General features: G+C 42.2%; 1 protein-coding gene across 1 annotated transcript; it reads left to right on the top strand.

Moving 5' to 3' along the window:
• The first annotated feature begins 45,750 nt into the window (after positions 1 to 45,750).
• RAB38 (RAB38, member RAS oncogene family) lies at positions 45,751 to 105,991 on the top strand. Its single transcript, XM_055416173.2, has 3 exons — positions 45,751 to 46,071; positions 71,999 to 72,279; positions 105,105 to 105,991. Exons 1-3 carry the CDS (start codon positions 45,870 to 45,872, stop codon positions 105,255 to 105,257), a joined length of 636 nt encoding a protein of 211 aa, XP_055272148.2. The 5' UTR covers positions 45,751 to 45,869; the 3' UTR covers positions 105,258 to 105,991.
• The last annotated feature ends 38,188 nt before the right edge of the window (positions 105,992 to 144,179 follow it).

Below are 144,179 nucleotides of genomic sequence, written 5' to 3'. Positions count from 1 at the left end.
GGCCCACTGTCAGCTCGCGTGGGGCAGCCCAGGGCCGCAGGGCCTGCAGGAGGGGCGCAGGACAGGGTACTGCCTGTCCCTGTGGAGCCCCCGTCCCCGTCCCGGGCCGGGCTCTCCGTGCCTCCGCGGCCGCCACCCGCGCCGGCTCACGGCCCCTGTGTTTCCAGTTAGGGCAGCACCAGCCCGGCGTCGGGCTCCAGCAGCTTCTTAACCACATCACTTGGAAATAAATACAGGTCGGCCTTAACTATTCTCCTTGTAGATGAAGACACAAAATTTTCTCGGGAAAATTACAGACTTGCCCAAGATCACAGGCTAATTTAAGACAGAATCTTGCCTAAGAATTTAAGGCAGGGTTCTTCGGAGAAGCCGAATCCAAGATTGCTGGTTTCTGACACTGCGTGGCTTTCCTGCGCCCTGAGCAGCCTCTGGTCTTCCGGAACCTCTGTGTGGTCCAGCCGCAGACCCCATCGGAGCAGCCCGATACAGACGGATCCACAGCCAGGGAGACAGGACCGAGGGTTTGCACATGCACCATGTCGGGTTCTAGAATAGATTTCCAGTTGGTGACATTTCAAACATCTTACCTATTGTCACTGCATGCCCTTTCCGTTCTGCGTCCATTCATCCATCCATCGTCATCACTGTCATTATCATCATGGCTACTAATATTGAATATTTATTTTGTGTGCTGGGATAGAAAGTCATAAAGTCAAACAAGAGTCTCTGCTTTTAAGGAGCTCACAGTCCAAGGGAAGAGATGGGTATATAAACAAATAACTGCATTATAAAATGGGGTTTACACTGGGTTTCTGAGAGTATCTTATGGATGGAACATGCAACTAGTGTTACCCAACTGAGCAGAGTTTGGTTGCTCCCCCGCCCCCACCCCACCCCACAACTGGAGATATCTGTCTTTTGTAGGGAGAAAAAGTTTTATTACAGGGGGATCAAGCAAGGAGACAGGAAGCAAGAACTCCCACATCTCTCTCCCAGATGGCAAGATGAGGTGCATATTTGAGGACTGGGTTCTAGGGCTGTGAAGAAAAAGGGAGGGAGTGGTGGTTATAAAGGTTAAGGAAGTGATAAGTTTTTCTTTTTGCTGCTGTCGTTTAACTTTTTATTTTATATTGGAGTATTGCTCATTAACAATGTTGCATTAGTTTCAGTAAACAGGAAAGAGATTCAGTTATAAATACACGTGTATCTGTTGTTTTTCAAATTCTTTTCTGATTTAGGTTGTTACACATGCTGAGTAGAGTTTGCTGAGCTATACAGTAGGTCCTTGGTTATCCATTTAAACATAGAAGTGTGCACATTTCCATCCCAGGCTCCCTAGTTAGCCTTCCCTCCTCATCTCTGTTCTTTAAGTCTGTGAGTCTCTTTCTGTTTTGTACATAAGTTCATTTGTATCATTTTTTTAAAAAAAGATTCTACATGTGAGTAATATCATAGTGTATTTTTCTTTCTCTGTCTGACTTACTGCACTCCATATGATAATCCCTAGGTCCATCCATGCTGCTGAAAATGGCATTATTTCATTCTTTTTAATGGCTGAATAGTATTCCATTGTATTTGTGTACCACATCTTTTTTTATTCATTCATCTGTCCACGGGCATTTAGGTTGCTTCCCCGTTTTGGCTATTGTAAATAGTGTTGCAATGAATACTGGGATGCCTATATCCTTTCAGACCACGTTTTTCTCTGGGTACAGGCCCAGGAGTGGGGTTGTAGGACCATATGGTAGCTCAATTTTTAGCTTTTTAAGGAACCTCCATGCTGTTTTCCACAATTGCTAAGATCTCATGCACAGGTCCAACCAGACTTCCTGTATCTTCCTGTGCAAATTCCAAATTTGGTATGAAGTATGAGGCAGAAAGTTGGGCTGTGTTATTATTACCAACCAGGATTCTTGGCTTCCATAATCAATAGAAACTGATCAGAGGCCAGACAAGAAATTCAGGCAAGGCTTTGTTGGGGCCTCTGCTGCAGCGGTGGAGGAGCAAGAACAAACATGTTCCCTTGCTTGCCCACTCACTCTTTAGGGGGTGGACAGATAGCTGGTTCCTTATGGTGGACCCCTCTATCAAGGTCACAAGTGTGGAGCCTTATACTAAGGTCACAGATGTGCTGGAGCCCTGTACCAAGGTTCCGGACAAAAGTCTCCAGAACTGACAGAGCCGCAGAGCAACTATTGCCTTGAGCCCTGCCTTGACTTAAACTGGCCACTCCCCAACTCCATACTGGGCAAAATATCCACCTTATAGCACCCTAATCAATCACCTGATGCCGCCTTGCTAGCAGGAATTTTCCTTGTGTTGAGGCTATGAAAACTGGCTACCAACCCACAAAAGGGGTCAGCTTTCCCTGGTCTGTCAGGTCAGCCCACTGTGTTTGCAGTACCCTCATTGTTTCGACTCTTTGCTCTTAATGGGCTCACTCTGTTCTGAAATACTCCGTGTCTGGAAATCATTTTCCATCTCATGCCTGGACCACAAGACTTACGTGGGGTTAGGGGCGAGGTGTGGCCAGGGGGTGGGCCGGAAGGATGTCCTAGGTGATTTGCCCTCCCCTTAGGTGGCGGCGGCGCAGGGGGCTCATTCAGTACCTTGCTTTTGCTCCCAGATGTTCAGGTGTGGGAGTTGGGCTTTTTGGTCTTTTTGTATCTTGTCTGTAATTTGCCCCAACTGCCCATGCAGATTGTTATTTTTAGTCCCTTATACTTTGTATTTTGTTACTTGAGGAGACATTTGTCCAGGTGTGGGCACTGCAGCAAAGCATCCCAGGCTCCAGGTCCCCTCCTGTCTCAATTTCAACAGGTCATCTATTGGACAAGCAGGTTTATTCTGCCCAAATTTTAACCAGCTATATTGGCTCCACTTGGAGGAGAGCATGACAACCCACTCCAGCATTCTTGCTCGGAGAATCCCATGGACATAGGAGCCTACTGGGCTACAGCCCATGGGCTTGCAAAGAGTCGAACATGACTGAGAGACTAAGCACAGCACAGCACGTTTTACTCCATCTGGTTTCAGCCAGTTTTACTGTGTTAGAAGCAGAGCAGATTTCAGCAAGTTGGTTCTTTATCTGCACTCCTATGAGACAAGCTCAAGAATTTGTGTTCAGTACTAGGTTGGGTTTTTTCCTTCTTTTTTTTAGCCCTATGGGGCAGGCTGTCATTAGTAGGGAGGGGGAGTGTGATGTAGGGAAGGCCTTAATGGGGAGAGGTCACCTGAAGAATATGTAGTTTGGGATGAAGAAGAAGAAAGGGTTTTTAGAGGTGAGGCTAGGGGAGGCACAGAGTCAGTGAACGTTCTGGTGTGTTTGGAGAAGTGCTGCTGCTGCTGCTAAGTCACTTCAGTCGTGTCCGACTCTGTGCGACCCCATAGACGGAAGCCCACCAGCATGTGCTTTCAAACTGCTGGAGTGTAAAGTACAAGGAAAGCAGTGTAGAAGTCAAGAAGAGGGGTCGGGGAGAGATGGTTCACTGCCAGGATAGATATCATAGCAAGAGTGGATCCAAGAGGAGGAGATCTGAGTTTACAGCGTAGGGACTGGGGGAATGTTTCTGTGTGTGTGCGTGTGTGTGTGTGTGTGGTGTCCGAGCCCTAGACTCTGAGAATGGAAATGGAGAGAAAACAAAGGGATCTCAGACTTATAAAGTCCAAAGATAAGTTGTTGGCTTCTTCAGGATTCTTAGATCCTTCTACATTGACCGTCTTCCCATTGAGTTAATGCTCTTGCTGTTAGCTTTTCACTGTTATAAATAAACCTTTATATGCAAGTAGCTTTTTCCGTAGTTAATTTTCTTAGCTTTGAGTCCAAGGAAACAAATAATGAGCCTAAGTATTTAGTAGTTAGGTAAACACAGGTCTGGGAGCCAAACAGACGAAACATCAAATTCCAACTCTGACATTTACCGGTGACACAATTTATTTTTGTTGTTGTCTTGGCATTTTCTTTTGAAATATTGGGGTAATTCTACCTAACTAACAAATGTAGTTGTAATGGATAGGCAAAATAATCCTTATATATTGCAATTGAAACAGGGCCTGGAATATGTTAAGCACTTTGTTAGTTCAGTTCTACTAGATTACTAGATTTATATTTTAATTTTACTAGATTATAAAAATGTTTCTTAAATGTTCTTTATAATGTGGAATGACACAAAGTGTGAGAGCACCAACCTGCTTTGCATATTATCCTCTGTGAATGTTATAGGAAGTTTCTAATTTACTTTTTACTTGCAATTTACAGATTTTAAACATGAAGATGCCAGTGTCTAATTAATCCTATGTGTGGAGGTATGGAGCATCTCTAATTAGAGTAGCTATTGCACGATATGTACAAATATTTAACTTACACAAAAACTCTCTGTCAGAAGACAGATCTCTTCTGTTATAGAGATAAAAAAATAGTCTCACTTTAGTTTTTGTTTCAATGAGAAGAATGAGGCAACACAGAAGGAGCAACTCTTTTTGTTTCTTTTTTACCACTTCTGTGTGTGCCAGAGAGTTTGCTAGACGTTTGAATCACATTTCCTGCCGTCACGATCAGCCCTATCTGTCGCATTATCCCCATTCCTCAGATGGCTGTGCGCAGCTGTGGCCTGTCCGTCACGCTCTTCTTCTCTCGGACAGTGGCGTGGTAGAATGGGGACAGCCATGGGGAAAGGGAGCTGACAGGGTTGGAAGGGCAGGGAAGCTACTGGAGAAAACCCCTGATAACCAGATTTGTCCTGAAATCTTCTTATCCCAAATCCCCATTCCTTCTTGTTCTGATTGTGCCCCTTAGGCAAAGCAGTCTGCGCCATCTTCCCCCATGGAAGCAGAGGGCAGGAAACTTTTGTCTGAGAACACACAGTTTGTCAGTGGAAGGGCTCCAGGCAGTCCTTTCCATACACGGCCTAAACCCCTTTCCTTAGCTGAAGCAGAACGGTGAAATAAGGTCCCTTTGATTATCCAGTAGAGAGAAGCCTAGATGCCTTCATTCTAATGCACACTCTTGCAGGCACTGACCATGAAGCCCACTTCCTTTGACTAAAAGAATATCACTGCAGAACACAAGCTAATTAATGTTATGCCAATACTGTTTTGCTTTGCCACTGAGGAAATTGATTGTGCGTATCATGTTTTTATTTAAGCTGTAAAAAGCAGAGACATCACTTAGCCAACAAAGATCCATATAGTCAAAGGTTTGGTTTTTTCAGTAGTCATGTATGGATGTGAGAGGTGGACCATAAAGAAGACTGAGCACTGAAAAATTGATGCTTTTGAACTGTGGTGCTGGAGAAGACGCGAGTCAATCATAAAGGAAATCACCCCTGAATACTCACTGGAAGGACTGATGCTGAAGCTGAAGCTCCAATACTTTGGCCACCTGATGGGAACAGCTGAACCATTGGGAAATACTTTGATGCTGGGAAAGATTGAGGGCAGGAGGAGAAGGGGCAACAGAGGATAAGATAGTAGGATAGCATCACTGATTCTATGGACATGAGTTTGATCAAACTCCAGGAGATAGTGAAGAACAGGGAAGCCTGGCGTGATGCAATCCATGGGGTCACAAAGAGTCAGACACGACCTAGCGACTGAACAACAGCAACATCTTTTCCATTCTTAATTCTCGGGACAAGACGATTACTGTGGCAAATGCAAAGACCAACAATACAGACTCTGGGTGATGATTTGGGGTTTCTACTACTGTTACCAGCCAGATTCAGAACCCGGCTCATCGCTCAAAAGTCAGTGTTTGAGAGACAAGGGTTGATGGGAAAAGCAAGATGCATTATTCAGGAAGCTGGCAACCTGAGATAATGGTGTCCTCCAGAGTAGCTCCCTGTTACCAGTTAGAGGGAAAAGGGTTTCATAGGCAAAAGCCAGGAAGTCTCAGGGCTGTGCAGGCGGGAGCCATGGGCAGAACAGCAGTCAGCTCCAATAATCATCTGGAAACTGGTTGTGCTGTGGTCTGGTCATTTTGACTGTTTTAAGCACAATTAGCCTTCAACTCTGTGTGCTCCCCACGTGGCGCTAGTGGTAAAGAACCTGCCTGCCAATGCAGGAGACTCAGGAGGCGCTGGTTTGATCCCTGGGTCAGGAAGATCCCCTGAAGGAATGCATGGCAACCCACTCTAGTATTGTTGCCTGGAGAATCCCCTGGACAGAGGAGCCTGGTGGGATACAGTCCAAGGGGTCACAGAGTCGGACACGACTGAAGCTACTGTATACGCACATACAGCCTTCAACTCTAGGGTCTGGTTTGTACCCTTTTCCTTCAGGCCAGTTCCTGGGATTGTGCAAGCCATAGATGCAGTACTGCTCAAGATGGAGAAGCTGATGTCATGGTTACAGTCTGGTCACCATGTAGTTAGCTTTTTCCCTTTGGTGGTGGCTGTAGTATCTGCAAAGCAGTCAGGGATGTGCATCGGACACCGATATCTATGTCCTGCAGCTAGGAACTAAGATTCTGCGACTGTGTTGTCCTAATCATTAACTGCTTGAACCTCCTCTTTTGTGATTCAGGGGAGGTCTGGAGGCTACGGCTTTTCTACAGATGAGCCAGGGTACATGGAATGGCCTCTGTATCTGGCAGGGCCTCACAGGGTTCTGCCTGGTTTCGCTAAGGTGAATGTGTGACCTAGTTTAGTTCTTTTCCTGATTGGTCCCCAGGTGCCCCCTCTGTGAAAATGAAGGGGTTGGTTTGTCACTTTCCTTGGTCCTTTCCTGCCTGAACATGCGATAAAGTGATTAATAGGGGCCCGAGATGACCAACTCTGCGAGTTGATGATGGACAGGGAGGCCTGGCGTGCTGCTGTCCATGGGGTCGCAAAGAGCCGGACACGACTGAGCAACTGAACTGAACCGAGATGACCATGTGTTTTGTCGGGCTCCACCTAGTGGCTCTGCCCCATATTGCAGTTCTAAGTTCTATCCGGTTTTCTTAGGCCTTTGGTGAGGCGCTTCAGATAGTTTTGGGTTGCCCATCACACAGTAGGATCGTAATTAGTAAAACAGGGGAGAATGGGGAGGAGTGGTAGGAAGAAGGGGAGAAGGAAAATACTTACTTTGAGAAAGAATCTGCCTGCAATGCACGAGACCTGTGTTCAATCCCTGGGTTGGGAAGATCCCTTGGATGAGGCCTTGGCAACCCCCTCCAGTGTTCTTGCCTGGAGAACTCCATGGACAGAGGAGCCTGGTGGGTGACAGTCCATAGGGTGGCAGAGAGTCGGACACGACTAAGCACAGAACAGCTCAGACATCTATTGAGCCTGTGAATGTCTGTGTTTACACATTAGTTTACTAAATGTAAAGACTTAAAATGTGTTTACCTAAAATGTGATTCAGTTTTTGTACCCATGCGTCCCAGGAGGCACTAGTGGTAAAGAGCCCACCTGCCAATGCAGGAAGCATAAGAGATGAGGGTTCAATCCCTGGGTCAGGAGGATCCCCTGGAAGAGGGTAAGACAACCCACTCCCGTATTCTTGCCTGGAGAGCCCCATGGACAGAGGAGCCTGGCGGGCTACTCCCTATAGGGTCGCAAAGTCAGGCAGGACTGAAGCTACCTACCACACAGCATGCACACCAGTATCAGAACTGCAGCCTCAAATGGTGGGAGTAAACTATCCTTACTTTGGAGAGATTTCATACATAGAGACCACAGTTAGTGCATTCCAAGCAGAGTTCTACTGTGGTAGAATCCTTGAGAGAAAAGTTCATAAGGGAGGTAAGAAAAGCATGTCAAAATACTTAGTCCTATAAAATAATGCAGATGTTTCCACCATGCACCTCCTTTGTTGACCAAGGGACATAGAAAGATCCAGGAGACAACGGTTCCTATTACCCTCAAGAGATTGGTAAGGCAGGAGGAGAGGCAGATGTTTATAAACATATTCATGATATTATATATAAATATAAGATCTATAATAAAGGTGTTTTTTTTTTTTCCCCAGTAACTACGGTTGTAATACAACAGAGACATGTATTTTATTGGGAGAGTTAAGGAATCCTTCATGGAAACAAAAGCAGAATACTGTAGAAGAATAGAGGAGGAAAAAAATCCTTCACAGAATAGAGGCTGGTGCGTAAAGGATAATTCAGCGTTTTCTAACAGCATGGGAGGAGCTCTTCAGAGAAATGGAAGAGCATGTAACAGCACATGTTAAGTGGAAAGTGATTCACAACACTGATGTCACATGTGCGAGTGATTGGAGACGGCGGAAAGTAAATCCATCTTGTTCCTGTTTCATTTGCTTCAAAAGCCCTGCCTGATACGCCTTTTCTTTTTCTAAAAGGACTGAAGTCCGTATAACCATGACTGCCGTGTACGTCTGAAGGGGGTATGATGTGTTTGTAAAGCATATGGGCTTTTGAGGCTGCAGATCTTGCTTTGAGTCCTAGCTCTGTGCTTTCCAGCTAATTAAACACTGACAGTGTTTCAGGTCTTCAGGATTCCTTTACTCCTACTCCTCTGTAAAGGTGAGAAATAATCATACTCATTACGTCGCATTGTTATGAAGATGAAATGTGACACAAATATCAGGAACAAAATTGCTGACATCTTTATTCGCTATGAGAGAAGTTAAAATGATAAAAATAATGGAAGTTGTTTGCTAAAAAATAGTGAAATTTTGATAAAATGAGTAAGTTACTTTAAAATTCAATTTATTGTAACATGCACCAGATGTATTACAGAAATTGAATAGTCCTATACTAGTAAATAAATGTGTCTGAAAATAAAAACGTTTCCACAAAGGAAACTCCAGGCACAGATAATGTTTAGTGGTAAATTATTCCAAACATTCAAGGAAAAAATAACACCAACTTCTGCTAAACTTTATGAGAATAAAAAAAGAGGAAATACTTCCAATTTTACAATGCCAGTATAATCTTGATTACAAAATCTGATGCAAAAAACATTATAAGAAAGAAATATTCAGGAGGGGGAACTCATGTACACCCATGGTGGATTCATGTCAATGTATGGCAAAACCAACCAATATAATATTGTAAAATAATTTGCCTCCAATAAAAAATAAATTAATTACCAAAAAAATTAATAAATAAATAAATAAAAGAAAGAAATATTTCAGGTTAATATCTCTCATGAACATAGATTCAAAAATCCTAATTTGTATTAGCTGGTAACTGAATCAAGTGAGATTAAGGTATGTTTGTTTTAGATTGTTTCAATATTCAAAAAATATTCACTATAGTTAGAAAATAAAGGAGAAGGTCATATGATAATCTCAATGGTTTCAGAGAAAAGCATTGATACCTCTCCTCACTCATTCGTGTTATAAACTCTTAGCCTGCTAGAACTAGAAAGAAACTTCTTTAATATGCTAAAGAGCACCTATCAAGCCTTCACTGTATACTTTACAATTAATGGTAAAATCTTTGAAGTTTGCACCATGAGCTCAGTAACAAGGTCAAGATGCCCACTGTCATCTCTTCTGCTTAACAATGTACTGGAGATCCAGTGAGGACAAATGGTGTGAGTACTGGAAAGGAATAAATACTGTCATTATTTGTGGATAACATGATTATGGATGTGGAAAATCCAAAAGGATCTCCAGACCATTGATAAGAATTAGCAAGTGAATTTAGTAAATTCGGCATACAAATATCAGTTTGCACTTTATATACCAGCAAAAAAGTGATTAGAAAAACAATTAAAACTACATAGCTAATGAATGATGCACAAGGCCTGCCTATGCACAGTACACTTTGAAACACTACTGAGCGATTCTAAACATACTCGGATAGATCCAGATCAAAAACAAACACATTAAAAAATGCCCATGAAATGTTGGTCCTAATTGCATGCAAGCCCCAATCAGGAGACAACCTATTAATTGCTTATCAGAGGATGGTTTTTCAAAAAGTTTTGTGAAAAAACTCATTGATTTCAAGGCTTTGTTCATGTCTGGCAGGAAGGGTTGTGATATGTCTTATGAGTGCCTTGAACATCAGAGGCGCTAAGGAAGATAATGTTGATAGTGATCTTCAAACTGCCGCTAAGAGGGGGTGAAGAAACTGGAGAGGGCTGGTAGAACAGATGAATCCATGCCTGTGTAGCTGCCCTGAGGGTCCACAGGCGAGCAGCAGGTCACCTGACTTAGGTTTTCAACTGTAACCAAGGCACGGCATTAACGGCAACTTCCATCTTTTGATTCAACATTAATGGGCACCAAATCTAACTTTTAGTGTACTAAACGTCATTTATAGTCTGTCCTCTGTGAAACAGCCCTCATGGTGAAGAATATTAGGGCAGTGTTGTTCAAAGCATGGGTCAAATTCGTGCGTCTGTGGTTAGGCGTATAAATTTATTGGGCACATACTATGTGTCAGATGCTCTAGCAGAGATTTTACACATATGATACCTGTTGGAGATTTTGGTACTTTTCTTAGAGATAAGGGACTGAGACTCAGAGAGTTTATGCAACTTGCTTGACCCATCCAGATAGTTGAGTCAAAAGTCAGTTTTGAACTCAGACTTAACCTGACCCTAACCCTAAAACTTGAGCTCTTTTCATTACACCATGATGCCTACAAACTTGAGATGTGTGATAAACCATTTAGTTCAGTAACTGATACATCATTAGAATTCAGTAAGTTCTATTCTTCTTTCATTGTTATTAAAAATACGGCTGAGTATGGCTGAGTCTCCTAAGCAGTCTTTTTTTTTTTTTTTTAATAAACTAGAGTCTGAATCTCCTACCCAATGATTGATAGCTTCTTGGTGGTACACATTGTGAAAAACTATAGAAATGATAATACAAAACATGACACAGATTTCTCTAAGCTTTTCTCTCAAGAATTGACAGTAAGTGAAGACAGCTAGGATTTAACAAAACCTGTACTGTGGGCTGGGCTTCCCAGGTGGTGCTAGTGGTAAAGAACCTACCTGCCAATGCAGGAGACATAATGAGATGCGAGTTCAATTCCTGGGTCAGGAAGAGGAGGGCATGACAACCCACTCCAGTAGTCTTGCCTGGAGAATCCCATGGACAGAGGAGCCCGGCAAGCTGCAGTCCACAGGGCTGCAAAGAGTCGGACACAACTGAAGTGACTTAATATGCATGCATATGCTTTCCCTCTACTGTATTCCCTTGGTAACAAACTCTTAAAAATCTGTGATACTCTTCAAAGAGAAGAAAGATTTGCTCCAAATGCCGAGGATCAGTTTATCCCCATGGTATATTAATCATTGGATAAAACCGTATTTCATAAATAACAATTTGGAAAGTCTAATAAATAAACAGCTAGGAACTGAATTAGTTCTTCCATCTTGAATGAGTTAGATTCTTGTGGCCATTCGGTTTCCAGTAAAGGAATCTCTTCTTGCCTTTTGAGTAGGTTGTTGTTTAGTTGCTAAATCATGTTTGACTCTGTGACCCCAGGGACTGTAGCCTGCCAGTCTTACTCTGTTCATGGGATTTCCCAGGCAAGAATTCTGTAATGGGTTGCCTTCTCCAGGGGATCTTTGTGACCCAGGGTTCGAACCTGTGTCTCCTGAATTGGCAAGTGGATTCTTTACCACTATGCCACCTGGGAAGCTAAATTCTTCATGAAAAGAATTATTTTTCATTTTGCTATTCTGAAAAAAAGTCCAATAGAAACACAAAAAGCTATTTAAAGTGTTTGCATGATAACAAGTAGGAATGAATAACCACATTTCTAATTTACCAGTATTTTCAAGGAAAGAGAAAGACAACTTTTTATTTAAAATACCATTAAAAAATATTACCCACATGTGAACTCACATTGTGGATTGTATGTGACAAATATTTCAGCAATCTTTTTATATTGACACTTAGTATTCCAAATAAGAGACAATCCTTATTAGATTATCCCATTGCTCTTTAGGAAGTTCAAACACTTTTTTTATTTAAGTGTAAGAAAATACGGTTACTGTTTCTCTAATCATTCTTTCCTAGATTCATTTCCTCTCTCACAACCTGACAGCACTGGTGTTCTCACTTTACACCTTTCTCACAGAGCTCATCCACTGTGAAGAAACTCAGTTAGCACATTATGTAGGTGGCTGTTGTTTCAACACTCACCTTCATCCCAAGCTCCAATCATCTTTCTGTAAATGTCATCAGGCAGTGCCCCTTGAATGCCCTACTATACCCCAAAAGCAGATTCAGATGGTATTGACTTTTTAAAAATGTTTTTAAAGCTTTACTGAAGTGTAGTTGGTTTAAATATTGTGTTAATTTCTGCTTTACAGCAGTGATTCCCTAACACACAAATACATTATTTTTCATACTCTTTCCCATTATGGTTTATTACAGGATATTGACTACAGTTCCCTGTGCTATACACTAGGGCCTTGTTATTTATTAAACTGACTTTAAATACCAAGTATCTGTTGGGCAATTTCTAGGCATGCTTATCTCTGTTCTCTAACTGCAAAATAAAAAGTGTCTTGAATTTAAACACATAGTCTTCTTTCTACCCCAAATGACCCTACATTCTTATAAGAGCGACTGTGCATTGAACCACATAACTCTGCTCTATGTACTGTACCTGTTGCCCTGTATACAGGAGATCTCATTAATTAAAACATAAAGGGAGATGATATTTTCTTGATTAAAAAATATTTAGACTCAGAACGTTTTGTGTGCCCAGTTCAGTTCATTTCAGTCACTCAGTTGTGTCCGACTCTTTGCGACCCCATAGACTGCAGCACACCAGGCCTCCCTGTCCATCACCAACTCCCGGAGTTTACTCAAACTCATGGCCATTGAGTTGGTGATGCCGTCCAACCATCTCATCCTCTGACATCCCCTTCTCCTCCCGCCTTCAATCTTTTCCAGCATCAGGATCTTTTCAAATGAGTCAGTTCACATCAGGTGGCCAAGTATTGGAGTTTCAGCTTCAACATCAGTCCTTCCAATGAACACCCAGGATTGATTTCCTTTAGGATAGACTGGTTGGATCTCCTTGCTGTACAAAGGACTTTCAAGAGTTTTCTCCAACATCACGGTTCAAAAGCATTGACTCTTTGGCACTTAGCTTTCTTTATAGTCCAACTCTCACATCCATACATGACTACTGGAAAAACCATAGCTTTGACTAGATGGACCTTTGTTGACAAAGTAATGTCTCTGGTTTTTAATATGCTGTCTCAGTTCAGTTCAGTTCAGTTCAGTCGCTCAGTCATGTCCAACTCTTTGCGACCCCATGAATACAGCACACCAGGCCTCCCTGTCCATCACCAACTCCTGGAGTTCACTCAAACTCATGTCCATCGAGTCGGTGATGCCATCCAGCCATCTCATTCTCTGTTGTCCCCGTCTCCTCCTGCTCCCAATCCCTCCCAGCATCAGATTCTTTTCCAGTGAGTCAACTCTTTGCATGAGATGGCCAAAGTATTGGAGCTTCAGCTTTAGCATCAGTCCTTCTAATGAATACCCAGGACTGATCTCCTTTAGAATGGACTGGTTGGATCTCCTTGCAGTATAAGGGACTCTCAAGAGTCTTCTCCAGCACTACAGTTCAAAAGCATCAATTCTTTGGCGATCAGCTTTCTTCACAGTCCAACTCTCACATCCATACATGACCACTGGAAAAACCATAGCCTTGACTAGATGGACCTTTGTTGGCAAAGTAATATCTCTGCTTTTTAATATGCTGTCTAGGTTGATCATAACTTTCCTTCCAAGGAGTAAGCATCTTTTAATTTCATGACTGCAATCAGCATCCGCAATGATTTTGGAGCCCACAAAAAATAAAGTCTGACACTGTTTCCACTGTTTCCCCTTCTATTTCCCATGAAGTGATGGGACCAGATGCCATGATCTTAGTTTTCTGAATGTTGAACTTCAAGCCAACATTTTTACTCTCCTCTTTCACTTTCATCAAGAGGTTTTTTAGTTCCTCTTCACTTTCTGCCATAAGGGTGGTGTCATCTGCATATCTGAGGTTATTGATTTTTCTCCCGGAAATCTTGATTCCAGCCTGTGCTTCTTCCAGCCCAGCATTCCTCATGATGTACTCTGCATAGAAGTTAAATAAACAGGGTGACAATATACAGCCTTGATGTACTCCTTTTCCTATTTGGAACCAGTCTGTTGTTCCATGTCCAGTTCTAACTGTTGCCTCCTGACCTGCATACAGGTTTCTCAAGAGGCAGGTCAGGTGGTCTGGGATTCCCATCTCTTTCAGAACTTTCCACAGTTTTTTGTGATCCACACAGTCAAAGGCTTTGGCATAGTCAATGAAGCAGAAATAGATGTTTTTCTGGAACTCTCTTGCTTTTTCCATGATCCAGCGGATGCTGGCAATTTGATCTCTGGTTCCTCTGCCTTTTCTAAAACCAGCTTGAACATCTGGAAGTTCACAGTTCACGTATTGCTGAAGCCTGACTTGGAGAATTTTGAGCATGACTTTACTAGCGTGTTATATGAGTGCAGTTGTGCAGTGATTTGAGCATTCTTTGGCATTGCCTTTCTTTGGGATTGGAAAGAAGACTGACCTTTTCCAGTCCCGTGGTCACTGCTGAGTTTTCTGTGTGCTGCTGCTGCTGCTAAGTCGCTTCAGTCGTGTCCGACTCTATCATAACTTTTCTTCCAAGGAGTAAGCGTCTTTTAATTTCATGGCTGCAGTCACCATCTGCAGTGATTTTGGAACCCAAAAAAACAAAGTCTGCCACTGTTTCTACTGTCTCCCCATCTGTTTGCCATGAAGTGATTGGACCAGATGCCATGATCTTAGTTCTCTGAATGTTGAGCTTTATGCCAACTTTTTCACTCTCCTCTTTCACTTTCATCAAGAGGCTCTTTAGTTCTTCGCTTTCTGCCACAAGGGTGGTATCATCTGCATAGTATTGATTTTTCTCCCCGCAGTCTTGATTCCAGCTTGTGCTTCATCCAGCCCAGCATTTCTCATGATATATAAGTTACTCTGCATATAAGTTAAATAAACAGGGTGACAACATACAGCTTTGATGTACTCCTTTCCTGATTTGGAACCAGTCTGCTCTTCCATGTCCAATTCTAACTGTTGCTTCCTGACCTGCATACAGATTTCTCAATTAGTACTTCCTTCCTCCCACTGAGAAACCAGGAGTTAATCTTGTTTTATGATTGAGTGTGAGTGATAGTCCCTCAGTTGTGTCTGACTCTGCAACCCCGTGGACTGTAGCCTGCCAGGCTCCTCTCTCCATGGAATTTCCCAGGCAAGAATACCAGAGTTGGTTGCCATTTCTTTCTCCAGGGGGTCTTTCCGACCCAGGGATCTAACAGGGATCTCCTTCATTGCAGGCAGATTCTTTACCATCTGAGCCACCAGGGAAGCCTACTATTAAGAGACATTTCTAAGTATAAAAACAGGTCAGCTTAAAAAGTATCAGCAGATATATGCTTGACTTTATCTTAAAATCTATAGACAATACATTAGAATATGTCATGAATCCATACAGCTTTTCCAAAGGAATACCCAAGACAGAAGTAGCAACAAAGTTATAAATGACAGTCATCAATCTGATGAAATAATTTGGATGAAGCTTATCTGTCTGGAAGAGATGGGGACTGGGTAAGTGGTCAGGATGGAAATACAATGTGCTTTTAATTTTGGATAAAAAATAATGTTCAGTTCCATGTTGCTGAACATAGTTCTGTTTTTGCCAAATAAATCCTCTACTTCAAATTACTGTGTGAATGCTTAATTAAAACGCCACCTCTGGCCTTTGTTTTGGAATCTGTTACTTTTGTTGCCGCCTCCTAATTGCTGTCCTTGGAAGCTCCCACTTCTTTCCTGTGTCCCTGAAGCCTCGATTTCCCTCCCGCTGCCCTTGGAAGCTGCAACCTCCTTCCTGTGGTCCTTCCGGCTCTGGCTGCTCCGTGGCCGCCGAAAGCTGCCAGCGCTGTGAGTCGTGCCTCTTTCCCTGTGCTTCTGTCCCTGCTGCAGTAGGGCTGTCAAGGCCAGAACCCTGCTTTCCTTTGAGAAGGGCTGTTCCCCTCACTTGGAATCAATATCCTTACCCAGCTGCTCTTTAAGTTCTTTCTAAGCATAACTAAGCTTTGGCATTAGAGTTTAACATTCTCTGGTGGTCTTACCTGTGGACCTCAGATTGATACACACTACTCCTCTCTCTGGGGCTTCCCGGTTGGCTGGTGGTGAAGAACCCACCTGGCAATGCAGGAGACATAAGAGGCCTGGGCTTGATCCCTGGGTCGAGCAGACCCCCTGGAGGAGGGCACTGTTACCCGCTCCAGTGTTCTTGCCTGGAGAATCACACGGAGAGAGGAGCCTGGTGGACTACAGTTCAGGGGTTCGCAGAGTCAGACTCGACTGAACAGACAGCACACACACACTCCTCTCTCCATACGACAGCCTGATGCCATAGTCCTAGCCTTGTCCACCAGAGGACAGATGTTGTGAGTCGCATCTGGCTTTAGGGGAAGACACTCTTAGATACTTGGTTCTCCAAGGAAATATTGTTCTCTCCTTACTGTTACCATTTACTGATTAATCACGATCTGTTGTGAATACACTGCATGTAATTACTGACATTATCAAAATTTTGTGGATAGTTGTGCTGTGTATTCATCAGGGTAATTAATTCTAGCTGCTGGGGAAAACAAACTCAAATCACAGTGGATTAAAAAAAAAAGGTTCATTTTTTGCTCATGTTGCCATCTGCCTAGGGTCAGGTGACCTGCTGGAGATCTTGAGGAAGTGCTGGCTTCCAACCAGTGACTCAGGGAAACTGGTTTCCCATCACGCAGCATGATTCCCTGCATGGCACACGGTCATGAGTGCGTTAGACTGGGAATCAATCACTGGAGTAGTTTACAGCTGGGGTTACATAATAGTCACTGTGGGCAGTGACTGCAGGGGTTTCCCAGGTGGCTCAGTGGGTGAAGAATCCACCTGCAATTCAAGAGATGCAGGAGACATGGGTTCAACCCCTGGGTAGGGAAGATCCCCTACAGGAGGGCATGAAAACCCACTCCAGTATTCTTGCCTGAAGAATCCCGTGGACAGAGGACACTGGCAGGCTACAGTCCGCAGGGTCGCAAAGAGTCAGACACAACTTAAGCAACTGAACACGCATGCAAGGTAGCTGCAGCCATGAAGGACAAAGACGCTTGCTCCTTGGAAGGAAAGCTATGGCAAACCTAGACAGTGTAGTAAAAAGCAGAGACGGCACATTGCAGACAAAGATCCCTATGGTCAAAGCTCTATAGTCATGTACGGATGTGAGAGTTGGAGCATAAGAAGGCTGAAGAGCACTGAAAAATCAGTGCTTTTCAACTGTGGTGCTGGAGAAGACTCTCGAGAGTCCCTTGGACTACAAGGTGATCAAATGATCAGTCCTAAAGGAAATCAACACTGAATATTCACTGGAAGGACTCATGCTGAAGCTGAAGCTCCAATACTTTGGCCACCTGATGCGAAGAGCTGACTCATTAGAAAAGACCCTGATGCTGGGAAAGATTGAAGGCAAGAGGAGAGGGTGTGACAAAGGATGGTGTGTGGATAGTATCACTGACTCAATGGACCGGCATCTGAGCAAACTCCAGGAGGTAGTGAAGGACAAGGAATCTAGCACACTGCAGTCCATGGGGTTGCAAAGAGCTGGACACCACTTAGCAACTAAACCAGGTGGCTCAGAGGGTCGAGTCTGCCTGCAATGCAGGAGACCTGGGTTTGATCCCTGGGTCAGGAAGATGACCTGGAGAAGGGAATGGCTACCCACTTCAGTGTTCTTGCCTGGGAAATCCCATGGACAGAGGAGCCTGGTGGGCTACAGTCCATGGGTCACAAAAGAATCGGGCACAACAGAGCAACAAATACACTTAGGGAGTATGTAACAATGATGACTTAATAGTATGTCTCCATTCACATTTTTATTGGCCAGATCCCAGTCACATGACCTCAACTCAACACAGAAGCTGGGGATTACTTTTCTCACGTTCCCTGGAAGAGGAAATGGAATTGATCAGCCTCTAGCTTGTCTGTGACCCGTCAACAGTCTCCCCTTGACTGGTATCGATCCACAAGACTTCTATGAAGCTATTTCTTACCTGCTCAACCTGAAAACTAGATCATGTCTTGACTATTCCAGTCACTCCCAGATAATAAACCATCACTTTAGTTCCAAGAACAATCCCAGTCTAGTAGTTGAAATGTCCAGACTGACTCTGAAATCCATTTGAAACTAAAGTATTCCTCTTGCCATCCTGCGTCTCCATCACGGTGAGGAGCCAGGTGTGGGGCAGGAAACACGATGGGCTTCTCTTCACCAGCGGTGATTCCTGAGACGAAGATCCGCACAGGGAGGGAACCAAGAGGACACACTCAGGGCATGTCAGGTTTTACCTGTATGCCCATAGTCTGGAGCGATGCTCTCTGGGCATGGTAGATAGCCAATAATTTTTTCCCCCTTCATGTAGTACATTTCTGAGTTCCTTGGAGATTTCCCAGTTAAGGACATTTGATTTCCTCACCCTTGATTGGTAACATCTTCATCTTGGCTGTCTTAACGATTCTTATCTCTCTTCTTTGTTTTGCTTTTAACTTTATTTATTAATTTTTGGCTGTGCTGGGCCTTCGTTGCCACACACGGGCCTTCTCTAGTTGCAGCAGTTGGTATGTGGGCTTCTCATTGTGGCAGCCTCTCTTGTTGCAGAGCACAGGCTCTAGGATGCTTGGGCTTAGTAGCTGTGGTGCACGGACTTGGTTGCTCCCTGGCATATGGAATCTTCCCGGACCAGGGGAAGATTGCACTAGCAGGCAAGTTCTTAAACACTGGATCCTCAGGGAAGTCTGATCCTTACCCTTATGTTTATGCATCTAATAAACATGTTCATAATGAGAGTGACTCTTGGAGAGTTTTTGTTTTTTTTTTTTAAAGAATCCTTCAGACTGGCTCCCTATTATACAATCTTCCTTGGCTTCTTGACAAATCTTCTGACATCAGTGGACACTAGGCGTCTTTCCACTGTAGACAGCACATTTCATTATGATACTAGGACGATAATCCCAGCCTATTCATTTTATATTGCTCAGGCATTTCTTTGCAAACTCCAAGGTGTAACAGAAAGTGGGGTCTGGCTGCTTGCTGCTCAAGAATGAGGCGACACTGGTGGAAAGGAAAGTTGGCTTTATTTTGCATGCTGGCAGCCTGGGGAAGGGTGGACTCCTGTCCAAAAGCTGACCCCCTCCACTGACAATCAGTGGGCAAGAGCTTTTGTAGTCTGAGAGAGGGGGCTCTGTGCAGAAACAGCACAGTCAGCTCTGACCGTCATCCTGAAATTAGTCATGCAGTTGTCTGGTCAGCATTATCTTGATTAGGTACAGTTAATCTTCAGGTCCAAGGTCAGTTTGTTTCCTTTTCTTGAGGCCATTTCTCAAAATTGTGGCAGCATATGTCATGGCTATAGCCTGATCATCATGTAGTTAGCTTTTTTGCCTGATGGAGGTTCCAGTGTCTACAAGAAAGTTCAGAGGATATGGCTCAGAATAGTACCTACAGCCTTTGAGAAGGAACTAGAGGTTCTTGACTTGGCTTAATGACTAAACTACTATTATTTGGTCTCCTTTGACTGTTTTCTTTTGTTTCTGAATGTTCTCACTTCTCTGATTCAACTTATTCTTTGATTAACCTTTTCCCACAGACGAAAGGCAGGCAGAGAACATGAAGGATGGGGAGCATAGGGTCTTGTTCCTATTCACAGGGATGCATGAAAGTGAAAGTCAAAGTCACTCAGTCATGTCTGACTCTTTGCGACCCCGTGGACTATATAGTCCATGGAGTTCTCCAGGCTAGAATACTGGAGTGGGTAGCCTTTCCCTTCTCCAGGGAATCTTCCCAACCCAGGGATCAAACCCAGGTCTCCTGCATTGCAGGTGGATTCTTTACCAGCTGAGCCACCAGGGAAGCCCAAGAATACTGGAATGAGTAGCCTATCCCTTCTCCAGGGGATCTTCCTCATCCAGTGATTGAGCCCAGGTCTCCCGCGTTGCAGGCGGGTTCTTTACCAGCTGAGCCACAGGGGAAGCCCAAAGGGAAGCAGACCAAGCTGTATAAGTGGTGTTTTTGTTTTTTTAATTATTTCTTTGACTGCGTCAGGTCTTAGTTGCCGGGATTCCTTGCATCACGTGGGATGACCGCGGTAGGACTCTCTGGTTGTGAGGTGCGGGCTCAGCAGTCGTGGCTCTGCGGCCTGTGGGATCTTAGTTCCTCAACCAGGGCTGGAACCCACGTCCCCTGCATTGCAAGGAGGATTCCTAACCACTGGGCCACCAGGGAAGTCCCTGTAAGTGGTTTCTTGAAACCTTTCACAACCCACCTGAAATAAAGAGAAGTACATCTTTTCCCTTAAATAAGAGCAAGTGGTGAGGAAAAAATATTATAAATTCTCAACTGTTTTCCTTCAGTATTGCTCTCATCCTTCAACCTCATCTCAGGACGTAATGGCTTTTTAATCACATTGTTTGCAAGACCTGCATAGGTAGTTTGAATGCCTTTGAAATTTTAGGGGGGTGAATGTTGACATATATTGCGTTGTTTCTCTAACCTGAGATAATACTGAGAAAATTATCCGTTTAACATATTGTTGTCTTAATAATAAGCCAAATAACCAAGGAATGGTTTGCTTTTAAGAAATAAATCAGAGTGGATTGTCCAAAAGTCATGGCTCACTCATTTGCATTCTGACTGGGAAAGAAAGAGGAAGAATTAGACCTTAGTGTATTGGGCATCATCTTCAGATTTTTTCCAACCCTTTCTATTGATAAACCTATGTTTCCCATTTTTAGTCAATTTATCATTAACATACCATATTATATTAGCTTCCAGTGTATAGAATAGTGTTTCAATATCTTTAAACATTATGAAATAATCAGCTCAGTAAGACCAGTTGCCATCTGTCACCATACAAAATTCGGACAATACTATTGACTGTATTCCCTATGTAGTCAATTATATGTGTGTGTGTGTGTGTGTGTGTGTGTGTGTATCCCTGTGGCTTACTTATTTTACAGTTATGAGTTTGTGCCTCTTAATCCCCTTCACCTATTTCCTCCAACTCCCCAGCCCCCTTCCCTCTGGCAACCATTAGTTTGTTCTCTAGGAGTCTGTTCCTATTTTGTTTTGTGTGTCTGTATTGTTTTTTAGATTCCATATGTAAGTGCGATCACACTCTATTAGTTTTCCTCTTTCTGATTTAGTTCACTTAGCACAGTACCCTCCAGGTCCATTCATGTTGCTGCAAATGGCAAGATGCCATTCTTTTTATGGTTGAGTAATATTCTGTTGTTTGCATATACACCACATCTTTACCCATTTATCTATGGAGAGACACTTAGGTTGTTCCATCTTGGTTATTGTAAATAGCACCGCAGTGAATAGGGGTGTATGTCTTTTTAAATGAATGTTTCATTTTCTTCAGGTAAATACCCAGAAATGGAATTCCTGGATCATAAGGTAGTTCTGTTTTTAGTTTTTTGAGGAAATGCCATACTGTTTTCCATAGCGATTGTACCAATTTACATCCGAACCAACAGTGTATGAGTCTTCTCTTTTCTCCACATCCTCATCAGCGCTTGTTATTTCTTGTCTTTTTGATAATAGCCATTCTGATAGGGGTCAGATGATAACAAACTGCGATTTTGATTTGCATGTCCCTGATGATTAACGAACCCACTCCAGTGTTCTTGCCTGGAGAATCCCAGGGATGGGGGAGCCTGGTGGGCTGCCATCTATGGGGTCGCACAGAGTCGGACACGACCGAAGTGACTTAGCAGCAGCAGATGATGATTAATGACGTTAAGCATTTTTCCATCTGCCCATTGACTATCTGTATGTCTTCTTTGGAAATGTCTATCTGGGCCCTCTGACCCTTTTTTTTAAATCAGATCATTCATTTGTTTGATATTAAAGTGGTTGGGGACTGAGTTCTTAACCTGTGGAATCTGATGCTATCTCCCAGCAGATAGTGTCAGGACTGAGCTGAACTATAGGACTCCGTGGAGAAGACCATGGCAACCCACTCCAGTATTCTTACCTGGAGAATCCCACGGATAGAGGGGCTTGGTGGGCTGCAGTCCATGGGGTCACAAAGAGTCAGACACAACTTAAGTGACTTAGCAAGGAGCAATAGGGCTCCCAGCTGGTGTCAGAGAACTGGTACTGTGGGCAATTCTCCCAACACACTGGAAATGGAGGGCAAGATTGCTGTAGCCTCTGAGGGCCCTCAAGTTCCCAGTTTGTTTTACACCAGCCCTGCATGATTGCTGAAAGCTTTCTGATGTCTCTTTCCCCGACAGAGACCATAGGTTTGGGCTAAACCCAGGCCTCAGCTTGCTGTCCCAATGCGCAGATGCCCTTAGCGGGAAAATGAATGGAGATCACCAGCTCACTTTCCCAGGGCACTCCTTCCCTGAAATTCTAACCTAGTTCCTGTTGTTCTCACACACTCGTGCTGTCATTCTGAAGTTGAGCTTTCTGTCCCCTGACATATGTATGTGTGTGTATATCTAAAGCAAATACATGTATGTGAAAGTGTTAGTCATATCCGACTCTGTGACCCCATGGACTGTAGCCCACCATGCTCCTCTGTCCATGGGATTCTCCAGGCAAGAATACTGGAGTGGTTCAGTTCAATTCAGTTCAATTGCTCAGTGGTGTCCAACTCTTTGCGACCCCATGAATAGCATCATGTCAGGCCTCCCTGTCCATCACCAACTCCCGGAGTTCACTCAAACTCATGTCCGTCGAGCTGGTGATGCCATCCAACCATCTCATCCTCTGTCATCCCCTTCTCCTCCTGCCCCCAATCCCTCCCAGCATCCGGGTCTTTCCAATGAGTCAACTCTTTGCATGAGGTGGCCAAAGTATTGGAGTTTCAGCTTCAGCATCAGTCTTTCCAATGAACACCCAGGACTGATCTCCTTTAGGATGAACTGGTTAGCCATTCCTTTCTCCAGGGGATCTTCCCGACCCACGGATCGAACCCAGGTCTCCTGCATTACAGGTGGATTCTTTACCATCTGAGCCACCAAGGAATCCAATATACATGTATATATATGTATTTAAATTTTTCATACTATTTTACTATTTGTTTATGTCTATTTCCATTAGTGATTATTCGTGAGGATTTATTATTTTGTTTTCATGACACCTAGCATTGTAACTGCTCTTGGAACACAATTAAGAAACTTTGTTAAGTTGAAATATGTTTGGTTTATGGACTAATCTGCCACTTCCTTAATTTTGATTAATTTTGGAATTTACTTAAATTAGCATATATGTTTGAAATAAAAGAGAACACAAGATAGTGAAGAATCAGATAGAAAACTTCCTTAAAGCACCTGAAGTCTAGGGTAGAATGAAAGTCATAATGATGCCTCTGAGGTGTCTCCATTTACAGAGGGTTTCTTGTTAATTGTCTGAGGGGTGAGGAATTTCTGGGTGGTATATTTCCATTTCATAACTCTCTTCTACCTCTTTCTCCTGGATTCTATTTCTTCTGGTACTTTTCCCAGCAGGCTTAAGAATTTCAGAAATGTAGAGCAAGCCCTTTAGCTACATGTTTACTTAAGGAAAAATTCTACATAAGATTACTTCTCAAACTTGAGTAAAATATGTGTTGTACATGCTAAGTTGCTTCAGTCATGTCCGATTCTTTGTGACCCCGTGGACTGTAGCATGCCAGGCTCCTCTGTCCATGCAATTCTCAGGCAAGAATACTGGATTGGATTGAGTAAAGTATCAGTTCAGTTCGGTTCAGTTCAGTCGCTCAGTCGTGTCCGACTCTCCGCGACCCCATGAATGACAGCACGCCAGGCCTCCCTATCCATCACCAACTCCCTGAGTTCACTCAAACTCATGTCCACAGAGTCGGTGATACCATCCAGCCATCTCATTCTCTGTCGTCCCCTTCTCCTCCCGCCCCCAACCTTTCCCAGCATCAGAGTCTTTTCTAGTGAGTCAACTCGTCGCATGAGGTGGCCAAAGTATTGCAGTTTCAGCTTTAGCATCAGTCCTTCCAATGAACACCCAGGATCAATCTCCCTTAGAATGGACTGGTTGGATCTCCTTGCAGTACAAGGGACTCTCAAGAGTCTTCTCCAACACCACAGTTCAAAAGCATCAATTCTTCGGCGATCAGCCTTCTTCACAGTCCAACTCTCACATCCATACATGACCACGGGAAAAACCATATAGCCTTGACTAGACAGACCTTTGTTGGCAAAGTAATATAAACCGCCCTTAAAAGGAAAATATTTTCATGGATTTCTAGTGTTGTCTTAAGTTATTTTTATTATAGCATTAATAAAATATGCTTAAGAATGGGTATAAATTCACTAGCTCTTTTAGAACTAAAATATCAAAACACATTTATAGATTAATTATATGCATGTGGGTTTCTCAGAAGGCTCAGTGGTAAAGAATCGGCCTGCAATGCAAGAGACGCAAGAGATATAGTTTCGACCCCTGGGTTGGGAAGATCCCCTGGAGGAGGAAATGGCAGCCAGCTCTAGTACTCTTGCCTGGAGTATCCCATGGACAGAGGAGCTTGTCAAACTACAGTCCATAGGGTTGCAAAGAATGGTGTAAGGTTGAGCAACAGAGCATATATAAATATAACATTTTATTAAAATTAAGATATTAATTGCATGGGATAGGTTATGTCATCTTTTAAAGGCCAGTATAAATTTAATAGTACGAATATGCACTTGCTCATTTGCTGCTTTGCTTTCTGTGTCTTTTCTGTCTACTGTTTCTTGAAGTTTAGTTGATTTACACTGTCATGCTGCTTTCACATGCACAGCACATGATTCCGGTTTATATGTCTATTCATTTTCATATTTTTCCCTTAAAGGTTATTATATAGTATTGAGTATAGTTTGCTGTTCTGTACAGTAGGTCCTTGTTGGTTGTCTGTCTGTTTTACTTTCTGTGTACTTGATTTTGTTCTTTTGAACTGCTCAGATTATTTTTTGATTGTTAATCACTATCATTTTAATTTAATTTTTAATAGAACATTTTTGTAACTACCAAAACATGACTTTAGTGGGCCAGTTAAAGTAATGTTGCCTTATACAGTACAACACTGGAAAATGTTAAGGACCATTTTAAACATTTCTTCACTTTTTATTTGCAACTATACATACTGCCAATGAACTTGTATAAGTTGGTAAGTTGACACAAATGACCTGCCCAATATATTTGCTTGCAACTTGGACTGACTGTTCAGGCACAGAACAGTGTGAGTTCAACATGACCTGTTAACATGATGCTATGACAACTTTCAGCTGTCACAGCACCAAACTGATTATACATCCGAAAACAAACCAGGGAACAGAATTAATTTTTAATCTGGTTCTCTTCAGGGGTCCCCAACCCCCGGGATCTAACGTCTGATCGTCTGAGGTGGAGCTGATATAATAATAACAGAAATAAAGTGCATCATAAACGTAGTGCACTTGAATCGTGCTGGAAACATCCCCCACCCCCACCCCATCCACGGAAAAATTGTCTCCACGATAGCTCAGTCCTTCATGCCAAAAAAGGTTGGGACAGCTGCTAGATGACCTATTTATTCTGTGTTTGGTCTCCCGGATTTAATGAAACGTCTATGAGGCCTGCTTGGGTACTGCATCCATCAAGGCACTTTCTCAGTCTTGGCCATTGTTGGGTTCAACACACTGTATGCTGAAGAAATCACTTTTATTTCTTGTCTCGAGAAAAGGAAAGAAAGATGGCGTAGTAGCATTTGCCACCTAAGTATTTTCCACTCAAATTATAACACTGCTCAAACTCTTTCTCCTTATACCAGCTTTTCCTGTGTTGGCCAAAAGAATTCCTTGTCTCCTTTGGTCCTACAAGAGGTGTGACACAGAGTCCCAAATCCTTGGCCCTGTCTGCGTTCTATCCATGGCTTGGTACATGTGTGCATGCGTGCGTGCTCAGTCGCTTCAGTTGTGTCCAACTCTCTGTGACCCTATGGGCAGGAATACGGTGTGGGTTGCCATGTCCTCCTCCAGGGGATCTTGCAAACCCAGGGATCAAACTCACATCTCCTGCATTGCAGGTGGATTCTTTACCCACTGAGTCACCTGGGAAGCCCTCAGTTCAGTTCAGTTCAGTTTAGTCACTCAGTCATGTCCGACTCTTTGCAACCCCATGAATCACAGCACGCCAGGCCTCCCTGTACATCACCAACTCCGGGAGTTCACTCAAACTCATGTCCATTGAGTCGGTGATGCCATCCAGCCATCTCATCCTCTGTCGTCCCCTTCTCCTCCTGCCCCCAATCCTTCCCAGCATCAGAGTCTTTTCCAGTGAGTCAACTCGTCGCATGAGGTGGCCAAAGTATTGGAGTTTCAGCTTAGCTGTAGTTAAAGATAGAAAGTCTTGAACATTCCAAGAGAGTTTTATAAGATAAAATTTTATAAGATTTCAGATAAGTGAGATTCCTTTCATTTAGGATATTTGAAAAGATAAAAAAATATAGCAAATATAGCAAATACTAACAACCGTGTCTCATGTTCTGGTTCCTCCGATCCCATGCAGCTTTCTTCCCTTTCCCGACTAGAGTCTCTCTGCATGATCGCCAAGATAAGTGTCTACACAAGGCTGTGTGGTAGCTTTGTGCAAATGAGAGAAAGTTTCCCCCTTCTCCAGGTGAATGCAGCCCAGCATCAGATTGCATGGTTTGGTAAACAGAGCACAGGCTGGTTTCAACCCACATTTTTTCCATTGGTTGAGTGCCCCTGTTCAAGGTGTAACATGCACAGTTGTCTATGGTGGCATTGACCATCATTCACTTAGATATTGTACCATGAATCAACTTGTGATTGATAAAATGTGATACATTAACAGAGGATTTGGGAAATAAAATTCTCTATGGAAGCTACTAAAAAAGACATTTGGTCTCATTGGATGTCCCTGGTGGCTCAGAGGTTAAAGCCTCCAGGTCTGCCTGGGTCTGCCTCCAATGCGGGAGACCCAGGTTCGATCCCTGGGTCAGGAAGATCCCCTGGAGAAGGAAATGGTAACCCACTCCACTATTCTTGCCTGGAGAATCCCATGGACAGAGAAGCATGGTAGGCTACAGTCCACAGGGTCGCAAAGAGTCGGACACGACTGAGCGACAGAACGGAACGGAGCCTTAGTTAATGCAGGTTGCTGTCATAGGATTGTGAGATCTTACAATCCATCCCAATGGGAAGCTATATTAGGTATAACATACAAAGACACAGAAATGGCTCAAATACAGTACAGGCTCGTTCCTAACTTACATCGTTTAATTTTTTTATTGCTGACATCCAATCAAAAGTTGCCAGCACCCAACAAGGTTTTTGTGTTCCTATAAACATTGTTGGGGCTTCCCAGGTGGTAAAGAATCCACCTGCCAGTGCAGGAGACACAAGAGAGATGGGTTCAATCCCTGGGTCACAAAGATCCCCTGAAGTAGGAAATGGCCACCTGTTCCAGTATTCTTGCCTGGAAAATTCCAAGGACAGAGGTGCCTGGTGGGCTAAAGTCCATGGGGTAGCAAAGAGTCAGACATGACTGAGCACACACGCACATAAACATTGTTGAGCTTTGCTCTGGGGTGGTCTTATGTTAGTTAGAAACAGTTTTATTCTTTCAGGTTTTACTTTTAAAATTTGTTAGGAACAATGAGAGAGCCTTTAGTTTTGTGCTAATTTAGTCCCACTGCTGAGACAAGACTCCTTTGAAAACTGCTTAATACTCCCATGAATTATGAGGGTTTTCAGCCTAGCTGGTGAGTGTGTGTGTTAGTCACTCAGTTGTGTCCGACTCTTTGCAAACTCATGGACTATAGCCCTCCAGGCTCTTCTGCCAATGGAGTTTTCCAGGCAGGAATACTGGAGTGGGTTGCTGTTTTCCTCTCCAGGGGATCTTCCCAACTCAGGGATTGAGTCCAGGTTTCCTGCATTGTGGGCAGATTCTTTAACCTCTGAGCCACCAGGGAAGCCCTATCTGGTGAGCAGACACTAAATTCAGCCTTGTGTGAGTTCTAGGCAGTGTTTCTTCTAGAATATTCTTTTTCCAGACTCAAATTTACCTCACACTCAAGGGTACCCTCTGCACACTTCCCAAGGGCTCTCTCTGTGCCGCTCTGTCCTTCATGATGCTTTATCCTGTGAACTCTAGCTGCCTAGGTGCCCCCAGAGTCACATCTCTGACTCCCCCTCCGGACAGAGTGCTGGGTCCTGCCTGAAATCTCACTCCCTGAGCGTGTCCTAGCACCTCTCTCTCCAGCATTGGAAGGATGGGGCTGATCTTGCTTAGCTTCTCAATGACCACTGTTCTTCACTGCCTAATGTCTATGACCAATGCCTTGAAAACCATTGTTTCAAATAAAGGAGGGTAAATCTAGTCTCTTAACTCCATCTCAATTAGAAGTGGAAGTGCCCTAGCTCCTTACAGCTCCTGACTTCTCGGCTTTCAACACAAAGCTTGCAGGATCTCTGTGCTCTTTTCCATCAAGCCACAGAAAGAGAAAATGCACAAAGGATCACATGTCAGTAATTTTTATGAGTCAGGTCTGAAGGGTCACATCTATGACATCTCCCTGGCCAGACACGGATCACATGGCCGCATCTGACCAAAAGGCTAATGGGACATGATAGTCAAACAGAAAAAGGAAATGGGTTTTGGTGAATGTCTAGCCAGTTTCTGCCGCATTGCAGTTTTATGGACACCAAATGCCTATTTTACTCTTCCTTCCATACAACAGAAGACACTTATTCTGTGTCAAGCAAGACAGTCATCCAGGTATTTATGATCTTTAAGTGATGCTTGCTCTTCTCCACTGAGTCTGAATAGCACCTCTAATTATCTTGTAGCATATGAAACAAACAAACAAAAAATACATTATTTTACTCCCATGCCCACCCAGCATAAAGTATTGGAGCTGAGTCTGTTCAAACAAAGGAAAAGAGTGGGATTCTACTGTGGCCCATAGCACTGATAAATGCTCTGCCAGCAGGCACAGGGAGGCCCCTCTCCCCTAACAAATAGGGCAGGTCCTTTGATTAGACTTTTATTCTAGGTTCTGAAAAGAACATTTTCATCTTTTGCTTTCTGCAGGCCCTGGCTCCTTCCTTTGGGAGGTGCTTCCTTGTTAATTATCCTCCCTGATCTTTTTTTTTAAATTAATTAATTTATTTTAATTGGAGGCTAATTACTTTACAATATTGTGCTGGTTTTTGCCATATATTGACATGAATCTGCCCTGGGTGTACATGTGTTCCCCATCCTGAAACCCCCTTCCATCTCCCTCCCCATCCCATCCCTCTGGGTCATCCCAGTGCACCAGCCCTGAGCGCCCTGTCTCATGCAGCGAACCTGGACTCGCGATTTGTTTCACATGTGATAATATACATGTTTCAATGCTATTCTCTTTTATGGTATGGCAACAGCTGAAATTCTATCCTGGGGAGGAGTCCTTTCTCAGGGGGTACATAGATTTCATACTTCTTTTCTGTTCATGAAATTTTGGAGCCTGTCTGTGTCTGAGGCATGTGTGGTCAAGATAACTTTAATATCAGTTCATGGCCATGTGTAGCCCATGCACGCTTCTGCATGCTTTCTCCTTCCACAAGCTATTAGATTTATGCCACTTCTTCTTGGCCGCAGCACAGTCACACGACCAAACCTAATTGTAAGGAAGTCTAGGAAATCATACAGTCCACTTGCCTCATCAGGAGAAAAAGCTAAAAACTTTGGTGAACAGCTAACCAGTTTCTGCATGTAAATCAAAACTGCGGAAGGCAGAGTAGGAAGATCAGAAAAGTGAAATCCTTCTTGACATCCTTGAGTTACTCAATCAAGTTCATTGTATTAATAGCACTGGATTTTTCAATGATGTTAGCTAACATTCTTTCTATTGCTGAAGAGTTTAGTGGGGTTTTTCTATGACTTGCTATGCCAAGTATTGTAATTAATACAGTTGCCAGAAGAATTTTCCATTAATATCAACTAACAAACCAAACACCCTGTGATGCCTCCCTGTTACCTATTTGTGTAAAGCAGTTAGAATGTCTAATGTTTGGGTTCCCATTGAAGCATCTGATGTATCAGGCTTGCATCCTGGGAGATTCAGCATGGTCCACGGGATGAGGCTTCAAAATACATAACACAAGAGTTTGGAGACTGGCTAATTCAGGTTTGAAGAACACTTGGGATTCATGTTTATCTGAGAGTTAATCTCGTAGTAGAAATGCGATGTGTGATGCTCCACTGGTGGTGGTTTACTTGCTAAGTCATGTCTGACTCATTTGTGACCCCATGAACTATAGCCCACCAGGCTCCCCTGTCCATGGAATTTCCCAGGCAAGAATACTGGAGTGGGCTGCCTTTTCCAGGAGAAGAAAATAGCAACCCTGACTTCAATTCCCAACCCAGGAATTGAACCTGCATCGCCTGCTTGCCAGGCGGATTCTTTACCACTGAGCCACCTGGAAGTCCATAGGACGTCTCAAGGTCTCAAAATCTACGACCACATCTTTGAACTTCTCAAGACCAGAAGAAAACCCACAGCTTAGTCACTGGTTCAAACTTGACTCTAGGTTTTTGTTTGTTTTTCCCGGCTGAGAGATCAGTTGAGTCTTAGCCACACTTCTTGGTAATACCCAGTCTGAACTCAGATCTTAAACTAAATTCAATCTTACTTCTCAAGGCCAAAATAAAACTGAGCATAGTTCTCACTTTGTGGTGTCTGCTTCCTTTTGTCTCCTTTGTCAGCAGAGAAGCTCACTGGTGTCTGCCTCCCTTTGCTTCCTTATTAAGAAGAGAAACCCATTTTCCCATTTCCTTTTTCTGCTTTTGGGAATCATTCATTCATCAACCAAGTCAACAAATATTTACGAATGTCCACTGAGTATCAGACTCTGCACTGTGCTAGGAAAAAAGCTAGACTGAGCAACTTCCACAGATCAGAAAGGAGAAAAGCTCAGAGAGCATTTAGGCAAATTCTAGAACGGTGCTATTGATATTATGGGGGGAAAATAAGGTGTTGAAGTTAGATACTATTGAGTGTAACTTCCAACTTAATTACTTACAAATTGTGTTAATTATGAAATTAAGCGCTCCTATCTGTGCTTCAATTTCTTTGTTGTGAAAGTGTGGATAATACCATTATTTCAAGGTTAGATTAATAGCTAAATGATACAGGGTTAGTGGAAGTGCTTGGCACAGAGTAGGGGCATAATAAATGCTCCCTCTTTCCTCCTTCTTTCTCTCTCACCTTCCCTCTACTTTCTGTCACCTTCTCTTCTCTTTCTCATTTTCTGTTTTCCTTCCTTCTTTTCCAACACCCTAATTTTCTTTTCCAGTTAAACACGCTAGTGGCTAAATTTCCATCCTCTGAGTTTAAACTGAAATTCCAACAAATACTCGTCAGCACAAACAGCACAGATTATATGCCCTTTAAGTATCTAATCGAGACTATAGATAAAAATATCACTTATGAGATATGTACTTTCTTTCCTTCTTAGATACTGCATAGTTGTTGTTTTTATATTCTGACTCCAAAAGTAACACATCGCTCTCCAACAGGGTTGATGTCTAGTGCTGCTTCCCAGATGTGTCACAGAGGTGTTACTATAGACAGCAACTAGACATCCAAAACAATAATTGAAAGTTAAAATAATGGCGGGGCAGATATTCTAATGAAGACAGAAAAGCATGAGGATTTAGTAGAGTTTTTAAAGCTACTCATTTATCTAATTGACCATACTTGATAAAAAATTACTATTTGGATCTATTTCATTTTAATAAATAATTATAATAGGTGAATAATGAAAATAAATAGGCTTGTTTGGTTCCATTTGCTGTATCTTCATCTTGAAATAGAGTGTTCATTTTAGTGCTCTAGAATTTGAGTATATCATATATTATCATATTTTACAGGTAGCATCTTAAAAGGATATTTTTGTAGAATTTATTTCTTGACTATCACCCCAAATTAAATCTGTAATTTAAAAAAAACTTTGTCTTTATTAAAATGTGTGAAATGCTTTTAGGCACTCAAGATAAAGAGTGCCAAATACTAAGTATAATTAGATGTAGAAAATTTGCACGTGCTAAAAATTATGTTTAAAGGTCTCATTGAATTTTTTTTGTGAAATTCACATTTTGAATGAATTCCCCAAATATATGAAAGATAATTTTATAAAGCCCAAGAAGACTATTTTTATTACTCCTTATTTAATTTTTTTTTAAAGCCAGATGTTTTATTATCGCTTGAAAAGGAAATGATATTTCCCTAACATGCCATTTCCTGTGATATATCACTTCCTACACAATATGATAAAAGTCAAGAAAAAACTCATTAAGACTCTAGTGATGTTATACTTAACAAGCTCTGTTTGGGTTGAGAAGTGATAATTTGCTAAGCTTCACCTTAGATACACTTTTAAAGGACAACGATCTATGATTGTTTGGGAAAAAAATTTATTTCATAATGTTTGAAATGAGGGAAATCCTCATTATGTAAACAAGTAGAATTAAGAAATCAAGGTACATAGCTTGTTATAACTATATTTATATACCTACATATTAAGTATACATTTTAAGAACAGAAATAAATAATAAAATAACACAATATATAATGTTGGCAGTAATTGTGTTAGGTGATGAAATTATGGCTGGTTTATTTTTTCTACTTTTGATACTTGCCAAACTTCCTGAAAACAAACCTTTAGGAATGTAACTACTATTTGTCTCGGAGTGGTGAGTGAAAATTCAACGTTCAGTATATGTATTAGCAGAAGCATTTATGACTTACTAGTTACTCTCCAAAAGTAAATTTTCTTTTTGGTAATTATATTATGTTCCTTCATAAAATGGACAATGGTGTGTTACAGATTGGTGAAGGGAAGTTCAGAAAACTATTGCTTGTTAAGCAATAATAGTTTAGATTTTTGAGCACCTACTCTACACATTTTACATTCTTCTACTTAGTACTCAGAACAACCCTACTAGGGAGTACTAGTTTTATCTCCATTTTACAGGGAATACACCGAAGCGCAGAGAGGTTACGTATCTGGCCCATGGCCACACAGCTAACAAATTAAGGCATCAGAATGAACCCCGGCAGTTTGGCTCCAGTGATTTCCCGTGATTATCAGGTAGAGAGTGATAGAGCCACAATTCAAACTCAGGCCTTCTCGATGCAAAAGCAGCATGTGTTTTAGACTTTCAGAGGGGCAGGGGAATCACTTTTAGTTGGCAGTGCTCAGTGATGCTTTCTTAGGGGAAGTTGAATTCTTTTTGTCTTTTAGATTTATACATGAACTCTAGAGTTCTTTTAGCCCTACAGGATAAACCTCATAGCTAGTCTTACAGTATTTAGTCTTATAGCAAAGCACTTTTCCTCTTATAGTGTGGGCAATAGGAAGAAGTCATAACTGACTTTTGTACAGTGATCTCTTCAATTTCCTAAACAGTTGCTTAGTCATTTATCTGACTTGATTTTTACAACCAGGGAGGGTGATAATATTCATCACATTTTACTGCAGAAGAATCTGAGGCTCAGGGAGATCCAATGACAGTTCAAGGTCACACTCCAAGTGAGTTTTAGAACTGAGACTTGACCCAGGAATTTATATTTTTGGTGGAATTTGAAGAATCATGTATGCAAAATTAAGAGTTATTGTTGGCCTCCAGATTTAGTATGCCCCAAGGATCAGTCCATGGGGTTGCAAAGAGTCAGGCACGACTTAGTGACTGAACGACAATAGCAAGGATCTATTATGTATGTTTCCTTCTCTCAGCTGAAATGACCACGCTCGGACCTGTAATTATAACCTTTTTAATAATGCTTGTCAGCCCAGTGTTCCAAATCTTGTTTTTCCTAGTTCTGCTAACTTCTTGTATAATAAATACCAGGCAGCACTAGCTAATTAGCAAACAGCAGACAATGCACACTGATACATAACTCTTACTCTTCCAAGGCCCCTATTTGCTGCCAGTGACTTGTGACCTCACCGTGAACCCAGATGCAATAAAGCCACCACTGTGATTAGGGTTAGAATACATGTAATCTTCTTAGCCTTAGTTGAAACTGTGAAAATCCCTTTCATCTTCAATTATTATTTATTTGGCCCTTTTCTCCAGAGGGCAAGGGGCTGTCTAATCCCCCAGGCTGAGCCTCAGGAGTCTGTTTTAGCAGGAAAGAATGCCAGGTTTGCATTCCAGGAGCTGGAAGACTGGGCCATGGGGCAGAGAGGCCACGACCCTCGTGGGGCTGGAGGTGGGGAAGCTTCAGGACCTTGCTTGTCTGATGGGTATTTTCCAAGGGAGCTGCGTGAAAAATGACACGTGAAAAGTTCCTGGCTATGTAGAATTCTCCTACCTGGAAGAGAATTGACAAACTGTAAAACAACGACAATGATCCCTAAACTGAGGTGCTAATAGTGACTCAGGAGTCACTGGTTCAGAGGATTCAGCTGATTGAATTATTGCATTCCCAAAGGACCTCAAGTCAGCAAAGCCGAGGTGTGCTCACTGAAGATGCACAAGCGCTATTCCAGAACAGCTGAGCATGTTGGAAGATGTGTTCATGGAGACCATATGCCCAGACTGAATCACCTTGGAGGAACTCGGCTTTAGTGAGTCTGTGGTAAAGGCTTGGCTGAAGAATTGCTTCATCAGATGGAGGAAGTAGCAGCAAGACAGCTGCCACTGCTGTAAACACTTGTCTAATGGGGCCTGGAGCTTTAGATTCACATGATCCTGATCTTCCTGAGACTTCTGGAGGTCCTGGTACTATTTTTTGGGGGAATTTATTATGGGATTATCAGCTTTAGGAAGTCTAATGGACAAGTCCGGGGGACATCCGACCCTCCTTGTGTCTCTGTTCCCGGTAGCATATGCCACTTTGTGCAATAGTATGCCTTCCCTGAGGAAGATGATCCCAGCCGTCAGGGTAAGCATCTCTTCTCCAAGCTGCACTGACTGAAGCAGGCGGGCTCCACTGAGCGTGGCTTCTGACTCAGGAACTCTGCTGCTGACATGGATCTGGGATTGAAACCCTGATCGACAGAAAGGTATTCCAACACTTTCAGTGGGTCGACTTAGTCTATACAGACCAGAGCTAAGAGTTTGGTGTTTTGTTTTGTTTTTTCCTTTGGAAAGAACTCCAAAGCAAACTCCCCTCTCTCATTGAGACATTGTCTGTCTTTCCTTTTGGCTCTTCCTAAACCAACTTTCTGAAATAAAGATGGTCGTTAGAGGCAGAGGGGGTGCAGGGGCAGGAATTACTGGGAGACAACAGAGACAAGTCGCTTTTCCCTGTCTCCCAGTTTGCCCCAAGTTGAGTTCAGCTCAGTGAAAGGGTCTTCATTCAGTAATGCAGTGTAAGAATTCCTGTTTCCCACAGACCATCTGTTTCGCAAAACACCTAGGTTACGGTTAAGGCTTGGGCGCATTAGGACTTGCAAATCTACAGGCAACTTACAATTCCAGTGGTATGTAAACACTTCCAGTGTGGTGCACTAGGGGTTGAGAAGCGCTGGGTAGTAAATTTTCCAATAATTTTTAGGAAGCTGCTATGAGATTGATATTAAAAAAATCAACTGAATTGATCAAGTTGTATAGTTACATTTTAGGAAGCTGTTACATTGCTTTAAAAAGTAGATAAATAGATCTAAACATTTCTTGGAAATCAAGTAACATCTAAGAAAATAATCAACTAATAGAACACTCTCAGTGGAAGACCTGGAAAAGTAAGCTGAGGAAATCTTCCAGAAAGTAGAATAATGAGACAAAATGAACAAAACAGAAATTTTTAAAACTCTTAATAATGCTGGTCTAGAGTTAGATTCGGAGAAGGATAGGCACCCCACTCCAGTACTCTTGCCTGGAAAATCCCATGGACGGAGAAGCCTGGTAGGCTGCAGTCCATGGGGTTGCTAAGAGTTGGACACGACTGAGCGACTTCACTTTCACTTTTCACTTTCATGCATTGGAGAAGGCAATGGCAACCCACTTCAGTGCTCTTGCCTGGAGAATCCCAGGGATGGGGAAGCCTGGTGGGCTGCCATCTATGGGGTCGCACAGAGTCGGACACGACTGAAGTGACTTAGCAGCAGCAGCAGAGTTAGATTTGGAGAAGGAAATGGCAACCCACTCCAGTGTTCTTGCCTGGAGAATCCCACGGACGGGGGAGCCTGGCGGGCTGCCATCTATGGGGTCTCACATAGTCGGACATGACTAAAGTGACTTAGCAGCTGCAGCAGCAGCAGAGTTAGATTAGTTAGAAAAAGGTAGAAAAAACTTGTCTAAGAAATAATGCAACAATGCTTGTGGAAAATCAAGTGCAGGAGTATCTGGGTGTCAGAAATTACTTAGTGACTTAAAAAAAGGTATATTATATAAAATCTCAAAAATGCCAAAAGTAAATAAAAATAAATAGTAAATCCTGAGAGTTCCAAAATAATCATACATTAATTTTCACCAATTTTAAGTCAATATATGTATATTACAGAGAATTTAGAAAAGAACAAAGATGAAAAATCACCAATAAGTCTATCATTCATATTCTAAGTTTCCTTCCAGCTATATGTATAATTATGCACATAGATTTGCAAAATAGGGTTTATACATATGTATATATGTATATGCATACATTTACGTTTCATATGTAATTTTATAGCTTGCTTTTTCCAGAATAATATTGTATCCTAAAAATTGCATGGCTCTAAATATTCTTCATAAACATTATGTTTAATAGCTGTAAATATTAAATTTTATGGATATGACATTGTCTTTTTAACCAATTTTCTATTGATTGGTACTCAGATGGCTACTAAATATAGTACTGCATTAAATAGCTAGTGCATAAAGTCTTTGAAGAGTCTGATTATTTCTTTAGGATGGATTCTTACAAGTGGAATAAATGTTTAAATGGCATTTACTCTTTGTTGGATAATTATGTCTATATTTAAGACTATTAATGCACATGGACAGGTTATTGTTGAGAAAGTCTGAACAATTTGGTAAAGCCGTTCGAAGCGGGTTCCAGGTGTATGAGATGAAGTGACCAGACTAACTTGTGAGTTAGTAGCAGAGTCACAAATGGAACATAGTTCTTAAAACTTGTAGTCCAGCAGTCTTTGAACACCCTACCCCTGCCCCCTTCACATTGCTTTCTGCAGAAGCTGGTATCAATGTTTAAGTTCCTTGTAGGAAAAAATAGGCAGTGTTTTAGCACCCCGGACTCTAAGTGATTCAGTTCAGTTCAGTTGAGTTCTGTCCCTCAGTCATGTCCGACTCTTTGCGACCCCGTGGTCTGCAGCACACCAGGCCTCCCTGTCCATCACTAACTCCCAGAGCTTGCTCAAACTCATGTCCATTGAGTCGGTGATGCCATCCAACCATCTCATCCTCTGTTGTCCCCTTGTCCTCCCACCTTCAATCTTTCCCAGTATCAGGGTCTTTTCCAGTGACTCAGTTCTTCGCATCAGGTGGCCAAAGTGACCAAAGTGATTGGCAGTAACGTAAGACATGATTTCATATTGTTCATGTTTTCCATCGTCATTAAAGCATTTACTGTCTGTGCCAATCAGGACATTTAATGTCCTGCCATAGCCCGAATGACAGAATGTCTTGAGCCCACAGTTGGAGCACGGCAGGGGCTGTGCCAGGTGCTGGTAGGGTATAGAAGTGGTTGGATATAGAGTGGGAAGAAATCTACAAAAAGAATGCTGATAGGACATGCTGAGATGGCATATATATAAACTGCTGTTTCATAAGCGTGCTTGACAGGGAGACGCCCTTGTCCTGTCTTACTCAAGGAGGCTTATCACTTGCAATTTTCTTTGGCTGTGTAGGACAGAAAACACAACTCAACAAAGGATTAAATAAGATAGAATGTTTGCCTCTCACACATAAAATAAGTTTAGAGATTGTGAGTGGAAGACCACCCCACTGAAGTAATCTATTTATTCACTTATATATGTTTTTTTTCTGGAGTATAACTGCCTTACAGCGTTGTTCGTTTCTGCTCTCCAGCAAAGTAAATCAGCTCTGCGTATACACATATCCCCTCCCTCTTGAAGCTCTCTCCCGCCCCCACCCATCCCACCCCTCCAGGGCACCAGACAGCACCAAGTTGAGCTTCCTGTGCTTCACAAAGAGGATTGATCCGGGAATCGTGGTAGGTCCAAGCAGGGAAAATGGAGTCAGGGAGATAGCCTTAGGAAACCGCTACTTGGTGAGACGCCAAGAAAGGCTGAAATGAGGAGGACCCGGTGAATGGGAGAGAGTCTGGAGGGGAGCATCAGAGAATCGGTGTCAGAGTGAAAAGCGAAGGCGCTCAGTCGTGTCTGACTCTCTGCGACCCCGGGGACTCTACAGTCCATGGGATTCTCCAGGTGAATACTGGAGTGGGTAGCCGTTCCCAGGGGATCTCCCCAACCCAGGGATCGAATCCAGGTCTCCCGCACTGCAGGCGGATTCTTTACCAGGGAAGCCCCAGAGTGGGAAAGTGGGGCACAAACAGGAAGGGGGCAGAATGACAACAAGGTTTGGGAGGCCGGGAAGACATCAGTCTCCTTCCTGGCAGGCACAGGCGCCTTGCGGGGAGGCCCCCCGGCAGCGTCTGGCCTACAGACCCGGCTGCCGCGCGGGCAGTCACTCCAGGACAGCGTGGGGACCTCGCTGCCCCGGAAATGGAGCTTTGGTTCTCTGGGGAAGGCACGCCTCTCAGCACTGATAAGTGGAATCAAGATGAGAAAAGGTTGGCTGCAAAATTACCGAAACTTAAAAGGCTGATGCTCTGTACTTCCTGGAGAGACCTAGAAAAAGTCATTGTGATGATTGCTGGGAATCCTCCTCTAAGATCCATTCAGTGCTCATTCAATTTTCTTTCTTAATTTTGCTTTCTTCTTTTGAAAACAATAATGATTCCTGTAAAAATAGAAATATAGAAAAGTAGAAAAATACATAATAAAGCAAAGCAGTAATTTTGTCATCTAGAGATCATCTCTGAGAACATATCGGTGTATGATTTTCTATATCTTTATGTGTGTTTGTGTGTATGTATAATGGAAATGATGTATTTTATGCCAAACTAGGTTTAGTACAAATATAGTATAAACATAGAGATTATCGGCAGACACTTGATAGTTGAACAAACTGGGTATATATTTTGTAATTTTCTTCCAATTATAAAATGCTGTGAAAAATACTGTGAATATCTTTCCAGATAATTCAGTGTGTTTCTTAAACATCATTTATAAATGTCGTACAATGTCATCACATATTTATAACATTGTAATATTTCACCTGATGCAAATTTAGAAAATGCCATTGTTTTCCATGATAAACAACATTGTAATATGCATCCATGGAGTTAAATTTTTATAAACTTCTGTCTCTAATGATAGAGTTTCATAAATTCCTACAAATAGAATTTTTAGGTAAAGAGGCACATGCATTTTTAAGTTTTTGATACATATAACCCAGTTTTTCTCTAACAGCTTTTTCTTAAATTATGATCCCACCAGGATCATGCTAATGTCCATTCTTTGCATCCTCACTGGTATTAGATATTTTTAGTATTAAAACATATATGTCAGTTTGAAAAATGAAAAATGGCTTCTTGTTATTGTTTTTCTATTCCTGTTACTGTGGAAAATAATTTTTTATGTTATTATTGACTTTTTGTGTGGTCTATTGTCTTCAGTTGTTTATTTGTATTCCTGTCCTTTATCTATTTGGATATATTAAAACAATTTACAAGAGCTCTTTATATATAAAGTATAAATTATATTCCCTTTTTGCCTGCCTTAAATGTCAGACATTTAAGGCAGGCAAAAATCTTCCCTGTTTTGTATTTGCAAAATGTTTTTCCTCTTATGATTTCTTCTTTTTGCATAATGCTTAAAAATCCTTTGACCACAATAACACTGAATAGCTGTTCACCTCTATGTTCCAACAGCACCTCTATGGACTAGAAGAAAGGTACTGAGGGACATGAGATAGAATCAGAAGACTCTGGCTGCTGGGATGTGTGGCAGTAAGGAGGGAGGAGTCGAGTGTGGCTGTCTCCAGGCTTGGTAGGCTTTGGGGAGGGTGGAACCAATGACTAAAACTAGGAATACAGGAAAAGGAACAAGTCTGTTGGGGTAGATAATGACTTCAGCTCTGCACATGTTGCATTTGAGACATCTTCCAGAAAGCCTGGCAGAAATGCCCAAAAGGCAGTTGGAACAAGGGTGCAGAAGGCAGGAGTGGGATTGGGGTTTTTAGTACAAATACAGAGATCATCAGCAGACACTTGATAGCTGACCAGCAATTTGAGTACATCTCCTGGGTCAAACAATGTGCTGAGCATTTTACTATATTATTTCCTTTAGGCTTCTTCCTTTAGGAGGTAGAAATTATTATCCTTATTATATTTAATTAATTTATTTCTTAAGTAAATATTTAATTTTTGACTGTGTAGGCCTTTGGTTGTAGCCCAAGGGTTACTCTCTCTGTGGCCCGTGGGCTTAGTTTCCCCTTGGGTGTGTGGGATCTTAGTTCCCTCACCAGGGATTGAACCCATGTCCCCTGCTTTGGAAGGCAGATTATTAACCATTCAATCACCAGGGAAGTCCCTACCCTCATGTTATATATGGGGGGACAAGCCTACACAAGTTAGATGACTTTACTAAGTTAGTGGTAGACCTTGGCTATAAAATCAAAGAAGATAGTCTGATGGCTGAGTATAGCTGGTTTTGCTCTTTTATCACGGGAGTGTCCTCAAGCAAGGAAAATCCGGGTCCTGAGGGTGGAGAATTGCTCTCTGGGGTGGTGGGCAGCAGAGAAGGGGAGAAGCCAGCGAAGGGGTCTGAGAAGGAAGCAGAGGGCCATGTGTGTGTGCAGTTTGATGACAGGGGCTTATGTTCTAAATATTCTCGTAGATACATGAGACCCGACTCCTCAACCTGACCCTCAAAAATTCTGTCACAGTGTTTTACACAAAAATATATCTTGCTTTGACCCTGATGGTGTGTCAGCAACTTTCTTGAGTTACTGTCTGAGTCAGACAATCCCATTCCCTGGGTCCCCACTTGTTATGAACGAGGGACTCATTCACAGGAGGATGAGCTCTTCACTTCTCTAAGACGAACAGAGGTAGACTGCTAGGCTTGTCCTAGCTACACATGCTGGGTAGGATCACTCCCACAAACAAGCAGAATGCCATTTTCACTTGTGCTGCCTTTTTGCTTGAGCTGTTGAATGAGTATGAGATAATATCCTTTTACCTTTGAAGCATACATTGTATTCCCTCTTTTGTTAGATATTTCCCTGCATACTTAGGACTTTGTAAAATATACAGTCAGCCCCTTTTCTTTGCACTCTGAATGTCTACTGTGTGCGTGCATAGTTGTATCTGACTCATTATAACCCCATGGACTGTAGCCCACAAGATTCCTCTGTCCATGGATCTTTCCAGGAAGAAATACTGGAGTGGGTTGTCATTTCCTTCTCCACGGAATCTGCCCCACCCAGAGATCGAACCCACGTCTCTTGTGTCTCCTACTTTGCAGGTGGATTCTTTACCACTAGTGCCACCTGGAAAGCCCAAATAGTGTTGCATATTTCTAGACAACTGCTGCACCCCTGAGTCAATACTGGACATAACTCCCATTGCAAGTTAACACAGGTTTTAGACCAGCCTAGTAGATTAAAAGCAAATTCTTTGAAGACAATAAAGAAATGAACTGCAGCCTTAACTTGGCAAAACTATTTATTAAAATAGTGATTTAGGAGATTTTTTTCAAATGCTACTCTCAGCTGTATATTTCATTTGAGAACTCTAATCCTCTGCTTCAGGAATGAACTTTCTTTAGGACATCCCTGGCTTGTTCCTGTGGTTTTGTATAATTATTAATAGTGACCCCTTTCACTCTCAAGAGTCCCAGTTTGGATGATAAAAATTGATGGTCTCCTCTAACAGGCCTTTTGGAATAAAGTCATGTCTTTGAAGATTGTGTTAATCTAAGAAAAAATCACTTTACCTGTCCTACAACAGAATATTTGGCACCTTACCTTACAGTCATTTACATGTTTCTTCAGAGCAGCAATTAAAAACCACATAAGCTAATGAATAACTCCCATGGCTCTCTTACTGTTCAAAGCAAATAAAGTAACTTCATAGGGACTCACCTAATACAGCAGGCCTGGTAGGGAAGCATGAGGGTTTCAAGTTTGTGTTTGCAGAGCCATCATTTAAATTAGTTTTTCCACTTAATATGTGCAATAGTTTGTTCCCATCCTAGACAGCAAGGGAGCGGAGTCTTAGAGAAATCTGACTCTGTGCCTTGTACGACACCATTCATCCTTGAATTCTGAGCCCTTTGTGGTTTCCCACACCTTTTACAGACTTGAGTCACCTGCTTTACTGTTTTTCAGGAGAGGGTGTGCTGTGGTTTAGCAATCTGAGGGTAGTCAGCTTGTCAAAACATCCCCAAAGATGCTCTGAGATTTACTGTGGAAAGCAGGTTTCCATGGTGCTGGGCGGCTGCTGGGAGGAGGCAACACATGCACAGCAGCAGAGCCTTTTTTCTGGAGGGAGAACGGCTTGCCAGGATAAAGCTGGGCACCCTCGTGGAAAGTCTGAGGCAGACAGGGTCTCAGGAAGCCTCATGATCTGGGGGTAGAGGGAGGATGGGAGACAAGGATGGTCTGCCTGTTTGCTAAGGCCCTTGCAATCTAAAGAAGCTCTAGCCTGACTGTAGTTTATATTCTATCCCCACTTACCTGGGTCCCTGTTTGCAATCTACTTCTGAGCAAAGGAAATAAGTTCAAAGCAAAGCAAGGGAGCACAGACGCATTTGTCCTCCAAAAAAATGTGCTTGGAGAGCGCTATCTTGGGGGAGAAATATACAGCAGCTGAGCAGCTTACAGAGCCACAGCCACGAATCTGGAAGAGAACTACGGCATAAGGTTTGGTTTGAAAAGGCCTTTGCACAGCCTTTTTCCACCTCTCAGGTAACGGTGCCATGGTGGGGGTGGTTAGAAGGCTGGGCTGTCACTTGCCGGAATACATCCAGAAGACCCAGAATACTATTTTAGAGTCACAGGTACTCTGCAGCGATCTTGCAACCCAACTCTGTCATTTTACACAGGGTCTTTCAGGATTCTAGCCTGTGAACTGCTAGACGTCTTGTGGTGCTCGTCAAGCCACTTGGAAAGTCAAAAGTGAAAGTCGTTCAGTCGTGTCTGACTCTTTGCGACCCCCATGGACTATACAGTCCAGGGAATTCTCTAAGCCAGAATACTGGAGTGGGTAGCCTTTCCTTTCTCCAGGGGATCTTCCCAACCCAGGAATCGAACCCAGGTCTCTTGCACTGCAGGTGGACTCTTTACCAACTGAGCTATCAGGGAAGCCCTTTAAGCCACTTTAGTCTAAAAGATTTAAAAATTGTAAACTGAGAGTCATTTCTTCCCGCTGTGAAGAACTGTCATGAGACCTAACTGAGTGACTCTGGAAACAAACTGCAGTACTTCCTGCCCAGCCAGGGAGCTCACTTACCGTGACCGACCACTGTGCTTGGAGGGGCAGCAAAGGAAAGTCAAAACCTCAGGACCTAGTCCTCAATTTTGCATTCTCTGGTGTAAAGAGCCCTCTTCCCTTCAAGTGTATAAACTCCAGGTCCTGAATCTTGGTCAGCCTGCTACACACAGTAAATCTAAATATCTGATGCTCCAACAGGCCCAGGTGAAAAGAGGAAACCAGGTGAGGATGATTCAGCCAGACACGGCTGGGAGAACACGCTGGGGCCTGTGATGTTGGATCAGGCAGAGCGCTGACGGCTGGCTCACATGTCTCAGACTGCTACCCCCTCCTTGCTTCTACCACCATTAGCTTCTATTTCTTTTTTAAATTTTAACTTGTGAAAACTTTATTGTTTTAAATTAATTTTTAAATGCAGACCCAATCTCTAATCCACATAGAGTGAATGATTTAGCGTTTCCATTTTTTAGGGGGGTCAATTTTGTTCATTGTGTTTTTCAAGGAATTTGCCCATGTTGCTTAAATTTTTAAATATATTCACATAGATCTGTTCACAAAATATTTTCATTCTTTTTTTTTTTTATGTCTATAGGAACTCATACTGCCAATTTGTGTTTTCTCAAATTAGTACTGGAAGACTTAAGTTTGAATTTGGCTTTTTTATCACAAGCTGTTTGGCCCTACGTACATTACTTAAAATGTCTAGGCTCTTTACTGGATTAGAAAAATATATATTAGAGGCTAGGATACTATAATATGTTCCATATTATTTAGTTAGTTTAAAGCGCCATGCGGAGAAGGCAATGGCAAGCCACTCCAGTACTCTTGCCTGGAAAATCCCATGGATGGAGGAGCCTGGTAGGCTGCAGTCCGTGGGGTCGCTAAGGGTCGGACACGACTGGGCGACTTCACTTTCACTTTTCACTTTCACACATTGGAGAAGGAAATGGCAACCCACTCCAGTGTTCTTGCCTGGAGAATCCCAGGGACGGGGGAGCCTGGTGGGCTTCCGTCTATGGGGTCACACAGAGTCGGACACGACTGAAGTGACTTAGCAGCAAAGCGCCATGAGATAAGAAAAAAGAGAGTAATCACTGTAGCCAGTATTATTCTTGGAAAGTATCACAAGACACTGATACTTGACCTGAACATTTTAGGATATGTGAGCTAGCCTATAGGACTGCGTATACACACCCAAAATGTCTAGGTCTTATTTTCCTCATTTGTAAAATGGGAAGAATAATCGTATCTATTTTTAGGACTGCTGGGATGATTAGATGACATGTGTATAAAACCTGGCACATACCAAGTGCTGGATCGATGCTTGCTTTTATTATCATGTAACATAATCTGACCAGTTGTCTAAATTGTCTTTCAATGGTGCTCAGAGCTTTTAGGAGAGGAGAGGAGGAAACTAAGCCATGGAGGCCCTCAGCACTTACACCCAACTATCCTCCTGGTTAGACCATTAATTGGGCTTCCCCTGTGGCTCAGCTGGTAAAGAATCAGCCTGCAACACAGGGGACCTGGGTTCCATTCCTTGGTTGAGAAGATCCCCTGGAGAAGGGAAAGGCTACCCACTCCAGTATTCTGGCCTGGAGAATTCCATGGACTGTATAGTCCATGGGGTCACGGAGTCGGACACGACTTTCACTTCATTTCAGACCATTAATAGTTGAATAGGTGTGAAGGCGCTCAGCGTTCACACTCCCAAGCTGATGCGTCAAAGGATTAACATTACCAGATCACGGAAGAAGAGGCTGGGGCAGCTCAGATGACTACTGTGAGGTCACTCACCAGGGGTGCCTGACCCAAACCCAGCCGGTGGGCCTCCTGAAACTGTTTTATGAGTTGCTTCGCCTCCAAATTCTTTCTACCCCGCGGGGCGGAGGCTCAGCCCACGACCTTAAGAGTCCCGTGTTCAGCCAGACCGTTTACCTACCTTCTGTCTCCCCGCAGTTCACTTAACTTTAGACACTCTCACTTGCCAAACCTGAAAACTGAAACCCACACCTCCAGCTTTGTGGCCAAGGCGAGAAAAGCACTTCGGAAACTGTCAGGGGCTGTAACGAATAACCTCTGCAAAAGGGCATCTGCGCGTGAGCCCCCGCAGTCTCCGGGGCCAGGAATCGCTCGGGGCTCCCCCCGAGCCGCGCGGGCGGGGCGAGCGGGGGTCAGCCCGCGGGGCTCGGGTCTGGGCGTTTCTGCGGCGGCCGGGGAGGAGTTCCGCCCTCGCCCCCGTCCCGCCCCGCCGCCGCCTGGCGCCCGCACTCATCCCAGAGTCTCTCCGGCCCGGCCCCCGGCGGCGCTTCCCGGGTCCGCAGCAGGCACCGCGCGGCGAGCGGGCAGCCACCATGCAGGCCCCGCACAAGGAGCACCTGTACAAGCTCCTGGTGATCGGCGACCTGGGCGTGGGCAAGACCAGCATCATCAAGCGCTACGTGCACCAGAACTTCTCCTCGCACTACCGGGCCACCATCGGCGTGGACTTCGCGCTCAAGGTGCTCCACTGGGACCCGGAGACCGTGGTGCGCCTGCAGCTCTGGGACATAGCCGGTGAGCCCCGGGGCCGGGAACTGGGGCGGGGGCACCCCGCAGACCATCTCCCGGGCCAGGGCAGCGGCTCGCGGCCCCGCGGAGACCCCCGGCTCTACGCCCCCGGCCGCTGCGCCGCGAGAGACTTTCCGGGTGGACTGCAAACTTGGTTTCAAAGGAAACAAAAAAAGTTTCTCCCCAGCGCGCCGCAACTTCACGTGCGTTCCCTGGCGCTTGGCGGCGGCTGCTTTCTCTCCCTCCCCTGGGATCTCTGGGCTCAGAGCGGGCCTCCCCTGGAGACCCTCCGGAATTGCACTCGGTTTTTGGTCCCCATCTCACTTTCCGGGCATGGGCAGTCCTGCGGGTGCCGCCACCCCGGAGCGTCCCGCCCGCCCTTCCCAGCCCGGGGCGCCGGGACCCCTTCCGGACTAGAGGCGTTTCCCAATTCCTGTTCCTAACTGCCCCTTTTATTCCAACTTTCGACACCCACTTTTCTACCGTTCAGTTAAGAAAGCTGGAGGTTCTCTGCTTTGAGAAAGCCAAGGACCTTTCTGTGTCTGCTTTGGGGATAAATCTCTCACTGTTTGTCCTTCTGTCTCTCTCATCTATGAAAATGAGATCGAGTATATATATTTCTGTTAGGGTCACTTTTGTCTAAGGGTCTACTCTTTGCGACCCCATGGACTCTAGCCCGCCAGGCTCTTCTGTCCATGGAATTCTCCAGGCAAGAATACAGGGGCGGGTAACTATACCCTTCTTCAGGGGATCTTCCCAACACAGGGATGGAAGCCAGGTCTCTTGTGTTGCAAGCGGATTTCTTACCGTGTGAGCCACCAGGGGCAGCCCCTTTCTATGACATTCGCCACAGATTTCTTGACTTGTTCCTAAAGTTGTCACTGAGAGGTCTGGAAAATGAGGAGCCTCTTACAATGTTTGAAACCAGAATTTGATTCCCAGGGTTTGTACCAGGAGTTGGGGCTTCAGTCTAAGGTGGAGGTGCAAAGAGTCCCTGGACTTAGACTGTTGTGTCCAGCCCCTCACTGAGGATCCCTGGCACTGCTCACCATCCTGCTCCCCACAAGCCCCTGCAGCTCAGATGCTTCCCCGTTAAGTTGGAAAGCAGTCAGACAATGACAACTTGGGGACCCGCCTGCTCAGAAATTTTCAGGTCCCCTGGGATTCCTTGTGAACCCCTTCAAACAATCCACTTCACCTTGGTCTATTTCATAGTCTGTGGCACTAGGGACCTTTACAAGTGCTGGACCCAAACTGGCCACTTCTCTTTCAGAAAATAGGTTCGTTTTAGCAGGTGCATTTTACTGGAAACTTTATCATGGCTTGAAGTGAGAACACATGTGGGAAGTTTTCCGAAGGGCATTGCTCATTCTGGGAATTCCAGTGCCTCTTTAATCAGGAGCTACCAGGTCTTATGATAAAAGTCTTGGCATGTGAACAGATTCATGCCTTTAGTGTCATCGTTAACTGCTCTAGGAGCACAGGGATTAGCGGAGACCAGAAGATGTCGTTGGCCACTATCTGACTGGGCTCTGTATCTAGAAAATCCTGTGAGCCTGGGCACTTTCTGCTGCTGTTCTTAGTGTCTAACCACTCTGATGTTGCATCAACATCTCTAGGACCCAGGTGTAGAATTAGCTTACTCTTTGAACAGGGGTATAGCTGTAATTTAGCTTTTTATGTGAAAATTAAATGAGGATGTGACCTCAGACATGTTACATAATGTCTGTGAGTCTCAGTGTCCTAAGTATACCAGGGTATAGAGATGAAGAGCCTAAATTCCACTCGAAATGCTTCCATCTGAATCCCTGTTTCATCCCATATTTCTTGGGCAATTTTAAGTAAGTTTCCTAACTTCCTGGTCCCCGTTCCTTATCTGTAAATAGAATGCTTTCTCCCAACAAAGGAGAAAACGAGAGGAAAACCGACAAATGCTAACTGAACCCATTAGCATTTACTCCCTAGGAGAACTGCAGGAATTGTTGCTATACTAGCCACTTTTTGTTTTTTGAATATGTGTAAATGCTAGGCAAGAGGAACATGATATAAGTGTGCTAATTAGATCTTATTAAATGATAATTCCTGATGAACGAATATAACCTGTTCTAAAACACCCAGCACCATTTTCCAGCTTTAGCCATATTACAACATGCTGTCTTGAGCAATTTCATTCCCAAGCTCAGAAATACCTCCTTCAGTTCTGAAGTTGCCATGGAGGCTATAGTCACAGAAGTCTGTGTATATAAGAAATCCAAGGAGCCTTGGAAAGTCAGTTCTATAGATATAGTGGTGTGCACCATCTCTGTAGGGAAGTTTATTTTTCCCAGAGCTTTGATGTTCAGTGCTAACCTCTCATTGCAGCCTCCAGCCCAAAGAGCCCTGTGGGCTGGGTTTGAAGGTCTGGGTGGCCGTGGTTGAGTCACTCAGTCGTGTCTGACTCTTTGCAACGCCATGGACCATAGCCCACCAGGCTTATCTGTCCATGGGATTTCCCAGACAAGAATACTGGAGTAGGTAGCCATTTCCTTCTGCATGGGATCTTCCTGACCCAAGGATCAAACTGGGGCCCCCTTCATTGCAGGCAGACTCTTTAACCAACTGAGCTACCCAGGAAGCTGGCTTAGAAGCTGGGCAGCAGGCAAAGCTGGTTGCGGGGGAGGTGGGCCATTGTGGGGAAGGATGATTGAAGTGTAGAATGGACATGTTTCAAGCTCCATAGCTAGTCCTGTGAAGAGTAAGTGCATATGGAACCCAGCCTCAGCGGCCCAGTCAGACCCCAGTCAGACCCCATCAGCTAAGTGTGTCTTAGAGTGACTTTAGATCTGCCTGCCGGTCCAACCTTGGGGAACGCTTCCTGTCTCCTTGCTGCTCACTTCTGTTGTGTGTCTTACAGACACGAGTAGTGACACTCATTTTGAGCTTGCTAGGGGTGTTGATGAGGTAGAGGAAACTTGCCCTGTCCTGAGAGGATATCACATCCATCTGCTATCAAGGGACTCTTTTGCTCAATTAGACTTTTAATATCCATTTGGTTCAGGACCAAGTTGGGTCCTATTTGTTCAACTAATTCCTGTGATCTTTGTCTTGTGGTCACTTAGATTGGCCAGTCTGCTTCTGAAAAAGACTGCAGAAAGTACCTTTTAGGAACTTGTGAAGTAGACCTTGAAAGCTCTGAGATGAACCCCACAAACCCCATAGAGGATTCTGAATCCCAGTGATTCCACCATAGAGGAGCATCTGAGTTAGCTTTGGATTTAGAAACTCTTGATAGAGTCAGAGAAATTAAGTAATTTTGCCCAAGGCCACCCAGCTAGTAAGTGGAAGAGCTGAATTTGACTCAGGTCTGTTTGATTTGGAATCAAGGCATGCTCTTTATAACCGTAGCCCTGTGAGGGCCTGGTGTACAGCTGACCCACTGGGGTTATATGCAATTCCTCTTTAAGGGCACTGCTTATTTAGTAGATAGATTATCCTTGCTTTCTTTCCCTTATTGCTAATGTGTTTTTGGATGGTACCACAGTGCAGAGAGTGGAAAGAAATGGAACAAAAATTATTTCTGGGCTTCTCTGATGGCTCAGTGGTAAAGAATCAGCCTGCAATCCTCCCGAGACATGGATTCGATCCCTGATCTGAGAAGATCCCATATGCTCTAGGGCTCAAACTTGAGTGCTCGACTATTGAGCCCGTGCTCTGGAGCCCAGAGCCTCAGCTGCTGAGCCCTCGTGCTCCAGATACTGAAGCCCACACGCCCTGGAGCCCAGGCTCTGCAACAAGAGAAGGCACCACAGTGAGAAGCCCTCACACTGCAACTGGAGAGGAGCCCCTGCTCACTAACGCTAGAGAAGCCTGAGCGGAAACAAAGAACAGTTGTACAAAAGAATAAATACAAATTGCTAAAAAACAAACAGAATCAGAATTTCCACCCAGGTACAAAAACACTAGTTTCAAAAAATAAAAAGGAAGAAAATCTATTACTGAAAATTTGATTCTTAGTTATAGGGTTTTTTCATTTTATAGAAAAATCAAGAAAAAAGAAAAAGTTCACACTTGAGACGCTCCTTTACTACTCCTCTCCGAATCCTGATGCTTTGACTGTTCCATTAAGTAACTTGCACAAGTCACAGAGCTAGTAAGCAAAGTTGGAATAAGCTGCTCAGTACTAACCGGGCACAGAGAGACCATGTTAGAGCACACAGAGACTGCCAGAGGTACCATCGTATGAACATGTGATACCACAGGGAAAGAAAACAAATGCCATTTGAAAGATGGGCAACTGAGACCCAGCAAAGTTTCACGATTTGCCAATGTCAAGAATTACAGCGTTAGAATATCCATAATTCATCATCCATAATTAACAATATATTTATTAGAATACATCTGAAGTATTCTATTGATTACTTTGATGACTCCATTAGCACTTTCAAAGAGAACAACACAATTTTGTCTACAAATCTTGCTGTGCTTTGGGAACCAGGTACTGGAATTAGGACAGTGATAGTCATAGTAGCTAACATCTTTTAGACACTTATTGTTATAATTGTCTGTGCATATGTAATTTTTAATTGCCCAGTAAAATAGCTGGTTAAGTGGTAGTGCAGGAACTTAAAACTTGGTCATTGAATCTAGCACCTAGGTTCCTAATAGTTTTTCTCTACTTGTCACAGTTCAAAAATGGAATACTTCAGATGTAGTCTAATAAATGTAAATTGTGGATATTCTAAAACTGTAATACTTGACATTGGGCAAATAATGAAACCTTGCTGGATCTCAGTCCCCATCTTTAAAATGACAGCTGTTTTCCTGTGATATCTCCTGCATGGTGTTGTCTCTTGCAGTCTCTTTCAGCTCTAATATGGTTTCATTGCGCCCAGTTGCTTCTCTGGTAGCTCAGCTGGTAAAGAATCCGCCTGCAATGCAGGAGACCCTAGTTCAATTCCTGAGTCAGGAAGATCCCCTGGATCAGGGATAGGTTACCCACTCCTTGGTGGCTCAGATGGGAAAGAATCCACCTGCAATGCTGGAGACCTGGGTTTGATCCGTGGGTTGGGAAGATTTCTTGGAGGAGGGGCTGGCAACCCACTCCAGTATTAACATGCCCAGTTAGTATGTAACAGCTTATTCCAACTTTACTTACTAACTTTGTGACTTGTGCAAATTACTTAATTTCTGTGCCTTGGTTTCCTGTCTAAAACCTGGGGACAACGGCAGACCCTGCATCTTAGAATTAAAAGAATGAGATGGGTTGATTCATGTAAAGCTGTGTCTGAGGCATTCTGAATGTTAGCTATTACTCTTCTTTTTTTTAACTGTTATCACAAACTTCTTTCACATACATTTTCCTACTTGATCTTCTCAGAGTTGCTGAGAGTATAGACAGAGCAGGTGGCATCAAAACTATTTTATATTAGATCAAGAATCAGAGACCCAAGATCACAAGAGCTCTCATGCTGCAGAGGAGAGCAGGAACAGCAGGTCTGTTTAACTCCATCTTTGATGCATATATTTGAGAAAAATGACCAGATCTGTGGATCATCAGAAAACTCTATTCTAGGTTTAACAAATACAGTAGAAAATAAAGTTGGCAGGTGATGTAGAGAATCCTTCTCTCCCACGCGAAAGTTTCACGGCAAGACCCTCCTAAGTAATACATTCCCCTAAATAGTTAAAATCCAACATGTAGAAAAAGTATTTCCCCACAGGGCACATCTGTACTGACTTTCCCCACCTAAGCCGTGTGACGAAGCCCCGGAGGACATTAACTCTCCAGCGGGCAGAGGGGCAGCGGGAAGTAGCCCGGGTCTCGAGTTACCTGCGTCTCGAGGCAGGAGCCAGAGCACCAGCGGCCCTAAGAGTCATCTGGGTCACAGTGCTGTGTTGTTTTAGTGTCTGTGAAGTGCTTCCACATTGTAAAATTCAACTGAGGTTTTGGACTTGACCTCTCTTCAATAGAGACTTCAACTGAGACTTCCCTGGTGGCTCAGACGGTAAAGCGTCTGCCTACAATGCGGGAGACCTGGGTTCAATCCCTGGGTCAGGGAGATCTGCTGGAGAAGGAAATGACAACCCACTCTAGTATTCTCGCCTGGAAAATCCCATGGATGGAGGAGCCTGGTAGGCTACAGTCCATGGGGTTGCAAAGAGTCAGGAACGACTGAATGACTTCACTTTCTCTTCAATATCTATTTCTTTTTTTAAAAATTATTTATCAGTTTGCTGGGTCTTTGCTGCTGTATGGGCCCTTTGCTAGTTGTGGTGAGCAGAGGCTACACTCTGCTTGCAGGGCATGGGCCACCGTGGTGGCCTCTCTTGTTGTGGAGCCAGGCTCCAGGGTGCAGGGCTTCAGTGGTTGTGGCTTCTGGACCCTGGAGTATGGGCTTGATAGCTGTGGCCCCCGGGCCTAGTGGTCCTGTGGCATGTGGGATCTTCCCGGATCAGGGATTGAACCCATGTCTCCTACATTGGCAAGTGGATTCTTTACCACTGAGCCACCAGGGAAGCCCTTTTATATCTATTTCTAAAAGGCAAATTCTCTAGGAAGTTTTAGAAGAAGCATCTTAAATATTAATGTGTTGGATCTGAAAATGTAGAGACTGCTAAATTTGGCAACCACCATGTCAGGCAAAAAAATAAAAATGCATGGCAAGTCTGGGCCATGTTCTAGTGGGCAGTTACTGTCTTGTTTCTAGCCTGGCTAATTACAGAGTTTCTAAATACCATGTGGGTTAACGTGCTATGTGCTTACAAGTAAGTAATATGTACACTGAACAGAACAGTGAACTTTCGACATGAGGTGAGGGCTGCGTGGGGAACACACCTCAGGGCTTCTTACAAGGAGGTCGTTAGACTCTCTGGGCATCACAGACACGTGGGCATTAGGCCTGTGTGATACATTCTCTAATCCAGGCTTTAGAGGACTAGTTCTGACAGGTGGGCACAGAGCAGCCTGACCAAGGAGAGCTAAAATGCTTGAGAGGAGGGAATGTGGGGAGCAGCTCCTATGTGTGTGTTTGATTTCTTCAGCAAACGTGTCTACTAAGTGCCTGGTGCTTCTCTGGTGGCTCAGACAATGAAGAATCTGCCTGCAGTGCAGGAGATCTGAGTTCCATCCCTGGGTCAGGAAGATCCCCTGGAGAAGGGAATGGCAACCCATCCAGTATTTTTGCCTGGAGAATTCCATGGACAGAGGAGCCTGGCGGGCGACAGTCCATGTGATCGCAAAGAGTCAGACGACTGAGAGACTAACATACACACACACACACACATATGTGTTGGGCACTGTTCTGGTTGGGGAAACAAGAATAAAGACTTGAACAAGACCTTAACAAGCTCATGGTTTAGTGGGCATGATAGCGTGAAAGCAAATACACTGTAATGATGAGTAAATTGTTTGGTAAACGTGACTCTGAAATTCTCTGGTGATACAGAAGGGGTCCTGTCATGCCACATCCTTCCATTCTCTGAGATTAAGCCTGATCAGACTAAACAAAGCCTCTGGCTAGGGTGATTTCCTGAGCTCTTTCCTAGCTCCAGTGACTCCCCGGGAGGGACCTCAAGGCCACACACCTTGAGGCAAAAGTTCATCCTCTGGCCCTTTTTAATTCTGTCTCCTTCTCCTGAGGAGCTCATGCATTCCTGTGGCTTTAAACTCTGTACTGGTGACTCCCAAACTGTGCTTATAACCTTGCCTTCTCATGAGTTTCAGACCTACACTTTCATCTTCCTACTGGACATTGCTTTTATGATATCTCAGATATATGGCAAGATCAATGTGTCATAGCCAAGTTGCATAAAAAAACAAGATTGCTTGTTTTCTCTAGTAACAAAGTAATATATGCTCGATGTAGCAAATGTGGAAAGTGCAAAAGAAAAATCAACACAACAACAAAGAATATAGACATTACCCCTCTTAATGAAAGTAGTAAATGATGTCTTTGTAAATCTTAACCAGATATATCTCTCTACATACTGATCTTTATAGTATAGTGACCTATACTGCTTTTTACCCAGTTACTAAGACCTGAAACCTCTGCCATCTTTTCTCCTTCTCTTTTGAGCTTCACATGCTCTCCATCTCCAGGTCAGATAGTGATTATGCCTCTCCGGCAACTGCCCTAAACCAGGGACAGCACTGTTATCCCCTGTCCTGCTGTCATAACTACCTGGCTAGTTCTAGTCTCCTCCTCCTCCAGTTCTTACATGGACTAAGGTCTAGTTTATCTTCCCAGAATATCGCTTTGGTGGTTCTTCATTGCCTACAGATTATAAACATCATGGTGAAAGGAATTAAAGTCCTTGGGATGAGATGATTGGACAGATGATGATCAGAAAGAGGACAGATTCTAAATTTTAGAGCTGTTGAAGAGAAGTTCATGGAGTCCTAGATGGTCAGAAATACGTGGAGTCCTTGAGGCCTGACCTGGTCAAAAGGAAACCCGGGATCTGTCTCTTTGTGGACTTGTCAGAACACAGTTACTCTCACTGAGGGTCAAAATGATACTTAAGATTTTTTTTTTTATGTGTTTAACTTAAAAAGTTATTTTACAATATGAGAATTTGAGAAGTGTAAGATCCTGCCTGGGAAAATTTGTTCATTCATTTGATAAGCACAGGGTTTTTAGGAGGGGAATGAAATAGGCATTGGTATGGAATCTGATATTCCACAGGGGACATAAGTTATTTAAATATAATCATGGAGATGATTACTGACTGTTTTGATAAGCCTTTGAAGGAGAAACTTCAGGTGCTAAAGAAAGTCAAGATTGCCTGGAGAAATATCAATAACTTCAGATATGCAGATGACACCACCCCTGTAGCAGAAAGTGAAGAGGAACTAAAAAATCCTCTTGATGAAAGTGAAAGAGGAGAGTGAAAAAGTTGGCTTAAAGCTCAACATTCAGAAAACTAAGATCTTGGCATCTGGTCCTATCACTTCATGGGAAATAGATGGGGAAACAGTGGAAACAGTGTCAGACTTTATTTTTGGGGGCTCCAAAATCACTGCAGATGCTGATTGCAGCCATGAAATTAAAAGATGCTTACTCCTTGGAAGGAAAGTTATAACCAACCTAGATAGCATATTAAAAAGCAGAGACATTACTTTGCCAACAAAGGTCTATCTAGTCAAGGCAATGGCTTTTCCAGTGGTCATGTATGGATGTGAGAGTTGGACTGTGAAGAAAACTGATCACCGAAGAATTGATGCTTTTGAACTGTGGTGCTAGAGAAGACTCTTGAGAGTCCCTTGGACTGCAAGGAGATCCAACCAGTCCATTCTAAAGGAGATCAGTCCTGAGTGTTCATTGGAAGGACTGATGCTAAAGCTGAAACTCCAATACTTTGGCCACCTCATGTGAAGAGTTGACTCACTGGAAAAGACTCTGAGGCTGGGAGGGATTGGGGGCAGGAGGAGAAGGGGACGACAGAGGATGAGATGGCTGGATGGCATCACCGACTCGATGGACATGAGTTTGAGTGAACTCCGGGAGTTGGTGATGGACAGGGAGGCCTGGCGTGCTGCGATTCATGGGGTCACAAAGAGTCAGACACGACTGAGTGACTGAACTGAACTGAACTGAACGAAAGTCAAATCACGGCAGCTGCCATTGCCATGGTGTGGAGGAGAGGGCTGTGGGTTCTGTTCAGTTCAGTTCAGTCGCTCAGTCGTGTCCGGCTCTCCGCGACCCCACAAATCACAGCATGCAGTACAAGGTAGGAGGAGACAAATTACGAAAGGATGCATTTGCTCTGCCAGTGGTTAAGAGTGGTCATTCTGGACATTTATCAGTTTATCAGAGTAAATCTTTGCAGTTTAAACAGCACCATGATTCTGGCAAATAGGGCATTTTATTTCCAGTTTTATAAGTGAGGAGACAGGGCCAAAGGTAAGTAGAGCATGGTGCCTGGTAGGCTGTAGATGCTCAGTGAAAGTGGGTTTGGTGTTAAATGGCCAGTGGGGTTGATACTACAGTCATTGCTCAACTGAACAACTTTGAGGAGAGTTGTCTTGGGGAATGTTTAGACTTGATTGCTCCCTCTTCTGAGAATTAACTTTGGAAAACCCTGCAAAGCTTTCAACCCATTGAGAATCTTTTTAACGTTTTATTCTCTTTGATTCTGGAATGGACCTTCCCAGATGGATATGGTGGCCCTGCTGCTTCTTGCATGGAAATAGGTTTATTCTGTGAAGGGAAGATCCTCATCTTCTAGGTGGGTTTATTAGAGTAGTCTCCCTCAACTTGACAAGGTCAATTCTGAAACTCTAGCCTGGGATTCCAAATTATTGAGTTGCACTAACTTTTTCAAGTTGTTTGAGAGCTTGCTTAAGAAGTTATATGATCTTAAATTACTCTCTGAAAATACCTTAGGGTATTTTCACTTCACCATTCCCCGCTCCCTTTAGTTTTCTATTCTTAGGTATTAATCCTGTCCTGTCTTTTCTATCTTAGAAAATAGCTCTCTCTTATCCCTCCTTTCAGTAGCCCTGCTTTCCTCACAACTCATCTGAGCTACTGCAGCCTTGCACAAAAGCTCATCCCTTCCTCAAGCTTTCCCACCCATCAGCTTACAATCCACAGAGGTGAAGCTTCTTAGGTGTTCCCCAGCCTGGCATCCTTCAGTGGAGCCTCCTCACTTTCAGAATGAGAGACTAAGCACTTTAGCATGAAGTTCAAGGCCTTTCTTGATCTGGTCATTGTTACCCCTCCTAGTCCCATCTCCCGTACCTGTGATTCTTGACATTCTGAATATCTTACTGTGGCTTCAGCTCTATTACCGTTTCCTTTATACTGTGGCTCGTACAGTTGTCTCTGGCTAACTACACTTCCCCTTCCTTTTCTTAAATAGCTCCTATAGGCCTTTTGTCATCACCCATCTCACTTCCTTCAGGAAGTCTCTTTTGAGTCCAGGTGACTGAGGAAGATACCGTTTATCTGCTCCCATAATATCCCATGCTTACCCCAGAGTAGAAGTCCTCTACCACTGCATTGAGATGCTTTTTCTTCCCAATTGTAACCCTAGAACTTGGTTCTAGTCCGTGTTTAGTGAGTTTTATTCAATAAAAAGCTTCAGTCAACTATTTCATCATTGCTCTAAAAATTTCTTCAATAAACAAACTTTGTTTACAAACAAAAGGTTTTCATGCTTCAAAGACTTTGTAATTTTCTGAACACTAACAGAAAAATGCATGCCTTTTAGAATTGCTAAATACAGCAATCATTTTTCTTAAGGTGGCATTCCATTTTATTTTTCACCGTAAAAACTAGGGAGTGACCTTAAAGAGCATCCTTAAGAACTGTGCTTCTTCATTTAACAAAATCTTCCTAATTCAAAGTGAAATGCCATTCATTTGGAGGTCAAATGACAAAGCTGTATTTTCCTTTTATGATTTTTGGATAGATTAGATAAAGTAATAAAGGTAATTTTCACAGAGTTAAAACCTGTAGGTCATCAAAACAAATTCTGCATTTTACAGTTGAGCAAGCTGTGCTCTGAAAGGGGGTTCCTATTGATTTATCAGGCTCAGAGAGCTAGTCAGAGGTAGAACTGGAACAAGAATGCTGGCTTCTCTGGTTTACTAGGGATGAGATGAGGAATTAAAAAATTCTTTTTAAACACCAGCTGTTTTGGCATCATCTTAGTCCTGGAGCACACGGATAAATGAATTTAGTAAGTGCTCAGCTGTGGGGGTTCACAATAAAGCAGTAGAGAGGATGTTGGTATGGCATTGAGGTGAACCAGAGGCACCCACAGTTTGGATTCAACACAGATGCCTGATTAATTTCCCAGTGCTCCATTACAGGCTCAATATGTGGCCCCTTGGACTTCCTCTTCCTTATTCACACTCCGTATTGGTCGCCTCTGCTCCTGTTCTTCTTACTAGTTCACATGCCCTTCCCTTTATCGCCACATCCCCAAACCCTGTCTGATGTTTAAGACCCGCCTGGAAGGGACCTCCTGTGCAAAGACTTCCCTAATTCTCTCCTCCAGTGGCAACTCCTTCCTCCCTTGAATGAACACAGCTCCACTCCCTCCTGCCCTGTCTCCTTTCCACAACTTATTAGAGTTCTGTTGTACCTCTCCAGATATCCTGTCCAGTTTTTAGCAGAGCTTGCTGCCATTATCTGTCTCATGATTTAATGAAATGACTGTGGAGTTAGCCAAGATGTGGAGAAAGGGAAAGTACCTGGAGGAGAGTGAAGCAAAAGCAGGTTTTGGATGCAAAGGCAGGCGAGTTCAGGAAGAGGATAGTCAGTCATTTCAGATGTCCGGGAGAAATCGGAATTATTCCTTTTTGCTCTGAACCATTATGTTTTCTAGTCTGTGGTATCCTGATTCATTATCTAATCTTTCTTCCTCATCAGCCTTGTGTAAATGTGCTCTCTCGGGAAGGACAATGGACAACTTAGCTTCTTGTATACCGCCTCAGCCTATTGCAGATCAAGAAATTATCTATGTGTGAGAGATTCAAACACATTTCAACCTAATTTGTAGGGTGAAGTTTGACAACAAATGTTTTAAATTACTTGTTGACAGGACTGTTTCCCCCCTGTAATATAAGTGTTATTAATACCACCATTTATTGGGTGTCAGGCATGGTGCTGTGCATTTTTGATGCACCATTTTATTTACTGCTCACAAGGAACTGATCTTATAGGTTCTGTTACTAACCTCATCATAGAGGTCTAGGCTTACAAGGGCTAAAAAACAGATAAACACACAAAACTCTTCAAAAGGTGCATAGAAGGTAAAAGATAGTGCTGGGATATGAACTGAGATTTGCCTGGTTACAAAGTAGTAGCTATTTCTTAACTGCTCCATTCTACTATTGCCTGTGGGGTAATATGACAGTGTGATCGTTTTCACATATCAATGATTTCATTGCATTTTGAAAATGCATAGTATTTATTTTAAAGGAATATTTATTATTATTTTTAACCTTTCTACTTTGGATAGAGCTAAGAATTGAATGAGCTGAATTCTTTGCATACATCGTTGCTCAGATCATGTGGTTGGTTTGACTTAATAAGAAATATCTAAATATACTATATTTAGACAGGAAAACCACAGTGCCTAAGGGATATAGACTCTAGTTTGAAAATTAAAGATAAGGGTAGCTATGATGCTTGATGGTATTGGAATAAAAATTAAGTCTTGATGGTGGTAGAAGGGTGTGTGTGTGTGTGTGTGTGTGTGCATTTTAAACTTAATAAAAGAATCCTCTAGACTAGACTTGAGAAACTACAACACAGTTTCTCAAACTCAGTTCACAGAACCTTTAGTATCAAAGTACAAATAATTTTTTCATAGTGTCTTTAGGCCGACAGAAATACTTAAAAGCTCTGTTTTTTTTTATTAAAAAGATTTTTTATATATATTCATCAATTTTTAATTTTTTACTATTTTTTGTAATATATATTTTATTAAAGTATTGTTGACTTATAATGTTTCAGGTGCACAGCAAAGTGACTCAGTTATACGCATATATTATTTTTGAAATTATTTTCCATTAAAGCTTATTATAGGATATTGACTATAGTTTGTTAAGTAATTAGCACCAAACAATTTAATAAGTATTATAGTCTAATAATTTAATAGTCCTTTGGGAAAAATGGAGAACATAAGTGAAAATGATTTTTATTTCATTTTTAATATCTATGATTATTTACTATAGGGACATATATTGCTTTGGGACATAGAATAGCTTCTCAAAACTGAGAGTGGTCACCACCACCCTCATTTCCTGTTTCTTATTGATTTTCACATGATCTTGCTTTTTATCACACAAACTGCAAAAATGCCAGCTTCAAAAAGATATGAGCCCATCAAAGGGAATGTAGAGCAATCTAGTGTTAAAATTGTGAACTGCCTCTAGCTTGTAGTTCCCGAGGTGTCTGATCGATCTTGAGCACCACTGCTTGCCTTGAAATTTAAAATTATCCAGTTGCAACCCTGTGAGTTCACTGAGGCCCCCCAGAGCACCTTGGCACACATTTTGGGAATTTTACCTATGAAGGAATCTGTGAATTATTTGAGTGAAACCCTTAGAGCCCAGGGTCCCTTGTGAGTTATTTATAAAAGTATCTTTAAAGAAACTGTGGAGAGGCGGTTCTGAACTGGGGACAGATTTTTTTCCAGAGTGGATTTTAAGAGTGAGCAGGAGTTTAGTAGTCATGGAAAGTCAATGAATTAGATTCGAGATCTTGCTTTATTCAGTCCACTCCTCTCCCTGATGGGGCTCCCTCTCTCAAATAAGAAACCATTATTCATTGTTACTTTATTGTGTAAAGAGTATTGTGTTACCAGCTCCATTCTATTTCACAAGTCCATCGTGAGCACAGACTAAGAGCTTCTCAGAGTACGGGTGCGAGGGAGAGATTGTTGTCGTTAAGTCGCTATGTCCAGCTCTGCAACCCCATGGACTACAGCGTGCCAGGCTTCCCTGTCCTTCACTATCTCCCAGAGCTTGCTCAAACTCGTGTCCATTGAGTGAGTGATGCCATCCAACCATCTCATCCTCTGTCATCCGCTTTTCCTCCTGCCTTCAGTCTTTCCCAGCATCAGGGTCTTTTCCAGTGAGTTGGCTGTTCCCATCAGGTGGCCAAAGTATTGGAGTTTCAACTTCAGCCTCAATTCTTCCAATTAATATTCAGGGTTGATTTCCTTTAAGATTGACTGGTTTGATCTCCTTGCTGTCCAAGGGATTCTCAGGAGTCTTCTTCAGCACCACAGTTCTAAATCATCAATAGGGATCAGTATTAGAGGAATTCCACAGCGGGCTTGAGGAGACTACAGTGTAACTGGGCACTCAGTCTGCAGAGTTTGCAGCACACAGAAAGCAGTATGGGGCAGGGCCTGATTGGACCGGCGAGCCAGTGGTGCATTGGCAGCGCTGTCTGATATCTGGGAGGAAAGAACTGAGCCTGGGGCCAAGTAGTCAGAAAAAGCTCCACGGAGGTAGGGTTTGGTACAACCTTGAAGAATAGGTAGGATTTAGTTAGGCAGAGAGTCAGAGATGGTGTATATTCCAGTGAGGATGGGAAGGCCGTGGAATGGTGAATGAAAGCAAGAAGCAGAACTTAGTGAGTCCAGCAAGGCGTAGATTGCTGGATTGCAACCAGCATCCACAGGCTGAGGATTAGCCTTTGACTTGTAGATCAAGCTGTGCAACCTTAAAAATCCCACAGGAGCCCAAGGGGGAAAGTAAATGCACTCTTTTCTCTACCTGGCAATCACTTGTTCATCTTTCCTAAGGTGGTCTTTGAAAAAATCAGTGCTCACTTCTGGACCACTCACGCTTCTGCTCCCTGTTTCCCTAGGAAATGGGCTTAAAACTTCCCCTGAATTTGGGCTCCCATTTTGTTTCTCTGCAAAATTTCATGTACAGCTGGATGGTTGTATAGAAATGAGGCTGAGTGTGTTAAAGAGTATTTTGAGGCAAAGAAACAATCATGGGATCCTACATAAACATGTATAAGAGACTTAAAATAAAAAAGTGAATCAATAGCAATGATTTATTTAAAAATAAAATTATATAAATTTCATTGCATTCCAAATAGTTTGTTATAATTATTTGAATAAAATGGATATAGATACATACATTTAAATTTAAGGCAGTGTTATCTAACAATGTGAAAAGAATAGTATCTTTGCCACTTTTTTTTTTTTTTTTTACTTTAAGATTGAGTGCTTGGCTATGGAAGACAGTTTGGCAGTTACTTACAAAACTAAATATACATGAACCATATAATCTAGCAATTGTGCTCCTTGGTATTTACCCTAAGGAGTTGAAAAATTATGTCCACACAAAAACTACACACAGATATTTATAGCAGCTGTATTCCTAACTGCCCAAAGTTGGGAGCCACAGAGATGTCCTTCAGTAGGTGAATGGTTGGGGCTCCTCCGGTGGTTGAGATGTAAAGAATCTGCCTTAAAATGCAGGAAACTCAGGTTCAATCTCTGAATCAGGAAGATCCCTTGGAGAAGGAAATGGCAACCCACTCCAGTATTCTTGCCTGAGAAATCCCATGGACAGAGGAGCCTGGTGGGCTACAGTCCACAGGGTCACAGAAGGGTCAGATGCAACTGAAAACACACACAGGGGAATGGTTAAACTGAAACATCCAGATAATGGAATATGATTTAGCACTAAAAAGAAGTGAGCTATGAAGCCATGAGAAAACATGGAGGGAACTGGAATGTATATTACAAAGTAAAAGAAGCCAATTTGAAAAGGCTGTACAGTATGTGATTCCAACTCCATCACATTCTGAGAAAGGCAACTCTATGGAGACAGTGAGAAGAATAGTGGTTGCCAGAGCTGGGGTGGGGAGAGGGGGGAAATAATGGAGCAAGAGGATGTTCAGGGCGCTGAAAGTACTCTGGATGATGCCGTAATGATGAATACACGTCATTAAACATCTGTCCAGTGCCATAGACTATACAACACTAAAAATTCGCCCTAAGGTAAACCATGGAGTTTGAGGGATTATGACATGTCAGTTTAGCTTCACCAATTATAACTGTTAGTGTATCACTCTGGTGGGTGATATCGATAACAAGGGAAGCGATACATATATCGGGGCAGAGAGTATATGGGAAATCTCTGTACCTTTCACTCAATTTTGCTGTGAACCTAAAACTTTTTTCAAAAATTTTAGTCTCAATAATGATAAAAAATAGAGATAAAAAAGACAGTGCTTGGTACTGATCACCTCAAATGAACTCAATGGAGTAATTCATAAAATATTGACCCTAGATTTCTGCATACTCTGAATTTTCAAGACATTCTGATATTTGTATTTGTCTTCCAATTTGTTAACTATTGGGAAATTGTTCAAATTGCTTTAAATTTTGTGTGGGTCACATAACATGTGAGCAGCCCAATCTCCCATTTTGGCACCTGTTTTGGGCAGCAGTAGATTTAATTAAGCAAATTATAAAGTGACAACAGGGCGGAGGTGTACAGAAATAAAAACACAAGTAAATCTCCAGTCCTGACCACCTCAGCCCTGGAACTTCAGACTCACATATCCAGCTGCCTACCTACAACATCTGCATAACAGACATCTCAAACCTAACATGTCAGAGTCCCAATCGACTTCTGTAAAACCTGTGCCTCCCAAAACCTGCTCCAAGTCAGCTAATGGCAGCTCCAGACTTTCAGTAATTCAGGTCAAAATCTTGGTAGTCATGTCTGGATCATCTCATTTATAGTTCGCCTGTCTTCTCTGTCTCCAAATATATCGGGAAAACAGCCAGTCTAGACCATCTTCACCACTGCCCCTTTGGTCAGCATCATTATCTCTTGCCTGGACTATGGCTTCCCCACTTCCAACCTTGACTCCTGTAAGTCATCCCTCAATGCAGCATCCACAGGTATCCATTTCCTTCTATCGGTTGGTGTTTCAAATCTGTGCACAGTCTTTCAGTACTTTCCTCTTTCATCCAGAATAGCAGGTAGCCCCAGGATAATGGCCTGAAACCGTCAACTGTCTGGATCCTGTGACCCACCTGCCTCATCACACATTCTTCCTCTCCTTGCTCAGCTCTCTCCAGCCAACAGTCTCCCCGTGTTCTCCACGCTTGGCAGACACTTCTGAGCCTCACCATCTTTGTACTTGCCACTCCTCCTGTCTGAAGCCCTCTTCTCATAAACATCCTAATGGCTTGCTCCTTTACTTCTTTTTGGTCTTTACTCAAATGATACCTTCTCACTGAGTCTTCCTTATCCATCTTGCTTTACTTTACCCTGGCTTCTTGTGGCTCAGCTGGTAAAGAATCTGCCTGCAATGCCGGAGACCTGGGTTCGATCCCTGGCTTGGGAAGATCCCCTGGAGAAGGGAAAGGCTACCCATTCCAATATTCTGGCCTGGAGAATTCCATGGACTGTATCCTCCATGGGGTTGCAAAGAGTCGGACATGATGGAACAACTTTCACTAGCATACTCATTTCTCCTTTGCTGCTTTATTTATTTATTTAATATTTATTTGCCTGCATTGGGTCTCAGATGCTGAGTGCAGGCTCAGTAGTTGGGGCACATGGGCTGAGGTGACCTGCAGCATATGGGATCTTAGTTCCCTGACCAGGGATCGAACCCAAGTATGTCTTCTGCATTGCAAGGTAGATTCTTAACCACTGGACCACCAGGAAGTCCCTGCTTTTCTCGATATCACTTTTCACCAGATAATGTAATATTATATGTATCTTACTGTTTGTGCTTACTGTGGATCCCTTTTTACTAGAATGTAAACTTCATGAGGACTTCCCTGGTGGCTCAGTGGTAAAGAACCCACCTGCCAGGAAGGCAACAATTTTTAATATTTTTTTCCCCTTAGTTGCTGACTTTTTTCATTGCATGTTTCTAGTGCCTGGAAATTCATTGGCATTCAGAATTTTTTGTTAGATGAATGAAAGAAGTAAAGTGGTAGGACATAACTTAAAGTGATTTCAGTGGGAGTGGAAAGAAAGTGATAGTTGCCAGTGACATGACAGAGAATGATTCTTTAAGACTTGGTAAGCCTGAAAATAATCACTGGGAGGGAGTGAAGAGTCGGGGGTTATTTCGTCACTCAGCAAGGAGATCTTATTGACCACCTATTAGGTGCACAGGTCAGCATTTGTCATGGGGCTGCAGAAACTAGGCTCTGGCCAGGGAAAGAGGTTGACAATTTTGCAGGGGATAATTACCCAAGGTTAATTCTAGAATAGAAGCCTAAGTGACTTGGAAAAATGATTGATTTACACTTTTCTGTCAGTGGTTTGGTGGAGCAAAGAAGTGAGGAGAGATGATGAAAAAGTTTCAGAACCGCTGCCAGAGGGTCAGATGGGCTTTTGGGAAATAATGAGAACCATGCTCTGCAGCAATAGCCTGACTCTGATCCTTGTTGGTGGGTTTCCCTGAGCCTTCAAAACCTGCTTATACCACAGTAAATTCAGTGGCCATTTAATCTTTGTAGCAACTGGATAGTTTTTTTTTTTTTTTTCCTTTCTCCAGATCCTTGTTCAAAGTTCATGTTTACTTTTGGTTTTATCTACCTGCTTTTCATACCATTTCTCTCTAGAAATAAAGAGCGTACCTTGGTATGGTATACTTTTAACCCTACTGATTTTGCCATGACCCCCAAAATTTATTTTTGGAATAAATTGATTCCAAGGGATTATTTCTTAAAATGAGATTATTTCTTAAGATGAGATTATTTCTTAAGATGAAATTATTTCTTAAGATGAGAATTACTGTGAAAGCACAACATTCCGGTCTGAAATTCATTGCAAAGATATGCACATAACCCTGTTGTAATAATGTTAATTTTCTCCATCAATGAGCATCTATTGATTATTTACTGAAAACAAGAGTAGAATATAGAGTAAGTGTATTAGTAGGTGGCACTGGCTCATGAATACAAGATAATGCTGTATTTTAGAAGAAGGAAGAATTTTAATTTCAGTTTATTTCTACCACAATACTTGGAGCTCTTACTGTATCCAAACAGTGGAGGAATAAACTTCAAATTTACAATGTAAAATGTGACCAGCCTGCTCTCCAGGTTTTTGCCCTGCCAAGTTGGAGACAGAAGCATGAAGACACAGCATGGTAAGTGTGAATGGAACAGGATAAAGAAAATGCTGTGGGGTCGTGAAAAAGGGAGCCAGGGTTCTGACTGGTGAGTTGTGCGAGGTTTCAGGGCACAACGATAGGATACACAGGATGTGATTGAAGTGGAGAGGGGAGATGTGGAAGGAATTCAGACTTTGGGAACGGAGCAGCGGGAAAAAAAAAAAAAAAAAAGGCCAGGAAAGCCAGAGAGTAGTGAAGGATGTGTTCTGGGAAGGACAGGTCACCCGGTGTGGCTTGGCTATGGAGCACTCAGAAGGAAGGGACTGGAGAAGAGCTTGGAAGAGTGGTTGGAGACAGTCTCCAAATGCGTAGTTTCATTCGAGCATCTTTTTTTAAAGCATGGAAGAGTCATTGAAGGGCTACAGTGGCAGAGAATAATGGAATATTTGTATTTTGAAAGTGATTCTAATAGAAATAAAAGTTTTAAGACTTCAGCTAGGGAGGGCTTAAAAAAACAAAAAAACAGTTTCCTAGGCCCCACACAAAAGCAGTACAATAAGAATCTGAGGAGGATGCCCTGGGGACGGGTGTTCTGTAAATACTTTGGGTGATTTCTTTTGTCCCCACAGCCCTACAGAGGTATGTGTTAGTTGCTCAGTCATGTCCGACTCTTTGTGACTCTATGGACTGTAACCTGCCAGGCTCCTCTGGCCATGGAATTTTCCAGGCAAGAATACTGGAGTGGGTAGTTATTGCCTTCTCCAGGGGATCTTCCCTACCTAGGGATCAAATCAAGTCCCTTGCACTGCAGGCAGACTCTTTACCGTCTGAGCCACCGGGAAGCCTCTATTGAGATATAAGCTTACTCAGTTTGTGTAAGTTTGAGGTGTACAGCATGATGATTTCATACATGTGTATACTGTGAAATCATTACCACAGTGAGGTGGATAACATCTCCATCACCGCACATAGGGCCTCCCAGGTAGCTCAGTGAGTAAAGAATCTGCCTGCAATGCAGGAGATGCTGGAGTTCGATTCCTGGTTCAGGAAGATCCCCTGGAGGAGAGCATGGCAACCCACTCCAGTATCCTTGCCTGGAGAATCCCATGGATGGAGGAGCCTGGTGGGCTACAGAGAGTCGGACATGACTGAAACGACAGAACATACACCTCACCTAATGACCTTCCTGTGTTTGCTGAGAACATTCGAGACTTACTCTTTTAGAAACTTTCCATTTGTAATACAGTATTGTTGACCATAGTCACCGTGCTGTACCTGAGATCTCCAGGATTTATTCATCTTATAATTGGAAATTCATACCTTTAACCAACATCTTCCCATTTCTCCCATCCCCTAGCCCCTGACAACTACCGTTTTACTCTTTGTTTTGATGAATTTGGGGCTGTTATGGAGTTTTTAGTTTCTTCATATAAGTGAGATCAAATGGTATTTTTCTTCTTCTGTCTCACTTATTTCTCTAACATAATACTAATGTTATTGCAAAAGACAGGATTTCCTTCTTTTTTACAATTAATATTCTATTGTACATGTATATAGTTGGTCCTCTGTATCTGCAAATTCCACATCCACAGATTATAAAGGACAGAGTGCATTTTATAAGGGGCCTGAAAACTCACGGATGTTCATGTTTAGTGGGTCCTGGAACCAATGTTCTGTGTATACTGCAGGATGACCAACAACATTTTCTTTGTCCATTGCTCTGCCAATGGACATGAGTGTGCCTGCTCAAAGTAATGATTTCGTTTCCTTTATATATACCCATCAGGTGATTTCTTGTGCTGCCAGAATAGCAACTGTCTGAAGATCTGTGTTCAGTTCAGTTGCTCACTCATGTCCGACTCTTTGCGACCCCATGAATCACAGCACGCCAGGCCTCCCTGTCCATCACCAACTCCCGGAGTTCACTCAAACTCATGTCCATTGAGTCATTGATGCCATCCAGCCATCTCATCCTTTGTTGTCCCCATCTCCTCCTGCCCCCAATCCCTCCCAGCATCAGAGTCTTTTCCAATGAGTCAACTCTTCGCATGAGGTGGCCAAAGTATTGGAATTTCAGCTTTAGCATCAGTCCTTCCAATGAACACCCAGGATTGATCTCCTTTAGAATGGACTGGTTGGATCTCCTTGCAGTCCAAAGGACTCTCAAGAGTCTTCTCCAGCACCACAGTTCAAAAGCATCAATTCTTCGGCGATCAGCTTTCTTCACAGTCCAACTCTCACATCCATACATGACCACTGGAAAAACCATAGCCTTGACTAGATGGACCTTTGTTGGCAAAGTAATGTCTCTGCTTTTTAATATACTATCTAGGCTGGTCATAACTTTCCTTCCAAGGAGTAAGCATCTTTTAATTTCATGACTGCAATCAGCATCCACAGTGATTTTGGAGCCCCCAAAAATAAAGTCTGACACTGTTTCCCCATCTATTTCCCATGAAGTGATGGGACCAAATGCCATGATCTTCAGTCGACCCCATAGACGGCAGCCAACCAGGCTCCCCTGTCCCTGAGATTCTCCAGGCAGTACTATTAAATAATTACCAAGTGAAAAATATTATTAAATATACACTATAGCGGTATTGCTGGTGTATGTTTTTAGCTGAATCCATGACAGCAAACGGGCCATTACAGGCCGTTGGAAGAGAGAACCAGGTCTTGATTTCATGGTGTTATCTTGGGGCTTTGTGCATATGTGCTAAGTCTCTTCAGTCGTGTCTGACTCTGTGCGACCCCATGGCCTATAGCTGTCAGGCTCCTCTGTCCATGGGATTCTCCAGGAAAGAATACTGGAGTGGGTTGCCATGCCTTCCTCCAGGGGATCTTCCTGATCCAGGGATGGAACGCACATCTCTTATGTTTCCTGCATTGGCAGGCAGGTTCTTTACCACTAGCACCGCCTGGGAAGCCCAACATAGAGCTAGCAGGCGTGAAAACAGCAAGCGGACTTAGAGATTGGCCTGAACAACTTCATTTTACAGATGAGAAAACTGAGTCTCAGGGAGAGAAGTAGTTGTATAAGGCTGCACAGGTAACAAGAGATTAAAGTGAAGCCTCCCCCCACCCCCGCCCCACTCCCGCCTGCCATCTTCTGACCCTTCGACTTAGCAATTTCTGTGGGAGGTTATCCAAACTATTACTGCAGCCATTGTACTAACCTTTGTGACTTGGCTGATTGCTTTATCCTTTAATATCCCTTTCGGCTGAAAACGAATGAATTGTGAGTCACGTCTACATGGCTATGGAGTGTGTGTTTAGCTTCGACAAGAAATGGGGACCTACGTGGAGAGCCAACTTATTTTCAATCTGGGCCTCCAATATGACACTTCTTGGTTTAGAAGTTCCTTGAGGACAAAAATTCTCTACCTGCAGCACAAAGCACAGAACCCGGACCATATTGTCTATTCAATAAATGTGGGTCAAATGTGTGATTTGACCCCAGTGGCATTTCTTTTTTCTTTGAATTATAGTCTTTGTTTAAAAAGTAAATCACCTGAGATGGATTCATCAGGTCTCTGCTTGGTCCCCATGTGGGCACTCACTAAGCGTCACATGGCTCTCATTCTTTTCTTGAGAAACAGCGGAGAGGGCTGTCAGCTGACAAAGGCACGATAAAGTGAGTCCTGGAAAGCCCTTGGTCTGAATGTGACCTCTTGCTGGAATGCCAAAAATACAAACTTGCCAAGTCTCCTGGCCCAGTGACCTCCATATACAAAGGTCTTTTCTTCCTAGAAACAAACCTTTTCCTTCTGGTTTCTGATCTGACACACATACCCTCACAAACTCAAACACACACACACACAATCCCTATGAAGGTCGAAGTCCATGTGGTCTGTGTAGTATGTCTGTCTTTCTTTTTTTCTGTATCGACCCTTTGCCATATATTTGAAATGTAAAATCTTTCTTCTTAAAGGCTGCCTTACTGTACTATGAAAACCCTGGACAAGCAGATTATTGAATAACCCATGACTTTGCCCTTCATCTGATTATTTCTCTGAAAGGGATCATAAGACATCCTGAAAAAGCCTAGAGGCCTTCAGAGTTCCGAATGATCACAGAGGGCCTTTCTCCCCTGTCTTCCTGAAATGTCATGGCCACCCTGATCAGTATCAAAGGAAATCACTGTATGCGTAAGATCCTAAACAACAAAAAACGGAAATAAAAGAAATTTAGAACTCATTTCAGAAAAATGAAAGTTCATCTGTGGGCTTTGGGTCATATGAGAAGTGTTATACCACTCTCGTGCATTGACTAGTTGGTTGTGAGGAATTGTTTTTAAATGCTGGTATAACCCAAGTAAGGAGTATTTTAGGATGGTCATGTGTCTCTGACAAAGTGCTCTTCTTTCCAGTGATACGTGCTTGAGGACACAGGCTCACACACTAGGTGAGGAAGCCTTGACCTTCATGTGTTTTCATTAGGTGCTTATGGATCAGTTCCTCTTACAATCCGCAGTGCTAATGCCAGTGTGAACATGACCTACAAAAGAATTTGGTAACTTGGATTAAAACTCACCATCACAAAACCTTGAACTCAAATGTTAAGTGTCCTTAGAGGTATATTGACCTACAGATACATGCCAGTTTCAGCATTTTTTTAAAAGAGAAGTTGGCTTATTCAATACACACTTGACTTTGCTTTAATTTCTGAAACTTTATAAAACTCTGAACATGAAGTTCCCAAATCACAGTAAAATAACTCTGCCTGGTCATACACTTCTGGAGTTTGGGGTTCAGAAAACATAAACCCAGTCTTCAGTATCTCCCATCTTCAGCAATTACTTGTGGACAGAGTTAAAGCAATAGAATTTTTTTCATATTTGTTGATCAACTCAAATTCCTGTAATGTTCTTTCATAGACTCTGGTCTAGAACTCTGATTTTACTACCTTTGTCATATTGTCTTTTATAATTTTTAACATGCTGGAGAAAGGGAGGGAAAGCTCAAGTACTAGCTAGTTGCAAGGGACTATGCTGGATGCTTTACATACATCAATTCATTTCATCCATGTAACAGCCCTGTGAGGTACATATTATTACTTCTGTTTTGCAGATGAGGAAGGCTAAACTTATTGTGTTTAAGAAACTTAATAATATTCATTTAGAAAATTAAGAATCAGAGCAAAACTGATTCTAGCTGATTGGTCTAAATAAGACCAATCCATTTATTTATTTATGTATTTATGGGCTTCCCTTGTGGCTCAGCTGGTAAAGAATCCACCTGCAATGTGGGAGACCTGGGTTGGATCCCTGGGTTGGAAAGATCCCCTGGAGAAGGGAAAGGGGTACTCCAGTATTCTGGCCTGGATGATTCCATGGACTGTATAGTCCATGGGATCGCAAAGAATCGGACATGACTGAGCGACTTTCACAACAACAATGTATTTATATGTCAGAAGGCTTTCCTTATCCAATAGATTGCAGACTAGTTAAGGGTATAGGCCATCTAGTTCACTGTCGTATTCCTAGCTTGTAGCTCAGAAACTGGCATCGATGGATAAACATGTGTTCTGTTCAGTTGAGTTGAATGGGACACTCCTGGTACATAAACCCAGGGGAGAGAGAGTACAAGGCTATGGTTTAGTAACAGGGTATTCATTGTTGGTAAATGACTATGAGCTTTGGATTCAAAAAGCTCAACTTTGGATTGTAACTTCTTAAGCTTGCATCTGTATAATTTGAAGAAGTTACTTAGCCTCTCTGGGTCTCACTTTAAAATGGGAATATCAATTGTACCTTCATGATTATTTATGGAAATCACATTTCTGATGGTTAGTGAATGTACTATTATCCTTAATAGAAGTTGACTGCAGATGCCTTTGTAACATGCTAATCTAATTAGTAGTAGTTGACCCACTAAAATGTAAACTCCATGATGGGGAGGTATTTTCGTGTTTTAATCATTGTATTCCAAATATTTAGAACAGTACTGTCCAATAGAGAATCCTATGATAATGAAAATGTTCTCTATTGGGGTGACTAATACTGTAGCCACAACCACACGTGGTTATCGAACACTTGAAATGTGACTGAGGAACTGAATTTTAAATTTTGTTTCATTTTAATTAAACCAAGGTAGGCTTATGCACTAGGGGTATACTGTATCAGCACAGTCCTGGAGTGTTATGTGGTCCAAGGATATTTCAATAATTACTTATTACATGAATGAATCCCTTTGGGATTAAAAAAAAAAACCCAAAACAAGAGCTTCCTGGTTGTATATTTAGTGCATTTTTTATAGATAAGCAATGAAACACTTTACGGAGTGATCTGCTCATTCTGGAAGCCTTGTTAGGGTCCAATATATGATTCGGTTTACAGCAGAAATGAATTTTTGATTTATATTTCTTTTTGGTGATAGGTCAAGAAAGATTTGGAAACATGACACGGGTCTATTACCGAGAAGCTATGGGTGCTTTTATTGTCTTCGATGTCACCAGGCCAGCTACATTTGAAGCAGTGACAAAGTGGAAGAATGACTTGGACTCAAAGTTAAGTCTCCCTAACGGCAAACCAGTTTCAGTGGTTTTGTTGGCCAACAAATGTGACCAGGGGAAAGATGTGCTGCTGAACAATGGCCTCAAGATGGACCAGTTCTGCAAGGAGCATGGTTTCGTGGGATGGTTTGAAACATCGGCAAAGGTAATGTGACCTTAAAGGGTAAACTTATTGTAGGCAGGATTCACAAAGAAAATGGCATATAATCATCATCATTATTACCATAATGATAGCGTATGTTTGTTTAGCGATTTGTAGTTCTCAAACTGCTTTAAGCTCTTTCTCATTTCAAGGGGATGGGTGCAGCTGTGACCCACGATTTAAGGTGTTTGTGGCTAAGGCAGCTGTGTTCATGTATGGAGTGCATATGATATGTCAGTGGGGTTTTTGTGTGTTTTCTCATTTAGGCCTCACAATAGCCCTAGTGGGTAAGAATGATTTTAGTCAATGAAAGAAACAGGCTTCCCCTTCAGTGTCAGCGCTTTACTCAAGTATTAGTTGACTCCATCAACACTTAACACGCTCCACTGTGTATCAGGAACTGTGCTTTGCCCTCGAAATGAAAAGATGGCCAAAGCACAGAACTAGCACATTGGGAATGTTGGAATAGTGCGCTGAGAGAGTGGGTGGCAAAAACGCCTGTAAGGAACATAGTGTGTCTTGGCACGGCTTACCCTCCTGGTGGCAGCGAGTAGCAGGAAGTGTGGGCGGAGTCAGGGCCGGAAGACGCAGAATCCAGCATGAGCTGTTATCTAACGTGTCAGGGGCACAAGTTTTACTCTGCTCCCTTTGTCTCTGTGTCTCAGTATCAAAGAGAAAAACAGTTTCATCATACATTTTGAAAAAATTAAAAAAATCATACATTAAAAAAGTAAATGGTTTAATATATTTTTCTATGTTTTCTATATGCATATATATATATGTATATGTTTTACATTACTAAGATTGCATTCTGTATAGCTGTAAAACACAATTTTTCCACTTATTTGTGGAATACACATATTGTATACTTGCGGAGCACAGGCACTGTTCTAATTGTTTGGGATTCATCTTGGAGAAAGATAGGCATTGTCTCTGCACTGAGGGAAATTAACACTTAGGCCTTGCTGTGAACCTTTGAGCACATGGTTAGAAAATACAGCTTGCATGGACATCATTTAAATAGGCTTAAAGAAAATGAAGTCGCTCAGTCGTGTCCGACTCTTTGCAACCCCATGGACTGTAGCCCACCAGGTTCCTCTGTACATGGGATTTTCCAGGCAAAAATACTGGAGTGGGTTGTCATTTCCTTCTCCAGGGGATCTTCCCGACCCAGGGATTGAACCCAGGTCTCCAGTATGGTAGGCAGACGCTTTACCGTCTGAGCCACTAGGAAATAGGCTGAAGAGGAGCCTCTGAAGGATTTTATACCAGAGGGTAGAGGGGTCAGATTTGCCCTTGAGGTCTCTGGAAAGACAGATTGACACAGTAGTTATTGCATTCTTATGAGAAAACGACAAAGCCTTGAGCTAAGGTAATGGCTGTAGAGATTACAGACAAAAACGTGATGTGAGACTATCACTAACTACAGTGAAAACTTGAGCAGAAAGACCGAACAACTGCTTGGAGCTGGCGGCGCTGGAGCGGGAGGGGGCGGGGATGCCTCTTGTCCCGCCTCTTGTTTCAGTCTTTGCTGGGGGGTCTCAGTGGCGCCTCTCCCAGTGCTGTCTCTAAGTTGGCCTTATGTTAGAAAGTTTGATTCTTGGTTCCTTGTTTTCCTTCTTGAGGCCTCAGCATGCTTGTACGTGCTTCCCCCTTTTTCCTTTTAAAACTCTTTGTTTTCCTTATTATTTTTTAGGATTTTTTCCTTAGATTTGGGACACAGTACCTGTTTTCTACTTCTTGGCTCTCATTGAACCTTGTCGGTTTGTTTGTTTCAAGATTTATTGTTGTAAAGATAGGTCAGCCAAGTAATACTCGCAGATATGATTAAGTGATGGACATTTAAGAAACACTAGCCCCCACCCCCCTCTCCAAACCCCATCATCCCCCACACCAAATGGCACATGAAATCTCGGTTCCCTGACCAGGGATCGAACCTGTGCCGCCTGCATTGGAAGCAGAGTCTTAACTGCTGGACCGCCAGGGAAGTCCCAGAAATAGTATATTTTTAATAGTCTGGTTATTGGGTGTTAGTCTGGCTTTTTAAAAAATTCCAAAATGTGGGTGAATGCATACATTTACCCATTCCATAGCCCCATACTCAACTTCATTCCACAGATCCTTGAATTCCTTCAAATTCCTTTCTTTCCTAAGAGTCTCCAGCCCAGAAGCCTCTAGGCACAGGGGTAAAAGACCAGAATTTTGGAGAACTCCTTTTCTCAATTAATTACCTTACGCCTGGAGGGCAATCTATATCGAATGACTCATATTATATAAGGATATATTTAGATCCATCATTCTTTCATTCAGCAAATGTTATGGAACACCTGTTATATACCAGGCACAGGGAACAGAGAAATTTATGAAACAGGATCCTGACTTCATTTATAACAATAACAACAAAACCTAAGTAAACATATATGGATATATCCAATATATATTGGACAGCCAATAAGTACCAACAGAAAAATAAGAGAAAAGGAAGGAAGAGGCCTATGAATTTGTGGGGAAGGCTGAAATTTCTTGTGAGACAAGGACTTTCTTTCACTTCATGCTGACATTCCTTGCACAATGATTGCAGTGTCAAACTCTACTTAAGGGCATGATGTTAATTAACTTAAGGCCTGGCTGACCCACCATGCACTTCAATGCTGGATTTCTAATCCTCCAAATCCCCGAAAGTGTAAACTTTGAAGAGAAGCTTTGTACAGAGAGGCGGCGGAGGGAGTTTCCCAAGGCTAAAGGGCACTGAGCTGCTAATATGAGCAAGAGGGTACAAGGCCTCACTGTAGAAGGTAGACCCTACACCACTCTTCCCTCCAAGCATACTGCTGTTGAAATTGTCCTTCCGAATGTCTTAATAATGAAAATGGCTTCCTAGAGCCAGGCTGGTTTTCAAAGTTGACACCGAGGTGTGCAGGAACAATCCTGCAGCCTTGATTAGTCAGATTGTTCCCAAAGTCTTTTTATTTTTAAGATCTCTGATAAAGCTCTGCTTCTTTTCTGAGGATAGTATTTCAGCGTTTACAAAACAGAGGCCCAGCTCAGACTGTCTGCCTGAAGCTAAGATGGCATCATTTGGAGGCAGCCACCAATTCATTCTTTGATTACCTTTGGGAACATTTCCCCTAAAGATCTTTGTCTTAGAAAAGTGTCTCTCCTAACAACATGAGTCCTCTTGGGTGACATCATTATCAGTCTGGTGATAAACATCTGATTTTCTTTTTTTTAGTGTTTCCAAAACATCTAATGAGCTAACGTCCACAGCCTCTGGCTTTGTTCTCCTGGCCGCCTCTTGCACAAATCCTGTGGGCATCACCAGCAGTTTGGCCATACCCGAACCTGAAACTGGCAGGATGTTAGAGGAGCTTTTCTTTAGACAAGCCTCTTTTCTGCTGCTGACCCCACTGCCAAAGTAAATTTGCCCTCTTGCTCTTCAATCTTCTCAAGAAACTTTCTACAAGAATTTTCATGTCGTGTGCTGTTGCTGGAATAAGCATGGTACCCTCTGGCTGTGAATTAAGAAAGTACAAAAAAATTAAAAATAAATGTTTGGTTTTTCACACCATCTCTTCAAATACCAAAAGCAAAGAAAAGAAAAGAAAAGCAGTCTCCTAAGTCAGGTTTTCTTTAGTTTTCAACCTTTGCATTCTCTTCTTTTCTTAGCCATGTTTAGTTGAATTCTGCCTGGGGATTCACTACAGCCAGGTAACATATAACTGGGGTGATCATATGTCCCATTTTCTGGAACATTCCTGATTTATGCCTGGTGTCCTAACACAATATTTTTAACACCTCTGTTTCTGGTCTGTAATTTAATTTACTTGGTCAACCTGTAGGTCAGGAGCTCTGATGCATCTCACTGTCCACATTATACCTTATCTCTAATAATGGCTCTTATGCATTTTTGTGTGCAAGTCTGGTGTTTATAATATGCTTTGGTAGATTTGTCTATTTAGAATGAGGGCCCTGGCCTGCTCTTGCTAGAGCATTCCCAAGATTAGAAATCCTATCTTTTGGGCCCTTATCAGTGGCTGATGGAGCCCCCTGACCTTCTGCTCCATTTACCTGGTGCCTTCTTGATGCTTTTTGCCTGAATCTTCAAAGCTACTTCCTTTGGATTCACTCTATGGCCAGATCCAATTACCTTTTAGAGTTACTATGAGATTAAGCGACCGAGGGGTCCCTGGATGTTTTCTGTCTGATCCCACCACATACACATCCCGCCTTGTCTCAATCGCTTGTTCCCACAACCCACCTGCCCGTGTGAGTGTCATCATCTGTAGCTAACTCTGATGTTCACAAAAGCTGCACTCAGAGGAAGGGTCTGTTTCTACATCTCAGTGCTCCCAGGCTGCTCCATCTTACTCTTATATTGTGGTGGTTCCCATGAGGTTGTGTTCAGAAACAGGACACCAGGAAAATGCCATGTAGATGGGAAATAATGGGGCGGGTGGGATCTACCTGAGTGGCGACAAGAACAATCTCAGAAAGAACTGCTATGTCTTCTGTTCATGCAGCCTCCACGGCATGCTCTACCTCTGGCAGATTTCCTTGTCTGTTTCTATCCTACTTATAGTGACCTTTAGGCCCACCCTCGATCTCAGAATATTCTAAGATCAATGGGTACCCTAGAAGAAACTTTCTGACATTAAACTGTTGAATTTTAGTCTCTTCCCTAAAACTAAAAAGCAAGATGTTGATGTGTGGCCTGCTAAGGGAAGGAATATACCCAGTAGTATTCTCTATAAGACATTAGTAGTTTTTAGGGGGAGGAGAAGACTCTTGAGAGTTGATTGGACAACAAGGAAATCAAACCAGTCAATCCTAAAGGAAATCAACCCTGAATACTCACTGGAAGGACTGATGCTGAAGGTGCAACTCCAATACTTTCGCCACCTTATGCGAAGAGCCGACTTATTGGGAAAGACCCTGATGCTGGGAAAGATTGAAGACAGGAGGAAAAGGGGGCAACAGAGGATGAGATGGTTGGATGGCATCACAAGCCCAACGGACATGAGTTTGAACAAACTCTGGGTAATGGTGAAGGACAGGGAAGCCTGGCATGCTGCAGTTCATGGGGTCACAGAGAGTCGGCCACAACTTAGCAACTGAACAACAACAAATAGAGGTTTCATGGTGCAGCAAAACACCTATTTTTCATGCGTTTTGGGTTTCCAGTAGCTGTTGAAAACACATTTGTTATCTTTGGGGAGCTTCTCGCCAGGGAAGGCTCACCTCCCCAGGGAGAGCCCATAAAACTTTCTTCTTTTGCTTTCTTTGCAGCTAGAAAACAGACATATGACCTAGATTCCACCTATAGACTGATTCATAAGTGAGCAGCTAGAGGATGAAGGTGCAATGCAGAAGCTGTTTTTTTCCCCCTCTGGGGAGGATGGTGGCAGAACAGACTTCCATTCTTGGGAGAGAGTGTGGTTTGCTGAGTCCTATGCTGGATGCAGATTCAAGATCCGGTCCCAGGAACAATTGCATTCACGTTGAGTTCCTCAGAGCGTTGCAGATTACAGGACCTAGTGTTCGGTGGTGGCTGGTAGCAGTGTTCTCATCACACTTGTTCTCTACGGGATCTGAGTTTCTGGAAGCTTAGGCTAAATCTAGTTTTTCTAGACTACTGTTTCTGTAACCTACTGAGTAATTCTGCAGGCAACCCAACATGCCTTGAATAAATGATTTCATGTTTAGCTAGCATTGACTTCTGAGTCTTGTGACTGAAAATTCAGATTAATAAACATAATCAAAGAAATTTGAGAAAACCAACTTCACTGTCCCCTTTGCTATTGGAATTCTCAGGCCTTTGATATCTTATGCACGTGCTGAATCTCTAGTAATAACAATGTCTAGGTTCTTCCTGTTTGCTGTATGTTAACTTTGTGTAGAAATTTTTATGTGTATGAACTCTTTCAATCCTGGCATGATCCTATAGAGTAAGTATTAATGTTATTACAATTAAAAAAAAACATTGAGATGAGAGCTAGGCGATTTCCCTAAAGCTGTATAGTTATTACCTTACTTCTTTGATTCTAACAGACACTTTTTGTTCCTTCCTGTATTAAGATTTCAAAATCAAGATATGTCTCTAGTCAGTGTGGATTTCTAAAACGATAGTGTGTCACACGTGTAGTGGTATTTTTTGTATTATCTCCTCCAAAAGGGCGCTCTCTCAGGCATCAGTTTGTAAATCATTTTTGGCCAGATAGAACACGTAACAAACTACTGGGAAACGGAAAGGGAAAGACTGAAGGCAAAAGGAGACGAGGGCAGCAGAGAATGAGGTGGCTGGAGAGCATCACCGACTCAAGACATGGATTTGAGCAAACTCCGGGAGACAGTGGAGGATGGCGGAGCCTAGCATGCTGCAGTCCATGCGGTCACAGTCAGACACGGCTGATCAACAACAGTAAGGAAATGCTGGCCTATAATTCTCTTGTAAAGTGAAAGTTTTCTGTATTTCATTGTTGGATTTTTTTTAAACTTTTTTGAATTTGTTACAATTTTACTCTGTTTTACCTTTTGGTTTTTTGGCCTTGAGTCATGTGGAATCTTAGTTCACTGACCAGGGATCAAAACCTCACCTCCTGTATTGGAATGCCAACTCGTAACCACTGGACTGCCAGGGAAGTCCCTGTATTTCATTGTTTCAGTTCAGTTCAGTCGCTCAGTCGTGTCCGACTCTCCGCGACCCCATGAATCACAGCACGCCAGGCCTCCCTGTCCATCACCAACTCCTGGAGTACACTCAAACTCATGTCCACAGAATTTCATTGTTTAGTAAGCTTTTATTCATTATCATTATTATTTTTTAATTGTTCTGAAAGCTGAAATAAGCAGCAGTTAAGTGGCTCATTTTCTAGAAACTGCTTGAAGGGTAGGATCACACATCATTTATTTTTATAGGCTTTTAGAAAATATGTAATTAGAAATACAGTGCATTTATACAAACCAGAAATGCATCGTTGAGCTTGGGTATGGGTAGATGGTTAGTCTAATTCATTTTTTAATGAATTGAGTATAGGAAATTATTTTTTAAAAATCCTTTTATTTTTTAATCGAGTAGTAAGCCATCTCTGGCTTAGTCCCAATTTTTAAATGTCAATCCATGAAAAAATTATTGATGGTCACTGGTACATTCATTGATTCAACACAATTCGTATCGAATGACTGTTCAAGTCTGTGCTGTGAACAATGTGTATTAAACCTTTTCTGGGCTCAGACCATGCTTTTAGGTACCTGTTCTTAAAACGTCAGAATTCCCTATGGGAAGTAGATACGCCCATCAGGCATTTTAGGCATCAGTCTCCAAAGACTTTATTTGGAGTTGTCGGCTGTGCCTCCCCTGACTCGATTGGGTTAACCTGGGATTTTTAGCCAATCTGCTTAAAGCTGGTTGTACTTAGGAACATAAAAGGAAGGGCCCAGTCTGAAAATCCAAAACCAGAGCTAAGTTAGATGGTATCATTTACAAAAAATGATGGCAATGGTTAATAGTCATGATCATTTCATACAGTGACCGCTAGTCTGTAGTACAACTATCTGAATCATCATTTCTGACAGATTCTTAACGCCCTGCATGAAAAATGGAATCATTGCTTGAAACTGAGAGTAGCTTAAGTATGAGTCTCAAATTCAAGCAACTCATCTGTTTGGGAGTCAGTATAAATTAAGAATAACATTTTAATTTTTAACTTTAGCTAATTAGTTCTCCAGAGGTTTTCTAGGTCTATGCTAACCATTTGCTAGTTAACATGAGATCCAACTATGACTGAGACATTGTAGGGAAATAAAGACAGACCCTCAGAGGTTATTACCAGAGCTGGGTGTGCGGGAGGCAAGGAGTTGCGTTTGTCAGCCTCTCCTGCAGGGTTCATATTCGTATCACCCACAGTGCAGGTCCTTCCTGTCTCACGCCTAGACAATTGCTATAGACTCCAGACCTGGCTTGAGGTAGACTATCCAGCATGATGCTAAAAATTCAACCTATCCAAGGGATATGTCCTATTTGGTCTCTGATTTTCAGTAGTAAACCATGGCTGCCATTCCCAGACTGAAAGAATGATTAAATACCAGACTTTGCTTCTGGAATCAGCATTCTTCCTGGATCTCTACCTCCAGCATAGCTTCCTTCCAAACCTCAGACTTCCAGGTCCCTCTGGATCTCTGCTTAGATCTCACCTCGACAACTCTTCAAATCTAACAGGTTGGAAACGAAATTTATTAGCTCTTCTGCAAATTAGATCATCTTCGTGGGAGACCTCACATCCATCCAGACATTTGATCCATACTCCCATAGAACAAGGTTACTTATCCTTCAGAAAGCCCAAATTCCTGAGCAAAATAACACCCCCAAAACCCGTGGTGATGCTCTTCTCTGCCTCTCCGAGTCTATCCCTGGCTACTTCCTACCTCTGTTTATCCCCTAGTGATACTAAACTGCCTCAAGTCCCCTGTTCACATTTTGGAGTTCCTTCTTCCTGGAACATGCTTCCTACAGTTAATTCACCTGTCCTCCACTCTTCCTTCAGGACTCAGCTCAAGCATCATCTGCTACTGACTCTCAGTAGTCTCTCCTATCTCTTACCGCATTATGTTAAACTTCTTTCTCTATGGACCTGTCTCCCGCGCGGCACTGTGAAATCCTCCTGTTTACCCATCCAAGTGAACATTGATCACTTGCTCAGTGTTTATTGGCTGGAACAGAAATTTTTTACTGCAGTGCTTTTCAAGCACTTATTCAGAAGTTCTTTTTTCTGTACTATTCTTTCTCCTGCCTGTTGTGGGGGTATTTCTGTCCTTAGAGAACTGTGAAGAAGAAGCAGGAAAATTAATTTACTGCTGTATTTCCCAGGAGCATACCGCATTATGCAACTCCTTTCATCCAGAAAGCTCCCTAGACACTCTGCACAGCAGGGAGATTGCAGCACCCCACAGCGTGAAGGGGGCATAGAGATGAAAACTGAAGATGAGGGATACCGTCCCCCCAAGTGCCTTGGGCCCAAACTAGCAACTGCAGAATTTTTAGCTTGGTGATTCCACTAACATTGCCCAAGAATCTACCATCAGCCTGTGGATTTTATTAGCCAGCATACTCCTTCTTCAAACCCCAGAACCAGCATCGAGAAGTTTCCTCCTCATTGAAATTCTCATGTACCTCTCACTGGTTTTAGCTATTGTCATTTGAGCCACACAGACTATTGTATTTGTCTTTTATTTTTTAACTAATGAACAGAGTTGCAGAGAGGTTTTTCCATGATTTTCATTGAAGAAACGAGGCCTAGACAACAGATCTAGGCTAGAACTCTCTCCAGTGATGTGATTCCTGAATAGAGTCATACATCAGGAATACCCGAGGAGCTTGTTGAAATACACTGCAGGTGCCTTGGCCCTAATCTCAGAAATATCTGGAGGGCAGAGGATGTGTGTTTTTGGAAAACAGTCCTTTGGTGATTTTGATGTGCACGTGCTGTTTTACACTTGCTCACACACTCCTTCATTCATTCCTGATAAATTCCTTGAAGACCCGTTGTATATCCAGGCACTTTGCTAAGCACTGAGGCCCTGGTGATGAAGGGCGCAGTTTCTTCCCATTAAGACGTTCTCAGTCTCCTGGAAGAAAACTCATATAAATGAATAATTACAATATAGAAGGAAGTTCCATAAATACTAGTGGACTCTACAGGGCTGTGAAAGCACGTGAAGGGGAGGGTGTTACCTCTGCCTGCGAATGGGGCAGCTTACTTGATATCTGTTCTGAGTTAGCAAGGATGAGTGAGTCCCCAAAGGAAGATCCAAGGAGACCGCTGGGAGGAGCTTCTTTTTAACAGGTGTGTCCAGAGGGGCATAAGGAAGCCACCTTTAGAAATCCCTGGGTGTTTTAAAAAGCAAGGAGAGTTTCTCATCTTTTAAAAAAATTTTGCTGTTGAAATATACTTGATTTACAATGTTGCACTATTTACAATAGCCAAGACATAGAAATAACCTAAAGTGTCCATTTACAGATGAATGGATAAAGAAGATGTGGTGTTTATATACACAATGGAATATTAGTCATAAAAATAATGAAATGCCATTTACAGCAACATAGATAGACCTAGACATCATCATGCTAAGTGAAGTAAGTCAAGACAGAGAAGGACAAATATTATCTTTACCCTAAAATGTCTCAGTAAGAATGTGTCACTATTGCAGTTACCTAGCTTTACCAGCCATCAGGAAATTGTCAATACAAGACCATGAAGACTTACTATTAAAAATAATCGTATGACATCCCCTATATGCAGAATCTAAAAAGAAATTATACCAATGAACTTATTTACAAAACAGACTCATAGACTTAGAGAATGAACTTATGATTGCCAGGGGAGAAGGGTGGGGAAGGGGTGGCTGGGGAGTTTGGGGTTGATATGTGCATACCACTCTATCCTCAATATATTGTCAAGTAAGAAAAAGCAGATTAAAAATTAGGATGTTCCCTGTGAATTCTTCTATGTAAAAATAGAAATCTATATATACTTAGAAAATCTGGAAGTTATACTGCACATTAAACTTTTAAAAATGGCAAGCTTTGGGAAGGATTTAAAATTTCCTATTTCTACTCTTCTGGATTAAAAATAAGCTTTTATAATAAAAAATGGGTAACCGACAAGATCTTACTGTATAGCTCAGGGAACTCTGCTCGATATTGTGTAACAACCTAAGTGGGTAAAGAATTTCACAAAGAATAGATGCATGTATACATGTATAACTGAATCACTTTGCTATACATTGTTAATCAGCTACACTCCAGTGGAAAATAGAAAGTTAAAGAATAATAGAGAAATGTGGAAACTAAAGTCCAGCAGGACTTACGCAAGGGAGCACCAGAGCTAGGATTTAAACTGGGTCTGATTGATTCTGGATCTACCTGGTGCTTTCTTTCCCACCTTTCCACTCTTAAAAGTGTGGGCAAATGCTCTGTCTCCTCTCTCCAAACCATTGCTGGAAACTTCCGGAAGGGGTTGCTTCCTTGTTTCATGAGGGGGCTTGTGGCGGAGACATGTTTGTTTTCTTCCTCCGTGTGTTCCCTGCATTTTTCAGTGTTGATTTGGTCTGTTCCCATTTTGTGGTCCTTTCCCTCCTTTGATGTGCCTGTGTGCCATCCTTGAAGGACTCTTAGGGTTGTGGGCGGCAGCGTTGCCCTCCCACGGCCTTGCTTCAGCTCTGCTTCGCTGACTGGTGAGGTATTGATTTCTTGGGGGAACCTGCTGGGACAGGGGATGGGGGGGAGATCAATAGTCCATTAGACAGAAGCGGGAAGCAATGGCAGCTGCTTCTCAGTCAGTCTGCTCACTAGCCTAACATGCCGGAGTGCTGTTCAAGGATGAGGTTAGCCTGGGGTGTCCAAGGATGATCTGAAGGGATGAGACTGTTCCTGGAATAATGTAGCAAAGCCAAGGACAGAACGAGAGCTGTAAATCCACGTCCTTGAACTAAATGAAGTGGAGCCATCTTTTGAGAATAAATTTGGCTGTCACAAGTTGCTTCAAGGGAAGGAAATTCTATTGAGACCTTTTCTAATTCTTGGGTCACTTTGAATTCTCTAATGTAAGCATGATCTTTGTGAATCGTGAGGCAAGTCATTTAGCTTTCATTTTGGGGCTCCCAAAATGAAAGAGAGGGGTGGCTGCAGTGGGTGCCTAGCAGTGCTTGTACAGTGTGTTTCTGAAACGTATATAAATCCCGTTTTTACATGCTGCCTCAACGGGCTCATTGTGGCAGGTCTCCAAGGATGAGTCCCTTTGAAAAGGAAGAGTTCCTTGGGGAAGAGAAGTATCATTGTCTGTTTCCTGTGGTTATAAGTGTAGTTCCATGTTTCAGATTTTTGTAAAGAAGGACAGACATGGGCAGTAAATTTAAATGATCAAAGCCTCAAGAGGTCTTGTGTTACCACAGTAATAGAAACCCATACTCAGACCCCCAATGTCACGTCATTGTGTCTTCTACCATTGCATGGAAACCCAGGAAAATTAGATTTGGAGAGTCCTTCAAAATCATCTTGTCATCTAACTCCTTATTTTATGGTTTCCTTTATTTATTCTTTTGAGAATCTGAGTACCTCTCCTCCAGGTGACAGACGCTGTGTTAGGCTGTAGGATTATGCCTGGGAAAAACAGATCAAATCCTTGTCTTCTGAGAGCCTGCGTTGTAGTGTGGCTGCAGGTAATTAAAAGATAAATAAGTTTGTCTGGTAGAGCTAAGTGCTGGGGGTTCGTTTGTACAGGAAAGGAGCCTAGAGCTTGAGTCACACGTATGCTTGGGGACTCAGAGAGGAAAGCAACTTTAGACAGGTGACTAGGGAAGGTTTCACTAGGTATTTTTTTTAAATTAAGGTTTGGAAGAGGGCCAGCATTGAGTCGTTTAGATTCCCAGGAGGGGAATGGTCATGGAAGAGGGCATAGGCAGAGGTGCCTCTGGAACTGGTAGCTGGGCTTTGCTAGGATGACAGAGATGAGGTAAGAGGTGATGTTTCCAGTTTTTAAAGCATTGTGACAACTTTGGGTTTTGCTCTGAGTGAGATGAGAAGACATCTGCTTTGATCAGTGCTATGATTTGATTTAGACAGTTGTTCTGGTGGTTATGCTGAGCTTGGATTATAGTAGGAAAGGTTGGAAGCAGGAAATCAGCTAGGACTCTATTGCGTATCTAGGGAAGAAAAGTTCTGAAACATAACCAAACTCTACATGCTTTAAGATATATATTTTATTTTTTAACTTTTTGGCCACACGTGCAGGAACTTAGCTCCCTAAACAGGGACCAAACCCATGCCCCCTGCAGTGGAACTCTGAAGTCTTAACCACTAGATCGCCAAGGAAGGGCCTACATGTATTTTTGAACATACAGCAGACCAGATTAACTGATGATTTAGATGAAGGTTATGAGAGAAAGAGAACATTTAGGGATGGCTCCACAGTTTTTGTTCGGAGCAACTGGAGAAGTCGAGTTGCCACTGTCTGAGCTGGGGGTCCTGAGATGCGGATGGGCCGTAGGGAAAGCTGTAAGGACTCGGTTTTGTGTGTTAAAATCTAGGAGACACCTAAGAGCACCTGTCAAGTAGGTAGTTGTGAATGATTCTGGAGTTCAAGAGAAACATCTGGGCCACAGATAAGAGGACCAAGGACTGATCTCTGGGTACTCCCAACATTCTGACCAGAAAATGAGGCCACCAAGACAGGAAGGAGCAGAGGAACTGTGTATTTCACAGAAGAGCCAAGAGTGGAAACAGGGGCCTCTCCTCAGTGCACGGTTCTAATCCGGTTGCATCTCGGTGGCCTGGGTTTCATCCCCTTCCCTGTGCTGCTCCTCTCAGTAATACAGTGGGAAGATGGACAAGAGAAAAGCAAAACCAAAGCAGGATTGCACAGCACTGGTGCTCTCTCTTTCTAAGTCACCAAAAATCAGATTTATTCACTGTGTCTCTGCTAGGTAGTGGGTCTGAAAATCAAAGCAGACAAGTAAGATGACTAATTGATGGTCTCTTCTGTGCCAACAACCGCGTACTTGCTTTTAAGTTGCCAGTAGTTCTAACGTAGGTCAGAGGTGTTTAGGATATGATTGAAGCATGCCTTCTGCTAGGTTTTTGGCTGGCTGGAGATATTTAAATCTAACTTTAAGAGTAATTATGCAAATTTGTTTCAGGTCTAGAAAGGGCCAAAATATTTAGAAACCTTGTAAATTACATTCATCATGTAGATCAAAAGTCTGCTTTTGTTATTTGCCAAGAATATTCAAAGTAATGATATTTAACATTTGTATAGTCCTTTAAAATTTAGAATGATTCCAGCATCTACTTATGTATTTGGCTGGTTACAAATCCTCAGCACAAAAAGATTTTTTTAAGACTTCTCTTTGTTAAACTCCTGCCTGTAGTTGATGTGAAATGGCTTTAAGAACCCTTACCATTCTGGTTTCCCTACCTGGATATTCTCTAATCTGTCCATATGCCTTTTTTCCTTTTATTAATGTAGTGACCAGATCTGTTGTCAACATATCAGACGTAGAAGCATAGCATAATGAAACTTTAACTTACCTTGCCTAAGTCACATTTCTATTTTAGATAGTATCGTCCTATGCTAATTTCTTTTAACAGTTGGATCAAACCGTCAACACATGCTGCACTCATGGTCATCTAAACGTCCCCACCCCTTTTTTTTTTTTTTGCAAATAATAGACTGTCAAATAAGGTCTTATGCATTTAAGCTATTGATAATTTGAACCAAAGTGTAGTATTTTAACTATAGGACTTCCCTATAGCTTAGATGGTAAAGAATCTGCCTGCAATGCTGGAGACCTAGGTTCGATCCCTGGGTCAGGAAGATCCCCTGGAGAATCCCATGGACAGAGGAGTCTGGCCAGCTACAGTCCATGGGCTCACAAAGAGTCAGACGTGACTAAGTAACTGACACACACACCTGGTAGTATTTTATATTAATGTCTATTAAATCTTATTCTGAGGCTTCAATCTATGATTCCAGCTTCATTTTTAATCTACAACTTTGCTTATCAAAGTCAAATGTCAATTTCCCTTAGGGTCATGTCCATCTACCTTTGAAAGAGACTGTAAAATCAGTGACAGTTGGCAGGTGGCCATGGTTGCTCTTAGGTTCTAGAAGCTAACTTGGGTTCCTAGCCACAGCCTTCTCACAACATGGCAGAAGAGTCTCTTTCTAGTTGGCTATGACAGAGGCTTATATCAGGCAACGTAACCAAGGGGGTGACTATTCGACCATGTTCACAGGTCCAGACTACACTCAGTGGTCATGTGTCCCAGGAGGTAGAACTCTCATGGACAGCTCTTAGATTTCTGCCTGCCATAGTGGTTTCTAGGCAGAAACAAGTTTTCTGGAAAGTTTAAGAGCAAACAGCACATAACAACTGAGTGCCCTCTCCATCTTTTTTGACATTCAAAAAACAAGTTTGACTGGAAGCCCCACCCAGTTGACTTCTGCTTATATTTCATCACCCACAACTATCCTTAGCACAAGGAAGCCAGGAAAATCAAGTTTTCGCTATCTACTTGTAATTAGGATTCTATTAGAAAGGAAGAGGAGATGTTGCATATTGCATAAATACAATAGCCAGGGCATGAATGGAAATGCCAAATGGAGAAAACAAATCTGATCTAGTTTAGGAAAAATGGAAGTTAATAATGAAAAAAAAAATCACAAAAAAGTTCCCACACAGGATTAATCACTGTTAACATTATCATATTTCTTAACTACATCGTATTGTATGCAACTTAAATTATGAACATTTTTTGTGATAAACTCTTTGCAAATATAATTTAATAACTGTATAATGTTCCATCATAAGGATACACCATAATATCTCATAATTGATTCTCATCAGTTCTTCAGTACTCAGCTTTCTTACATCTGTACATGACTACTAGAAAAACCCTACATTTGGGTAGCTTTCACTATTATAAATAATGTCATGGTGAGTACTTTTTATGTAAAATATTTTATACATTTAAGATTATTTTATTAGACTTTATTTTTAGTCTTGTTCAGTTGCTTGGTCGTGCACAACTCTTTGTGACCCCATGGACTGCAGCACACCAGGCTTCCCTGTCAATCACTATCTTGTGGAGTTTGCTCAAACTCATATCCATTGAGTTGGGATGTCATCCAGCTATCTCACCTTCTGTCGCCCCCTTCTTCTATTGCCCTCAATCTTTCCAGCATCAGGGTCTTTTCCAACGAGTCAGCTCTTTGCATCAGGTGGCCAAAGTGTTGGAGCTCCAGCTTCAGCATCAGTCCTTCCAATGAATATTCAGGGTTGATTTCCTTTAGGATGGACTGGTTTGATCTTGTAGTCCAAGAGACTCTCAAAAGTCTTCTCCAACACCACAGTTCGAAAGCATCAATTCTTCAGTGCTCAGCTTTCTTTATAGTACACCTGTCACATCTGTACATGACTACTGGAAAAACCATAACTTTGACTATATGGACCTTTGTCAGTGAAGTAGAATTTAGTAGAATTACTGAATCAAAAAGAATGGACTTTTTATGGATCTTATTACATAATTTCCTACCTACTTTCCAAAATGATGAGCTAATCTACACTTGCCAACAATGGATAGATGTTTTCATATTTCTATGAAAACACTCTAAAACCCCAATTTTATCATTGTGTCACTCTGCTTTTTACCTTTGTATCTAAAAAAAAAAATTGCAAAGTATGCCCTTTATGACTTCCTCAAAACTTTTAATAAAAAAAAGAGGTTAGTTCTTTATAATATCAGAGGTTTGAGCTTTGTGTCATTACCTGAAAAACTATTCTTATCTAGTTGTAATCAAATAATTAGTAGTCCTCCGGCACCATTTGAGACAATTACATTTACCAAGTTTACTTTGCCTCCAGCCTACAGCCACCTCGTCCATAGGACATTATGGTGGTTATTGTACTAAACAAATGCAGAAGGCAGTCTTCTGAGCATTTAATCTGAAATCTTTATTACAGAAAAAAAGTTTTTTTGTGTTAGCTCTGCCTTCTCTGTGTCATCTATTTGTCCCATACCATATTCTTCAAGCTTTAGCCTGCCCCTTTGTGATACTACTTTGCTCTGAATAAACCCCAATGCTGTCTTTTTCTGGCTTTAGCACTTTCTCCAGGCATGTTCTTAGACTCGGTCTGAGCTTCCTGATCCAATTTGGATGAGTTCAGACCACGCTTGAATCTGTTCTGAGTTCACTTCCCTTCTTCTATCTTTTGTATGTGTTATTTTTAAACCTGAACTTAACTGAGATATTCCTGTAGTCAAACTGGTCTGTTTTAAAGACCTCTTTCCTCTTTCTTCTTCACTGGGTTACTTGTGAGTGTATAGTTAGAATTCCTGTTTCTGAGCATCCTGATCTTATTTTTTTCTAGACTCAGTCTTATGGATAGTTTCCCATCTGTAAGGAAAACCTATATAACTTTCCATTCATTCTCATCTATTTCTATTTTAAAGTTCATGAAATATTTATAGATGTACTCTTTCCTTCCTGCTGCATGGGATTCAGCGGTGAAATAAAGATATTAGGACTTCCTACACTATTCATGGTTCAAAATTAATCACTCTTATTTTCTTTGTTATACACTTCTGAATGTCAGTATTCAAAAATATATACTCTTTATGAAGAACTTAGAAAACAGCTAGAATTATGAAACAGAAGATTAAAGTGATTTGTAATCAAACTACCAATAGATTTCAGTGTTAAGATTTGGTCTGTTTCCTTTCTAATCAGAAATTTGTATATATTAAAAAGAATTCCATCCTATCCTTTTAAGTAATATTTATCCATAAAGTGTCAACCCATAGAACTGGCTTGTTAGCTACAGACTTATAGTTACATATATACAATATCAGCAGGAGGAGGAAGGAAAAAAGAAGTAAAAGCTACACAGGATTAGGAAAAAAAAAATGTCTTCTGAACAATATTTTACGATGCAAGAAAGCATGTAATACATCTTAAGTGGTTCTCAGGAAAAAAGTCAATATTTTTAAAGTTTACATTTGAAGCAGAAGCGTCCTTTATCGGAAAAGTTATTGTCCTTTTGAACCTATTTAATTCAGTAGATTTCTAAGCTCCAAGTAGCCTCTTTTGTTCTCTCTCTTTTTTTTTGTTCCAGAAAAAATTATTCAGTAGCTACTTATGCCTTTCTGAAGAGGTACTTCTTGTCAGGTCATTTATGTTTCAACTTTGTTTTTCTCTTGTTGTATGTCCAATATGGGAGCCTCAATTTCCCACTTATTCTGAATATGTTGAAGTTATCGGATGCCACTAGGTATGTATCTGGCAATGCACAACTTTGTGGAAAAATAGTTTTCTATTTCTTTTACGAATTATACAGTGCTTTTATCTGTTTAAAAAGTTCATGCATACATCTGCATTGCTATAAATGATTGCAAATGTCCATAAAACAATATAGCATTAATAAATTCCACTGAAGCCTTCCTGATATTTGCAGTGATTCTTCCGTGGCTAGTTTTGTGCTTTTACCCCAGGTGTTCCCTTTCAGCTCTCCCTACAGGTTGTCCATATGTAAGTCTCCACCGCCTGTGTATTCCATCTCTGAAATCACAGTCATTAGCCCGAAGTGTTCACTTGACCTAAATTGGATCACTCCTAGTACCACCTCTCTCCTCGACTCAGAGTTGCTTTAGTCTCAAGTGTGAATGCGAGACTGAAGCCAAACTCATCAGCGTTCTCCCACAAGATTCCTCCAAGTGAGTTTGAGGGAAGGACGCTTTTTCTCTTTAGTGACAAAGCTACAAGGATATAAGCCCAGAGGTTGCTGGCATCTGTCTCCCTCTTTTTTTTTTTTTGGTGGCGGTGCTGGGTCTTTGTTAAGGCACGCAGGCTTCTCTAGCTGGGAAGGGTTGCTGCTGCTGCTGCTGCTGCTGCTAAGTCACTTCAGTCGTGTCCGACTCTGTGTGACCCCACAGACGGAAGAGTGGGGGGAGGTTAATTGCCAGGTTCCTGACCAGGGATCACACCCATTCCCCTGCATCTGCTTTGAAGAGGGCTTCTTAATCACAGGACCTCCAGGGAACTCCCATCTATCTCCCTCTTTATATGGAAAAAACAGCTGGACAGAGAAAAAACAAACTGACCTGCTGGTGTTTGAGAGCCTAAGGGTCCTGGTGTGGACTGAATCTCTTAGCAATTCCGTTTCCCCTGGGAGCTAGCCTCCAGAGAACCCAGGCAATTCAGTGAGTTTCTGAATTTTGCAACCAAAAACTTCTGGCTAATCATGTAGATGGAGCACACTCGTGCTAGTAATGACTGGTTAAATGAATGTCTCATACTTAAACTTTCAATTTGAGAAATCTTTCCCATTAAGGGAACATTATTCTTAGGACTCGCAAGAGTTTAACTACACTAGTCAAGTGCTGGAGATGGTCTCACGAGTCATCTTCAGTCCTGTTTGGAAAAAGAAAGGAAAAGGAAAGTGAAGTCGCTCAGTCGTGTCCAACTCTTGGCGACCCCATGGACTGTGGCCTACCAGGCTCCTCCATCCAAGGATTTTCCAGGCAAGAGTACTGGAGTGGGTTGCCATAAAAAAGGCAGAGTATAAATACTCTCCTCCTGTGCCTGTTGAAACTGACATCAGAGAGGAGGCTTGATCTGTTTTTAATGACTGAGCTAATTTGTAGCAGGATCAAGGCTAGGACCCCAGCCCTTAATTCTCTTGTCTAAAGCTGTACTGAGTTTAAGGGGAACTTTACTATAATAGATTTCAACCTAGGGCAGCTCACAATATTTTTTGTGATTTTTAATTGGTATCAGTCCATTTTTCTTTCCCTTTCCCTGGCCGGTCCAGTCATAAGATACTTGTTGAGCATGTACATGCCAACAGGCCCTATGTAAGGTGATGGTAACACTCCCCAGTGCATAAAGAGCCACTTTCTTTCTTAAGAATTTTACTATCTGTTGAGAAGGTAAATTTCTAGAGGTCATTGCAATTGTGCATAATTAGAATTACAATAGGGAACTGCCATGGAAGCACCTAAGAGAACTACCCAGCCCTACCTTGCTCAGGGTGGGGTGAGGCGTTGGTCAGAGAAGACTCACCAGAGGGAATAATCTCAGGACCTTGTCATTCCAAACCAGGCCCATGGTTTACAATTTTGTTACCAGTGTGATCTCACCCTCCTCTGTTGAAGTCATGTTAATACAAAAAGCAAAAACAAACAAACAAAGGAAAACACATCAGAATTTCCATAGTGGTCCATTGGCTAAGACTTCACACTCCAATGCAAGGAACCCAGGTTCGATTCCTGGTCAGGGAACTAGATCCCACATGCTGCAACTAAGAGTTTGCGTGCCACAATTAAAGATGCTGGAGTGTTGCAACTAAGAACTGGCCCAGTCAAATAAAAACAAATAACAAACAAAAGCATGTACTTCTTTTCAGGTGAGGCTCAGAAAAATGGAAAAAGGCAAAAATGGAGATAGCACTACCTAGGAAAGGGTTAAAAAAGCCACCAGTATAACACAAAATTGGTTAATAAGTGTCTCGATCCACCCAGCCCTACAGCGGCCATCTACAGCCACTCCCATTTATTCTACCACTGCTCTCAATCAAAAGTTGCCAAACTGCAAAGAGAAACCCCAGCCCTGTGAAACAGAGCATGAGATCAGTGTTCTGTGATCATATAAGTTCACAGAATCCTGCACACTCATTCTCTGCTTGGAGATAGGAGAGGGAAGAGGAACAGCTTGCTTCTTTCCAGGTCTCCCCTCCCAACCTGAATCTGCCTGAAGAATCCTGTGATAAAGTGTTATAGCCACGCGTTCCGGGAAACAAACTCACTCAGAAGGACAATGCAGATAGTGGAGTGCAGTTTATTACACTGGCGGACCCAAGGCAGAGTCTCCTCTTGGCCAAGGACCCCGACCAACATTTGTGAAAATCTTTTATACCCCATATGTACATGTCTGAACCCACCACTCCAAATTCCTTGAGACTTACATAAGCCAAGGAAAATACAATCCCAATAACCCATCATTCACGTGATATGTGCTCATGTGCTCAAACAGTCAAACAGTTAGCCAATAATCAATAAACCTGAGGTTACACTCTGATAGATACAGAAAAATTTACAGCCTGTCTGGAGGAAGGGGTGATTAGTGTATGTTTTCTCTTAGGCGATGAGTAACCTAGATACGATCTTCAAGGTGCCTCTGTCTGGAGGGGGTCTTATTCTTCTATTGTCGTTTTCATAGGCACTAAACACAAAGTTCAGAGTCCATTGGAAAGGTGGCCGAGCATGATCAGCATGAACAGGCCTAAGATGGAGTCCAGGCCCTATGAATTCCTTCTTCAAAAGAAACATTTTGAATGATTTTTAACTTAACATGCCTAAAATTATTCAACCATAGATGCTTTTTTCCGCCTGTACCACCTTACAAAACTGCAGAACCTGCTTTAAGATATCTTACTCTGACAAAGAAGTATGTTTGTCCCTTCAAACATTCTCATATAAAACTTACTATGCAATGTTGGATTATTTCCAACATGTTGTATTTTCTTCTCAGGGGTTCTTGCATGCCTGAACTATTCCTGAGTTCTTTCAAACATCTCATCTCATCTGATATACAGTCACAACAACCTTGCAAAATTGGCATTATTTTAATCACAGATTATAGGTAAAGGAATTGAGGCTCAGAATGAGGAGGGTGAGGTTATGGTGACTTCTCTGAGGTTATCCAGCTAGCATTGACGGAGCTAGTATAGTTCTGAGTCTTTCTACCACACTTTTTCTCTTCAATAAATACATGCACAAGTAATAAACATTGAAAGTAACTAAAAGATTCTAAAACTGGGCAGCCTACTTGAATTTCATCCAACAATTCAAAGCAGAATGCAATGGAATCCTTGTGAATCAAGTAGACACCAACAGCTATATTCTTCCAAATGAATTGTGTTTGACAGATATAGACGGAGTAAGAATAACCCAAGCAAAACACATGGAGGGAATGGCCTATGGCTTAGCTCAGCTGGAACTTAGCCAAGCGAGGAGAATCAGAGGAGAGGAGAAAGCAGAGTCAAAGTTGTGGCCGAGCTGGCTGGCCCTCAAGGGTCAAGGGTTAAGTATCAGGGTCTGCACTGATTCTGAGCAGGCAATGGGAGCCAACCCAGAGTTTTTGAGCTGGGAATGCGGTTGTGGCCTGACCATCATTACACTTTATTTTTTTTATTTTTATTTTTTTATTTTATTGGAGGCAAATTACTTTACATTAATATATTGGTTGGTTTTGCCATACATTGACATGAATCCGCCCCGGGTGTACATGTGTTCCCTTTCTTGAAACCCCCTCCCACCTCCCTCTTCCCCATATCCTCCCTCCAGGTCATCCCCGTGCACCAGCCCCAAGCATCCTGTATCATGCTGTGAGAGTGGTCAGGAGACAATCTGGCAGGAACATGGAGGACGGTTGCCATGGGAAGAAAACGAAGGCCTGTGATCAGAGAAGAGAGGCAATTACATAGGGCTGACTCAGGCCGAGATGTCAGAGTCTGATTGTGAGAAAGGCACGTATCACCATTCGCATCTCAAAGCAGGGGTGGAAGAGGCCTGGGCTAATGAGATAGTCACAGCCTGGCTGACTCCGTAGTGTAAGGAAGCACAGAGTGTAAAGACTTTGATGAATAGTGCCTGGTCCCTGGAGAGTGCTCAATGATTATTTGCTGAAAAATGAATTATTTCATTTAGCTACATGATCTTTCAATATTACATGATAGGAACTTCAAATTGATGTATCACCTCTTTTTTTTTTCCTATTACAAGTATGTAAAAGGGAGAAAAAGATAATGTTATTCCACATCAGGAAGAGAAAAAATTATATAACACATGCCAAGTACTGCCTCAGCGAGGTTGCCCAGGCTAAGAATGACTTGATATCCGACTGAGGAATTTAGGAGTTAGACATCAGGAGTTAGTGGTAAAGAGTAGACATAGATTCTAGGGTTGGGGCCACAATTCTGGTAGCTAGCTAGCAGCATGACCTTCCCAATATAAAAAGGTGATGGAAAGATGGATTTGTTTAGTTTTATCCACACATTCACTTTTACTCATAGTTCTTTTCTCCGCATGTTTTTACCCAAGAGAGTATTATTCTAAACAGAGGATGTTTAAAAGCTCCTCTGTGCCCTCCTGGAAGAGAGCATGGCAACCCACTCCAGTATTCTTCCCTTGAGAATCTCATGGACAAAGGAGACTGGAGGGCTACAGTCCGTAGGGTCACAAAGAGTCGGACAGGACTGAAGCGACTTAGCATGCACACACTTGTTTCTGTATGTTTTCACTTGTTTCTATGTTTTCTATAAGAGAACATTCTTTTAAACAAAGGATGTTGCAGCCATCAAACCATCATACTATAGCCACCTGCACAGTGAGCCCTGAGGGATCTCAAGGTAGAAAGAGGATGCCCTCCATTTAGCCGTCAGCTCCTGCAGCCACCCTTGAGGAGACTCGGGATGAAAAAGCCCAGGATATTGGCCCCAGACAGCTGATGTGCGTATCAAAGGGATAATTTCATTGAGCCCAGACCCTTGCATTTTCCCAGACATAGAAAAACACTAAATTCCTTCCCTTGCGATATCTGGTTTTCCTTAGTTAACAGTAATGTTTTGATGTTCTGACTACCTGATTATTGTTACAAAACCTCCTATGTATCCAGGCTTCTACCTTCTGTCTTCAGAACAGTAGCTCAGAGCTATCAAGAGGCTATGTCCTGGGTTTAAGTCCTCAGTTTGGCCTGCAAACACAACATAATTCTCAACTTTACAACTTTTCAGTTTTCTCAACTCTCAGCTTTTCATTCCAACAATACTCTCTGAAAAAGTAAAGATTTCAAACTCTCTACTAAAAAGTGAGTTAAGGGCTGGACAAAAGGAGCATATGTAAAGAAAAGATAAACTAAATAAAATTTTAAACTAGAATTGACCTTCTATTCAGTTTCATAAAAGTTCTTAAGAGGAGAAGATGATATTAAAATAATTATGTGTAATATAGAGTCATTAAAATACATATTACCCACCTTCTACTTTTGCCCCAAATAAGATATTTCTAACCATGCTAATTCTGTCAAGTGGGTGTTATTCTCTCTAAATTGTAGGTAAGGTCCAGAAAAATTAAGTATTTGTCCAAGTTCACCTACTTATTAAATAGCATAGGTCCCCTGAAATAGTTTTTGAAGCAATAAGATATGAAGAGTTATTTTTAAAAGAGAAAAGTCAGTACTCTGACATAGGTCCACTCTACTGCAAAGCCTTTAGCAGTTCAGCTCAATTTTTATAAACTGGTTCAGTCAGTCTTCCTTCATTTTACCTAAAAAGAATTGTGTCAAATCGTAGCTGGAACACAAGATAAGAACAGGCAGTTTGACTTGTGAAGTAAATTCCGTTGTGCATATGTTTTCCTTTTACCCCCTGCAGAAATAACCCACATCTGAAATTATCTTCAGGTTGAAACCTGAACTTGTTGCTGTTCTGAGGGCCTCCCTGACTGGTTCATGCATTAATTCGTTCATTCACTTACCCAGTATCTTCCAGGTGCCTCCTAATTGCAGGCACTGTGCTAGACACGAGGCTGCAGCAGTAAGCCCCCAGGAGCCTCCTGTGCTGCAAAAATACAAACAAGCCAGCATATTGACTAGTGATAGGTGCCCAAACAGAGGGGTGCTTGTCTCAGCCTGGGGGAGTTAGAGGCAACCTCTTATGAAAAGTGATCACTGAAGAATAACCTAAAGGGAGAGGGTGAAGAGAGGCAGACACAAAAAGGAGAGGTGTTCATCCGAGGGCAATATGTGGAGGCTAGGTGCTTCATTTGTGTGAGTATCATTTGATCTAACAGGTGCCTTATGAACTAGAGTTGTCATTAGCCTCATTTTACACACTAAGCAAGGGAGGCTCAGGGTTTGGACTTTCCCTTGGCCCTGCAGTAAATGGCAACCAAATTTCCAAGTTTGACTCCAAGCCTCATTTTCTTTCCGTTACTTCCTGGGACAACAACGTTCTAGCCTCAGTTCTCTTGTCTTGGCACGTAGAAATGTCAGGATGGAAGCCTTTATCATGATAGAAATGTCTGACTCTTTGTGAGCCCATGTATGGACTGTATGCTACCAGGCTCCTCTGTCCATGGGATTCTCCAGGCAAGAATACCGGAATGGGTTGTCATTTCCTTCTCCAGGGCATCTTCCTGCCCTAGGGATTGAACTTGCATTTCCTGCTTGGCAGGCAAATTCTTTACTACTGGGCAAGCTAAGAGCTTGGTTGCTCAGTCCTGTCCGACTCTTTGCAACCCCATGGACTGTAGCTGGCCCACCAGGCTCCTCTGCCCATGGAATTTTCCAGGTAAGAATACTGGAGTGGGGTGCCATTTCCAGGAAATCTTCCCAATCCAGGGATCAAACATGTGTCTCTTAATGTCTCTTGCATTGGCAGGTGGATTTTTCACCAGTAGCGCTACTTGGAGAACTAAGAGGTAGCCTGTGTGATGCCAGGCATGTCACTTCCCTCCTCTGTTGCCTTAATTACCTAATGCATCAAGATCAGCTGAATTAGTGATGTCTAATTTCCCTCTCTCTTTAATATTGGGTGGTTCTCTATAAACTTGCTCCATGGCTGGAGTGGGGCTCTAGGTGCTGGAAGAGGGATATAAGGATAATGGGCTATAAGGTAGGAGGCCCTGGGACTGTAGGAAAGTGGGGAGAAAGAGGGTTTGAGGTGGACTTTTACATCTAGTGCATGAGGGACAGGGGCCGAACTGGGGTGACGGTGGGGATAGGGGAGTTATTGTCAGAAGGACACTGTCTTTGGAGCTGATCTTATCTGTGAACTTTCTCTTCCCCCGTATGTCCATGCTGGCAATGGGACTCTATCCTGTATTGAAATCAGTGACTATATGGCTCCAGCCATCCTTCCCAGTGCCCATTAGGTAGACTAAAGTCTGATAACTTTCAGATTTGTCTTCCTTTCATGGAGAACATGTGGCAAAATGCAAAACCATGGGCTCTGGATTGAGGTAGACCCTCGCTTGGGCCCTTACAAACTGTTGGCCGGGAACTATAAGACATCAACGAGGAGAAGAAGAGAAGATATAGAACCTTTCAGGATTGGATTGGAAGCCAGATTTTGCCCCTTATTGTCTCTGAGACCTTGACAATGTCATTTTAGCCACTCTGAACTTCACTTTCCTGTTTATCAAATAACGTCAATACCTCCCATCTCGGCTTTGTTGTGGAGATTAAATGAAATTTCAGCTTCTGAGAACAAGGTCTGAGATATAGGGCTCAGTTTAGAGGAGTCTCAGGAGAAGCTCATGACTGCCAGTGGGAGGAAGTAGTTGCCCCAAAGGAAGGGAGGAGTGACCTGGGGGGTGAGGGAAGAAAACGTGCTGTGCAGACAGAAATACAGGTGTCCATTGTGCTTGCCCCACATTAGACCGGACCTCCAGTCAATGAGAGCTCGCAGAAGGTTTGGCACTTATGCACTCCATGTACAAGCACTGGCTCTTCTTAGAGAAAGTATTTTCAAAGCACTTGTTCTGCATGAGACTTCTTGCACTGGCGTTATTATCTGGTGGGCCATCTGCTCTAATTAAAATTTCACAGAGCTGAGGAATTTAGTACCCTAACCTCAGAGCGCCTGGTACACTTGGTGTTTTGTTGGAGGGTGATGTATTTGGAAAGATTAGAGAAGGATGAATTCTCCGCCAGCTTCTAACGAGGCAGAAGTGAAGTTTTCTGCTAGGATGTTTTTGCTCTCTGGCACCAGGGGGTCAGAGATTAAATAATTTGCCACCAGACAGATGTTCTAAAGAGCTAATTAAAAACACTGACACGTACCCAAGACCTCAGATAGTTAGATTTATATGCCTTTCTCTCTGGGAAGATCAAAATCACTGCAGCTTAAAATCACTGCACTAAATGTTATTTCCAGAGAGTGCACGATTGAAATGAAAGGAGCATCTTTAAAGACATTCTTAATGATATGATATGTGTCTCTTAATGATATGAGTGTGTCTCAAATCTGAAGGCACATTTCAAAGAAGTGGAAAAATCTTAAAAAAAAAAAAACAACTCATGCTGGGCCTCATCCCAGACCAATGTCTGGAAGAAGGGCCCTGGCAACAGATTTTCTTGAACTAGCTGAGTGAATATGCAGCCGAGATTGCATACTGCTGCTTTAGAAATAAAACTACTTTAATATCTGTTCTAATTGTGGAGATAAGGTCATGTCATATATGGGAGCGGAATAGAAAATGGAGTTAGGCCTATTTGGTTGGAATGACAGATTGACCAAGCTCTTACTCTGTTCTAGTTAAGTTACTTAACCTTGGTAAAGGTTAAAGTTTCCTTACCTTTAAAATATGGCTGTTAGTCCTTTAATAGATTTTTGTAAGGATTGGATGTGAACAATGTGTCCATAAATAAAGTGCTTGCTATATGCCCAGCACAGAGTGGACACTCAATAATATTATGGTACTTCCCACCGTTCTTTTTTACTAAAATGCTTTGTTGGGCATTTTAAGCCTACTTCTCGGGGCAAGCTTATTGATATAAATGAAAAGATGCTGAGCAGAGATGTGAAGATGAGCGCACATCAACCTAAAGTACTCAGCACAATAGGCCACCTTGTCATACTGCAAATATGTAAAGAAATCACAGCCAGATTCAGTCTAAGTGTATGTGTCTTGGAAGTCATAGGTTGGATAAATTACCTTTACTGCAAAAGATGCTCCGGAAAGTGTTGTTAAAACTCGCTAGAATAAGTGTCAATAAAAATTCCCAGGTAGTATTTTGCACTTAAACCAACAGCTGCTTCTCAACAATCACCTAGAAAATGTGGGCCTGGCTGTGTTTACTTGGCTGCCAAGAATCACAATCAGTTATATCACAATATAATTGAACAAAGTCCAAACCTATAGTTTTATCAGGCAGGGTTTGATTGTTCATGCTCATATTTCACAGAAAAGGGAGAGGGAAGTTAGTTCTGTATTGCTATCCCTTCTGCTAGTCTAGACTGGCTGTGACTTTAAGAGTGTACAGAAAGACAGAAGGACCACCAGTGCAGAGTAGCCTTGCCTGAGGCCCCGACTATAACTTCTTACCCTTTAAAGGCTGGAAACGCATGCCCTGTTTATACTGTGCTCCTTTATTTATTTGGGGAAAATACTTAGGGGGACTTGAGATAAGGTTGTGCCCTAAACACTATACCTCTTGCCTTTTTGCAGTTAGTATATTGTAAAGATCATGGCAAGTATTAGTTTTACTCTTCTTAGACTCACAACTGGCTCTGGACCAGCCACTTACCCGTTCTCAATCTGTATCCTCAGCTGCAAAGTAAAGGAATAGAATACACACATTATCATGTTCTCCTGATGATTAAATGAAGAGAATATGTAGATAAATATTCTAAGAAAAGAAGAGAAGCTAAAGGCAAAGGAAAAAAGGAAAGGTATACCGATGTAAATTCGCCTGCAATGCGGGAGACCTGGGTTCGATCCCTTGGTTGGGAAGATCCCCTGGAGAAGGGAAAGGCGACCCACTGCAGTATTCTGGCCTGGAGAATCTCATGGACTGTATAGTTCATGGGGTTGCAAAGAGTCTGACACGACTGAGCAACTTTACTTTCGCTTTCACCCGTCTGAATGCAGAGTTCCAAAGAATAGCAAGGAGAGATAAGGAAGCTTTCTCAGTGATCAATGCCAAGAAATAGAGGAAAACAATAGAATGGGAAAGAGTAGAGCTCTCTTCAAGAAAATTAGAGATACCAAGGGAACATTTCATGGAAAGATGGGCTCAATAAAGGACAGAAACGGTATGGACCCAACAGAAGCAGAAGATATTACGAGGAGGTGGCAAGAATACACAGAACTATACAAAAAAGATCTTCATGACTCAGATAATCATAATGGTATGATCACTCACCTAGAACCAGATATCCTGGAATGAGAAGTCAAGTGGGCCTTAGGAAGGATCACTACAAATAAAGCCAGTGGAAATGATGGAATTCCAGTTGAGCTATTTCAAATCCTAAAAGTGGATGCTGTGAAAGTGCTGCACTCAATATACCAGCAAATTTCTAAAACTCAGCAGTGGCCACAGGACTGGAAAAGGTCAGTTTTCATTCAAATCCCAAAGAAGGGCAATGCCAAAGAATGTTCAAACTGCCACACAATTGCACTCATCTCACATGCTAGCAAAGTATGCTCAAAATTCTCCAAGTCAGGCTTCAAGAGTATGTGAACTGTGAACTTCCAGATGTTCAAGCTAGTTTTAGAAAAGGCAGAGGAACCAGAGATCGAATTGCCAACATCCACTGGATCATGGAAAAAGCAAGAGAATTCCAGAAAAACATCTACTTCTGCTTTATCAATTATGCCAAAGCCTTTGACTGTGTGGACCACAACAAACTGTGGAAAATTCTTCAAGAGATGGGAATACCAGACCACCTTATGTGCCTCCTGAGAAATCTGTATGCAGGTCAAGAAGCAATAGTTAGAACTAGACATGGAACGACAGACTGGTTCCAAATTGTGAAAGGAGTATGTAAAGGCTGTATATTGTCACCCTGCTTATTTAACTTATATGCAGAGTACATCATGAGAAACGCTGGGCTGGAAGAAGCACAAGCTGGAATCAAGATTGCTGGGAGAAATATCAATAACCTCAGATATGCAGATGACACCATCCTTATGGCAGAAAGTGAAGAGGAACTAAAGAGCCTCTTGATGAAAGTGAAAGAGGAGAGTGAAAAAGCTGGCTTAAAACTCAACATTCAGAAAACAAAGATCATGGCATCTGGTCCCATCACTTCATGGCAAATAGATGGGGAAACAATGGAAACAGTGACAGACTTTATTTATTTATTTGGTACCACAATCACTGCAGATGGTTACTGCAGCCATGAAATTAAAAGATGCTTGTTCCTTGGAAGAAAAGTTATGACCAACCTAGACAGCATATTGAAAAGCAGAGACATTACTTTGCCAACAAAGGTCCATCTACTCAAAGCTATGGTTTTTCCAGTGGTCATGTATAGATGTGAGAGTTGGACTATAAAGAAGGCTGAGCGCCGAAGAATTGATACTTTTAAACTGTGGTGTTAGAGAAGACTCTTGAGAGTCCCTTGGACTTTAAGGAGATCCAACCAGTCCATCCTAAATGAAATGATTCCTGAATATTTACTGGAAGGACTGATGCTGAAGCTGAAACTCCAATACTTTGGCCACCTGATGCGAAGAACCAACTCATTGGAAAAGACCCTGATGCTGGGAAAGATCGAAGGCGGGAGGAGAAAGGGACGACAGAGAATGAGATGGTTGGACGGCATCACTGACTTGATGGGCATGAGTTTGAGTAGGCTCTGGGAGTTGGTGATGGACAGGGAAGCCTGGCGTGCTGCAGTGCGTGGTGTCGCAGAGTCGGACATGACTGAGCAACTGAAATGAACTGAACTGAACTGCTTCCTGGAAGAAAAGCTATGACCAACCTAGAGAGCATATTAAAAAGCGGAGACATTACTTTGCCAACAAAGATCTGTCTAGTCAAAGCTATAGTTTTTCCAGTAGTCATGTATGGATGTGAAAGTTGGACTATGAAGAAAGCTGAGTGCCAAAGAATTGATGCTTTTGAACTGTGGTGCTGGAGAAGACTCTTGAGAGTCCTTTTGACTGCAGGGAGATCATACCAGTCAATTCTAAAGGAGATCAGTCCTGACTATTCATTGGAAGGACTGATGCCAAACTGAAGTCCATCGCTGACTCAATGGACATAGTTTGAGTAAGCTCTGGGAGTTGGTGATGGACAGGGAAGCCTGGCAGGCTGCAGTCCATGGCGTTGCAAAGAGTTGGACATGACTGAGAAATTGAACTGAGATGTAGATAACATTTATTAAATGTATGCCATATCCTATTCACTGTTCTAAGTGTCTTGCATGTTGTAAGTATTAACACATATTAACTTACAATCAACTGTAAAGTAGCTTCCCTTTACAGATGAGGAAACTAAGGTGGGGAGTGGGTGACACCGTTTTCCCAAGGTCACACCACCAGGAAGGGAGCTGAGATAAGGTTGGCTTCTGGCTTGTGCTCTTTGGATTCTGTGCTCTTTTGCAGAACGCATGTGGTCAGTGTAGCGCTTGCCTCTCTTCCTGGCTTCCTCTGATAGGTTCCAACCTGAAATAGATGTGCCATGGCAACCATGGTACACAAAGTAAGTATTTCCCAAGTGCTCACTGATAAATTAAGTAATTAAAAAGAGTACTAAGGGTCCAGGGCTTCCCTGATGGCTTACTGGTAAAGAATCCACCTGCCATTGCAGGAGACTCGGGTTCAATCCCTAGGTCAGGAAGATGCCCTGGAGAAGGAAATGGCAACCCACTCCAGTATTCTCACCTGGAGAATTCCATGGATATCGAAGCCTGGTGGGCTACAGTTAATAGGGCTGCAAGAGTTGGACAGGACTTGGTGACTAAACCACCACCACCCAAGGGTCCATATAGTTTTGTCTAGTAATGGATTTGTATCGGATTGTGTTTTTCGGCACTTCACTCGCAAAGAAATCTCAGTGGCTCTATCTGGCCAAGTTCTCACTCCAGGCTCATCGTAGTCTGGTTCCAGATGCCCTTTTCAACCTTATTATACCTCTGCTGTTTGCCTTGCTAGTGTAAGTTCTCGCAAGGACAGACTTTATTTAGTGTTGTCTTTGTATGCCTCCTACTTCGGAGGAATCTAAAGAATATAGATTGAATGACTGTGAGTCATCATGAACCCTGTTCCCATGTACAATCTAAAAGCAGGCACAGCCACTCCTTGGCTCTGATGGTTTCCTGAGTCTAGAGCCCCGTCCTTCATAATCTCACATCCTAGTCCTGACACCAGCTAATGTGTTAAAAGTCACAATTTCACTGGCATCATCTTGTCTTTTACTAAAATGACCCTGCTAGGCTGCCACTAATTGGGCTTAAGTTTTAGTTGTTTTTCTCATGAGGATGATGGATTTTCATTCATTTATCCACACTTCAGTCTCTTCATTAGTAGATTTTGCCAATTTACACATTAAAATGAAAGAACCCTATTTTACTGGCAAGTTAATATAGGAGTGGAGGTTTAAAAAATACTACTGTCAAATGTAACTTATATTGCTCATCCAGGAGGGCCCTTTTTAATGCTTAAAACTTGCTTTATGAAAGAGAAAGGTTCTAAGATTTATTTTGCACCCACTGGTCCTAACATTGTAGTAAGAACTTTTGTTATTGCTCTTGATTTTGAAAAGTTGAAAAGGAATAAAACTTGGTAAGAGCCAGGCTTTGATGTCAGCAACATCTGGTTGTGAATTCTGTCAAACCCTTCTGTTGGATGATCTTGGCACTGGGAAGAGTCTCTTATTCTCTCTAAATTTAAGTTGTCTTACCTGTGAACAGATATAATATCTCACATTTGATATTTGCGACTGAGCACACAGCACGTGCATTATCATCAAGACTGTCACATAGATGAGGAAAGGGAAGCCCAGGGACATGAATTCTGGCTCTCTGCCTTCTCCAGTGGCAGGACGGCAATGCTCTGGCGGCTCTGAAGTTAGGCGTGAACACATGACTTTCATGGGACAATGAAATGGGAGGATAAACGCTGTGTCTCCCTTTCACTTTTCTCCAGAAGCAATAAGAGCCAGTGCTTGATTCACCATATTCTTTTCTCCCTGCTTCTGCAAGCATGGCAAGCACAGAGATAGAATTTCTCTTGGCCTAGGTTGATGGCTGAAAAGCCAGGTATCCTATGATGCACGTAGGCAACAGTTATGACTTTGTTGCTTTAAGCCGCTGATTTGGGGGTGTGAATGAATTCTGGTATAAAAACCAGCAACAGCAACAGCAACATCACAAATCAACAAAAAAACAACCAGAAATTCACCTTGTTTTAGATTTATAAACCCTCAGAAGAATTCTTATTAAGGCTCTGTTAAATGGGAGAGGTTTGTTGTTTGTGGAACTCAAAAAGTTACCGTAAGCTTTCATAGCAAGTGAACTCAGGGTTGAGCTTGAATGATCGAAACGTGCTAATGAATATTTACAAAACAAATCCATATACTTACTTTTGTGAAACACTAAAATGTGAAGTTCTTAGAAGGAATAAACGAGAGCGAGGGGAATAGAGAGAGGATGCATGGGACAGGGTTTAGAAAGAGATATTTAAATACTGCCCTTTGTTTCATATAAATCTCAACTCTAGGGTTATTCTAGAATACTGAATACTAAAAGCTGTTTTCTCCCCTTAGGAAAATATCAACATCGATGAAGCCTCCAGATGCCTGGTGAAACATATACTTGCCAATGAGTGTGACCTGATGGAGTCCATTCAGCCTGACATCGTGAAACCGCATCTCACATCGCCAAGGGTTGTCAGCTGCTCCAGCTGCTCCAAATCCTAGTAGGCTCCTGTGCTGGAGTATGGTGGGAGGAATCCAATCATCTCATGAATTCCGTCTCAAATCCTACCATCTTGGATAAATGTCAGGATGGGGATACACCTGGGGCAAGCCAAAGACCTATGCCTGTATCTTTCTTTCCTCCAAGAGAAATAGCAAATGTTCCTTTTTATGTTTTTTTTTCCCCCCACAGCATCAGCACAGTGTTTACAAGCTTTTAAAATATTCAGTCTGTTACAAAATTCTGTCTTGTAGCTGACCATAATTCTGCACAGAGTTGGCCCTATTATTTGCATCTTTGGGTCAGCCAGGGCCTCAGGTCTGAAAGAGAAAGGGGACAAGAACAGACTAGCTGTCAAGTTAAGCGCTGGCTTTCACTTTGCCCCTGGTGTCTTTGTCCAGACCTCAGTACATCCTCTGCTGCTCTGACAGGCCTATTAAGTAGAAGCCGTCCTTTCTCCAGAGATGACCTCCATTCTCAGCAGACCTGGAGTTGTCTCTGAGTAAGCTCTTCAGAGTCATGGACACAGGCTTCCTGTTCTTTTGTTGCTTTTATTGTCAGTTGCCGTGCCCTGAATGTTGGTTTCACTGAAAACTTTATGAAAAGACCTCCCCTGGTACGTGCCTTTCTGTTAGCTTTCTCTAACCTGAGCTGTGGGACTCTTCTGTATGTGTAATATATATTATATATATTTTCACAAGTGAAAAATAAAACATGAAAAGATGCTGTTTCCTTATTTCTGCAAGTGCTTCAAGTTTCTCAGTATTCTGAACTTTTTTTTTTCTGACTGTGTGTCCATTGTTCTCTCGACCCATTTCTAAAATTTAATTTCAAAAAAGAGATGTGAGAGACGCACTTAAAGGAAGGGTACTGTTACAACTGAGATGAGTCAAGCATCTCGTCTGTATCTACAGTTCATATTGGCATATAGGCCAAGAGTGCAGGCAGTGTATCTACACAATTTTTGGTTAAGCAGAGGAATATATTTTCATATATTCTGGTCAGGAAAGCTGCCAAACCAATCAACACACAAAGAAACAACTAAAACAGGAATGTTGATATCTTGCTTTACACAAAGGCTGTGGTGCAGGTATGCTGCCGGTAGCTACTGCTCTTGAAGGGCATTAGTTTTCATTGATGTTGATAATATACTCATAGGAACTTGGTAACAGATGTTTTTTGGGGGTGCCCTGCCCATATTATCTTGGCATTCATTGTCTCCATAAATACTATCCACACTGCTTCCTATTATTCGTGCTTGTGATCCTTTCCCTAAGGGCATTCTCTGGCCCCTGGAACTCTTGACCCATGAGGCAGGCAGGCCAGTGAGTTAATATCTCCAGAAGCATCCCTCAACCAATGACAGCAGAGATTGAGGGATAAATACCTTAGGTTCTTTTTCTTTCAGGAAGACCAGTTCTGAGCATGCTCTCTGCAGTCTCTTAGACACCCCCAATGGGATTAATAGCCCTTGGTTCCCATAGGGGAGACCTTCCCACCTGCCTCATCCTTTATGGTCTTCATTTCGTCCTTATTGGCTTTCATTCTTATTAGCTTCATTTCCTTCTTTCCTCACCACCTCACTCTTCTACAAGTGCTTCCTGGGTCACTTTCTAGATAAGCTACTTTCACTCAGATCCTTGTTTTGGGGTCTTATGGTTGAAACCAAAACCTGCCCAAGTTAGTTGGGACAGAAGTGGTTTAGGAAGCTGAGGCTTGACACCAGCTTTTGAATTGAATGACTCACTACCTAGGTGGTAACAGGGACCCCCTTACTGGTGGATAATATGGGGGAGCCAATCCCTGGCCAGTTATAGCATCATAATTACTAAGAGTCTCATCAGGTGGATTGAGATAGAACACAGTTAGAAGTAAATCTTGTATTGCTCTGGTGTTGGAAAGACATACGATTGCAGAGTTCATTAATTTCCATGAAACTCTAAAGGGAAAAAAAAATTACAGGCTTGTGTCAGTCAACACTTGACTGAAGATTTGGTGTAAAAGTTTAAAGACTTCCAACTAGCAATCAAAGTGACCTTCACTTCCTTCAGCTACAGGATAGACCGTGCTGAAAATCAGGCCTAAGATTTGATTTTAGGAAAAGGAAAAATATAAAGGAGGCCAAGTTCACAGAGCTAGCAAGTCTTCTCCACTAAAATCAGGGTCTTTATAGGGAAAGAGTCAGACACTGAAATGTGAGGTAACATTCTGGTAGATGCTTTTAAGAGTCTTGAACCCAGAGAGTCTTCTGAAACTCTGCTCCAGAAAAAGAGGCCCTTACCCTTTCCTGTGGAGAACAACCGGTTACCACGTTAAAACCCCACATCAGCAGGATGTTTTATAAGGTGATGTTTCCCTTCTCAAGCTCTGCTCCCATCTCCCTTCATTGCTTCTAGACAAATAATTAGGATCAAATCTCAGTATGACTTGAGTGGAAAAGTATGATCCATGTTTCAAGATGAGATGGATTATTAACCAAATGAACTATTGAACCTGGCTAATGATTGCTTCTAGGAATCAGGAGGATGTTCTGAGGAACTGGTCTTGAGACACTGGATCAGAGAGGACAGAACGTAAGATCAGATAACAATCTATTTGTTTGAGGGCACTCTCATGTGAGTTAATTTTTAACTTTCTGGCAAGTACACCTGGAGCGGATCCCAACATGCTACTGGAATAGCCCTTAAAAGCTTGGAAATGATGTTGGCCTAAAACAAATGATGTGGTTATGCCAGAACCACCTTGGCAAAGCGTTGGAGAAGAGTTCCAAGGTCTCAGAGAGGTGGGCATGTTATAATGTATTTATTTTGTAATGTCAAAGAAATTACCAGCTGATTATGTTCCCAGGGAGAGCCCAGATGACACTCGCTTCACTAGAACAATAAGGTTATTTAGTCACTAAAGTCATGCCCACCTCTTTTGTGACCCCATGGACTGTAGCCGGCCAGGCTCCTCTGTCCATAGGATTTCCTAGCAAGAAGACTGGAGTGGGTTGCTGTTTTCCTTCTTCAGGTGATCTCCCCCACCCAGGGATCAAACCCACATCTGCTGCATTGCAGGTGGGTTCTTTACCACTGAGCTACCAGGGATGTCCCAAAAAATTAATAAGGCATATCCCCAAAAGAGGTATGCCAACTTCAGTGAGAAGGTCAGTGGTGCCTGTTCCCTGTAAACCAGGCTTGAGACTGTAAATATGCTATTTTGGTTTGCTAGGAATGATACCCTGCATGGTTCAAAATGTGGTTGTACTGTTAAGTGATACTGTATACGTCGTGCTGAGTCCTAGATAGCTAGCATCAAAAGGGAGTATGAAGCCTTTCACTACCCCTTTAAATAATCCACTTAAGAAAGTGGGCTTCCTGTCCTACTGCATAGCCCAGGGAACTATATTCAATATCCTGTGATTAACCATAATGGAAAAGAATATGAAAAAGAATGCATATGTTTATAACTGAATCACTGTGCTGTATGGCAGAAATTAATACAACATTGAAAATCAACTATGCTCCAATAAAATAAATTGAAAAAAAGAAAAAGAAAGTGGCCTTCCCCTTTTTCTAACTTCAGGTTCTGCTGGGTTAGAACTCTTGATATTTCTACCAGGGGACACAGTAAATCTACAACTTCAGCTGTGGCCTGATCATTCTTGGCCCTTATGCCCAGTGGCCAGCAGTCAGAGAAGGTAGTTACTATATAGACAAGGGTAATTCATCCTGATTGTGATGAGGCCATAGAGCTGTTGCTAAATAATGGAGCAGGAAGGAGTATGTCTGGAAATCATGGGACTCACTGGCCTGCGTCTTGACGGGTCCCTGGTGAGAAACGAGAGGGCAATTGCAGCTACAATACCTTGATGAGGACAAGCGACCAGGGACTCATCCTCTAAGGGCTCGAAGACTGACTTACTGCACCGCAAGATGAACCTAGACAAGAAGCAGCTTGGTCTAGGGAATGGAAGTAATAAAGGAGGGAAATGATGAATATCAATTATGGCTTCAAGATTAACTACAGCAGGAGACTACAGGCCTCCTGTTTTTAAGTTCTCTCTTTCTTGGTCTCTCTTTTGGAACTATAACAAGTGATCTAAAACAAATAATCAGTGAAAAGACAGAATGAACTTGACCTGCAACATAAGTGAATCTGGGTAATGCATGCGGTGGGCTATAATAGACCATAGCAGAGGAAAGATGGCAGGAGATGAAGAGGGTGACAGAGGATGAGATGGTTGAATGGCCTCATGGATTCAAAGGAACTGAGTTTGAGCAAACTCCGGGAGATAATGAAGGGCAGGGAAGCCTGTGTGCTGCAGTCTGTGGGATCCAGAGAGTCAGACACGACTGAGCGACCGAATAACAGCAACAGAAGCAGAGGAAGTGAACAGTCCATTGCAGTCCCCTGACAGCCCCCGCGATTCTACCTGAAATGGTCTTTAGGTGCGTGAAGCATATTCGTCTCGCATGCTGCACAGATGGGAGTGCTACAGAGTCAATGCCTTCAGGAGCAGCCTCATCTGAGACTAACGTAAACTGGTAGATAAAAACTTCAGCTTCCTCACCCCTCAGGCAGGATACACGTGAGCCTTGCTGTATCACTCAGAGACCCTCAGCACAGTTGAGTCAAGTTCACTCAGTGGCAACCTGCGCCTTATCACACCCTTTTTTTTCTTTCCTTCCCAGTCTCACTGCTCCTCTATCAATGCTCCCAAAGATCACCTCCCAGTTCAGAGATTTTCACGTTTGATTGAGTGACAGTTGCCGGTGGCTCTTAAAATGTCTGAGCGTCGAAACAATGGCCCTTATTACCATGCAATCTCTAGTCCACTGCTTTTGTATCTAAACAAGCACTGAAATGTGATGTCTAAGATATGCATGGTAAGATCATAACTAGGTATAATAACCCTCATCCATCACAGAAAATTGTTATGTATACTGTCTGCAAAATGAATATTCATGGATTCCTTCTCTCCCTTGACGAATGTTCATTGAACAATGACTGTCCCTACACTTGGCTGGGCACTGTTGTGGACATGTGAATAACTAAGTCGTGGTCTCAGATCTTAGAGTGTTATGATCAGCTAGGAGACACAAACATGTAAATAATTCACCGTGAGTCAAGAGAGAAGTCAGATGTCCAAACCAAGACATCGCTTCTGAAAACATGGTTTCTAAATGCAGAGGCTGCAGCTCCAAATGTATTTAAGGAAACAGAATATATGTGCCTGCATACATTCTTCCTGGGACACTGGAATCTAGCTACTTTAGACTACTTTGTTCAGCTAGCTCTTCCTGCTGTCTGCAATATTCTTTTCCTTTCTTTGCATGGAAATCCTACCCATTCCTTAAAGATGAGCACTATGGCACAGCCTTTTAGTCTTGCCTATCTCTGTGGGTGCGTGGTAAGTCGAGTCAGTCGTGTCCAACACTTTGTGACCCAATGGACCATAGCCCACCAGGCTCCTCTGTCCAAGGGATTCTGCAGGCATGAATACTGGACTGGGTTGCCATGCCCTCCTGCCATTCCCTACCCAAGGATTGAACCTGGGTCTCTTATGTCCCCTGCATTGGCAGGTGGGTTCTTTACTACTAGCGCCACCTGGGAAGCCTGTCTATCTCTGTAAATGATGCCAGTGTTCTTGCAATTTGCACAGCTCTTGATTGATTCTATCATCAACACTCATATACTCCTGTATAGCGCTGTATCAACTTTTATTTATAGAACACGTACTGTCGGACAATCACTGATGTGCCACTTTATGATGCCATTCAATTCCCATGGCAATGCGACACAAAAGTATTCATCTCCTCATTTGATATATGAAGAAATGGAAGTACACAGATATTGAGCAATTTGCCAAAGCTCACACAGAAACCAACTGGCAAAGCAAGGACTCCAATCCAGCAGCTTAATTTCAGCATGCTTTAAATGGGTGAAATGTGTAGTGTGCAAACAAATAGGAATAAAACTGTGACAAGGAAAGAAGTAGGGCCACAGGAGAAAGCAGTATGAGATTATTGTTTCCCCCACTGCAATACATTAGTGGCATTATGGAGCATAGTCCTGGCATTTTTCCACAGGAAGAAATCCTAGGAATCCTTTAACCACTATTGTCATCTACTGTTGTCATGATGAAGTGTTTTTTCATCACTTCTCCATTCATGACTCACACTCAGATGTTGGAACTGGCATTATACATGGGTTTAGATTTAGATGCATCTGTTTTTCCTGTCTGAAAATATTCTTGGCTTTCTGGGGTCCCCAAGCACCACACAGCTCCCCAGTACTATAAGAGAAGAAAGCTTGAGAAATCCCAACAAACAGGCCAGAAGTACTGATGGACTAGTCAAAGCAACTCTCAAAGATGAGGGCAAGTGCCTCTGAGGAGCAAACGAACAGTACTTCACTGCATTGACAAGTGAAAGTTTCCGTTTCAACAAACCCACTGATTTTGTTCAATCTGATAGTTTCTCAAATGAACAGATGCTTGCTCTTTGGAAGAAAAGTTATGACCAACCTAGACTGCATATTAAAAAGCACAGACATTACTTTGCCAACGAAGGTCCGTCTAGTCAAGGCTATGGTTTTTCTGGTGGTCATGTATGGATGTGAGAGTTGGACTGTGAAGAAAGCTGATCGCCGAAGAATTGATGCTTTTGAACTGTAGTGTGGGAGAAGACTCTTGAGAGTCCCTTGGACTGCAAGGAGATCCAACTAGTCCATCCTAAAGGAGATCAGTCCTGAGTGTTCATTGGAAAGACTGATGCTGAAGCTGAAACTCCAATACTTTGGCCACCTGATGCAAAGAACTGACTCATTTGAAAAGACCCTGATGCTGGGAAAGATTGAAGGCGGGAGGAAAAGGGGACGGCAGAGGATGAGATGGTTGGATGGCATCACCGACTCAATGTACATAAGTTTGAGTGAACTCCTGGAGTTGGTGATGGCCAGGGAGGCCTGGCGTGCTGTAGTCCATGGGGTCCCAAAGAGTCAGCCACGACTGAGCAACTGAATTAACTGACTGATAGCCTCTCAGAATGTTAATATTCAGACACAGGCTTTAGTATACAACTACTTCCCCAATGGCTCAGTGGGTAAAAAATCCACCTGCAATTCAGGAGACATAGGAAACGCTGGTTCGATCCCAGGGCCAGGAAGATCCCCTGGAAGAGGAAATGGCAACCCACTCTAGTATTATTGGCTGGAGAATCCCATGGACAGAGGGGGAGCAAAGAGTCAGACAGGAATGAGCACACGGCATGCAACTGCGATACACTCACTCAAACTGTCATGGTAGACATAAAATCCTGAAATTCAAAACCCCAGCTGGCCCAGATTATGCTTTCTATTAGGACAAAATATTGTTTCAAAAGAGCTTAGAGAAACCTGATGAAAGTTTTGTTTTAATGTGAAATATCAAAGACTTGCTATTACTTCTAATACAATACAATGTGTATGTTCTGTTTCATCTTCAGCTGAAATTTTAAGAAGTTACCTTATGCCAGATGTGTAACATCAATCAATTTGCATTCATTGAACAAACAGTTATCATCTGCTTGAGCAATTTGCTGTGCACTTAAGTAGATCACATGTTAAGGTCTCCACTAAAACGTGGAGTGCTTAATATATGTTAGTGATAGTTGTTGTCATGGAAACATGAGGAATAAAAGTCATGGGTCCCTGCTCTTTAAATTTGCTCTTTCCTTGGGGAGAGTAATGAGAGAGGCAAAAGATACCATTACAGATCAAGAAATAAAGATGGTTTCTGTTTCCACTACAGGAAGAGTCCTCATTTTTATTTCACTATTATAATAATTATCAATAGTTATCATTTACTGCTCAGTTCTATACTGTAACTTTGAAACATAATGTCATTTCATCATCACTACCACCCTGTTGGGGGGAGAGTGATTTCACATTTTATGGATAAGTAAAGAGAATGATGTGAGTGAAAGAGATGGGAATTCTGAAATAGATGGGAATACCAGACCACCTGACCTGCCTCTTGAGAAACCTGTATGCAGGTCAGGAAGCAACAGTCAGAACTGTACATGGAACAGCAGACTGGTTCCAAATAGGAAAAGGAGTACGTCAAGGTTGTATATTGTCACCCTGCTTATTTAACTTCTATGCAGAGTACATCATGAGGAACGCTGGGCTGCAAGAAGCACAAGCTGGAATCAAGATTGCCGGGAGAAATATCAATAACCTCAGATATGCAGATGACACCACCCTTATGGCAGAAAGTGAAGAGGAACTCAAAAGCCTCTTGATGAAAGTGAAAGAGGAGAGTGAAAAGGTTGGCTTGAAGCTCAACATTCAGAAAACAAAGATCATGGCATCTGGTCCAATCACTTCATGGCAAATAGATGGGGAAAGAGTGGAAACAGTGTCAGACTTTATTTTTTGTGGGCTCCAAATTCACTGCAGATCCTGATTGCAGCCATGAAATTAAAAGACGCTTACTCCTTAGAAGGAAAGTTATGACCAACCTTGATAGTATATTAAAAAGCAGAGACATTAGTTTGCCAACAAAGGCCCATCTAGTCAAGGCTACAGTTTTTCCCGTGGTCATGTATGGATGTGAGAGTTGGACTGTGAAGAAAGCTGATCACCGAAGAATTGATGCTTTTGAACTGTGGTGCTGGAGAAGACTCTTGAGAGTCCCTTATACTGCAAGGAGATCCAACCAGTCCATTCCAAAGGAGATCAGTCCTGGGTGTTCATTGGAAGGACTGATGCAAAAGCTGAAACTCCAATACTTTGGCCACCTCATGTGACGAGTTGACTCACTGGAAAAGACTCTGATGCTGGGAGGGATTGGGGGCAGGAGGAGAAGGGGACAACAGAGAATGAGATGGCTGGATGGCATCACCGACTTGATGGACATGAGTTTGAGTGAAGTCCAGGATTTGGTGATGGTAGGGAGGCCTGGCGTGCTGTGATTCATGGGGTCGCAAAGAGTCGGACACAACTGAGTGACTGAACTGAACTGAAAGAGAATGATAAAAAAGAATATCCACATATATTATGTGATTCTGGCAGGATTTCTAGTCAACACATCTTCCTGTATGTCCTCCAAATCAAAGGCCTTCATCCCTCCTGGCTACAGTGACAGATCTAGAGAGGAGCCTGTGGTCCAGCAGACCCGCAGAATCCTCTGCTGTGCCTCCTGCCACTTCCCATCAGTGCTTTAGGAAAGGGGGCCACAGGGAATTGCCATCATTTTCTCACCCCATGTAACATGCGACAGACGACAGTTAGATGAGCCATACTGGCTCAGATGGTAGAGAATCCGCCTGCAGGGCAGGAGACATGGGTTCACTCCCTGGGTCTGGAAGATGCCTTGGAGAAGGGCATGGCTACCCACTCCCGTATTCTAGTCTTCTTGCCTGGAGAATCCCACGGACACAGGGGCCTGGCGGGCTACCGTCCATGCAGTCACAAGAGGCGGACACGACTGAGCGACTCACACCTTCCTTCATTCCAATACACAGAGAGATGAGGAGGGCAGGGTCCAGCTGTGTATGACCCCTGATTTAAACTGTGCCTTGCCAGTTCACAGGAGGCAGGAAAATCCTCTTTGGTTTCTTTGTGCATCTGTTTGAGGTATTTTGAATTGCTCTTTTGCCACTTGAAACTCGGATTCTACTGAAAACACAACCACACAATTGAAAGTGGTTTTGTACTCACGTATCTGTGTACTGGCCCATGTTTTTTTTTTAACTGATTGTATTGGTTTATGACATTATATATGTTTTATGGATATAATATTATAGTTTCACTTCTGCACTATAGATGCTCATTACCGAATGCTTAGATTCCATTTGTCAGCATGCGGTCGGTCCCCTCACCCAGGCCACCCTGCTGTCCCGCTTCTCCTCCGATCATCACTCTTCTGTTCTCTGTATCCACGTGCAGTTGTGTCCCTTTAATTATTTTAAATTTCACAAACGAGTGAACTCATACTGTAATCTTATATCTCCACCTGATTTATTTCACTTAGTGTAATAACCTCAAGGTCTATCCATGCTGTTGCAAACGGCAAGATTTCTTCTTTTTTAAGGATGACTCGTATTATATTTTATACACATATATATATACACATACCGCATCTTTATTCATTCACCCATTGATAGACACTTGGTAGTTTCTATATCTTCAGTTCAGTTCAGTCGCTCAGTCTATATCTTAGTTACAGTAAATAATGCAATGATGAGCATAGGGGAGAAGATAACGTTTTAAATTAGTGTTCTCACATTCTCTGGATAAACGCCCAGAATCACATCGTGGTTCTATTCTTAATTTTTTGAGGAATCTTCATACTGTTTTCCTTACTAGCTGCACCAATTTACATTTCCACCAAAAGTAGATGAGGATTCCTTCAGGTGTCTAAAGTTTACTTGAAATAATAGCTCTCATTTAAATAAGAGATTTTTATAAACATTGGAGGGTTTACTTCAAATATTCTACTAGTAGGGAAATAGGTAGAGTCATGACTGATGGAAGAACAATGTTTTATGTTAATAGTAACTAAACAGTCAGTATCCCCAAAGTAAATAGGTAAATAGTGACAAGGGGCTTATAGATTAGAAATAAAGCAGACAAATGGTTTTTGAGAGTAGATGACATTGTGAAATTACTGTAGATGAAGTTCTAATAGGCATAATATACCACTTATAGTATTTAAATTAATATTTTGAAATTAATATAAAATTAAAAATTTTTTTTAATTTAAAAAAATTCTAATTTAAAATTGGAATTTGGGATTAACAGATACACGCTACTAACAAGGACACTAACAAGGACCTACTGTGTAACACAGTGAACTATATTCAATATCTTGAAATAACCTAAAATGGAAAAGAATCTGAAAAAGAATGTATATATATTATATATTTATTATATATGTATATACATAACTGAATCACTTTGTTGTACACCTGAAACATTGTAAATCAACTATGTACACTTCAATAAAACATTACATTAAAAAATGCTTTAACCAGATGGTGTTTGCAAATCAAGAATCAGGAGACAGTTATTACTGAAATTCCATAAAGTAAGTTCTAAGGATCTCTATTTTATGGAAAGAGAGAGAAAGAGAACATTGAGAGGAGTCAAAAAAATATGGAAAATGAAAATTTTGTGAAAGTGCAAAATAGTGTGGGATCATGGCCCCTCCCCAAAGAAGCATGAGAAGGAATTTGATAAATGACTCAAATTCTGGTTAACTTCAATAAAAGTAATATTCAGTTATCCCCTTTAGCGAAGGAAAAAAATGAGAGGACAAAGATTAAGTTTCATTCAGAAATGCTCTGTTTGGACGCAGCACACAAAGGGCATTTATGGAGGAACGCAATCACTTGACTATGACAAATAAATTAATGCTAAATCACAGGAACCGAAAGCTACCATCAGTTCAGTTCAGTCGCTCTGTCGTGTCTGACTCTTTGCCACCCCACGGACTACAGCACGCCAAGCCTCCCTGTCAATCACCAACTCCCAGAGCCTACTCAAACTCATGTCCATTGAGTCAGTGATGCCATCCAACCATCTCATCCTCTGTCGTCCCCTTCTCCTCCTGCCAGCAATCTTTCCCAGCATCAGGGTCTTCTCAAATGAGTCAGTTCTTCACATCAGGTGGCCAAAGTATTGGAGTTTCAGCTTCAGCATCAGTCCTTCCAGTGAATATTCAGGACTGATCTCCTTTAGAATGGACTGGTTGGATCTCCTTGCAGTCCAAGGGACTCTCAAGAGTCTTCTCCAACACTACAGTTCAAAAGCATCAATTCTTCAGCACTGAGCTTTCTTCACAGTCCAACTCTCACATCCATACATGACTACTGGAAAAACCATAGCCTTGACTAGACGGACCTTTGTTGGTAAAGTGATGTCTCTGCTTTTTACTATGCCATCTAGGTTGGTCATAACTTTCCTTCCAAGCAGTAAGCGACTTTTAATTTCATGGCTGCAGTCACCATCTGCAGTGATTTTGGAGCCCCCTCAAAAATAAATAAAAAAGCTACCACAGTAAATTATTATTTAAAATGCTACTTGTTTAGTAACTACATTGTGCCCACTACTGTATATATCCTACTTTATCTTCATAACAATGCCACAAGATCATGATTATATATTAACCCAGTTTTACAAATGAGAGTCAACCCACCTTTAGAGGTTAGAGGTATTAAAAAATTCTCCCAAAGTCACACAGCTAGCAAGTGATAGATCCAACAGTCAAGCTCAAGACTGGCTGATGTGACCATATTTTCATACCACCATAGTTTAGATGGCACTAATTTTTAAGCTGAACATTTATTTTGTGAATGTATCAGTTAAGGTTCACCAAAGAGATGAGAATTCCATGGACAGAGGCTATAATCCATGAGGTCGAAAAATCAGACACAACTGAGCAACTAATACTTATACAGAAACTGAACAAAGAATATCTAATATAAGGAATTATTAGTGAAAGAGATTAATTAAAAAGAAAATTAGAAAGAACTCTCCAAAATATTGGAGTCAAAGGTGCAGGGTAAAGCTACCACTTCTGTGGCTTAGGAAGAGCATCCAAAGAAGGAAAACACTTGGCAGTCTCCCCACTCCCTACCTCTTGACTCCAGTTGTGATTCAGACCTTGATGGAGAAGGTATTGCTGAGACCTATAGGATTGTGATGTTCACTAAGGTACCTCGTGCCAGAGCTGGTGAACAAGAATCCGGTCGCTGGGAAGTTACCTGCTGGGGTACCACTGAAACTCACCAGAGGGCATCCACTACTTGCTCTCCATCACTGCCAATGCTTTCTGGCAAAAAAAAAAAAAGCCTGTCTGCTGGTAAGGAAGGTGCCCTCTGGCAGTGCACCATACAAGCAAGAATAAAAGCGCTGATTTCAGGCACAGAATCCCATTCTTTTTCCGGTATTCCTCTAGCACCCTCCACTGACAAATCATATACTGTGCTGCCTGGGAAAAGGCAAAATGTTTGCAACATCCAGATCTAGAATCAAAAAGTTGGAGAAAGAGGGTGGATTTGGAGGACCAAGGCAATACATTGATAATGGGCACAGTGTATTAATTAGAGTCAGTCATGATAATTGTGAGACCAAAGAACTCTGAGAAGTCAGTTACACAATAATGATGATCATGACATTGAAATCATGATCAAGAGACTCTACAAGGTTACTCTTCTATAAGCAGAAACTCAACCACAATTCTTCCCTTGTAGAGCTCCATCTCCTGGAAGTCTTTTGCTTCTGCAAATGGGAAGAAGAAAACATAGGAGACTGAGGACCATGCTTGCAAGCCAATCCTGTACTCTGTTATATCACGTTTGCCTACAGTGGACTGACCGTAGCTTAGAAGACGCTCTCTGTTTGTAAGAGAAGCTGGGAACGAACCAGAGAAAAAAACAATGGAGGGTGGACATTTGGCTTGTCTCTGCCACATGAGATGACAAATGCTTGCTCTGTCTTGTCAGCGGTGACCTTGTATAGGTTGTTACGCCTCTTGGAGTCTTAATGAACTTATGTTAAGATAATGATATTTATCTGATAATACTGCCATGGGATTTAAAGAAAGGTTATATAAAGCACCAAACAGCATGATCAATACAACTTAGATCTTGTCGTTTAGTATGCAGTACATACTTGGATATTCAGTAAATATTACTCTAAATCAGTCATCATCAAGGTAGAAGAGAGAATGGATGGGTAAGGCATTAAAACCTCAAAAATATGGTGATAATAGGGAAAATACTTCATCTAATAGTTTTGTATTTGGAAAAATAAAATATCTAATATTTTTATAATAGGCATCTCAGAAGATTTAAAAATCCTCACAGATTTGCGACGGTAAGGACTGGAAGATGGGAGTGATTCATAGAAGGTAGAGAGGGTACCAGGAGAAGGACGTATCAGAATCTGATGTGTGTTTGTGAGACTAAAAGAAGGAAAGAGAAGAGAAGGACAATGTAATACTGACTGAACAGTCATGTGCTCAGGAAGGCGGAGAAATAGTGCCCTAAATGCTCATTAGGTGCCTACCTAAGGAGCGTCATCACACCCATTTGGCTTAACTGGTACACTTGAAGTTCAAGCAAGAGCATGAAGTTTGAGTGCTTTCGTTCTGAAATGATATTTGTTGTTCAGTCACTCAGTCACGTTTGACTCTTGTGATCCAATGAATTGCAGCATGCCAGGCTTCCCTGTCCTTCACTGTCTCTCGGAGTTTGCTCAAACTCATGTCCACTGAGTCAGTGATGTCATCCAACCAACTCATCCTGTGATCCCCTTCTCCTTCTTCCCCTTCTCCCCGAAATGATATTACCTACACTCACATTCCAGCCTTATGACTCAATACTCACGTGCCCTTGAAGAATCTACTTAATATCTGTGTGGCAGAGATGGCTAGTTGCCACCTGCTATTATCTGAATGCCCGTGTCCATCACCAACTCAATGGACATGAGTTTGAATAAACTCTGGGAGTTGGTGATGGACAGGGAGGCCTGGTGGGCTGCAGTCCATGGGGTCGCAAAGAGTCGGACATGACTGAGCGACTAAACTGAAGTGAGCTGAATATATATATATATATATCTCTCATGTGTTTTTTTTAAACTAAACCACTAATGTTGGACATCTAAGTTACTGTCAGTAGCTATTCCTCTGCACAAGCTGGAATCAAGACTGCCAGGGGAAATATTAATAACCTCAGATATGCAGATGACAGCACCCTTATGGCAGAAAGTGAAGAGGAACTAAAGAGTCTCTTGATGAAAATGAAAGAGGAGAGTGAAAAGGCTGGCTTAAAACTCAACATTCAATAAACTAAGATCATGGCATCTGGTCCCATCATTTCATGGGAAATAGGGAAACAATGGAAACAGTGACAGACTTTATTTTCTTGGGCCCCCAAATCACTGCAGATGGTGACTGCAGCCATGAAATTAAAAGATGCTTGCTCCTTGAAAGAAAAGCTATGGCCAACCTAGACAGCATATTAAAAAGCAGAGACATTACTTTGCCAACAAAGGTCTGTCTATTCAAAGCTATGGTTTTTCAAGTAGTTATGTATGGATGTGAGAGTTGGACCATAAAGAAAGCTGAGCGCTGAAGTATTGATACTTTTGAACTATAGTGGTGGAGAAGACTCTTGAGAGTCCCTCGGACTGCAAGGAGATCCTACAGTCAACCCTAAAAGAAATCAACCCTGAATATTCACTGAAAGAATTGATGTTGAAGCTGAAGCTCCAATACTTTGGCCACCTGATGCAAAGAACTGACTCATTGGAAAAGACCCTGATGATGGGAAAGATTGAAAGCAGGAGTAGAAGGGGATGACAGAGGATGAGATGGTTGGATGGCATCACCGATTCGATGGACATGAGTTTGAGTAAGCTCCAGAAGTTGGTGATGGACAGGGAAGACTGGCATGCTGCAGTCCATGGGGTCGCAAAGAGTTGGACAGGGCTGAGTGACTGAACTGACTGATGCCTTTAAATAGTGCTACAAAGATGAATTTTCATGCATATCCATGATCAATTCCTTAGAATAAATTCCTAGTAGTGAAATTGCTGAATCAAAAGTTCAGCAAAATTTTAAGCAATCTTATAATTGCTTTTGGAAAGTGTGTACCAATTTCTACTCTCATCAGTGATATTTTGAAATATCCAAAGAGCACAATAAGATATGATTATAGCTCCTATTTATACTCACAAGTGCAGTAGATCCCCTGAAGAAGGTCTTCCAATGTGTTTGGGGGACGGGCAGTAAATATATGAATAGAAGAGAAGGCTTTGCTGACACTAAAAACATGATGTCAGATTACAGCAATGTCACTTTCCATTGGAGATCAGATTAAATTCAAATGTGAGTCTCTTCTCTCCCCCTCTCCTGCAATACCCTTGAGAAAGATCAGTTTGCTCTCTAACAGTCAAAGTGTTATGGCAGTAAATAAAAATAAATTTAAGAGAAAACAGGATTTACTAAGAAGTATTTTGTCTATTTAATAGATGAAATCTGCAGGCTCTTGCAAAACCTGCTTGCCCATAATATTACTAAAATTAATGAGTTGTCATTGTGTTTTATAGTCAGTATCATAGCACATCTATGCTACCAAAAGTGCCATTACAATTTGGACTGCTGAATTATTTTAGTTTGTTCTAAATCCATGGCAATAGAATATACTTCCCCAACCTACTGGCAGAAAGTGAAGAAGAACTAAAGAGCCTTCTGATGAAAGTGAAAGAGGAGAGTGAAAAAGTTGGCTTAAAACTCAACATTCAGGAAACTAAGATCATGGCATCCGGTCCCATCACTTCATGGGAAATAGATGGGGAAACAGTGGAAACAGTGTCAGACTTTATTTTTTTGGGCTCCAAAATCACTGCAGATGGTGATTGCAGCCATGAAATTAAAAGACGCTTACTCCTTGGAAGGAAAGTTATGACCAATCTAGACAGCATATTAAAAAGCAGAGACATTACTTTGCCAACAAAGGTCTGTCTATTCAAAGCTATGGTTTTTCCGTGGTCATGCGTGGATGAGAGAGTTGGACTATAAAGAAAGCGGCGTGCCAAAGAATTGATGCTTTTGAACTGTGGTGTTGGAGAAGACTCTTGAGAGTCCCTTGGACTGCAAGGAGATCCAACCAGTCCATTCTAAAGGAGATCAGTCCTGAATATTCACTGGAAGGACTGATGCTGAAGCTGAAACTGCAATACTTTGGCCACCTGATGCGAAGAGCTGACTCATTTGAAAAGACCCTGATGCTGGGAAAGATTGAAGGCAGGAAAAGAAGGGGACAACAGAGGATGAGATGGTTGGATGGCACCACCAACTCAATGAATATGAGTTTGGTTAAACTCCGGGAGTTGGTGATGGACAGGGAGGCCTGGAGTGCTGCAGTCCATGGGATCTCAAAGAGTCGGACACGACTGAGCGACTGAACTGAACTGAAGTGAAATTACTGAGGTTGTTCATACAGTAACTTAGCATAAACTAGAATTGTAAAAACAGGATATATACAGACATGACAATTTTCCCCTCAGTATATTCAGTCTTCTATTTTCATTAAAAAGGGAACCAGGTTCTTTGATAGATTAGTGGGACATAAAATATGAAACAAGGGTTAGTGGGGTACGCATTATAATTTTAACACGCCATTTTAAAGTATTTTCTTATGCTATTTCTTGTTTGTTTTTTTTTCCAGGTTATGCATCATCTCACCATCCCCTTTCATTTCTTTTGTTCTCTCAGAAGAATGCTTGTTGTGTTGTATTTTGTTGCTAAGTCGTGTCCAACCTTTTTGCAACCCCTTGGAATGTAGCCTGCCAGTCTCCTCTGTCCATGGGATTTTCCAGGCAAGAATACAGGAGTGGGTTGCCAGTTCCTTCTCCAAGGGATATTCCAGATCCAGGGACTGAACCTGAGTCTCCTGAATTGGCAGGCGGATTCTTTACTGAGCCACCACAGAAGTCCCATAAGAACACTAGCCTCCTAGAAAACAGTCATTCCGTAAATGCTTTTCAATTTACTTTGACCTTAATTCAGAGTTTATGACATCTGTGAGACTATGCTATCCTCATTCTTGGGGATTTGGGATAGAGGATGGGGTGAGTTCTTTTATTTGTGTCTTTGTGTGGGGAGGTGGGGACGTGTGTGATTTATCATTAAGGGAGGCCATCAGAAGTTGCCAGGATTAAATACTTTCTAATAAAACATCAAGAGTAAAATTCCTAATCACGGAGTTTCTGACTGGATTGAATGAGAGAATTTACTTGAAGCAGGAGCTTCCCTGGTGGCTCAGATGGTAAAGAATTTTCCCGCAATGTGGGAGACCTTGGTTCCATCTCTGGGTTGAGAGGATCCCCTGGAGGAGGGCTTGGCAACCCCATTCCAGTATTCTTGCTTGGAATATCCTCATGGACAAAGGAGCCTGGAGGGCTACAGTCCATAGTGTCGCAAAGAGTTGGACATTACTAAGCAACTACACATACACACTTGAAGCAGAGTGTCTGAAATCTTAAACTAAGGACATGTTAGCTATTATTATTCTGGTACGAATTAAAATTCAAGTTGTCACAAGGCAAAAGTCATAACTGGACACTATATTCAAGGGTCTCTTCTGTGGCAACCATGTATTTAGATTTAGAGAGATTAGAGCCTAACACTCCTATTCTAAGAGGATGTCAAGCACTGCAAGTGCTGGAGGAGGCTCATTTGGCATACCTTTACATATGCTCCTATTCGTTAACCTCCTAGCTGGGAGCTCCGAGTTTGTGAGGGGTGTGTGTGTGTGTGTATACACATGCCCATGTGCCCTGTACTGTGTTTTAATTTAACTATGCTTACACTTTAGCTTCGTTTCCTCTCCTTAGGCAATTCTAACTGAAGGCAGTGGCATGTTAATATGATTTAAACAGAATTTCCTGTGTCAGTCTGAAGTTCTCTTTCTCCTTCCCTTCATGTGAGTTCTGAAATGTAACACACACATAACAGCTTGAGAGACTTACAAGGAGGGAATGAATTCTGTGAAAACTGAAAAGCAAAATAATATAACAAGGAAAAGGGTTTCCTTGAACTCTAGAGCATTAAAGTCACTGAATATTTAGCAACCAACCAGATTTTGTTTTAATCCCAGTCTATTTTTCATTTTATAGCATTTTAATATATTACACATAATCAGTTTGCATAGGAGAGAATTGCTTAGACAAATTTCTTATTCTATTGAGATTACATTTGATTTTTTTGGATCAGCTATAATTCTATTTGGCTTTTAATAATCATTAAAACAAATAAAAATGATTAAAGAGTTTTATTTGAAACAAACAAGTAGGGAAGCATTTTCATTTCTATTGTTCCAGTCTATGCTCAGTTAAAAACAAAAGCAATGAAGAGATTCAGGATAGAACTAGCTTCTCTACAAAGAATCTATTGTATTACTTTTTTTTTTTTTTTTAGTTTCATGCCTGTTGAGAAGACACAAATTGAAGATGGACTGTTTTTACACAATGTAGGGGTCTGTTCGTCTCTCCAGGACATGATGGGGATGTCAGGAATAAATATAATACATAGGATGTCCTTAGTCATTAACTGTTAAATCAGACTTCTAATGGGAGCAGCCTGCCGAGGTCAGCTGAAATATACACTAATAGCACTGGCCTTGGGTTTGACTCCTCTGTTGCATCCCAAAGGTGCTTTTGTAAGACGTTAGCGGAAGCACAAAGTATAACTTTCTTTCTGTATTGTCCCCCAAAACTAAGTTGCTTTAAAAACATAGAGTGGCGATGTCTTTAGGGTTTTACCCAAGCCGTTCATTTTACAAATGAAATTGAAGTTCAGGGAGGTCAGTGACATATGTGAGGTCATGCAACAAGGGAAGATACAGAATAATGGCTAAAAACGACATCTCCACCATTCCTCTAGTAATATTTCCTGCCACTGGGTGTCTATTGGGCCATTCCACTCACATTCAGTTCAGTTCAGTCGCTCAGTCGTGTCTGACTCTCTGTGACCCCATGAACCACAGCACGCCAGGCCTCCCTGTCCATCACCAACTCCCGGAGTTCACTCAGACTCATGTCCATCGAGTCGGTGATGCCATCCAGCCATCTCATTCTCTGTCATCCCATTCTCCTCCCGCCCCGAATCCCTCCCAGCATCAGAGTCTTTTCCACTCACACTAGTTTACTTAATTGTCATTACAAATTTGCAATGTAGATTTAAATTTATGTTTGACGAATACAGGAAACAAGGCTTAGAGAGGGTAATACATTGCGTGAGGTCACACAAAAGTAAAAATGGATTCAAATCCAGTTCTGACTCAGCGGGGTGTCTTTCTGGTACACTGCCCTATCTCCTTCACAACAGCCTCTCTATTCCATCCTGCTCTCTCTAGCTGTTGAAGTATCTTTCATTGTGCTTCTGCCTGGTTTGTACCAAATTTCCGGTAAGAAGTCAGGTAGGCACTGCAAATATATGTGATACCTATATATTTAAAAATACATACATATAAAACATACATTATAGAGTAATGTGTATTATCTGCATCTCTAACATTGCTGGTCTGTACTGGCTCAGAGGGGGCTCTGGGCAAATGCAAAGGTGCTTAGCCATTCTCCTTGATACATCAAATAGAAAGGCAAGTTGATGGCTGTGTAGAGGGGCTGACTTCACAAAAAAGAGTCCTGAGCAGTGGAGTATTGCTAAAGTGACACTGTGTTTGTTCAATGTTTTTTGGGTCTTCCCTATGCTCAATGTTCACAACCAAATATGTCTTTTTTACATAAATAACTTATTATTCATTTATTTACATTAATAGCAACAGAATCAATTTCAGCACAATAGTATTCATATTACAGACATCTTAACATCTTAAAGTTAACAATCTTATGTATTATCATTTAGAAGGCTTAATAATGCTTTAACATATTTTAAATTTTTTTGCCGGTCTTATTGAGAAATAATTGACATATATCATTGTATAAGTTTAAGGGGTACAGCATAATGGTTTGACTTAATATGCTGTGAAATGATGAGCACAGGAGATTAATTAACATCCAGCATCTTATATAGATACAATAAAAGAGAAAAAACTTTCCCTTTGATGAGAAAAGTTAGAATCTACCCTCTTAACGATTTTCCTTTATATCACATTACAGTATTAACTATAGTCATTTAACTGTACATTATATCTCTGGTACTTATTTATCTTATGTCTGGAAGTTTGTACTTTTGACTACCTTCCTCTTATTTTCCCTCCCCCCCACCTCCCCATCTCTGGTAGCCATAAATTTGATCTCTTTTTCTATGAGTTTGGTTTTTTAGATTTCATCTATAAATGAAATTGTATGGTATTTGTCTTTCCCTGTTTGATATATTTCATTTTGCCTCAAAGGCCCGTTCATGTTGTTGTAAATGGTAGGATTAGTATTGCAAAATGGAAGGATTCAAGATCCATTCATGTTGTTTCAAATGGTAGGATTCCCTTGCCTCTAAAATAGTTGAAAAATATTCCATTTATTATATATATACATTATATACAAATTTATTTATATATATTTTATATATATTTACATTAAATATATATATATATAATGACTACAAGAGTTTAATTAACATCCAGCATCTTATATAGATACAATAAAAGAGAAAAAAATTTTCCCTGTGATGAGAAAAGTTAGGATCTACCCTCTTAACAACTTTCCTTTATATCACATTACAGTATTAACTATAGTCATCTACACTGTACTTTGTATCTCTAGTACTTGTTTATCTTATATCTGGAAGTTTGTACTTTTGACTTCCTTCCTCCAATAATAATAATTATTATTATAGAGTAATTATATATATATATATACACCACAACTTCTTTGTTCATTCATCCATCAGTGGACACTTAGATTGTTTCCATGTCTTGACTATTATGAATAATGATGCTATGAAATGAAAGTGTAGCTATCTTTTCCAGTTAGTGTTTCATTTCCTTAGGCTATATTCTAGGAAGTGGAATTGCTGAATCATATGACAACCACTTATTTTACTGATAAGAAAACTGAGGCTCTGATATTTGAATATAATTAAGATATCAGCTATTCAGAAACATAATCAGAACTTACCCTCCACCTTCAGAAACCTCATTGGTCCTTTTCTAATTATCCAGGTTTCTATTCAGTTCAGTTCAGTTCAGTCGCTCAGTCGTGTCTGACCCTTTGCGACCCCATGAATCACAGCATGCCAGGCCTCCCTGTCCATCACCAACTCCCGGAGTTCACTCAAACTCACGTCCATCGAGTCGGTGATGCCATCCAGCCATCTCATAATCTGTCGTCCCCTTCTCCTCCCGCCCCTAATCCCTCCCAGCATCAGAGCCTTTTCCAGTGAGTCAACTCTTCACATGAGGTGGCCAAAGTATTGGAGTTTCAGCTTTAGCATCAGTCCTTCCAATGAACATCCAGGATTGATCTCCTTTAGGATGGACTGGATGGATCTCCTTGCAGTACAAGGAACTCTCAAGAGTCTTCTCCAACACCACAGTTTAAAAGCATCAATTCTTCAGCGTTCAGCTTTCTTCACAGTCCAACTCTCACATCCATACATGACCACTGGAAAAACCATAGCCTTGACTAGATGGACCTTGGTAGGCAAAGTAATGTCTCTGCTTTTTAATATGCTATATAGGTTGGTCATAACTTTCCTTCCAAGGAGTAAGCATCTTTTAATTTTATGAGTGCAATCAGCATCTGCAGTGATTTTGGAGCCCCCCAAAATAAAGTCTGACACTGTTTCCACTGTTTCCCCATCTATTTCCCATGAAGTGATGGGACCAAATGCCATGATCTTAGTTTTCTGAATGTTGAGCTTCAAGCCAACATTTTCACTCTCCTCTTTCACTTTCATCAAGAGGCTTTTTAGTTCCTTTTCACTTTCTGCCATAAAGGTGGTGTCATCTGCGTATCTGAGGTTATTGATACTTCTTCCAGCGATCTTGATTCCAACTTGTGCTTCTTCGAGCCTGGCGTTCCTCATGATGTACTCTGCATAAAAGTTAAATAAGGAGGGTGACAATATACAACCTTGACGTACTCCTTTTCTTATTTAGAACCAGTCTGTTGTTCCATGTACAGTTCTAACTGTTGCTTTTTGACCTGCATACAGGTTTCTCAAGAGGCAGGTCAGGTGGTCTGGTATTCCCATCTCTATCAGAATTTTCCACAGTTTATTGTGATCCACACAGTCAAAGACTTTGGCATAGTCAATGAAGCAGAAATAGATGTTTTTTCTGGAATGCTCTTGCTTTTTCGATGATCCAGTGGGTGTTGGCAATTTGATCTGTGGTTCCTCTGTCTTTTCTAAAACCAGCTTGAACATCTGGGAGTTCACGGTTCACCTATTGCTGAAGCCTGGCTTGGAGAATTTTGAGCATGACTTTACTAGCATGTGAGATGAGTGCAACTGTGCGGTCATTTGAGCATTCTTTGGCATTGCCTTTCTTTGGGATTGGGATGAAGACTGACCTTTTCCAGTCCTGTGGCCACTGCTGAGTTTTCCAAATTTGCTGGCATATAGGCCTGAGGTCAGGGCGGTGGCCGAGAGGAGCAACCCCACATCCAAGTGGCGGCGGCTGCGCGGGCGCAGGAGGGCCGAGAGGAGCCACTCCGCGTTCAAGGTCAGGAGGGGCGGCCATGAGGAGATACCCCTCGTCCAAGGTAAGGTGCCGTGGCTGCGTTTCGCTGGAGCAGCCATGAAGAGATACCCCACGACCAAGGCTTCTATTAGTGTAGGGATTTTTTCGGTTTTGGACATGGAGGTTGACTCTGAGAATGTAGATCCAAAGCGGGGATGAAAGGATGGAGGAGCTCCAATGCTGTTGCAGGATTTAATAAATTTGGTCCTGGTGCGTTCATCACCTCACCGCTACACCTTTCTGAGAGGCAGAGGTGAGGCCACCGTTGGGCCCGCAGCACTGTGCCGTCGCAGCAGCCCCAGCGCATCCTGGCTGTGACTGCAGAGGGCTCCATCTCCAGTGCTGGCCGCTCGTTTCCCTCTGTTCCTGCAGAATAAGGCACGTGTGTTACTCACAATAAAGGATTGCTTGTCTTTTCAAATTCAGACTCAGTGTTTTTCCCCCAAAGTTGATGAGCTCTCTGGGGCACAGATGGAGTGGTGTGTTTCTTCCGTTCCCAGCTTACAACCAGAAGAGGTGCTGAAGGTGCGCTGTCTGATTGAGTCTGCCCAAGCTGTGCATCTCGAACTGGACCGGAAACACTCTGACCCCTCCAGAATGACAGCCACTTCATGGGGGATATTGAAGAATAGACTGGGAGGCCATGGGAAAAGGGATGGAAAGAAAAGTCTCCTTTATGTGTAAAACCAAGTCCGTCTTGGCTTAGATTGTCCTGTATTTGAGGTTTCTGTGTAGACAATGAATTTCTAAAATATGGGGAATCCAGATTTCCTTTTTCTTTCTTGTATTTTATTCTTAACAACTTTTTCTGTTTAAAATTTTTCACAGGTATAAATTCTGCTTTTTCTTTTGCTGCTCCTGCTTAGTCACTTCAGTCATGTCTGACCCTCTGCGACCCCATGGACCATAGCCCGCCAGGCACCTCTGTCCATGGGATTCTCCAGGCAAGAGGACTGGAGTGGGTTGCCATTTCCTTCTCCAATGATAAAGTAAGAAGTGAGTAAAGTGAAGTCGCTCAGTCGTGTCCGACTCTTTGCGACCCCACGGACTGCAGCCTACCAGGCTCCTCTTTTAAAAAGGAAAAATAACAGAAAAAAGAATAGACCCCTCCCCCACAAGCAAAATTAAAAACCATTTTCACCACATTCATACTACTGAAAGATATACTCTGGTGATATTTTGAGATATATATATTTCTAGACTATTTTTTATGTATACATGTTTTCTTTTCTTTTAAAAAATTTTTAAAATGTGGTATCAAGTTATTTATAGAATGTTACCCTAAATAAAATAATTTCTTTTCTGTATATAACCTCTTCAAAAAAAAAAACAGGTTTTAAAAGAAAATATGGCTTCCTTCCTTCACTTTATCCTCACTTTCTTTCTTTACTTCATTATTGTTATTGTAATAGAATTCTTTCTTCAAATGCAATTTATTTATTCAACAAGTTGCCAGCAGTATTGAGTTGCTGTGAATCATTTTTTCTTTTGTTCTCTAGAGGTTGCACCCTAATGGTTAATAGTGAACAATATGCAAATAAATATACGAGATGTTCAACATTACTGAGTTTCACAGATAAAAATAAGAGGGAGAGAGGATGTTTTGTTGGGGTCTTGTTTGTGTAAAATAGTCAAAGAAGTCTTCTATGATGCAGCAACAATTGAGCAACTAAACCATAAAAATGTCTGAGAGAAGAAAATTCCAGATGGAAAGAATAGGAAATGCAGAAGCACTGAGATTTGCACATATTTGGAGTGTCAAAAAAAAAAAATCTCAAAAAGGCCAGCATGACTTGAAGATAACGAGCAAAAGGAGAAGAGTAGCATAGGAGATAAGAAAGGACTAGGAAGGGAGAAGATGGTACATACTTTTTACCTTGACTTTTGATTGGAATAGGATAGAGAGCGATTAGACAATATTGAGAAGAGTGGCATGATCTAGCTAGGTCTTAAGAAGACCTCTCTGAGGTCTGAATGGAGAAGCGGTTATAGAATCAGAGGTAAGAGCAGAGAGACCAGGTAGGAGATCACTGTGATGATAATCCAAGGGAGTGATGATGCTGGCTTCAATCAGGGTGACGGTGCAGGAAGGTGTGAGAAGAAATGAAAAGGTGTGAAATAATCTAAGAAGGGAGGAGGATGACTTGATTAAAAAATTATAGTCGCCTGCCAGCACAGAGAGCTCATTTGAAGCCGACGGCTGTGAATTTAAAATGAGGTCAGTCAGTACTGTTGGACTTTTTCCCAGGAGCATATGCCATGCAGGTTCAGTGAGAGCAGGAAGAGATTTAGAGTCAACCTGCGTTGTAATTTAGTGCGAAAGTACAACTTAGGAAAAGAGGGACCCTGGGAATCAGAGTGCACGTGGGAGTTCATCCAGTCATTAGCAATGGAGTTTCAGCGGGTAAGGGCGAACATGGAGTTTCAGCGGGTAAGGGCGAACATGGAGTTTCAGCGGGTAAGGGCGAACATGGAGTTTCAGTGGGTAAGGGCGAACATGAAGACGTAAGGAGTTGAGACACAGTCCGGAGCTGGGATTAAAGGTGCGCCCGCTGGCATGTGCACTCAGTCCTGTCCGGCGTTTTGCAACCCCATGGACTGTAGCCTGCCAGGCTCCTCTGTCCACAGGATTTTCCAGGTAAGAATACTGGAGTAGGTTGACATTTCCTTCTCCAGGGGCTCTTCCTGACCCAGCGATTGAACCTGCATCTCCTGCATTACAAGCAGATTCTTTACCACTGACCCCCAGGGAAGCCCGGAAAGAAGATGAAGTCCATGCTATTAGAGAATTATTCATGCGTCTATTTAAATTACAAAAAGTATTATCACATGGGTGGAATTAGAAAGTCATGGCGAGACGCGAGAGACGCCCGGCTCCGGTGGCGCAGACGCGGGAGACGCCCGGCTCAGGCGGCGCAGACCACGTGCAGAATCGTGGCTGAGAGGAGCTGCCCCGCGCCCAGGGTTAGGGCGGTGGCCGAGAGGAGCTGTACCACGTCCAGGAGGCGGTGGCTGCTTGGGCACTGGAGGGCCGAGAGGAGCTGATCCACATTCAAAGCAGGAGGGGCGGCCTTGAGGAGATACCCCTCGTCCAAGGTAAGGTACAGCGGCTGCGCCTTGCTGGAGCAGCTGGGAAGAGATACTCCACGACCAAGTGGAATATAAGAATCCAGTGTTCTGGGGAGGAAGGAACAAGATGGCGGAGGGATAAGATGGCGAGATCACTCTCTCCCCCACAAATTCATCAAAAGAACATTTGAACGCGGAGTGAAGTCTACAAAACAACTTCTGAATACTGGCAGAGGACATCAGGCTCCCAGAAAAGCAGCCCATTGTCTTCTAAAGGAGAGAGAAGAAATCCAGCTCCACCCACCAGAACACCGACACATGCTTCCGTAACCAGGGAACCCAGACAAGTCACCCGTCCAACCCCACACACAGCGAAGAAACTACATAATAAAGAGAACTCCACAAACTGCAAGAAGAGGGAAAGGCCACCCCAAGCAAAGCAATATAAGCAAGATGAAGAGGCAGAGAAATACCCAGCAAGTAAAGGAACAAAATAATTGCCCACCAACACAAACAAAAGAAGAAGATATAGGGAATTTACCTGATAAAGAATTTCAAATTTTGATGGTGAAAATGATTCAAAATCTTGAAAGCAAAATGGAGTTACAGATAAATAACCTGGAGAAAAGGATTGAGAAGATGGAAGAAAGATTTAATAAGGACTTAGATGAAATAAAAAAGAGTCAATATACAATGAATAATGCAATAGATGAGATCAGAAACACTCTGGAGGGAATAAACAGTAGAATAACAGAGGCAGAAGACAGGATAAGCGAACTAGAAGATAGACTTGTAGAAATAAATGAAACAGAGAGGAAAAAAGAAAAACAAATTAAAAGAAATGAGAACAATATTAGAGATCTCTGGGACAATGTTAAACGCTCCAACATTTGAATCATAGGAGTCCCAGAAGAAGAAGACAAAAAGAAAGACCATGAGAGAATACTTGAGGAGATAATAGTTGAAAACTTCCCTAAAATAGGGAAAGAAATAATCACCCAAGTCCAAGAAACCCAGAGAGTCCCCAACAGGATAAACCCAAGGCGAAATACTCCAAGACACATATTAATCAAATTAGCAAAGATCAAACACAAAGAACAAATATTAAAAGCAGCAAGGGAAAAGCAGCAAATAACACATAAGGGGATTCCCATAAGGATAACAGCTGATCTTTCAACAGAAACTTTTCAGGCCAGAAGGGAGTGGCAAGACATACTTAAAGTGATGAAAGAAAATACCCTACAGCCCAGATTACTATACCCAGCAAGGATCTCATTCAAATATGAAGGAGAAATCAAAAGCTTTACAGACAAGCAAAAGCTGAGGGAATTCAGCATCACCAAACCAGCTCTCCAACAAATGCTAAAGGATCTTCTATAGACAGGAAACACAGAAAGAGTGTATAAACTTGAACCCAAAGCAATAAAGAAAATGGCTATGGAAAAAAAAAAAAGAAAGTCATGGCGAGTCACAGGATAAAATCTTTAAATAAAAAGGAAGAGAGTAGTTTTGGAAGTTTGTGCCTCTCCAGGAAAGGGGGAGAGTGTTGGATAAACACTCAAGCTGGCTTCATCCATTCACTCATGCACGCAGTCTTTCCGCATCAGGGAGTGGAGAGGCAAAGTGAAAGAAAGAGTCCGCTTACCCAGGCTTCTGACCAGTGCAAGGGACAGAAAACAGATCATTAAAGCTGTGTTCTATGTGATCAACCAGCCATGGAAACAATAACGAAAGAGTGGAGGGAGTTGGAGTCGGAGAAACCTTCTTGGATAAGGTAGCTGGGAGTCCTTGGAAGGATAAATACATCTTTCAAGACAGGTAAAGAGCTTAGGGCATCTGGCAGAGACAGAAAGTGTACAACAATGAAGTGAATTGTGAGGGGAGAGTTAACTGGCAGGGCACTTACTTACCGTTTAAATAGTATATTAACAAGCTGTTGAGTTGGGTCTGAAACACAAGCTGAAGCCATGGTAAGGATGCCTCATGTTGTAAACAGTTGAAGTCACCATTAGTTTTAAACAAAGGAGTGACCCCCAGGTCTAGATTTTAGAAAACTTCTGGCAGTTGTCTGAAAGATGGGTTGAAATCAGCCCTGGACGTGGAAAACAAATTAGCATGTTGTTTTAATAATCCAAGTAAGAATTGGCAAGGGTTTCAATCAGCAAGAAGAATGGCTGTGAGTGTATAAGTTTGTAGCTGATATTTTTTAAACCGTATCTTTAAATGTTTTTCAGTATATCCACAGTCTTTTGACGAAGACTACAATCAGCTTTAGAACATTGTCATTACCCTTGAGAGAAACCCCATAAACATGAGCTGCTGCTGCTAAGTCGCTTCAGTCGTGTCCGACTCTGTGCGACCCCATAGACGGCAGCCGACCAGGCTCTGCCGTCCCTGGGATTCTCCAGGCAAGAACACTGGAGTGGGCTGCCATTTCCTTCTCCAATGTGTGAAAGTGAAAAGTGAAGTCGCTCAGTCGTGTCCGTCTAGTAGCGACCCCATGGACTGCAGCCTACCAGGCTCCTCTGTCCATGCGATTTTCTAGGCAAGAGTACTGGAGTGGCTTGCCATTGCCTTCTCCGATAACCATGAGCAGTTACTCTCAATTGATAGCCCCCTCCCCATTCCCTAGCAGTCACTCATCTACTTTCAATCTCCATTGTTGTTGATTCGCTCAGGTTGTGTCCGACTCTTTTGCAACCTCAGGGACTGTAGCCTACCAGGCTCCTGCTCCATGTGATTTCCCAGGCAAGAACGCTGGAGTGGATTGCCATTTCCTTTCTCCAGGGAATCTTCCCAAACGAGGGATTCAGGGAATAATTTACTACTGAGCCACTGGGAAAATCCTTCTATCTCTTGGATTTGCTCTTCTAGACATTTTTTAATAAACTGAATCATAGTATATGTGGTCTTTCATGACTGGCTTCTTCACTTCATGTACAAGTTTTTCTGTGGACATATGTTTCCAGTTCTCTTGGATATATACCCTAGGAGTGGAATTTCTGGCTCACACAGTAACTTTATGTTTAACTTTTTGAGGTGCTGCCAAATTCTCTTCCAACATGGTTGTATCACTTTACATTCCCACCAGGAATATATGAGACTTCCAATTTCTCAACATCCTTATCAACAATTATTATTGTCTCACTTTTCTTGATTATAGCTCCTCTCGTGAATGTGAAATGGTAACTTGTGGTTTTGGTTTGCATTTAACTGATTTCTAAGAATAAAATGTATCTTTTTATATTTTTATTGGCCATTTGCATATCTTCCTTAAATAAATATCTATTCAGATCATCTACCCATGTTAAATTGGCCCCTTGTCTTTTCATTGAAAGTGTTAGTCGCTCAGTCGTGTCTGATTCTTTCGGAGCCCTTGGACTTTAGGCCACCAGGCTCTTCTGTCCATGGAATTCTCCAGGCAAGAATACTGGAGTGGGTTGCCATTCCCTTCTCCAGGAGATCTTCCCTACCCAGGGATCAGACACAGGTCTCCCACATTGCAGGCAGGTTCTTTACCATCTGAGTCACTGTCCTTTTTTCATTTAATTTAAAAGAGTTCTTTATATAATTCTATATAAAAATCCCTTCCTTGGTGGCTCAGACAGTAAAGCATCTGCCTTCAACGTGGGAGACCTGGGTTCAGTCCCTGGGTTGGGAAGACCCCCTGGAGAAGGAAATGGCAACCCACTTCAGTACTCTTGCCTGGAAAATCCCATGGACTGAGGAACCTGGTGGGCTACAGTCCATGGGGTCACAAATAGTCAGACACGACTGAGCAACTTCACTTTTCATTTTCATATAAAAATCTCATATCAGATTTATAAACATTTTCTCCTATGGGTCATCTATTTACTTTCTTGATGGCATCCTTTGAAGTCTAGAAGGTTTTTATTTTGATGACATCTGATTTGTTCATTGCTTCTTTTCTCTCCTGTGTGATTGATCTCATAGGTAAGAAGGCTTTGGCTAATGCAGGGTCCTGACAATTGGTTCCTATATTTTTTCCACAGTGTTTATACTTTTAGCTCTTATGTCTAGAGCTATCATATGTTTTTAGTTAACTTTTGAGTATGATATGAGGATGCCATCCAGCTTCATTCTTTTGCATGTGGATTCCAGTTGTTCAAGCATCAGTTGTTGAAAAGACTATGCCAGCACCTGGATTTAGCCTGAGAGCCTAGGCTGCCACTGAGGAAGACCCCTAGGGCTGGTACTCATTGCATAACCAGACCCCACGCCATCAGAAGTCACCTCCCTCTTGTGGCTTAAGGGGATGCTATTGCAGGGAAATGTTGGAAGAAAAGAAAAAAGGAGTTAATGGATTAGAAAAGGGAGCATTTTGTAAGTAACTCCATATTTCCCACCTCTCTCTGGGTTAGGGGGTCATGGAGAGAACCAGCCCAGGAGATAGCTGAATATGGGAGAAAATGGACCCCAAGGTGCCCATATACCACTTGGATACATTAGTGGGATTAATGGAACAAGCTCAAGTTCCAGTGGTTGCCTATTCCTTTCAAAATGGCGATGTTTTCTCTAAGCAGGAAAGTACAGTGTTGGGCCAAGGGTAAAAGTGACCTCCTGGATTGGGTCCTTTCCGTAACTGTTTCTTTTTGCTTCTTTCTCTTGCCAGCCCTAACTTGGCCTGATTTAATTGTATTCTGACTTTGGAGTCATAAGGATGCTTGAAATGCTATGAGCATAAGTCCTTTAATACTTTTATGAATTGCAAATATTTTCACCTAGTACAGACCTTGCCTTTTCACCTTGTTTTCAGTGTTTGGGGAAGAGTAAAAGTTTTCATTTTATTTGAAGACCAGTTTATAACTTTTTCTTTTATGTTTCATGTGTTTTGTAGCCTAAGTAACGTTTGCATAACCCAAGTTCATAAAGATGCTTTTCTATGTTTACTTAGAGTTTTAGCTTTTACTTTTAGACCATGTTCTGTTTCAAGGTAATTTTTGCCAAGGCTGTGAGGCAAGAGTGGACAGGAAGCAAGGCGAGTTTGTGATTTTAAAAAAAGTCTTTGCTACAACAGACAGTTAAAAGCAAACATTCCATAAGGTGAGGTGCTGTACATAGATGATCGAAATTCTGCTGATGCTGCCTGTGGATGCGGAAGGGATTTCATCAGGCAAGGTCACCTGGTGTCTCTTGATGGGAAAGTGGAGTGGAATTCCTCTACCTGTGCTCTTAAATACATGAATGTTCACAGCAACCATATTTGAAATAGTCAAACTCTAGAATCAAGCCAGATGTCATTTAGGTGAGCGTTTAACCAATCTGTGGGTTAGCCACACTATAGAATACTATTCAGCAATAAAAAAGAGCAAAGTATTGAAACACACAACAGCTTGCATGAATCTTCTGGTTACATGCTAGGTGAAAAAGTCAATCACAAAAGGTTACACATGATGTGATTTCAATCATATAACTTTTAGAAAGTTATTTTAGAAATGGAAGACAGATTAGGGATTGCCAAGTACAGGCATGGGATAAGAGGAGGTGGGAGGGGAGGCATGATTATGAAAGAGCATCAGGAGTGATCCTTGTGGCGTTGGAGCTGTTCAGTACTTTAACTTGAGTGACAGTTACACAAACCTACACCAGTGATGTAACTGTATAGAATTTCACACAAATGCGCACACACACATACACACTAAATCATGGGAAATCTGAAAAAGATTGGTGGATATATCAATGTCAATATGGCGGTTGTAATATTCACTTTACCTTTGCAAGTTGCTACTCTTGTCCGAAACTGAGCAAATTTTATAAGGGATAACTCTACTTATCTCTTATAGTTCTATGTGAGTCTATAAAGATCTCAGTTCAGTTCAGTTCAGTTCAGTTGCTCAGTCGTGTCCGACTCTTTGAGACCCCATGAATCACAGCACGCCAGGCCTACCTGTCCATCACCAACTCCCGGAGTTCACTCAAACTCATGTCCACAGAGTTGGTGATGCCATCCAGCCATCTCATTCTCTGTCGTCCCCATCTCCTCCCACCCCCAATCCTTCCTAGCATCAGACTCTTTTCCAGTGAGTCAGCTCTTTGCATGAGGTGGCCAAAGTATTGGAGCTTCAACTTTAGCATCAATCCTTCCAATGAACACCCAGGATTGATCTCCTTTAGAAAGGACTGGTTGGATCTCCTTGCAGTCCAAGGGACTCTCAAGAGTCTTCTCCAGCACCACAGTTCAAAAGCATCAATTCTTCGACGATCAGCTTTCTTCACAGTCCAACTCTCACATCCATATGTGACCACAGGAAAAACCATAGCCTTGACTAGACGGACATTTGTTGGCAAAGTAATGTCTCTGCTTTTTAATATGCTATCTAGGTTAATCATAACTTTCCTTCCAAGGAGTAAGCGTCTTTTACTTTCATGAGTGCAATCAGCATCTGCAGTGATTTTGGAGCCCCCCAAAATAAACTCTGACACTCTTTCCACTGTTTCCCCATCTATTTCCCATGAAGTGATGGGACCAGATGCCATGATCTTCATTTTCTGAATGTTGAGCTTCAAGCCAACTTTTTCACTCTCCTCTTTCACTTTCATCAAGAGGCTTTTGAGTTCCTCTTCACTTTCTGCCATAAGGGTGATGTCATCTGCATATATGAGGTTATTGATATTTCTCCTGGCAATCTTGATTCCAGCTTGTGCTTCTTCTAGCCCAGGGTTCCTCATGATGTACTCTGCATATAAGGTAAATAAGCAGGGTGACAATATACAGCCTTGACGTACTCCTTTTCCTATTTGGAACCAGTCTGTTGTTCCATGAACAGTTCTTACTGTTGCTTCCTGACCTGCATACAGGTTTCTCAAGAGGCAGGTCAGGTCGTCTGGTATTCCCATCTCTTTCAGAATTGTCCACAGTTTATTGTGATCCACACAGTCAAAGGCTTTGGCATAGTCAATGAAGCAGAAATAGATGTTTTTCTGGAACTCTCTTGCTTTCTCCATGATCCAGCGGATGTTGGCAATTTGATCTCTGGTTCCTCTGCCTTTTCAAAAACCTGCTTGAACATCTGGAAGTTCATGGTTCACATATTGCTGAAGCCTGGCTTGGAGAATTTTGAGCATGATTTTACTAGCATGTGAGATGAGTGCAATTGTGCAGTAGTTTGAGCATTCTTTGGCATTGCCTTTCTTTGGGATTGGAATGAAGACTGACCTTTTCCAGTCCTGTGGCCACTGCTGAGTTTTCCAAATTTGCTGGCATATTGAGTGCAGCACTTTCACAGCATCATCTTTCAGGATCAGTTCAGTTCAATTCGGCTCAGTCATGTCTGATTCTTTGCGACCCCTTGAACTGCAGCACGCCAGTTCTCTCTGTCCATCACCAAATCCCGGAGTCCACCCAAACCCATGTCAATCGAGTCGGTGATGCCATCCAGCCATCTCTTCCCATTCTCCTCCTGCCCTCAATCTTTCCCAGCATCAGGGTCTTTTCAAATGAGTCAGCTCTTTGCATCAGGTGGCCAAAGTATTGGAATTTCAGCTCCAACATCAGTCCCTCCAATGAACACCCAGGACTGATCTCCTTTAGGATGGAATGGTTGGATCTCCTAGCAGTCCAAGGGACTCTCAAGAGTCTTCTCCAGCACCACAGTTCAAAAGCATCAATTTGTCAGCGCTCAGTCTTCTTTATAGTCCAACTCTCACATCCATACATGACCACTGGAAAAACAATAGCCTTGACTAGACGGACCTTTGTTGGCAACGTAATGTCTCTGCTTTTTAATATGCTTCTAGGTTGGTCATAACTTTTCTTCCAAGGAGTAAGTGTCTTTTAATATCATGGCTGCAGTCACCATCTGCAGTGATTTTGAAGCCCCAAAAAATAAAGTCAACCACTGTGTCCACTGTTTCACCATCAATTTGCCATGAAGTTATGGGAGCAGATGCCATGATCTTTGTTTTCTGAATGTTGAGCTTTAAGCCAACTTTTCACTCTCCTCTTTCACTTTCATCAAGAGACTCTTTAGTTCCTCTTCACTTTCTGCCATAAGGGTGGTGTCATCTGCATATCTGAGGTTATTGATATTTCTCCCGGCAATTTTGATTCTAGCTTGTGTTTCTTCCAGCCCAGCGTTCCTCATGATGTACTCTGAATATAAGTTAAATAAGCAGGGTGACAATATACAGCCTTGACGTACTCCTTTTCCTATTTGGAACCAGTCTGTTCTTCCATGTCCAGTTCTAATTGTTGCTTCCTGACCTGCATATAGGTTTCTCAAGAGGCAGGTCAGGTGGTCTGGTATTCCCATCTCTTTCAGAATGTTCCACAGTTTACTGTGATCCACACAGTCAAAGACTTTGACATAGTCAATAAAGCAGAAATGATGTTTTTCTGGAACTCTCTTCTTTTTCGATGATCCAGCGGATGTTGGCAATTTGATCTCTGGGTCCTCTGCTTTTTCTAAAACCAGCTTGAACATCTCAGTACAAATTTCAATTAAAAATTAGTAAACTGAACTAAAGGATTTTAATTGTCATTTATCTCACCAAAAGTTACACATGGTATATAAGGACATGAAAAGATAGTGACCATCAGTAGCTATTAAGAAAATGTTAATTAAAACTGTATGACCATGTTGGAGAGGCTGTAGAGCAACAAGAACTCTCATTTGCTGCTACTTGAGACGCAAAATGGTACAGCTACTTTGGAAAGCAGTTTAGTAGAGTTTTCATAAAGTAAAAATTACAGCTGTTATGTGAACCAGATATCTGATATCAGGGTATTTACCCCAATTGCAAACAACATGTCTAGGTAAAAAAAAATCGTGCACGAATGGCCATAGTCACTTTATGCATGATAACGCCATTGAGAATTGGGAACCCAGTTATCTGTCTACTGAAAAACTGATAAACAAAGCATAGTTCAGTTCAGTTGCTCAGTTGTGTCCGACTCTTTGCAACCCCATGAACCACAGCACGCCAGGCCTCCCTGTCCATCACCAACTCCCGGAGTCCATCCAAACCCATGTGCATCGAGTCAGTGATGCCATCCAACCATCTCATCCTCTGTCGTCCCCTTCTACTCCTGCCCTCAATCTTTAGACTGAAATACTACTCAGCAATGTACAAAATGAGTGCACTATTGATAAACGCATCAACATGAATACATTTGAGAATCATTATGTTGAAGGAAGGGATCCAGGCACAAAAGATTACACACTGTAGTGATTCCATTTATATGATATTTAAGAAAGTGCAAAACCACACTGACATGAATCAGATCAGTGGTTACCAGAGGCTGACATTGCCCACAAAGAGACATGGGGGCTTCTGGGGTTGTTGGAGATGTTCTATATCTTGACTGCAGTAGCAGTTACCTAACTATATGTATATTTGTCAAGAAGTATGAAACGTTATACTTAAAATGGATGAAATGTGTTTTATATAAGTTATACCTCAAGAAACCTGATTTTATAACATCTTTGGGAAAACCATGAATAGATTCTCCTATGCTTAATCTGGAGATTTCTGAACATTGTCTGATTGGCTCAGTTTGCTTTAAATCTCAGAACTGGAAGGAATCTTAGACATAGATATTTGGGTCACTCTCCTGTTTTACACAGAATGAAACTGAAGTCTAGAGAAAACAGTCTTTCCAAAGGTCTCACAGCTAGTCAATAAGAAGCTTGGACTAGAAACCACTCTCCTGATTTTCTAATGTGTGTCCTCATGCTCTTCATTATACAGTGGTCTCTTCTGAGGGTGCAGACCAGGCCTTAGCAATCTTTCCTCTTGAACTCTCAGCTGTTCTTTCCACCTGCGGTCACCCAGCTTGGGCCTCTGTATACGGCACAGACTGTCATTTTATTTTTGAATTAATAACAGAACCTGAGTGGCAGAGGCTGGGATGAAGGACACTGACAGGGGAAAAGGTCAATGCATCATCATTCACTCTACACCCAGCGTCAGGATCTCACTGCAAACAAATGAGAAGGAAGAGGTCTTCTTAGGTCTATGTTAAAAATTTCAGTTTAATCCAGTCAGTTTGATTTCAGATATTGTACTTTCCAATTACAGAATTTTCATTTGAATATCTTCCATAAGATCAGTTTTTAGCTAAAATTTTAATCTCTCTGTCATTCGTTTTCTCTTGCTTAGTCATGTTTATCATTGTGAGTTCTCATTACTGCACTCCAGCAGCTTCTGCTGATTTAATTATTCCATTGTTTTTAGTTATGCAGACTGTCCTTTGTTGGTCTTATTAATTTTTAAAGAATTTTGATTGCTTATTAAAAATACAGAGACTTCAGATGATGTTATCTTTCACCCTTTTCTTTCTAGGCAGTTAGGGTGGGGGCCTTAACCCGATCATGGCCCGTTCTGAGGAAAGGCTGGGTTTTTGCAGCTGCAATAAGGGTGAATAATTTATCCCTGGTTCTCCTTACTTCCCTCGGATTTTCAACTGGGAGCTGATATATTCCTTACTTCTCCTCCTTTTGAGTAGAGAAATGTCATCTCTGTGTTTGAGACTACAGAAATCCCCTGCTCAGCTCTTCAGCGTCTTTCCATGAGGGTCTTGGCTCCAGCCCCTTGTAGCCTGGGATTCAGCACAAGTATCAAGGGGAAAGCCGGAAAGGGGGTTGAAGCCCCTCAAGTCTCCTCAAGATACTTTGCCAGTTTTTCTGTGCCCTCCACAGACTGAAAGCCTGAATTGTGAGCTTCCTGTCTATGCCCAGAACCAACAGTGTCCCCCAGGGAGAAGGAAGTGACAGAGGGTGAGTCCCTATGATTGGGGCCTTTTCCTTCCAGAATTTCAGTCCCTGCAGTTCTAGCTGCATCAGAAGCTTTCTGCTACTTTCTAACAGCTATTTTCTATATTTTATTGTTTTTCTTTCTAGTTTCTTTTGTCGAGAGTACTGCCCTACCCTTAGCTAGATTACTGCACCTCAAAATGCAAGTCTAGGACTTGCCTCGTGGTCCAGTGGTAAAGAATCCGTATGCCAGTGCAGGGGCCATGGGTTCGATCCCTGGTCCGGGAAGATTCCACACACTGCGGGGCAACCCAAGCCTGTGTGCCACTGCTACTGAACCTGCTCTCTGGAGCCTTTGAGTCCCAAGCACTGAAGCCCACGCACCCTAGAGCTGGTACTCTGCAGTGAGAGCAGCCTCTGCTGAGCCCACACATGCCAGTGAACACCCAGCACAACCAAAAATAAAATAAACAAATCGCTTTAAAAAATGCAAGTCTAAACCACTGAAGTAAAATTCAACAGGTAAAATGCCTATATTTAAAGCTCTCAGAATAAACTTGCAGAAAACCGAGCCAGAAATTCAGGATTTGGACGATTACTATAATGACTTCCCAGTTGTTTCTACACATCAACATTTTGTTTTCATCTGTGTTTGCAGGAATAGTTACCATTTTTGTTGACATTTATACACGCCTGGAAGCATTCTAAGAACTTTCCATACATAATCTCTTTTAATGTCCTCAGCAATACCCCTTGATATGGACCGATTATTCCCATTTTATAAACTGAGACATTGAGAGGTCATATAGCTATTGAAAGAGAAAACAGATTCAAGACTGAGTTTTTTCTCAACCACTAAGCCAAACTACCTTCCACGGGAACAAGTTTGACAATATGAACTGCCTGTTGTGTCAGTCACAATTACTTTCCTAATGACACAGCGCATCTCCTAGGACTCGTTCATTTGTGGCTTGTCTTAGGTGCAGAAGGTTTCCTGCAGCTCCTGCAGGGGTAGCCGAGATCTGCTCTCTATCGGCGCAGGATCCTCAGCCATAGAGAATTCTCTGCCCTTTCCCAAGGTTAGATGGTTTTTTCTTCTGCCACTGTCCCAGGAGCAGCAAGTCTTGGCAGATTCTGTGCAGGAGAGGGTTTCCTATCCCTCCTCTATGGACAGGTGGATTTTTGCTTCCATCCCTCTCCGAGGAATAATCTCTCTCTGCCCGAGTCCAAGTGGGCTGTGTGTATATGTATGTGTGTCTGGATGAAAAGTTCATTCTACCCACTCCTGAGGATGTCAGGTTTTTGCCTTCTATGGGGAATGTGTCCTGGAAGACAGGAAAGGTCTCGTGCTTATCCTCCAGTGGCCCGGATCAACCGTGCTTTGCATGCCTGCACCACTGAGCAGGGCTGTTTCCACTAAGTTCACTTCAGCCGCTCAGTCGTGTCCAACTCTTTGCGACCCTATGGACTGCAGCACGCCAGGCCTCCCTATCCATCGCCAACTGTTTCCACTTTCTTGCCCTAAGTTCCTTCTTTCTTTTGAGCATCTAGTCAAGGCCCGTGAGAATTCTAAATGTGTCCTTGGGAATTCCTCCTGAGTCTTTTGGGCTCCCAGTTGCTTTAAACTTTTCATGCTAGTCCATAATTGGCCTTTAAAAAAATTCATTTAAAATTTAGTTGACATTTTCTTACCAGTGTTACAGCATCCACTTCGTCCTCCCTTGTTCTAGAAATACTGACATAGTTCACATGTCCTGTCTCTCCTTGAAGGAGATTATCTCTTTGAAATTCAATCCAGGTCTTACTGTCTTGAAACCTCAGCTATCTGATGGGCTCAAGAGAAGCTGTAGTTTTGTATATTGCTCTTTTTCCCCCCGGTTTTTTTTTAGGGGGTGTGGAGGGGTGGTGGTGGTGAGAGGAATATTCTTTTTCAGCTTTCTCCATTCAGAATGAAAGTGGA

This window comes from Moschus berezovskii, chromosome 25 (assembly GCF_049115385.1).
Source record: "Moschus berezovskii isolate FMDL1 chromosome 25, NW_MosBer_1.0, whole genome shotgun sequence".
Taxonomy (NCBI): domain Eukaryota; kingdom Metazoa; phylum Chordata; class Mammalia; order Artiodactyla; family Moschidae; genus Moschus; species Moschus berezovskii.
This window is presented reverse-complemented; position numbering and strand designations above follow the sequence as displayed.

Coding starts and splice junctions, on each gene's coding strand:
- RAB38 (XM_055416173.2), top strand. CDS start 45,870: ATGCAGGCCCCGCACAAGGAGCACCTGTACAAGCTCCTGGTGATCGGC. Junction 46,072..71,998: donor GCAGCTCTGGGACATAGCCG/GTGAGCCCCGGG, acceptor TTTTGGTGATAG/GTCAAGAAAGATTTGGAAAC. Junction 72,280..105,104: donor GGTTTGAAACATCGGCAAAG/GTAATGTGACCT, acceptor TTCTCCCCTTAG/GAAAATATCAACATCGATGA.